The 144179-nt window shown below is 39.2% G+C and overlaps 1 protein-coding gene across 1 annotated transcript; it reads left to right on the forward strand.

The window, feature by feature from the left end:
• Positions 1 to 56595: 56595 nt before the first annotated feature.
• Positions 56596 to 117030, forward strand: LOC136867431 (uncharacterized). Its single transcript, XM_067144634.2, has 5 exons — positions 56596 to 56828; positions 72597 to 72838; positions 80684 to 80890; positions 84652 to 84839; positions 116668 to 117030. The coding sequence occupies exons 1-5, from the start codon at positions 56596 to 56598 to the stop codon at positions 117028 to 117030; spliced, it is 1233 nt and encodes a 410-aa protein (XP_067000735.2).
• Positions 117031 to 144179: the final 27149 nt, after the last annotated feature.

Genomic DNA, 144179 nt, shown 5'->3' on the forward strand with positions numbered 1-144179 from the left:
TTAACTTTTTAAAGGTTCACTTAAAGTACAAAAAAAAAATATATAAAACGACAGGAACATGTTTGAGATCTCTTTTTCTTGTGTCAATATGATCCTACACCCCACACAATACTGTAAAAAAATTACTACTAACATAAACAAGACGGTTTAAAGTTAATAAATTTTTCCATAATCAAAAATGTAGGATTTTTTTCAGTTACATCAAAGTAATAAAAAATCATAACTAATAAAATAAAAATCATATCACAATTTTAATGACATATTTAGATGTATAAGTGTCTAAACTATGCACAGAATATTCACCAAAAGATTACTAACAAAATTATAAGACCAGGAAATTATTATATGAAATAGGCTAGTGGTCTTAAACTTTTGTTAGGTACTGTACTTTCCCCCAAAAAGCTCGAGGATTAATGATGAATATTTTGTAAACCAATTATTTTGTACAGTAAATGGCAAATTACTCGAAATGCCCGATTGCCAGCTCGTATAATATCAGAAGTATTTTAATCCTGCTCTAAGGTGCTGAAGGAGGTTCACTCAGCCTCATAAGTTCACCTTAGAAGGCGTGTTATTCGAAAGGCAGCCCTAAATGTTCTCGCAACTGTAAATAAACAATCACCAGTTCATTTTATTTATAAATTGAAGTAGTTCACCTTCTTTTCGAAGAGCTGACTTCTGTACCTATGAAGAGCTTACAACCGATGGAAGATAGAACGCAATTAATCATTTTCTTTTCCATTGGTCTTCTTATGCTCTAGTAAAGTAGCAACTTACACTCTAAATGAGCAATTAAGTTTGATTCTTTAGTAGTAGAGGCCTACCAATATCTTATTCTCCTTCTTCTTAATCTGTTTGCCCTCCAGGGCTGGTTTTTCCCTCGGACTCAGCGAGGGATCCCACCTCTACCGCCTCAAGGGCCGTGTCCTGGAGCGTGAGACTTTGGTTCGGGGGATACAACAGGGTAGGAGGACAAGTACCTCGCCCAGGCGGCCTCACCTGCTATGCTGAACAGGGGCTTTGTCGGGGGTTGGGAAGATTGGAAGGGATAGACAAGGAAGAGGGAAGGAGGCGGCCGTGGCCTTAAGTTAGGTACCATCCCGGCATTTGCTTGGAGGAGAAGTAATGATAATGGCGTAGGGCCTGGTGCAGGTCTTTTTCTAGCCGACCTGCATGTCTGTGAAGATGAGGGCCCTACTTTGGGTGATTTCTAATGTTGAATACACCACACACACCCAGCTCCCGAGCCATTGGAATTAACCAATTACGGTTAAAATCCCCGACCCGGCCGGGAATCGAACCCGGGACCCTTTGAACCGAAGGCCAGTACGCTGACCAATCAGCCAACGAGTCGGACGGAGGAGAAGTGAGAAACCACGTAAAACCACTTCAAGGATGGCTGAGCTGGGAATCGAACCCGCCTCTACTCAGTTGACCTCCCGAGGCTGAGTGGACCCCGTTCCAGCCCTCGTACCACTTTTCAAATTTCCTGGCCCCGGGCCTCCAGGGGCGGCAGCTAATCACGCTAACCACTACACCACAGAGGCGGACTACTTAAACAAAGGCTGGTTTAACTGCCGTCCTTAGCAGAAAAGAAGAAATCCTGTTGCTCAAAGCTGGTAACATTCAGGCCTGAATTGTTTTACTTTGACATATGTTTAGAATATCTTGACTGTTACATTTAGCGAATCTTGAAAAATCTCGCCGAAGCACTGCTCTCGCCTTCCTAAAACATTCTCCGAATTCTGTGAAATGAAATGAAAATTGAAGCTACTAAGGAAATGTCAAGTTCATCCGATCCCGGGCAGAGACAGGACATCAATTTTACTTTACAAATGAGGGTCATGAGAATAAACAGGGAACCTGTCAGATGTTGAGGTTGACAGACCACATTAATGCGTACAAGCTGTCACTCTTGTCGGCGGTTCAGTGTCCTTCAACTGTCCTAATCAGTTTCTCAACACTCATTCACTGATTTACGAAGGACTTCGGTGTACGATGTCTCAAGCTGGCTTTTACCTTCTATGGTAGTCTCGATTATTGCCAAAGCAAAACTTTTGACACTCTCAGCCGATATTCTTCGCTTTCTAGACCGCGACAGCTATATTACCGTTAGATAGCTCCTCAATTGTAACCACCTAGGCTGAGTAGACCTCGGACCAGCCTTCAGATCCAGATAAAAATCTCTGAGGTGGTGTTGATTATTGTTTTTATAGGAAATACAACTACGCAACCGTCCTCTATATAACACTAATCATAAAGAAAAAATGCAAGGGGTCTGACACTTCGAAAAATGAAGGCATCGGCCAAAGGAATACAAGGGCCGCAAAGGGCATGAAAATTAAAGACTCCCTAGGCCTCCATACGTAATACCGTCGGGGTCGGAAAAGAACAAGAGTTGACCAAGGGAGGTCGGATAGGATAGATGAAAGGTAGGAGCCTGGCACAAGTAAGTGGAAGCAATGCCAGGACTCAGCTAAGGGCCCCGTGGTCGCAAACCCACGCTCCAAAGTTCCGAGCCCCTGGGGCCCCTATTAGTCTCCTCTTACGACAGGCAGGAGATACCGTGGGTGTTATTCTACCGCCCCCACCCACAGGTGGAAACCCGCGGCCTCCGATTGAGAGAGGGTAAGAGACAGGCACACTTCCTCCTAGATTTCAGGACCGGCTACAAATAATATTTTTGCCTCATAAATTTAATAATATTCGCCTCGGTTGTGTAGTGGTTAGTGTATTTAGCTGCCACCCCGGTAGCTCCGGGTTCGATTCCCGGCTCTGCCACGAAATTTGAAAAGTAGTTCGAGGGCTGGAACGGGAGGTCAACTGAGTAGATAGGGTTCGATTCCCACCTCAGTTCATCCTCGAAGTGATTTTTTTGTTTTTTCCCAATTCTTCTCCAGGCAAATGCCGGGATGGTACCTAACTGAAGGCCGCGGCCGTTTCCTTGCCTCTTCCTAGTCTATCCCTGTCCATCCCCCTTAAAGCTCCTGTTCAGCACAGCAGGCGAGGCTGCCTGGGTGAGGTACTGGTCCTAGTCCCCAGTTGTATCCCGCGATCCAAAGTCTCACGCTCCAGGACACTGCCCTTGGGGCGGTAGAGGTGGAATCCCTCTCTAAATCCGAGGGGAAAACCAATCCTGGAAGGGAAAGCGGATTGAGAAATATATAGTCTACATAAATGTAATAATGGTCCCTGGTTATAAAGAGACTGCGCAGCGGAGGCGTGCTCGGTTCAACTAAAAAGCTATGGGTTCGAATCTTCTCCAGGAAGTAAAAAAAAATCCACTTCTGGGCAGTCACATGAACCGGAGGTTCTGTTGGCCTATAAGAAAAATGATTAACAATTCAATTGCGAGGGGCAAATCACTCTAACACATTCAGGGCCGCGGTGGAAGCTTTTACCCTCTACTCTTCAAATGACCATCATGACCAGCATGGCCAGGCTATGTTTTATAACCCCGATTATAATATAAAAGACTGCAAGGTTTACATATGAAATGTTCATGCTTTTGGTTCGAGCCCCACTGTCGGCAGCCCTGAAGATGGTTCCCCGTGAGTAGTATAATGGGAGAGTTCGGCCGCCGCCACCGCCACCGGGCTCCCAGAGGCCACCTCCACCACCACCACAGCCAGAGGCCTCCCAGATACCTCCTCCACCACCACCACAGCCAGAGGCCTCCCAGAGGCCTCCTCCACCACCCGCGGGAAATTTGAATTTGTAAACAAAGCCACGTACTTTTTGACAGCTGTCATCGACAACAACGCATCGCTAACCTCAGTACTGCCATCTTGACGGGCCTAAACCTCAGTAGTGCCAACTTAACCTAACTAGCGCGAGATAAACAAAGCCACGTGTTTTTTGACAGCCACGTGCTTTTTGACAGACAACAACGCATCGCTAACCTCAGTACTGCCATCTTGACGGGCCTAAACCTCAGTAGTACCAACTTAACCTAACTAGCGCGTGGTAAACAAAGCCACGTGCTTTTTTGACAGCTGTCATCCGCCATCTTTAAACCACAGAGCACTGTGCTGCCCTCTTTATCGTAGTAGATGTAAATTCGTCACCTGTCATCGGCAGTGCTGCCATCTTGGCGGGCCTAAACCTTAGTGCTACCAACTTAACCTCACTAGCGTGAGATAAACAAAGCCACGTGCAGCTGTCATCCGTCATCTTTAATCCATAGAGCACAGTGCTGCCCTCTTTAGCTACTTACCTTTGAAATGTGGTACGTCACAGCTGTCATCCGCCATCTTGCATCCGAAACCTCAGTGCTGCACTCTTTAGCTAGATACCTTTGAAATGTAGTGGCGGCAAATTCCACGTGCTCTTGTTTGGAAACAAAGCCACGTGCAGCTGTCATCCGCCATCTTTAATCCAGAGAGCACCGTGCTGCCCTCTTTAGCTACTTACCTTTGAAATGTGGTACGTCACAGCTGTCATCCGCCATCTTGCATCGCAAACCTCAGTGCTGTACTCTTTAGCTAGATACCTTTGAAATGTAGTGGCGGCAAATTCCACGTGCTCTTGTTTGGAAACAAAGCCACGTGCAGCTATCATCCGCCATCTTTAATCCAGAGAGCACCGTGCTGCCCTCTTTAGCTACTTACCTTTGAAATGTGGTACGTCACAGCTGTCATCCGCCATCTTGCATCGCAAACCTCAGTGCTGCACTCTTTAGTAGCGGGCAATTTGAAAAATTTTTTATGCTCTTGTTTGGAAACAAACCTATGCGCTTTTCTTGACAGCTATCATCCGCCATTTTTAATCCAGAGAGCACCGTGCTGCCCTCTATGTGGGGGTGGTAAATTCTACACGCTCTTGTTTGGAAACAAACCCATGTGCTTTTCTGACAGCTGTCAACCGCCAGAGAGCACCGTGCTGCCCTCTTTATGCCGGTGGCAAATTCCACGTGCTTTTTGACAGCTGTCATCCGCCATCTTTAATCAAGAGAGCACCGTGCTGCCATCTTTAACTAGATACCTTTGAAATGTGGTGGCGGTAAATTCCACGTGCTCTTGTTTAGTAAACAAAGCCACGTGCTTTTTTGACAGCTATCATCCGCCATCTTTAATCAATAGAGCACTGTGCTGCTATCATGCGTGTAATTTCGTCAGCTGTCATCCACCATCTTTAATCTACAGAGCGCCGTGCTGCTCTCTGTAGTAGCGGGCAATTTGAAAAGTTCTGTTACTTGTCATCCGTCATCTTTAATCAACAAAGCTTCGTACTGCTATCTTTAGCTACATACATTTAACATGTGGTGGCGGATAATTTGAAAATAAGAAACCTTCCGTTAGCTATCATCCGCCATCTTTATTCAACAGAGCATCGTGCTGCTATCTCTAGCTACATACATTTAACATGTGGTGAAACAGAGCACCGTGCTGCTATCCCTTTGAATTGTGGTGACGGATAATTTGAAATTCCGTTAGCTATCATCATTAAACATTAGTGCATTCGCTAACCTAACCTCTCATCTACTATCTTGAAGGAGATTATACGACACCTCCTCTACCTCCTGCTCTTCCTCCTCCTCCTCCTCCTCCCCTAACACCTCCGCCTCCTCCTCCTCCTCTGTCAAGGCATAACTTTATCGAACACGCATCGCGAAGGCAAGAGTGTGCAGCGATATGCATGTTTAGACTTGCGGATTACGAAAGAAACATAACAAGTCTTGAATCGAACACTGCACTCGATGTCGTTAACTTCAACATGTGATTAAAACATTGTCTGGTGTGTTCAGAACACTACATAAGTAGAATCGAACGCTGTACAACATGTTAGGGGATCCTTTGTTCTAAGAAGATCAGATTGAAACATAACAAGACTGGAATCGAACACTGCACTCGATGTCGTTAACCTTAACATGTGATCAGAACATTGATTGATGTGTTCAGATCACTAAACAAGTAGAACCGAACACTGTACAACATGTTAGGGGATACCTTTGTTCTAAGAAAATTAGATTGCAAAATAACAAGACTAGAATCGAACACTACACTCGATGTCGTTAACCTTAACATGTGATCAGAACATTGATCGATGTGTTCTGATCACTAAACAAGTAGAACCGAACACTGTACAACATGTCAGGGATATCTTTGTTCTAAGAAAATTAGATTGAAACATAACAAGACTAGAACCGAACACTGTACTCGATACAACATGTTAGGGGATACCTTTGTTCTAAGAAGATCAGATTGAAACATAACAAGACTAGAATTGAACACTGCACTCGATACAACATGTGATCAGAACATTGATTGATGTGTTCAGATCACTAAACAAGTAGAACCGAACACTGTACAACATGTTAGGGGATACCTTTGTTCTAAGAAAATTAGATTGAAACATAACAAGACTAGAATCGAACACTGCACTCGATGTCGTTAACCTTAACATGTGATCCGATACAACATGTTAGGGGATACCTTTGTTCTAAGAAAATTAGATTGAAACATACCAAGACTAGAATCGAACACTGTAAGAACATTGTTTGATGTGTTCAGAGCAACAGTACAACTTCAATGATTTACCTAGTGTAAAAATCAAAAACCCACACTGTGCACATATCGCATAGCTATCTCGCCTATCACTTGCCTAGTATGAAAATCAAAAACACGCTGTGCACATATCGCATAGCTAACTCGGCAACACTTCAAATGATTTGCTTAGTGCGAAAATAAAAAAATCTATACCGCGTAGCTAACTCGTTCATCCCACTGCTAAGACGCTTAGTAATTGCAAATACACTGATATATGTCATACGAAAATCAAGAAAGCATACTGCGTAGCAACTCGCTCGGGTCACTCGCTTAGTAATTGCAACACGACTAGAACACTGATACACGTTAGTCTTTTTTTTCTCGAAACACACACACACACGGATAAGAATGTTCCGAGATACTACATACTTACATGTTTTTTTAAAAAAATAGGGGGATGAAAGATCATAAATTATATGTACACATGTTGTCTCCTCCAAGCTGTAAGACGAAATAGACGCAGTACTGCGAGTTTCCGCTCTAGCTGGCGAACAGTAGTAGCATGTTATCTCAGCAAAAAAATACGCGTGAGCTTGCATACACGCAAGTCAGACACAATGATGGATACCGCGATTCAAATCCTCGCAAATTATGCCGTCGGGAAGGGCATCCGGCTAGATCATGTTATGACGATCGCGCAGGTCCCTCGCCTAGCATTTGCTATTTTTTACGGCTTCCGACAGTAGGAGTTCGAACCTGCTATCTCCCGAAGTAGCGGGAATGATTGCGGGTACAAGAGTGTTGAGGGTGATTCATTTGTCGGATGGAGGCGTTAAGCTGTGTGCAGGCTTCTTCGGTAGGAGTAGGCTATGTGCCGGCACTGGGATATCTGGTTATAAAACCCGCTACAACAAATTTATCGCGTATACTGCGATTTAAAATCCTAGTCAGGAAGGGTAACCGGTCGTAAAACTATGGTGTATGATCTAAGAGGCGGGGTGTGCAAAAAAGCCAGCATTAAGTAAGGGCTGTTGATAGGGGGCGTTAAACCTTGTGCAGGCTCCTTCGAAAATGATTGTGAGTACAAGACGTAGTGATTTATCTGTCGGATGGAAGCAATAAGCCTTGTGCAGGCTTCTTCGGTAGGAGTAGGCTATGTGCCGGTACCGGGATATCTAGTTATAAAACCCGCTATAACAAATTTATCTCGTATACTGCGATTTAAAATCCTAGTCAGGAAGGGTAACCGGTCGTAAAACTATGGTGTATGATCTAAGAGGCGGGGTGTGCAAAAAAAAAGCTAGCATTAAGTAAGGGCTGTTGATGGGGACGTTAAACCTTATGCAGACTCCTTCGAAAATGATTGTGAGTACAAGAGTGTTGAGGGTGATTATTTGTCGGATGGAGGCGTTAAGCTGTGTGCAGGCTTCTTCGGTAGGAGTAGGCTATGTGCCGGTACTGGGTTTTACCCTCTCCCTACTATTGTATATTACATTTTTAGGTAGATTCGAGGGCGTGCAAAAAAGCCAACATTAAGTAAGGGCTGTTGATAGAGGGGTGTTAAACCTTGTACAGGCTCCTTCAACAGGAGTAGCCTACATGCCGGCGCCGTGCAGGCTCTTTCGATAGGAGTGAGCTATATGCTGGTACTGTGTTTTAACCTCTCCGTACAATCATGATATTTTATGTTAGGAACTTACACGGGCTGAATGCTACTCAGCTAAGAAGACGTTCTGTGAGTTACAAGTAGCTTACCACTACGCAGTGTCTTCGTTCAAGGTTACTACAGCCGGAAGATGCGAGTACAATTTCAGCCAACACATGCATTCCGCACTTCGCTCTGAATGACTGCGCCGATACAACTTCAAAGACTGTGGAACAAAAAAAATGTAACCTATAGCCTACAGTTTGGTTTAGTGTGCATGCCTCTCACCCGGCAGTCTCGGGTTCGATTCTCTTGGGATTAAAAATATGTTTAAATCGCAAGAATTTGTTTTAAGACTAGTTGCCCTTCCTGATGCAAAACTGGCAGTATCTAGCCTCTTACATCATACACTATTGTTTTCGACCGGTTGCCCTTCCTGACGTCAAAGAACTCGGATTAAGAATCTGTTTTACAACTAGATGCTCTTTTTAACACGAGAATCGGGGATTTACAGCTAGATGCTCTTCTTAGATTTTAAATCGCTGTATCCCGAACTATTGTTTTACAGCCGGATGCCCTTCCTGACGCAAAACTAAGATTTTAAATCGCAAGAATTTGTTTTAAGACTAGTTGCCCTTCCTGACGCAAAACTGGCAGTATCTAGCCTCTTACATCATACACTATTGTTTTCGACCGGTTGCCCTTCCTGACGTCAAAGAACTAGGATTAAGAATCTGTTTTACAGCTAGATGCTCTTTTTAACACGAGAATCGGGGTTTTACAGCTAGATGCTCTTCTTAGATTTTAAATCGCTGTATCACGAACTATTGTTTTACAGCCGGATGCCCTTCCTGACGCAAAACTAAGATTTTAAATCGCAAGAATTTGTTTTAAGACTAGTTGCCCTTCCTGACGCAAAACTGGCAGTATCTAGCCTCTTACATCATACACTATTGTTTTCGACCGGTTGCCCTTCCTGACGTCAAAGAATTCGGATTAAGAATCTGTTTTACAACTAGATGCTCTTTTTAACACGAGAATCGGGGATTTACAGCTAGATGCTTGCCGGATGCCCTTCCTGACGGCATAAGTTGCCAGGATTTGAATCGCGGTATCCGTCATTGTGTCTGACTTGCGTGTATGCAAGCTCACGCGTATTTTTTTTTTTTTTTTTTTTTTTTTGCCGAGATATCATGCTACTTCCGTTCGCCAGCTAGAGCGGAAACTCGCAGTACTGCGTCTATTTCGTCTTACAACTTGGAGGAGACAACATGTGTACATATAATTTATGATCTTTCATCCCCCTATTTTTTTAAAAAAACATGTAAGTATGTAGTATCTCGGAACATTCTTATCCGTGTGTGTGTGTGTGTTTCGAGAAAAAAGACTAACGTGTATCAGTGTTCTAGTCGTGTTGCAATTACTAAGCGAGTGACTCGAGCGAGTTAGCTACGCAGTATGCTTTCTTGATTTTCGTATGACATATATCAGTGTATTTGCAATTACTAAGCGTCTTAGCAGTGTGATGAACGAGTTAGCTACGCGGTATAGATTTTTTTATTTTCGTACTAAGCAAATCATTTGAAGTGTTGCCGAGTTAGCTATGCGATATGTGCACAGTGTGTTTTTGATTTTCATACTAGGCAAGTGATAGGCGAGATAGCTATGCGATATGTGCACAGTGTGTGTTTTTGATTTTTACACTAGGTAAATCATTGAAGTTGTACTGTTGCTCTGAACACATCAAACAATGTTCTTACAGTGTTCGATTCTAGTCTTGCTATGTTCCAATCTAATTTTCTTAGAACAAAGGTATCCCCTAACATGTTGTATCGGATCACATGTTAAGGTTAACGACATCGAGTGCAGTGTTCGATTCTAGTCTTGTTATGTTTCAATCTAATTTTCTTAGAACAAAGGTATCCCCTAACATGTTATACAGTGTTCGGTTCTACTTGTTTAGTGATCTGAACACATCAATCAATGTTCTGATCACATGTTGTATCGAGTGCAGTGTTCAATTCTAGTCTTGTCATGTTTCAATCTGATCTTCTTAGAACAAAGGTATCCCCTAACATGTTGTATCGAGTACAGTGTTCGGTTCTAGTCTTGTTATGTTTCAATCTAATTTTCTTAGAACAAAGATATCCCTGACATGTTGTACAGTGTTCGGTTCTACTTGTTTAGTGATCAGAACACATCGATCAATGTTCTGATCACATGTTAAGGTTAACGACATCGAGTGTAGTGTTCGATTCTAGTCTTGTTATTTTGCAATCTAATTTTCTTAGAACAAAGGTATCCCCTAACATGTTGTACAGTGTTCGGTTCTACTTGTTTAGTGATCTGAACACATCAATCAATGTTCTGATCACATGTTAAGGTTAACGACATCGAGTGCAGTGTTCGATTCTAGTCTTGTTATGTTTCAATCTGATCTTCTTAGAACAAAGGTATCCCCTAACATGTTGTACAGCGTTCGATTCTACTTATGTAGTGTTCTGAACACACCAGACAATGTTTTAATCACATGTTGAAGTTAACGACATCGAGTGCAGTGTTCGATTCAAGACTTGTTATGTTTCTTTCGTAATCTGCAAGTCTAAACATGCATATCGCTGCACACTCTTGCCTTCGCGATGCGTGTTCGATAAAGTTATACCTTGAGAGAGGAGGAGGAAGAGGCGGAGGTGGTAGGGGAGGAGGAGGAGGAGGAAGAGCAGGAGGTAGAGGAGGTGTCGTATAATCTCCTTCAAGATAGTAGATGAGAGGTTAGGTTAGCGAATGCACTAATGTTTAATGATGATAGATAACGGAATTTTAAATTATCCGTCACCACAATTCAAAGGGATAGCAGCACGGTGCTCTGTTTCACCACATGTTAAATGTATGTAGCTAGAGATAGCAGCACGATGCTCTGTTGAATAAAGATGGCGGATGATAGCTAACGGAAGGTTTCTTATTTTCAAATTATCCGCCACCACATGTTAAATGTATGTAGCTAAAGATAGCAGTACGAAGCTTTGTTGATTAAAGATGACGGATGACAAGTAACAGAACTTTTCAAATTGCCCGCTACTACAGAGAGCAGCACGGCGCTCTGTAGATTAAAGATGGTGGATGACAGCTGACGAAATTACACGCATGATAGCAGCACAGTGCTCTATTGATTAAAGATGGCGGATGATAGCTGTCAAAAAAGCACGTGGCTTTGTTTACTAAACAAGAGCACGTGGAATTTACCGCCACCACATTTCAAAGGTATCTAGCTAAAGATGGCAGCACGGTGCTCTCTTGATTAAAGATGGCGGATGACAGCTGTCAAAAAGCACGTGGAATTTGCCACCGGCATAAAGAGGGCAGCACGGTGCTCTCTGGCGGTTGTCAGCTGTTAGAAAAGCACATGGGTTTGTTTCCAAACAAGAGCGTGTAGAATTTACCACCCCCACATAGAGGGCAGCACGGTGCTCTCTGGATTAAAAATGGCGGATGATAGCTGTCAAACAAAGCGCATAGGTTTGTTTCCAAACAAGAGCATAAAGAATTTTTCAAATTGCCCGCTACTAAAGAGTGCAGCACTGAGGTTTGCGATGCAAGATGGCGGATGACAGCTGTGACGTACCACATTTCAAAGGTAAGTAGCTAAAGAGGGCAGCACGGTGCTCTCTGGATTAAAGATGGCGGATGACAGCTGCACGTGGCTTTGTTTCCAAACAAGAGCACGTGGAATTTGCCGCCACTACATTTCAAAGGTATCTAGCTAAAGAGTGCAGCACTGAGGTTTCGGATGCAAGATGGCGGATGACAGCTGTGACGTACCACATTTCAAAGGTAAGTAGCTAAAGAGGGCAGCACTGTGCTCTATGGATTAAAGATGACGGATGACAGCTGCACGTGGCTTTGTTTATCTCACGCTAGTGAGGTTAAGTTGGTAGCACTAAGGTTTAGGCCCGCCAAGATGGCAGCACTGCCGATGACAGGTGACGAATTTACATCTACTACGATAAAGAGGGCAGCACAGTGCTCTGTGGTTTAAGGATGGCGGATGACAGCTGTCAGAAAAGCACGTGGCTTTGTTTACCACGCGCTAGTTAGGTTAAGTTGGTACTACTGAGGTTTAGGCCCGTCAAGATGGCAGTACTGAGGTTAGCGATGCGTTGTTGTCTGTCAAAAAGCACGTGGCTGTCAAAAAACACGTGGCTTTGTTTATCTCGCGCTAGTTAGGTTAAGTTGGCACTACTGAGGTTTAGGCCCGTCAAGATGGCAGTACTGAGGTTAGCGATGCGTTGTTGTCGATGACAGCTGTCAAAAAGTACGTGGCTTTGTTTACAAATTCAAATTTCCCGCGGGTGGTGGAGGAGGCCTCTGGGAGGCCTCTGGCTGTGGTGGTGGTGGAGGAGGTATCTGGGAGGCCTCTGGCTGTGGTGGTGGTGGAGGTGGCCTCTGGGAGCCCGGTGGCGGTGGCGGCGGCCGAACTCTCCCATTATACTACTCCCGTGATTTCCCATTTTCACACCAGGAAAATGCTGGGACTGTACCTTAATTAAAGCCACGGGCGCTTCCTCCCCACTCCTAGCCCTTTATTGTCCCATCATCGACATAAGACCTATCTGTGTCAGTGCGTCGTAAAACAACTCGTAGAAAAAAATGTTCATGCTTTTGAGGGGACTATATTGCGCACTTCGTTTAACAGCAAACTACATGCAATATTTTATCTGCGTAGTGGTACCCGCTTTAAGCTTTCGATTTCCGATATTGCTGCTACTGTAACTCTAATTACAGAGCAGATAAGAAAGACATACCGCACTCACTTCCGTGTACTGACATGAACCAGTTAAGTAGGTTTTCTCCATGTCAAAAAGAGACTACAGAAGTATAGTATCCTTCTCTGAAATACTGTATGAAATTAATTATGAGTAATATTGCGTTATCCTCGTAGTCCTGTTCCTTGGCTGAATGGCCAGCGTAGTGTTCCTCGAGTTCGATTTCCAGCCGGGTTGGTGATTTTAACTACGTCTGATTTTTTTTTTTAGCTCGGGGACTTTGTTTTGTAAAATAATAATAATGTTACTTGCTTTACGTCCAAGTTACTGCATTGTTTACTGTTTCGAAGGCGCCGAGATGCCAGAATTTAGTCCCGCTGGAGTTATATTACGTGCCAGTAAATCTACCGACACGTGGATGACGTATTTGTGGTGGTGGTGATTACTGTTTTAATAGGAAGTACAACTAGGCAACCATCCTCTGTAAAGTAACACTAATCAGAGAGAAAAAAATGGAAGGGGTCCGACACTTCGAAAAATGAAGGTATCGGCCAAAGGAAGACAAGGGCCACGAAGGGCATGAAAATGACGTACTACCGTCGGGGTCTGAAAAGAATAAGAGTTGACTAAGGGAGGTCGGATAGGTTAGATGAAAGTGAGGAGCCCGACACAAGTAAGTGGAAGCAATGCCGGGACTCAGCTGAGGGCCCCGTGGTTGCCAACCCACGCTCCAAAGTTCAGAGCCCCTGAGGCCCTTTTTAGTCGCCTCTTACGACAGGCAAGGGATACCGTGCGTGTTATTGTACAATCCCCACCCATAGGGGGAGATGACGTACTTGAGCCTCTTCAAATAACACCGAACCTGCCAAGATAGGGTCAGAAGGCCAGCGCCTCAACCGTCTGAGTCACTCAGCCCGGTCTGGAATTTTGTGTTTAAATACATATCTTCATTTACACACAGTACATCACACTGAAAATTGGGGCTAATCCACACATAGTATTGACCCCAAGTAATTGGAATAAGGCCAGGAGGAAGAAGAATATTAAAAATAAGGTTCCTAGAAGGAAACCATATTTTAATTTCGTCGATTGCAAAAAAATAAAAATAAATAAGCTCTTTAGGCTTTAGGCCAAAGACAGGCATTTGTACAAGTGGAGGCGCATGCTTCACCTAGTGCACCATCACTGCATTGTCCTACATAAGAGGCTTGCAGTGGTGTCTCAACGGCGCACTAGCCGCCAGTGTCTTGGAAAAGTGTAGCAATCCAACTGATGAGCCCACTGCTACACTGAAGTCACTGGTAATTTCACGATTTTTGCGTCTTGGTCTCCAGTCCTTGGGATTCGGAGTTCGATTCCCGACCGCGTCAGGTGAATTACGTCTTAAGCGGTTAATTCCCTTAGACTAGGGACTGCGAGTTCATGCTGTCCCCAACATTCCTGTCATATAAGCCACACACAAAACTATCCTTAACCACAAAAACACGCAGTTTCTCATGGACGGCAGACGCAGCCCATCGTCACCGGAGGGTCTGCCTTACTAGGGCTGCATGAGGCTAGCAATAGCCACGCGAAATTTGTACTTCTTTCTTTCTTTCTTTCTTTCTTTCTTAATCCGTTTACCCTCGGACTCAGCGAGGGATCCCACCTCTACCGCCTCAAGGACAGTGTCCTGGAGCGTGAGACTTTTGGTCAGGGGGATACAACTTGCGAGGAGGAAAAGTACCCCGTCCAGGCGGCCTCACCTGCTACGCTGAACAGGGGCCTTGTGGGCGGGACGGGAAAATTAGAAGGGATATACAAGGAACGGGGAAGGAAGCGGCCGTGGCCTTAAGTTACACCTGGATTAGAAGTGGAAAACCACGGAAAACCACTTCGAGGATGGCTGAGGTGGGAGTCGAACCCACCTGCACTCAGTTGACCTCCCGAGGGTAAGTGGACCCCGTTTCAGCCCTCGTACCACTTGTCAAATTTTGTGACAGAGCCGGAAATCGAACCCGGGCCTCAGGGGGTGGCAGCTAATCACGCTAACCACTACACCACGGAAGCGGACAGGTTAGATTATCGATATTTTAAAATTATATACAACACATTTAGGCTATGTATTTTAGCAGAAACAGAATTCTTTATGTATGCAACGAGAGCTATGTAATTACTGGTACAATTTTATTAAAGAAATGTACAATTATTAGCAAATAATTACACAGTATAATTTAAATATTGAGTCCATAAATAGCGATTCACGCTAAGCTTGAAGATTTTTTCAGGAAATAGAATTCTTTATCAATGGTGGAAGAGTATTGTAATTACTGACAGTATGAGATAAAATACTATTTTATTAAATGAAAAGGACGAACATGAATATTGCCGCTAGACTTACTATTATGTGAGTATAAAGAACAATTGCGGATAAAAGTAGTATTTATAGAGTTATTAAACATTTTATGTGCATATAATAAAACTTTACATTTAATAGTGAAATAAGAAGGGAGTTCTGTACATTTAGTGTAGGCCTAAATATACTTGAGTGAGTAAGGAAATTTAATACATAAAAAAGCTTTAAGCATCGTATTTTGTAAGCAACTATTTGATTAAATGTGATGTACAGTGGCCCCAAAAGAGACATAACAAAGTCAATTTACTGTAAAATATAGAATAACTAGCTGCTGTACCCGTGCTTCGCTGCGGAAGTCTACATTGTATGCAGAATTGTAGGTGAAATCGTGTACACGTTATAGCATTTTATAAAATGACATGGCTCTTAGCATTGTCCAAGAAACACGACGGGAGGACGCAATACGTCGTTTCTCATGTGAAGTCCGGGTTGGGGGAGTTTTCATTATAATGGCAAGCTCCTTGCGTAATGCCGGTCACAATCGAGTTGGGCAGTTTTTATTGCCTACTGCCAGTTACAAACGAGTTGGGCGGTTTTCATTTTAATGGCACACACTCACTCTATTACAAGTCATCACTTTCATTTTTGATCCGTGTGCCGGGCGGTACACCCCTACGCCGCACTTTTAAATCTTGCACCAATAAAATCTCCTCTACAGGAGAAACACCGAACTTGGAACTTGACTTACTTAAACTTTTCCCCAGAAGATGTCACTACCGTAAGTTTTTTTATGGTGAAGTTTCCTGAACTGTGTGCATTTCAACTTGTTTTGTTTTCCGTTCTTTAAAAAGTGTGGACATTTTCTCATAGATGTCTCTGCTAAAAACTATGATCATGCACCCTGGTGTGAAGTGAAGGAACTTTGTTGAAGAAATTTTGTACTCATAAGTTTTTTTTACTAAATTATGTTAATTCATTTTTGGGTTGGCAATATTGACCTTTTCTTTCCGCCAGTTTTGAATTCAGCCAATCCCTAATTTCGGTCATTAATTTTCAGCATATCACAGGTTTCTTCTTCGATTTTATGTGTAACTTTTCATCTACCAATAAAAGTGAGAGGGTGTGGCTTGATTATTCATGAAAGGTCTTGAATTTTCTCCGGGGGCTTATAAACTGCGGATTTTCACGTCTCTTGGCCATTTGATCAATATCTATCTAAGTGTATGGATGTGAAGCAGGAGGCGGGTGGTGCCTCTTTCGTCAGGCAGCAGGTCTTCGGCAAGGTAATGGCCATTTAACATCTTTATTTCTTGCTAGCTCAGCAGTTTAACCCGCGGGAAAGGTCCGAAACCTTAATATGTAACCAACATTTCTAAAATGTAAGTTCTGCCGGCTAATGTGAAAATCTCATAAAATCTTTAACTGTAATTCGGGGGTAGAGAGTGATTTACCCTCTTGAGCTCCCCTTCATTTTGGTTTGAGGTGACTACGTTTTGGTAACTGATTTTCTTCTCTTCCTTAATGTTTTAAAATTTCTTTCTTATACGGGTCACCGCCATAGTTTGGGAATAGCGCCTGCTTCATCGGCCTAGTGCCCGTTTCATCGGCCTAGTGCCCGTTAGGTTTTAGGAAGCTACATAGAGGAGTGCAAGTATTCGCCTCCTTCCTTTTGTTCGGGCCATTTATTTAACGGTTATTTCTTTTACTCGAAGGCCCTGTAGTTTGGGTACGAGATACCCCTGTTTCAATTTGTAAGCTGGGCCATGGAAGGCCAGAAAGTGTAAGATATTTTTGGTGTTGCCTTGACTAGGCTTGAAAAACTGAGAGCGTGTCTGCTCTGTTCAAGTATTGTAAAAGTGCCTCTAGGAGGCTTGACATTGTAAATTACGGAGCTAGTGCTCCATGTATTGAGGGGTGTTCTGCCCTTACATAATATGGTGATCCTTGTAAAAATTAGTGCGAAGCTCAGGAGTTGTTAAATGAGGACTTAAAGCACAAGTTCTGTTTATACTAACAATCATGTCTTAACTAGACTTGTCTTTTGCTACTAGTACCTGTGATTTTGTTACTTGTTGTAATTTTTACAAAAGAAAAAATATAACCTTTGTTAAAATTTTAACTTTGACTCTATACCCATTCATCCCGGCGCCTTCTTTCACCTCTGCTGATCCACCAACCACGGTAACAATCCTCATTAAAAATAGCGATCTCACTTAATTTACAAAAGGTGTACATTTATTATTCAGCCTATTCAATACATACAGTACCACGTTATGTGGTTAATTAGACATAAAGGATCTGAATATTATGAACATGTTTCGCCCTTCTTATTGAGCATCATCAGCATATTAACTAATCTTAAAACAAATATTTTTAAAAAGACGATAACTGTTATAGTTTATAAGAATTGAGCTAAGATTTGGTGAAAAACGAAAACCTACAACCTGTTTTCCAGTCATTGACCGGGTCAGGAATGGAATGAATGAAACAGATATAGGCTGTTAGTACGATGGGGTCGCCACTCCCAAAGTGATTTATTAATGATTGATAGATGCTATGAAATGAGAATGGAGAGTGTTGCTGGAATGAAAGATGACAGGGAAAACCATAGTACCCGGAGAAAAACCTGTCCCGTCTCCGCTTTGTCCAGCACAAATCTCACATGGAGTGACCGGGATTTGAACCACGGTATCCAGTGGTGAGAGGCCGACGCGCTGCCGTCTGAGCCACGGAGGCTCTAAGATTTGGTATGATATTAAAATTTATGGAACAGTGGTTAAAAAGTATGATATTGGAAAGTACAAGCACGTGTTAAAATTGTTGTAGACTAATTTAAAATCTTGTCTAAAAAGTATTTGTATCGATATAAAGTTCTAAAAACGGCGTGTGTCTGGAATTGAAATGGGTCCTCTTCGTTGTGAAAGTCAGCATATATCTGCTGCGGTAGCTGCTAACGTAGGTCAGAGGGTGGATTTTGTTCATATACGTTTCAACATTAAAAGATAGGTTAAGAAAAGGCGAATGTTATGATGTATCTTCAGTAAATTGATTGGTTTAAGATACTCTCTGATATAACCGTTGCGAAAGTGTACTGGTTGGAGCTTCTATGAGGAGAGATTATATCAGTATATGTAGGTTATACCTACCTCGCAAAACCTGGACAACCCTCAATCGTATCAGGACAGGCCATGGAAAGTGCGCTGACTTCCTCTATAAATGGGGCAAACTTCCCTCCCCGGAATGTAGCTGCGGTGCCCCTAAGCAAACAGTTCGTCATATAGTGAAACAGTGTCCCCTGAGTGCTTATCAGGGTAGCCCAAAAGACTTTCTTGATCCAAATCCTTCTTGTATAGACTATTTGCAGAGCTTGATGGTGACATTGTAACCTACATAGTGTATTGTATATTTAATTTGTGATTGTGTGTTTTAATTTTTAATGCCATACGCTAAATAAATAATTGCTCATTCAAAAACAATAAAAACTGCATTTCTAAGGATTAAATTTCAACATTTTCCGAAATTCACCCTTATTAGGATTGTGCCAGGTGCGACAATGGGAAACCACGGAAAAAGCATCTTCAAGGCTACCGACAGTGGGGTCCGAGCCCACTGTCACCCGAATGCAAGCAGGTAGCTACGTGACTCAAACCGCGAAGCCACTTGCTCGGTTGGACTGTGAGTAAGAGCACCTACAGTAATTTTCAAAACCCGGAGCCTCTGGTGTGTATCCACGCCGAAGGTTATGAAAGTTATGAAGACACCACAAAAACCGACGAAGGCGCTATAATAAGATGAAGAGCAAGGCTTTTACTCACTAGAAAGTGCTAGATCAGCACGACTGGTCCTACAAGTAACAACTTTCATTATATCCCGACTCATAGTCGTGCTCTGAATGCCATCACTCAGCACCACGCATACCACAGCAGCTTCTCGATTGTCACAACCATTCATGAAACCGAGACGTCAGTGGAATCTGTTTTATTGTGCTTACGTTGCTGCTTCTTCCACCATCCAATATTGAATAAATGGGTTTGCAAGTTAAAGATTTTCAATACTAATTTAGTAATGGGGGTGATATCAACAGGTCAGCTCATTGCGTTGCAGCACGCCCAGTTCTAGTTGGTAGCATCCTCGGGAGTCAGGAGGTTTCGAATACCCCGTCAGATATCCTCGAAATGGCTGTTCGTGGTTTCCCATTTTAAACTCCAGGCAAATACTTGGTCGGTACCTTTCTCAAGTCTACGGCTACTTTCTTCCCAATCTTGGCCCGTATAAGTACACCCACATGAATTTAACTCACCCCCATAGAGTACTGCAAAAAGCAGCTTCCGAACTGACGAGCCGAACATGTTCTAGGACAGTGGTGGTGATTATTGTTTTAAGAGGAAGTTCAACTTGGCAACCATCCTCTATATATAACATTAATCAGAGAGAAAAATGGAAGAGATCCAACACTTCGAAAAATGAAGGTATCGGTCAAAGAAAGGTGGTGGTGGTGATAATTGTTTTAAGAGGAAGTACAACTGGGCAACCATCCTCTATATATAACATTAATCAGAGAGAAAAATGGAAGAGATCCAACACTTCGAAAAATGAAGGTATCGGTCAAAGAAAGGTGGTGGTGGTGATTATTGTTTTAAGAGGAAGTACAACTGGGCAACCGTCCTCTATATATAACATTAATCAGAGAGAAAAATGGAAGAGATCCAACACTTCGAAAAATGAAGGTATCGGTCAAAGAAAGGTGGTGGTGGTGGTGGTGGTGGTGATTATTGTTTTAAGAGGAAGTACAACTGGGCAACCATCCTCTATATATAACACTAATCAGAGAGAAAAATGGAAGAGATCCAACACTTCGAAAAATGAAGGTATCGGTCAAAGAAAGGTGGTGGTGGTGGTGATTATTGTTTTAAGAGGAAGTACAACTGGGCAACCATCCTCTATATATAACATTAATCAGAGAGAAAAATGGAAGAGATCCAACACTTCGAAAAATAAAGGTATCGGTCAAAGAAAGGTGGTGGTGGTGGTGGTGATTATTGTTTTAAGAGGAAGTACAACTGGGCAACCATCCTCTATATATAACACTAATCAGAGAGAAAAATGGAAGAGATCCAACACTTCGAAAAATGAAGGTATCGGTCAAAGAAAGGTGGTGGTGGTGATTATTGTTTTAAGAGGAAGTACAACTAGGCAACCATCCTCTATATGTAACACTAATCAGAGAGAAAAATGGAAGAGATCCAACACTTCGAAAAATGAAGGTATCGGTCAAAGAAAGGTGGTGGTGGTGATTATTGTTTTAAGATGAAGTACAACTAGGCAACCATCCTCTATATATAACACTAATCAGAGAGAAAAATGGAAGAAATCCAACACTTCGAAAATGAAGGTATCGCTCAAAGAAAGGTGGTGGTGGTGATTATTGTTTTAAGATGAAGTACAACTAGGCAACCATCCTCCATATATAACACTAAACAGAGAGAAAACATGGAAGAAATCCGACACTTCGACAAATGAAGATATCGGCTGAAGAAAGGTGGTGGTGGTGGTGGTGGTGGTGGTGGTGATTATTGTTTTCAGAGGAAGTACAACTAGGCACCATCCTCTATATATAATACTAATCAGAGAGAAAAACGGAAGAGATCCGACACTTCGGAAAATGAAGGAATCGGTCAAAGAAAGGTGGTGGTGGTGATTATTTTTTTAAGAGGAAGTACAACTGGGCAACCATCCTCTATATATGACACTAATCAGAGAGAAAACATGGAAGGGATCCGACACTTCGAAAAATGAAGATATCGGCCAAAAAGACAAGGGCCACGAAGGGCGTGAAAATGAAAGACTCCCTAGGCCTCGGGAACCTAATGCCGTCGGGGTCGGAAAAGAACAAGAGTTGACCAAGAGAGGTCGGATAGGATAGATAAAAGTGAGGAGCCTGGCACAAGTAAGTGTAAGCAATGCCAAACTCAGCTAAGGGCCCCGTGGTCGCCAACCCACGTTCCAAAGTTCAGAGCCCCTGGGGCCCCTATTAATCGCCTCTTACGACAGGCGGGGAACACCGTAGGTGTTATTCTACCGCACCCATGCACAGGGGGAATGGCCAAAGAAAGACTAGGGCCACAAAGGGCTTGAAAATGAAAGACGCCCTAGGTCTCGCAACCTAATACCATCGGGGTCGGAAAATAACAAGTGTTGACAAAGGAAGGTCGGATAGGATAGATGAAAGTGAGGGGCCTGGCACAAGTAAGTGAAAGCAATGCCAGGACGCAGCTAAGAGCCCCGTGGTCGCCAGCCCACGTCTAAAGTTCAGAGCCCCAGGGGCCCTTTCAGTCGCCTCTTAAGACAGGCAGGGGATACCGTGTGTGTTATTCTACCGTCCCCACCCACAGGGGAGAAGGGTTCCCGGGTTTGATTCTGGGCCGGGTTGGGGATTTTAACTTTCATTAGTTGGGGGGCTGGGTTTTTGTGGCGTATTCGGCATTAGAATTAATCTCAGATAGGGTCCCATCTTCGCAGACGCGCAGGTCACCTATATGACGTCAACGCGGAAGATCTGTACTAGGCCTCTTCGGATGACAAACGCCATTATTATTATTATTATTATTATTATTATTATTATTATTATTATTATTATTATTATTATTATTATTATTACCAAGCGCCACAGAAACACCCAATAGTGGATACATCTCTCCACACGGATTGCCTTGAAGAATGGCATCACCGGGCTGTGTGGTGCAGACGGTTAAGGCGCTGGCTTTCTGGCCCCAACTTGGCAGGTTCGATCGTTGCTCAGTCCCGTGGTATTTGAAGGTGTTCAAATATGTCAGCCTCGTGTCGATAGATTTACTGGCACGTAAAAGAACTCCTGCGCGACAAAATTCTGGCATCTCGGCGTCTCCAAAAACCGAAAAAGTAGTTAGTGGGACGTAAAGCCAATAACATTAAGAATGGCATCCAGCCGTAAAAGTAGACCAAACCCTCAAGTAGTGCCGACACCAAGTAATCCGGAAAAAGCCAGGAAGTCGAGGACTAATTCGGATTTGAACGTTCAGAAATACAAAGCTTTCACTACTTGGCTTCGATCATCGGTTCGATTGCTCAGTTGGTTACGTAGACCGAGATCATCGGTGGAATTTCATACCTAATTGTGTCTTAAATAGAAGATCCTGGCTGGATCGGGGATTTTAATCGTGTGTGATTAATTCTTCTGGCTCGGGGACTGGTTGTTTGTGTTTATCCCAACACTCTCATCTTCGTATTCAGACAACACATTACACTACCAATTACCACAGAAATACACAAGACTAATTACATCCTTCCACATAGGGTTGGCGTCAGGAAGAGCATCCGGTCGTAAAACAGGGCTAAATCCACAGGTGCGACACCGTCCCACCCGCGACCCCACAAAGTGTGGAAAAAGCGGTAGAAGTGGAAGAATAAGAAGAAGCAGAGAACGATCATGATGGATTTAGGGTAAATCAAGAATAAAATGTGGTACTCATAGGGTAATTCCGGTAGAGTTGCCGCACTTTTTATGTCTTTTGTTATATCTCGGTATATTTACTTAAAAAATTGTTGCAAATTCATCGAGCATAATTTGAAAACATGTACATTTGACCAGAGATGAACAAAATATTGGCAATTGAAAATAAATGGGAGAAAGGAGGGAACAAAGGAATTGTAGCATCTGCGGCGTCTCTCCATGGATCCCGGTATAGATGCCGACTTTGCTCGGGAGAGATGCCGCAAGTAAAATAATTAATGACAAAATCAAATTTAAGCCAATTTCTTCAACTTTAATATAACCGAACACTAGAACGTACTACAAGACAATTATATCCACACAATATAATCATTCAATGGTAAAAGAATCTATCTGATAATTTACAACATTAAATTAATCATATTTTAATTTCGATTTAGTATAAATGTGCATGTGCAATGGATTCTTCACTGTGTTATATAAAACCCCACGGTAGTTAACACCCTTGAAAGGGCTCTGGCCTGCACAGCGACCGTTGCTCAGCCCGAAGGCCTGCAGATTACGAGGAGCCGTGTGGTCAGCACGACGCATCCTCCCGGCCGTTATTCTGGGCTTCCGAGACCGGGGCCGCCATGTCACCGTCAGATAGATTCTCAATTCCAATCAAGTAGGCTGAGTCGACCTCGAACCAGCCCTCAGGTCGAGAGAAAAATCCCTGACCTGGCCGGGAATCGAACCCGGGGCCTCCGGGCAAGAGGCAGGCACGCTATCCCTACACCACGGGGCCCTCGTGTTATATAAAGGAAATATCAAAATCATAATTAATATAATTCGGTCCTGACACAGTAATTTGGAAACATGTCTAAGGCAGGATTCTTGAATCAAAAACTGATGTTTATCCTTTTACAAGATTTTACAGATTGTTTCCTAAAACTTTGTTCTCTAGCAATTTTGTTGCAACAGTCGTTATATGTAGAGCAAGATTCATGCAGTCACTGTTTGTAACCTCAAACACTGGATACAGTCATCCTTTTTTGAATATCATTTTGACTTCGAGATTATTGAAGTAGCTATACATCCTGGACTCCGAGAGACTTTTTCCAGATTTCGTGACTGCATTCTAAGTTTCAGCGTTCGTTCCGGAATTCTGTAGTATCATTCTGCCTCCCTGATCAGTATTTCCTTGGCTTTCAGTCTTTTAACAGCCTCCCTTAAATTTTCCTGTGTCCATTGAGGTCTTTTAACAGTGCTCTTACTTTTATACTGAGTAGGCATGTCGCAAATTTTTATTGCTGAAAATAATATAATTTTATATAATAAAATAATGTTACCAATGAAATTAATGAAAATAGATTATGTATATTAAAAATCGTGAGACGATAAAATATTCGAATAAAATACCGGTACACTCTGAATAGTATTGATGTTTCCAGATCGCTTGTAGAATCTGATAGCAATGAGGCATCTCGGCCGGATTGTTGTGCGGCAACTCTCCCAACTATCAGGGAGAGACGCCGCACCCTCTTGTTTTCATACCTCAAGGCTATCATGGCCCAAAATTAGCTTACTCTCAACTACAGTTATGCTTCTGACGTCTACTGTACTAAAACCGTCTGATTTAAGCATTTGAAGCCAACTTAATATACAATAAATTAACACGCGCAAAAACTTTGTCAGGAGGAAACATGTACTCGCCTCATTATATCGGCTATAATTGGCGTAATATACGAGCAAATTTCGTCACACTCGCAGACAGTAGTTCTGCCTTAGAAATTGAAAAACCACACATATTGCCATCCAGCTGTAACGACGGGAACCTTTAGCTACAGTGTATGCGGCATCTCTACCGGGGCGGCATCTGTCCCGGATTTACCTTAAGTAAATATTAATTATTATTAATATATACGTATGTATAGGAGTATACAAGGACGAAGAAAATGGAAGGATGTCAGACCCGATCAGAAAGAGAAGAATTAAAGTTTTTGGTCACACAATGAGGATAGATAACAGCAGATTGACAAAACGATGTTTAAAAGAGCAAGAATGGCAACCAGTGGAACCAAGCAGATAAAAAAAGATAAGTCAGAGACTGGAATAACAGACAATATAATACAAGACTAAAACAACTTCCAGAATATTGATACAAAATTTCAAGTGTTTCCGGGAAGCCAATTTGAAGTTAAAACAGAGTAACTGGACAAACCAAGATATTTAGATTTCACAGACATAACACCTGGACACAAGAGAGGAGGAAACATCAAAATGAAAAGATTAAGAACTATTGTAAGTCAAGAAAAGAAGGGTCAAGATGAATGCAAACGGTTACTTTCCATGGTCCTTAGATGGTAATACATAACAACGACTTTCTTTACTATGGCACTGCGCCTAATCACACAGAACACCAATATGCATTTTTTTTTTTTGGTCTCACATATAGATCTGCATGTCCCAGGACCTAAACCTCGTCACTTTTCATGTATGAATGTGATTTCTTTTAATTAAGGAGGGAGAAACTCACCTAAGGTAAGTTTCTACTGACATTAAAGATATTCGCTATCGGGGAGAAAACGTATCCGTCATGTATAAAATACATGATCGGAATGAAAAACCCCTACTTTAACACTCATCAGTTTTATCTTTTATACATTAGCCACGGTCCTCGGGTTTTATGCCTAGTAGGCAGTTTTGACATTTGGAAAAGTCTTATTATCATGTTGATGCCGCGATCTTGAGGACCGGCAGGGTTACGACCTAATACACCTAGAGTTGTCTTGTCTATGAACCTGCGTATTGTCGGTATTTGTAGTAAGGTGTGTAGTCTTCGTAGATTCGTGAATCGTGGGGAGTTGGTCATAATGGAAATGACCCTGTTTTGCACGACCTGTAGTGCTCTAATATGTCTTGGGGATATATCCCCAGGCTTCGCAGCTGAACATTAAGACAGGCCTAATGCAGGCTAGGTACATCCTCTTTTTGAGTTGAACAAGCAGATGCCTGTCTCTCAAGAGAGGGTACAGAGCGGACGTACGGACTTCGCTCCAGCGATGGCCTGGGCAATATGATCTCTCCACAAAAGTTTCCTATCCAGGGTCATTCCCAAACATCTTGTCCTGGGTTGCCATGGTAGGGAGGTATTTTTAAAAGTCAGTGGCGGGGGATCTATTTTGAGTCTAGTCATGTCTTTTATTACAATTTTCGTAAGATGTAGAGTATACGAAGTTCTTTGCTTTAGTTTTCTTCATCGATTCTCGAAATGACGACATGCAAGACCAAGACTTAATCCGACATAGACATAATTTGTTAATTACCTACTCGAATTATATAACCACAAGTTGCTAATTAGTCGTACTGGTGGTCGAAGGCTAACCATAATTTGTTAATTCTCGACATATATAGCCATAATCTGCTAATTATTCGTAGTATTCGACCAGGGCTAGCCAACGATCAGCGTTATGTAACACTCGAAGATCATATCATAATAGTTTGAAGCTAAAATAAGAGTAACTGGACAAACCAAGATATTCAGATTTCACAGACATAGTATCGTGCTCGACATTCTTTCGTATGAACTCTGAACCCGAACCTGAACAGGTAATAAAATACACCTTCAAGCGCAATGCAACTGAAGAAAGTCGTGTTTGCAGCGAAATAATCGTGGATATGTTTTAATAATATTTACTGATGGGTACCAAATTTTACTCCTAATTTACCCTAAACACATTATCTACTATTTAAAATAGAAATAAACATGATATTCCACCGATCATCTGCGTCCAAGTGAGCTGGTCGATTTATTAGGTGGGAGATTTAATAACGTCTGGAAAAGGACCGGGATTCTAGACCTATGTCTAGTGCGAAAATTCTGAGGATAAGAGTGTTAAGAAGTAGACGAAGCTCGGTGTGTGATAGCAGGACCGGGAGTGCATTATGTGTTGTGTTTGTGCAGTTTCATATCGTGTTTCTAATCACCTTATTTATGAACGTGCAACCAGGATACGGTGAGTCATGATTGCCTTTATAATTGACGCACGTTGTCTGATTCCAGGACAATTTATAATCAATGCGGTGGAGGGGGTTAGAACAGGAGACTGAACAGGGCAAAATAACCAATGACTCGGGTAGGCCTGGATCTTGCCTTAGGAATCGGTACTTCATATTTTCGGCCCTGGCATTTTGGTGATCAGATAAAACTGATCACTTCCTATACTGGCGGAGGCGTGAACGTTCACTGCTCAATCCATATTTCTGGATAAATGACATCATGGCCTATCTACTGGAGAACTTGGAGCCGACTAAGTTTAAGCACAGGCTTTCTTCCTTTTGATCGAATGTTATTTATTTATTTATTTATTTATTTATTTATTTATTTATTTATTTATTTATTATGTATTTATTTATGCATATATTTTATTCTTTTTAAATCCGTTTACCCTCCAGGGTTGGTTTTTCGCTCGGACTAAGCGAGGGATGCCACCTCTACCTCCTCAAAGGCAGTGTCTTGGAGCGTGAATCTTTGGGTCGGGGATACAACTTAGGAGGAGGAGGACCGGTACCTCGACCAAGCGGCCTCACCTGCTATGCTGAACAAATGTATTTATTTATTTATTTAATTAATTAATTAATTAATTAATTTATCCTACTAACAGTGTGTCACTCTTAAATATGAAAGATGGCTACATAACCTCATGCGGGAAGTACATAATTTGCCGCAATGAGCTCAGGTAAAACTGGGATGTTGAACAGGAAACCTTCCGTTTCTTTTGAAAACGTTGCTGTCTCCTGTCAATCTTATTTTGTCGTCGACTTTCATGAAAATGAAACGTACCATTATGTACTAATGCCCTCCAAGATATCTACGGCTGGGGCTGATGTCTTCCTCCAGTTATAAATACCATTATTGCACCTCGTGATATTTGCTTGAATTTTAAAGCGTTTTCCTGGAGCTCAGATACTGCATTTACCTAGTGATAGGTCAGAATGTAACATTTATTTGGGAAGGTGGTTGTCAGGCATGCAGACCACATGACCCATCTAGCATATTTGCCGTTGGACAATCACAGTTTCAGCACTTGAGGATTGAGCTTCATCCAAGACGCTTGATATTTGTTCTCCTCTTTTGCCATGTTATTGCAAGTGTCCTTCCTGGATATCGCTGGCGATATTGTTCCAGCCTTTTTAAATGTCGTCTATAGTTTATCTAGCATTCACAACCGTACAACAAGGTGTGAATTTCAATTGAATTGTACACGAGAATGTTGTTTCCAGCATTAATAGCAAGGTTGTCGAAAACTCTAGTCCTCAAGCTGCCAAAAGACGTACCCCCACGGCTAATTAATTGTACGTTGGACTTCTAGGGCAATGTCTGCTCTCGGAGAGAGCATACTGCTTAGAAAAGGAAAAGTATTTACAACTCGAAGACCTTCCCCACTGATGTTCACATTGAGCCTTACTTGTTGGTACAGGATTTGGGTCTTTTCTGTATTAATCTGAAGACCAATATTTCTGTATCCAGCGTCGAAAGCATTCAAATTCTACGAAGTTACATTATAATTAAGAGTTGTCTATGCAACTGTAAATTCGTTTCCTAGTCCCAAAGTAGTACAGCTCTTTTTCAAGCATAAACATTTTTAACCACACTAACACCCCCTGTGGGTGGGGGTTGAATAATGCCCACTGTATATTACCTGCCTGTCGTTAGAGGCAACTAAAACGGGCTCCAGGGGCTCTTGACTTGGGAGCGTGGGTTGGCCACCACAGAGCCATTAGCTGAGTCCTGCCATTGCTTCTACTTACTTATGCCAGGCTCTTCATTTTCATCTATCCTATCCGACCTCCCTTGGTCAACTCTTGTTGTTTCCTGACCCTGACCGTATTAGGTTTGCGAATCCTTCGTGGCCCTTATCTTTCTTTGGCCAATACCCTTTTTTTTTCGAAGTGTCGGACCCCTTCCAAGTTATTTTCTCTGATTTGGGTTAATAGATGATGGTTGCTCAGTTATATAGGACACTCATTGAGGAAGATCTAAGTGTATTATATTAATAATAATAATAATAATAATAATAATAATAATAATAATAATAATAATAATGTTTTTACGCCCCATTAATATTTACGATTTTCGCAGATGCAGAGGTGCCAGCATTTTGTCTCGCAGGAGTTATTATACGTACCGATAATTCTATCGAATCGAAGCTGGCTTCTCTGAGTACCTTCGGACTGAGCCAGGATCAAACCTACTCAGAAAGCCAGAGCTCTACCGGCTAAACAGTTCAGCCCAGCTAGTGTTATTTGTGTCATAAACAATTATTTATTGAAAAAACACATTCTGTGTTTACCAGATAAAATTAAATAACATTAATCAATAGCCTGCCGAATAGTCCGTGTCTCTTTCTCGTCTGGTATTATTATTATTATTATTATTATTATTATTATTATTATTATTATTATTATTGTTACCGTGTTTTAGCGGTAGGTAGAGGTGAAAGAAGGTGCGGGCGTGAACGGGTCTCAAACTACGGAATCAAAGTTAATGTAAAATTTAACAAGGTTATATTTTCTTTTTAAAATAAAGAAATAACAAACATGGCAGGTACAGAGTAGCAAGTCAAAAGGGTAGTTACGATATTTACAGAATTTGGGCTCAGCGCCCTTGCTTCACCATTCGTGGGCAATCAGCTCAACCTTACTTCAAAATAAGTTTTACCAGAGGGGCAGAACACCCCATTCATGTTCAGGAACATTTTGCTCCAATTTACACTGAAAAGCCTCCACGAGGCATACAACACTCAATTTTCTAAAAAGAGCCCCTCGCTCTCAACTCTAAGCCTCTCAAAGGCCACGCCAAACTCCACCTTCAAGTTGTCCTCACTGGACATAGACACAGGGGTAAAATACCCAACATACTGAGGTCTATTAAATGAAAAGGGGTAATTACATGACCTCCAAAATAACAATTTGAGAGGAGGCGATCTGCACTCCTAATACACTTTGTTTTTAAAAACCTAATCTGGCTCTAGGCCACAAATGCAAGGGCTAATCCCATACTACAGAGGTGACTTTTAGAAAAGAACAATTTTACATAATGTTAAGGAAGAATCGGTTGAGAAAATAAGTTCACCTCAAAACAATATGAGTGGGAGCTCGAGAGGGTTAAGCACTCTCTATCCCAATATGTAGTTTAAAAGATAAAATAGATACCAGTTTCTTTACATTTTTAAGGAAGGTTACATAACGGAAAAACTTCGGACCCGCCCCGAGAGTTAAACTGCTGAGCAAGCAAGAAAAGAAGTAATTAATCGGCCATTACCTGGTTGTTGACTGTCCCCGAAGAAAGAGGCGCTTCCCGCCCCCTGCTATGTACTTTACACACTGAAAGATGGAACAGAAGTGGCCCGGAGACCCTAAAATCAGCAGTTTATATCCTCTCGCGGAAGGTTCGAGGCGTTAGGGGAATGAAAACACCCTCCCACAAACACTTTATTGGGTAGGATACAGCAACATATTCAAGTTGGGGGAAGATACCTCGGATTGGTCAGAAATTAATAAAAGAAATTCGGGATTGGTTAAGTACAAAACAAGGGGGAGGAGAGGGGTATACAGCCAACTTAAACAGTAACAGAAAGAAATTTAACAAGAAACAAACTTTTGAAATAAAAATTTCTCCAAAGAACAGTTCTTTTTCTTCACACTAGGGTGCACTATTGTAGTTCTTCAGTAGTGTCCTCTTGAAGAGAAAGTTCACACTTCTTACTACAAGCAAAACAAAATACGTCGAAAATGACACAGTTCAAAAAAAAAAAAAATTTCCAGGTAGTGACATCTTCTGAGAAACTTGAAAATTAATACCGTCAATAAAGTTCAGACTTCCTCCAGCAGAGGAGTTTCAACTGGCGCAACTTTTAAATTAGCGGCGTGGAGGTGTACCGCCCGGTACAGACCTCCCCCCCCCCCCCCAAAAGTTCCTCCAGGGGTGACACATGAAATTTGTTTGAAAACAAGGTCCAAGTTTTGATGTAGATATGGAGATTAATTGGCGAAAAATTTATAAGATTCTCTTAATGTGGTTTGATTCAGTTTCAAAATTTTGTTGTTGCAGGTGAAGTAAAGTCTTTATGGTTGTAGAAGTGGAATTCAGAAGATAAACTTTTAATACTTGAAAGTGAAGAAAAATTTTGCCATGTCCACCAAATATTGCTGTTGAATTCCCAAGTGTAGTCATTGCTTATAGTAACTGTTCATGTAGTTGATGTTGATTAAGTTGGATGGCCAGACCGGCCGTTGCAGCTTGCGTCCAAAGGAGGCCGCTCGGACCCCTCAAGTACCCTGAGATACCGCTCGCCCGCACTATGAGGGGAGCAGTGGTGTTGAAACACGCCGCGCCCGCGGTGAAGATATACAGGCTGCGGGCAAGTAGCAGGTCGTGCGCCGCACATCAGCCTTGGCCGGGAGGAGAGCTCCGGCTCGCCGTGCACATGTCGTCCTCGCTGGGGTCGAGGGGGCCCATCCTCAAACCCAGTCGCGGCACAGCGCCGCGCGGCTGCGGGGGCACTGAAACATTAAAACTAGGCGGCAGAATATTGTTGGACCATCATCTTTTCAGGGCACAGACTTTGTGGAGAGGTTGAGGGGCCAGCGGCGTGCAGATATCCATGGCATTTAATATAAGCAAGCCACAGTGTGTATAGCAGGAGACGGGAGCGTGGTAATGGCCGTGGTAAGGACAGAACGGCAGTTTAACGGTGCGGGGAGGGTTTACAAAAATACTTACATATGAAACTAAATTTTATAGAAGGGGCAGAAAGCCTTAAAAGTGAAACTCAAAAATATAACCTTCATATTCCTTTCAAATTATATGAAGCAAGTTGACACAAAATTTACACTGGTTTCACCTGTGACAGGTGAACCCTAAATATCCTCTCGGTGGCTGGATTACTTAATAACAACGTAACCGGCGTAAGAAAATCGAGAATGATACAAGGCCCAGGAAATCTGGGGGCAAGCTTGCCCGCGGGAACAAAGTTCTTGACCATAACTTGGTCACCTACCTTCAAAGGGGTGGGTCTCCGTCCACGATCATACCTTTCCCTAACCTTTTCATGAGACACTTTAAGATTGGCTTTAGCCTTCTTCCAAAGATCTTTAATGTTGTCCGGATCTATTGTCTCGGGTAGAATGTCACTCAGAGACCAGAGGTTAGAGAGCGGCGTGTTGGGAACAAACTTGAACATCAAAGAGGCTGGAGTAAATTTATGTGATTCATGAACCGCCGAATTCAAAGCAAAAGCTAACCAATGCAGGGACGTATCCCACCTGGAATGATCTTCATGATGATAGGCAATAAGCGCGGACCTGAGATTACGGTTAACCCGTTCAGCCAGAGATGGTTGAGGGTAATAAGCAGAAGTAGTTACATGAGAGATGGACAAGTCGAAACAGAATTTACGAAAAAGATTAGATGTGAACGCCTTAGCATTATCAGACACAATATATTGGCACGGACCAAAAGAGGCAAAAATAGAATTTAAGCAAGTAATGGTAGACTGAGCGGTAGCCAGCTTAGTCGGAAATAACCAGGAAAATCTAGTAAAGCCGTCTACGCATACCAAGATAAACTTGTTAGCATTTCCCTTAGACTGGGGGAAGGATCCTACATAATCAATATACAGGCGTTCCATGGGGCGCGACGCTTGATGAGAAGACAAAAGGCCTACCTTGGTGGACATGGTTGGTTTACTGAGCAAACAGGGTTTGCAAGCCTTCACTAGTTCACGGATTTCACCGTCCATACCTTTCCAGATGAACATTTCACGAATCTTCTCACGAGTTTTAAAGATTCCAAGATGCCCTCCTAATGGGGTCTCATGATAATACTTGAAGATCATAGGTACAAGAACAGCTGGAACGACAACTTTCATCATCTTATCATGCCTCGAGGGGCAACATAGAACACCATTCCTCAGAACATAAGGGACGACAGGTTCCCCAGAAGAAAGGGTTTCCATTATCGGAGCCAGCGTCGGATCTTCACGTTGGTATTTCTCGATATCCCTAAAGAGCATGGGAACATCTGTTAAGATGGCATTAACATCAGATAGTATGGACTCGGAAGGTGATGAACCATCGACCGGTTCATGGGTCTCGACGTCGTTGGGAAACATACGGCTGAGTCCATCAGCAACAATATTTTCGGTACCTCTGATATGCCTGACATCGAATTGGAAGGCAGAAATACGGATGGCCCAACGGGCTATACGACCAGTACGACGCGGCCTACCTAAGACCCAGCATAAGGCTTGATTATCTGTCTCCAGGTCAAATTTGACGTGTTCCAGATAGAGACGGAACTTCTCTAAGGCGAATAAGACTGCCAAACCTTCGAGCTCATAGATGGAATACTTGGCTTCTTGAGCCGATAGAGTCCTAGATGCATAGGCGATGGGTCGCCTCCCTAGTTCAGTCTCTTGAAGAAGGACTGCAGCTACTGCTGACGACGATGCGTCGGTTTGGACGATGAATTTCTTCGAGAAATCAGGCATAGCAAGTACAGGGGCATTACAGAGAGCTAATTTAAGATCTTCAAAAGCGGCTTGTTGAGAAGGTCCCCACTCGAATTTGATGCCTTTCCTACGAAGAAGGTTTAAGGGCGCCGCTCTATTAGCGAAGTTAGGAATAAACTTCCTGAAGAAATTCACCATACCAATGAACCTGGCGATATCTTTAATGTCCTTGGGAGGTTTAAAATCACGGATGGCCTGTGTTCTAGAATGATCGACTGCTACACCATCAGGTGATACAATATGCCCTAGGAATGACATAGAGGGCTTAGCAAAGGCAACCTTGGACAACTTAACAGTTAATCCAGCCTTACGAAGGCGATTGAGAACTTCTCGCAGATGATCTAGATGTTCCTCAAAAGTCTCTGAAAATACGACGTCATCCAAGTAGTGATATAAGTACTCAAATTTGATGTCGGAGAAGACCCTATCTAGTAGCCTAGTGAGTACAGCTGCTCCCGTGGGGAGCCGGAAAGGCACGCGGTTGTATTCGTATAAGTTCCAGTCCGTGGCAAACGCTGTAAGGTATTTAGACTCTTCGGCAAGGGGAATTTGATTATAGGCCTGATTCAGGTCCAAGATAGTAAAGAACTTGTCCTTACGGAACCATGAAAAACAAGAATGAAGGTCGGGAAGGGGCACAGATTGTAACACCACCTTCCGATTGAGAGCCCTATAGTCAATGACAGGCCTGAAGCCTCCTTGGGGTTTCGGGACTAGAAAAATAGGCGAAGAATACGCCGACTTAGAGGGCCTAATAATACCATCCTTCAACATTTGATCGATGATTTCTTTCAATGCCTTCATTTTAGGTGGAGATAGCCTATATGGTGGAAAACGGACAGGAATCGAATCCGTGACCTCAATTTTGTATTCAATAAGGTCAGTAACACCAAGAGTATCAGAGAACACCTCTGGAAAAGACTGACATAATTTATGAATACTATCAGCCTGCTCCTCAGGTAGATGTCTAAGGTCTAACAACATCTCATCCTGGGTAGGCGAAATAGATGAACATGACACAGAATTACACTTTAACAAGGGAATTTTACATTTGGACGCAAATTTGAATGTGCACGACTTACTCTGAAGATCGAGCACAAGACCAGTGTGAGAAATGAAGTCCGCTCCCAGTATGATGGGGCAAGACAAGTGCTTAGCCACAAACAGTTTGGTTTTCCATGTAAATTTAAAAATACGAATTTTGACCAGTACAGAACCTACAATTTCTAATGGAGATGAATTAGCCGAAACATATTGAACAGGAGAGGAGACATAGTCAGGTAGTTTACAAACAGACTTAAATTTTGAATACCATTGGTCCGAAATAATTGAACAAACACTACCTGAATCTAATAGAGCGGTTATAGGCTCGTTATTTAACTCAATCTTAAGAAAAGGAATAGGTGCGGGGGTATCCGCCGCAATCCTAAGACATTCTTTAGGGCATTCAAAAGATGAATTTCAAGACTGCTCGTTCCCTGAATTCACGACCTTTTTGTCAGGGGCTGAGCCTTGGGAAGCAGAATTAGTCGACTCAGCCGAAGCCGCTAGTCACATTTTATTATTGGCATTGGTGGAATTTGCACCAGAAGTTGAGCAGGAGGGGGTGCTATTTGAGTTTGGGCAATTCTTGGCGATATGTGAGAAAGCCCCACATTTAAAACAGCCTTGTGATGAACCAGCCCCATTCCTTGTCCCACTCGACTTGATCAGTGGACACTTATTGCGAAGATGGTCAGGCGACCCGCAAGCATAACATTTACGGGAATTGACTGGTCGGCGAGGTGGAGGCCGAGGATTACTAAAAGAAGGAGGGGGTTCTTTCGCGACACGCAAAGAATCGGCGTATCTAACTCCTTCCGCTGAGACGGCCAATGCTTCAAGTTCAGAGAAAGTTTGCGGGCACGCCGCGAAACACAAATATGACCTATAGGGTGGTGAGATACCTTCCACAATGGCTTGTACAATCTGATCCTCAGGGAAGTGAAGAGCAAACACCCTAGTATAAAACTTAATGTCCAGTATGATATCAGCCAAGTTTTCATCCAAGCGTTGTACACGGTAATAGTACTTCTGAATCAGAGATGACCTCGCGCGGGCGGGAATAAAATTTGCAAGCAAGTGTGCATGAAAATCTTCAATAGATGACTGTTCAGCTATGGCTCTTACTATTTTGTCAGAGAGAATACCAATTGCATAAGGATAGATAATTTGCAAAATTTGACATGGAGAAAGAGAAAACACAAGGGCATGATCCTGAAATTCAACTAGAAATCTTAAAAATGAAATTACTTCACTGGTGGTATTAACGGAAAACTTAGAGATACCTCTGAGCAACATTGCCAATGGATGAGGCAAGCTGCTAAACCCGGGTGTCATAGTCGGTAAAGGTTTAAGTGGCAAAGAAGTTAATTCAGAACGTACATTAGTCAATGAGTTACGACGTTCAGACTCGTTGTCTAATGGGGCAGAGATAGTTTGAGCAGCAACGGTTATCCTTTTGACTTCTCCCTTAGGGGGCTCTTCCTCGCTCCCAGCATTCATCGTGGCGGGTTGATCAGTTTTGGGAGGAACTTCCCCAGTTAACAATTGAGTGACCTTGCTAGATAATTCCGAAATATTTTCAAGCAGCGTACTAGCTTCCTTCCTCTGAACGTCATTCAACTTCAGAGACAACAGATCGTTAACTCTATTTGAAAAGTGATGTAGCCTGGCTTGCACACGCTTAATTTGATTAGGAGAAGGATCATTTTCATCAAAAAAACTAACTACAGAAGCTAGTCCAGTAATATTCTCGACGATCGTGGAAAGAGAGTCGTCAACTTCTTTCTCTCCCAAGGTGGGGATGGAAATAGGCAACTCAAGGGACTCTCTAAGCTTGTTTGTGTCTACTGCAACCGTGCCTCCAGATTGTACATTTCTGATAGTTAACTCATAGATCAACTCCTCCTTGCGCAAATAGTTAAGATGGAGAACATCGCGAGGGCCGGGCATGGTGACAGATCAATTTTGAAAACCTCAAAAAATTCCAGCAACTGAGAAAATGGTTAGAGTTCGGAACAGAACAATATTTAGCCGTCAAAAGGGGCTAAAATGAGACCCATTCAACCACGCTCTGCTACCACTTGTTACCGTGTTTTAGCGGTAGGTAGAGGTGAAAGAAGGTGCGGGCGTGAACGGGTCTCAAACTACGGAATCAAAGTTAATGTAAAATTTAACAAGGTTATATTTTCTTTTTAAAATAAAGAAATAACAAACATGGCAGGTACAGAGTAGCAAGTCAAAAGGGTAGTTACGATATTTACAGAATTTGGGCTCAGCGCCCTTGCTTCACCATTCGTGGGCAATCAGCTCAACCTTACTTCAAAATAAGTTTTACCAGAGGGGCAGAACACCCCATTCATGTTCAGGAACATTTTGCTCCAATTTACACTGAAAAGCCTCCACGAGGCATACAACACTCAATTTTCTAAAAAGAGCCCCTCGCTCTCAACTCTAAGCCTCTCAAAGGCCACGCCAAACTCCACCTTCAAGTTGTCCTCACTGGACATAGACACAGGGGTAAAATACCCAACATACTGAGGTCTATTAAATGAAAAGGGGTAATTACATGACCTCCAAAATAACAATTTGAGAGGAGGCGATCTGCACTCCTAATACACTTTGTTTTTAAAAACCTAATCTGGCTCTAGGCCACAAATGCAAGGGCTAATCCCATACTACAGAGGTGACTTTTAGAAAAGAACAATTTTACATAATGTTAAGGAAGAATCGGTTGAGAAAATAAGTTCACCTCAAAACAATATGAGTGGGAGCTCGAGAGGGTTAAGCACTCTCTATCCCAATATGTAGTTTAAAAGATAAAATAGATACCAGTTTCTTTACATTTTTAAGGAAGGTTACATAACGGAAAAACTTCGGACCCGCCCCGAGAGTTAAACTGCTGAGCAAGCAAGAAAAGAAGTAATTAATCGGCCATTACCTGGTTGTTGACTGTCCCCGAAGAAAGAGGCGCTTCCCGCCCCCTGCTATGTACTTTACACACTGAAAGATGGAACAGAAGTGGCCCGGAGACCCTAAAATCAGCAGTTTATATCCTCTCGCGGAAGGTTCGAGGCCTTAGGGGAATGAAAACACCCTCCCACAAACACTTTATTGGGTAGGATACAGCAACATATTCAAGTTGGGGGAAGATACCTCGGATTGGTCAGAAATTAATAAAAGAAATTCGGGATTGGTTAAGTACAAAACAAGGGGAAGGAGAGGGGTATACAGCCAACTTAAACAGTAACAGAAAGAAATTTAACAAGAAACAAACTTTTGAAATAAAAATTTCTCCAAAGAACAGTTCTTTTTCTTCGCACTAGGGTGCACTATTGTAGTTCTTCAGTAGTGTCCTCTAGAAGAGAAAGTTCACACTTCTTACTACAAGCAAAACAAAATACGTCGAAAATGACACAGTTCAAAAAAAAAAAAAATTTCCAGGTAGTGACATCTTCTGAGAAACTTGAAAATTAATACCGTCAATAAAGTTCAGACTTCCTCCAGCAGAGGAGTTTCAACTGGCGCAACTTTTAAATTAGCGGCGTGGAGGTGTACCGCCCGGTACAATTATTATTATTATTATTATTATTATTATTATTATTATTATTATTATTATTATTATTATTATTATTATTATTATTATTATTATTATGCATGCCTTCATTTGTGGCGAAGTTAAGGCTCAAGGCCCTCTCTTACTCTTAACCACATAATATCTAAAATAAACTTCTTAAAAAGGAGAATAATGAAATAATAAAATAAAATAAAAATCCTTTGCTATTTGCTTAAGTCGCTCCGACACAGATAGGTCTTACGGCGACGATGGGACAGGAAAGGTCTAGGAGTGGAAAGGAAGCGGCCGTGGCCTTAATTAAGGTACAGCCCCAGCATTTGCCTGGTGTGAAAATGGGAAACCACGGAAAACCATCCTCAGGGCTGCCGACAGTGGGGTTCGAACCTACTATCTCCCGAATATTGGATATTGGCCGCACTTAAGTGACTGCTGCTATCGAGCTCGGTATAAAAATCCTAACCTCATTCATTCTTCCATTCATAGTGGCATTCATATAAGCTGGTTATACATTTAATAGGTAATCTCAGCAAGACCGCTTGAAAGAAGCTAAAAAAAGTGCAATTTCTAACACTGGTAGAGAAAACAGAACGTCAAAATTGATACGCAGCTATCTGAATGCCGTCAAATCAAAATCCCTGCAGATGGTGGTCCAGGCCAAACGATTTTTATTTTTAGTAGCATATATATAAACTTGCTATTTTGTTATGAACCGCATGAGTGACTGCGCAGTTTGGGTCACGTAGTTGTCAGCTTGCATTCGGGAGATAGTGGGTTCGAACCCCACTGTCGGCAGACCTGAATATGGTTTTCCGTGGTTTCCCATTTTCACACCAGGCAAATACTGGGGCTGTACCTTAATTAAGGTCACGGACGCTTCCTTGCCACTCCTAGCTCTGGCCACTGCCAGCAAAAGGAAAGGATTTATTGGTTTTCCGCGATTTTTACAAAATCGTTTATTAAGGATGTAAGCAGTTTTGGAAGTGGAGTCTTCATATGTAAATCACTTCCTGGTATGTAATTACACAGAAAATGTACCTCAAACATACACGTTCAGTGATTGTATGACTCTGACCAGATAACAAAATACAGTTCGCTTTACGTCGCACCGACACAGATAGGTCTTATGGCGACGATGGGATAGGAAAGGCCTAGGAGTTGGAAGGAAGCGGCCATGGCCTTAATTAAGGTACAGCATCAGCATTTACCTGGTGTGAAAATGGGAAACCACGAAAAACCATCTTTAGGCCTGCCGACAGTGGGATTCGAAACCACTATCTCCCAGATGCAAGCTCACAGACGAGCGCCCCTGAACCGTACGGCCAACTCACCCGGTAAATTAGAAAGTAGGCCAGCTACAAACGAATTTCTTGCAAATACAGTAGAGACAATACGCGGCACTTCCAGATTTAGCCTTGTTAAAATGGGAGACAATTCGCAAGTGGCGCTCCTAGTGGCGTGACCTGAAAATTCGCGCTAAATTCAAATATCAATGGAAATGTATATACCGGTACGGAAATGGATAAATAAATTATGTCTAGAAAGAAAGTGTTGCTAAAATATTAACTTCAAAGTTGCTAAAGCAATTCTGGATAAATGAATGAAGAATTATTTAACAGGTTATTGTTTAAAGACTGTCGTCAAATCAAAAGACCTGAATCTGGCGAGCCGAACTTGTCCTCGGACACTCCCGGTACTAAAAGCCATACGCCATTTCATTTTTTAATTTAAAGACTGAAATGAGACAGATAATCAAGATGTGAAATGGACTGCTGTGAAAGGGCTTGATCTTTCATTTATGCATTACTTTTTTTAGCTTTAGCATACCTGCCTGAACTTTCACATCTAGATTTCTTTTTTTTAATTTAAAAACATTGTACATCACATTAGCACACTTGTCTATAAAAATATCGACACATTCCTTACACACATGATTCAATGAATTTACATTTAAGAGCTGAACAATTTTCCTTATAACTTGAAGCCTACCAACAGAAAGAAAATCTATAAATTTAGCCGCAAAAACATTGAAAATTTCCCTATAAGCAATACTTGCCATTACATTAGGGTAAAGCAAATTTGCATCATCATCACATTTCTTAAACCACCCATATTTTCTTCAGTGCATGACAACGCATTACGGCATTCCAAATGGGGTAATTTGGAACACAATCAGCCACACACATATGCATATGCATTTTCCTGATTAAAATCAAATCCACAGACCACACCTACAACACATCGGTATTGAAGGTTAACTGCTGCACTAATACAATAAAATAAGCTTATTATATTTTAAGCCAGTTAAAATATGGGTCGCGCAGGTCAGAAGTTTAGGAAGTAAGCCTTCTATAAAAATGCCTTTGTAACTGGAAGAATATAATATATGCAAGCACAGTATTTACTTACATTTTCTTGTCACGAAGGAAACGGAAAAAAGACCGCGAATCCTTCTGCACTTCATAGTTACTGCAGCCAAAAGCAGCACATATCTTTCCACTCATATTGATAGGAGATATAAAGGAATGACACACACTACTATTTACTTATGTCAACTTAATGCAAACGCATAAATAACCCCAAAAACTTCACAAACAAATACACGTGCTCTTATGACAGAATAAGTAACTCTCAGGTCACTCCGCTAGACAGAGCTCTAATCGCTGTGTCTCGATATCTCGGAGAGTGTCGCGTATTGTCTCTAGTGTATTTGCTGCGTGTTATTTTGCTTCATTAAACGTCTTCATGCAGTGCGGCTTTGATGTTCCTTGCTTTGCGCCGTGCCAATTACATTTTCAGTAGACTAGCGGGAAATATTCTTCGCTTCAAGCTGTACCAATGAGAGCCTGCGGTGTTCAATGAAAACTTGAGAATACTGGATGGCAGTTTCATGTCAGCTCGGCGAGGAGTGAGGCGCTGGGTTGCGTTGTCTTGTCGTCTTGTTTCACATTGTGCTAATTCGCTGAGAACTTGGGTGGTCGTGTTATTAACGTTGTGACAAGAGTTTTTATCATGTTGAGACCGTGCGATGTGCGTACGTCTCGTAGAGACCATGTATATTATACACCAAATGTTGCTACTAGCACGAGTGGTGGTGGTGATGTTGGTTCAGTTCGCAATAAAGGGGGACGTGTGCCAAGAAAGCCATTTACAGGAACACTAAACAAACAGTCGCAGCGAATAATTTGTAATGTGTATGATTACACAAAGTGTAATAAAATTGCTTTGAGTACCAAGGAACTCACAAAGTGAAACTCAATTGATCAAACCATAAATAAATATAAACTGAGCAGCAAACTTTAAACAAATAAACATCACACTGCAGAAAGGAAACTGACAACTCCTGCTTCCTCCATTTCCTGTCTTAGGATTTCGCCAAAAGTGATCTTTGCTCCGATACGGCTGATGATGACCCCTAGATGGGTCGAAACTAGTACCGTGTAATTTATAATTTTGTGAATATATTTTAGTATTGAAAAGGTGGAAACGTTTACGTTGTTATTATTATTACTTATATATTACTACACACTTCTATGCAGCCTTTTGACGTGCCGGTTGTTAACCTGTAGAGAAGCACCTGTAGAGAAGCACAATAATACGATATTGGTGCCTCAGTGTTGTTTTCCAAGATTTGGGTTATCTTAAAGACTGAGTCTTAAATCATCCATATGAAGTGACTTACCGTATTTGAAGATTCCATCCAGCGACATCCGTGATTGAAATTAATTGATATCGACATCAACAACGTTTAAATCTTCGGGAAGATACATTCTATGGGAGTTCTTTAAACTATAATGAGCTTTTTCTTCCTTCCAAGGCACCTAAAATCTACATTACTGCTTCACGAGTCTGTTTGGTGAGCTTATGAGGTCGATTAGAGTGCTTTTCTCGCTCATCAACCGGTGACTTGCCAGTTTTCCTTGAAGGTGCTTTAATTGTGTGTACATGGTAAGGTTCAATCCCAAGGACTGACTGGAATACATTAAAACATACTGGTACCCCTATTGCATCACTGTCCCTAATCACCCTAACTTTGTAGCTTTAGAAGCTGTCATTTAACTTAGCATATTTCGTAATTCTGCCTCGGTCTGCGCCGTGATAAGGGATGCACTGAGATAACTGTTTTGTGCATCAGTAACACCCTCACGCCCTATGTCATTGAACTGTTTTATTAAATAATGATGTTCAGTGTTACAAAATATTCTTGAAACTCCTGAAACATATCGTTTACATAGGCAGTCAGCTCCAGTTTTAAACGAAGAGGCTAGTAGCTTTTTATCAACTTCAGTGAGGGGACCGAGTGTATTGCATTTTATCATTGATTTTGCATCACTAGCACGTATATTTTCGTTCCTTTCTTCACTTGCAGGTAGCTGAAAATCAACATCCACCATCATTTCAACAAAAATTTACACTGTAATTGAAAGGAAAAAGCCAAGAAACACAATACATACACGATGTAAAACAGAGCAATCAGTGATGCTATAACTGGAAAATTGAATTTAGCGAAAAAGTCAGCTAAAGATAACATGATGGCAAACATAACTGGCAGCCATATGGCTTTCAGGGAGCAAAGAAAGGATATGTATAGATACTTTAAGTTAGAAGCAGGTTCCAGGAAGGACATTCCAAGGATCATTAATGAACAAAGGGACTCTATATGTGAGGACTTACAGAAGACAGTAGTGATGGGCGATATTTCACGAACTGTGATTTTTTCACTGATATCGATAAATCACGAGTAACGACTGTTACTTTCTACGCTATCACTGTGATCAGCCGTGATTTCAAGATTTCACTTCAAGTGATCACCGTACGCCCTCTTAACTCCATATACCGAACTAGAATGTTGCTACCTAAACTGTGACTGTGATCGATGTTGTGATCAGTCGTGATATCACGACATGTGCTGCCGCAACGGTATCCACGCGAAGCGATGCGTTCAAGCGTTGCCTACGAGATACAGCAAGGCCGGGAAATGCAGCACTCTAAACTTGTCTCGAGATACTTCCGACAAGCGCCGCTAGAGTTCTCTTTACTATTCTGTCTCGCGCGTTCATTGCAACACGTTGGTTTGCGAAAAACTATAAAATTTAATTAAAACTAGTAATTTCAGAGGACACCAAACAGATATAAGATAAAAAATAGACTAAGAGCAATTGTATGACTTATTTTCTAGAACGTAGGCCTTTGTCTCACACTGTGTTAAGACGAAATAAGTAATTCACGAAAACTTCGTGATCAATTAAGACAAATACATATCAGCAGCATTAATGTTCAAATGATCACAAAAAATAATTCATTTAATCTCATAGAATATTATCTATAATGTATGACGTACCGATACATAAGATTAGCTTACCTGAGGAGCAGGAAGTTATCAAATTTTCAGCACTTTGCGGTTCAGGGATTTCCTTCGGAAATACTTGAACGCATCATCCTGATCGGAAATTTTCGATGAAGTTCAGATATCTTAAAACGTTTTTCTGATTTCATTGCCCGTATCCTACTTCTCATTTTAAATATTGTTTCCCTTAACCTGGTATTTGACTTTCTCGTCAATAAATACTTTGATTTAAAAGAGCTACTCGTAGACTTTCCCTTACATAGAAACGAGACTTGTAACCCTTTTCCATTTGTGACTGGTGTAGAACCGTTATTTGTTGAAGATATAGCATTATCTGAATCAGAAATTCTACTAAATTTTGATGGTACGTCATTTCTGGGAGCTGGATCCTTCCTGCGCTTGTTACTGTTCTGTTTGTGAACAGGGTACACACTAAAAACAGAAGGAACTTTGTTGGGAAGAATTCGCTTGAATGATGTGCTTACACTAAAATCTGACTTTTTTTTTTTTTTTTTGCTAGTTGTTTTACGTCGCACAGACACAGATATGTCTTATGGCGACGATAGGACTGGAAAGGGCTAGGAGTGGGAAGGAAGCATCCGTGGCCTTAATTAAGGTACAGCCCCAGCATTTTCCTGGTGTGAAAATGGGAAACCACGGAAAACCATATTCAGGGCTGCCGACAGTGGGGTTCGAACCTACTATCTCCCGAATACTGGATACTGGCTGCACTTAAGCGACTGCACCTATCGAGCTCGGTGAATCTGACGTATTAAAATGCGAGCTACACACTCGATAAGAATTGTTAGGTACCTAAAGACATCCTAGTTTATCACCTTGCCTGGAAATGGCTTGCCTCCACTTCTCTCTTAAGCCGCGCTCCGAAGGGAAGCTATGAAACGTCACATTTTCTTGCTTTTTAGCAGTATCGGAAGTACACAGAGGTACACAACAGTTCGCTATCTTCTCAACCTCACATACACACACCGACAGAAAAAATACTGACAATAAATTGCACAAAATCAACACAACATCACTATTAGTCCGCACATCACGATGTTAAAAGTCCGCCAAGAACAGAACGGAAACCTGACATCTAGCGGCCAAGCCGTGAACACGATCGGGCCGCTTTTTCAGCGAAAAATTGCTTCCTATTTCCCGGCCTTATGTATCTCGTAGGCAACGGTTCAAGGAAGCAGCATCGCCATGATTACCAATAGTATGGACATTTGTTGATTTCATTTTTTAAGGACGTCAACATATTGTTCAGTATATAATGTATTTGTAGGAATTGAGCACATTCCTCCCGAATATATTAACAACTGAAACACTTATAATCCTCGGCATCGCTTGCAATATCAGTTTTAGGAAATTGTCAGTTGACTCGCAGTGTGGTATTATTTTTAAGCGCGCGTTCAAAAAAATCGTGGTATACTGTACTCTCCTAGAATAGTAACAAACATGTATTTCTCCTGTATTTTGGAATGCCCGGGGCATATTGTCACTGGAGCTCAGTATTAGGAGGCAAGTTGACTGAAATGGCGTTTTCTAGAAAAAGGAAGAACAGTGACCTGTAGCAGTCCTTTAAAGAAGTGGATGAAAACTTCACATTATGTAATATGTGCAAACAGAAATTGTCTTAAAAAGAAGTACTTCAAATCCGAATAAATATTTGGAATGCAAGCACCTCTCACTTGCTTTGCCAGAAAGCAGTAGTCAACAATTGGCATGTATCTGATGATACAGACCTGGGATTTTAGACTCTAAAACAATGTTTTAGGCACTTAAAATGGCCTTTTATAGGTTTTTAAAAGAGAATATAGGCACTTCAAATATGCTTTAAAAATAGGCAGAAAATAGACTTTAAAATATGACAATATAGACCTACACTGTAATGTGATATACTTTTTTTTTTACGTTAAGTACAGTAATGTGGCTACCCTTTCTAAATAGGAATAGTTGCAAAATGAAGGCATAATTAAACAGGTGTTTATTACAAACAGCTATGGATTAGGAAACAAAAAATTTTCATCAGTACTGTACTAAAATTAAATTAAATGCGGAGTACTGGTATGCGTATTTATTTGTGAGGAACATTCCTACTGCACTTTTCAGTCATAGTTTGCTTTACAGTACATAACAATTATCTTCTCCTAATTTTCCACAGTCAGGCTGCGTCTTTTGTCTGTTAAAACAATTTTAAAAGCAGAAAAAATGTGCTCTACGCCTACAGATGTTGGAGGGGCATAGCAAAATTTACCTACATTTTTCAGTTCAATTTCACTAGGTAGGTCTACTTTTCCCCATCCATTACCTAATGTACCCTTTCCTGCACTGAATTACCTAGATTCTACTGCAATACACTAGCCCACCCGTCTTTTATATTATCCCTTACTTTACCCCTAGTACTTTGTATAATATTCTCAGCTTCCTCAATTACAAAATATATCTGTTTGAGACTCTACTTTTATTTTTATTTTTGTAATGATTGACTGGAAGAAATGAAAAATTTGTCTGAATATATGCAATGTCTCTCTGAACACTGGAATAATCCTTTAGCAGATCTTTGCCCATACGACACACATGCAGAGTTGTCTGTTAAAGGCATATTGTCTATAACAGATGTTCCATATAATACAGGGCAGCTTCCATTGAGGAATCCCAACGGCTGATGATTGGCTGTGGTGGAAAAGAATAGAGGGGAATTTCTCTCAGAAGATGGCTATTCTTGATGGAAGCTTACAGAACACTCTCTTCATTGTTGAAATCAGATTATTTACTGCAGGCAACTTGGCCCTAACTATAGGAAGCAGCATTGGAGACAAGGAGAAGGTCTTTATAATCATAAACACTCCCAGGATACAACTGGAACCCCTTGTTGATGATGTACACAATGTTTTGCTCTATTTTCTGAAGCTGCTTAGAACAAAGGAGAGCAGTAAATGCCAATTGGGTTCCAGTTTTCCTACTATAAGATTAGCAATGTACCTGCCCACAGAGTTGCTGGTTTTGTCCACATACAACCCTATGTAAGGACTCCCAAATATCCTCTGTGGCTGGCAAAATTACCTCCTATATCTAAGTAGTTCTTCTTTAATGTAGATGTTGAAAGTATGTGTTGTTGGTGTATTTCTGTAAACAAATCTCTGAAAACATGACTATGCACAGAATTCCAGGGGATATTTTCAGCAACTATAGGGCTCTAAACATATGAGCATAGAAACTACTGTGGATTGTGGGAGGTACACTTTGTGTGAGCAGAGTCTGTCCAATGTTACTTTTCATGGTTGATTTTGCTTTGTGACTCGTACTATCAGCATGCTCTTGTGAAATCTAAAACACAATAATGTGATGAAAATTACAGACTAAGATAAGGAATAGCTAATGAATAAATTTTGTAATTTCGAATTATTTCATTTAAACCACTATTACTTTAAAGTTAATTAAGAACAAGAACACTCCAGGCCTCGAAAGGTCTTTGCTTTCATTTACAGCTGCTGCGCAGCTCTAGGCTTGCAGATATTAGATAGCTGTGTGGTCAGCACGTCACATCCCTCAAGTGTATTGCCGTGCCTCTGAGACCGCTGCTCATTGTAGCTTCCCAATTGCCCTCACACAGCTGGGTCAACGCCTTTCCATACCTTACATTTTTCTAAATTACTGCCGGTACTATTATCTAGGGAAAGGTGCACTGGTATCGTTAACCTTACATTAGGTGGCTGAGAATAGTCATTCATCATTATATTTTTCACTTGTGCCAGATAAATGTGTAGAATTTCATTTCCTAGCACATACCAAATAATCGGTTACAGTATAAAACACGACTGTTGCCAATATTGATCCTATTTTTTCCTTGACATATTGGTTGAACTTCGGCATGTCTACAAAAAAAAAAAAGAATGTAAATAATAAAATGATTATGTTTGTACGCCTAGAAGTAAATTGGCAACGACCGTGTCTGTAATGCAACCAAAATGTAGGCTGTTTATTAAATGCAAAACCTTAGGTGGCTGATTTTCTTATAAATGTTTACACAGAGATAGCCTAGTCACAATAACAAGGCATTCTCTTGATCACAAGCTGCAAATAACAAGCAGCACGGACGATGCGGTGATTGTGATCACGTCACGACTAAAAATCACTGATATCAGAAAATCACGATATCAAATCACGCTGTGACTCACAAATCACGGTATCGCTCATCACTAGAAGACAGAAGTATTCAGTCAGCAGTATGTAAAGGTAGTTGAATGTAAAGATAATGTCCAGATAGAGGAGGCGATATACTGGCGAATAACTGAAAATACAAAAGTTGAAAGCTAGAAAAGCAGCTGGGGTAGATAAGATTTCTGGGTATATGTTAAAGGCTATGGGTTGGGATAAAGCGCCATATCTAAAATACTTATATGATTACTGTTTGCACGAAGGAGCGTTACAAAATGAATGGAGAGTTGTAATAGTAGTCCCAGTGTAGAAGGGAAAGGTTGAGAAACATAAAGCTGATAATTACAGGTCAGTCAGCTTGACACGTGTTGTTTGTAAGCTCTGGGGAAGCATTCTTTTTGCGAAATTGCTAACTGGTTTGATAGAAGGCAGTTCGGGTTTATGAAATAGTATTTCAGTAAAGTTCAAATTGTAGGATTCCAGCAAGATATCGCAGATAGCTTAGATTCAGGAGGTCAAATGGACTGTATCGCTATTGACCTATCCAAGGCTTTTGATAGAGTAGATCATGGTAGATTACTGACGAAATTGAGGGCTATTGGACTAGGCAAAAGAGTGATTGAATGGGTGGCTAAATTTCTAGAAAACAGAACTCATAAAATAGGAGTAAGTAAAGTGTTATCTAATCCTGTAATGATTAAGAACTGGAATCACAGAAAAGGCTATTAGCTAATGATGTTATACTTGTATAGAGTAGTAAATGAGTTGCAGGATTGTGAGCGACTGCAGGAGGACTTAGACAATGTTGTAAGATGAACAGTGGACAATGGTATGATGGTAAATGGGATGAAAAGTCAGGTTGCAAGTTTCACCAAGTGGGAAAGTCCTCTCAGTTATAATTATTGTGATGATGTGATGATAGTACCTCATGGTGAATACTGTAAGTATCTAGGTGTTAATATATAGAATGATCTTCATTGGGGTAATCATATTAACGAGGTTGTTAAGATAGGTTGCCGATATCTTCACATGGTTATGAGAGTATTTAGGGGTGTAAAGGAGAGGGCGTATAAGTGTCGGGTAAAACTCCAATTAGAGTATGGTTCCAGTGCATGGGACCCACACCAGGACTGCTTGATCCGAGAACTGGAAAAGATCCAGCCGAAAGCAGCACGATTTGTTCTGAGTGGCTTCCGGCAAAGGAGTAGTGTTACGAAAATGTTGCAAACTTTGTGCTGGGAAGACTTGGGAGTAAGGAGACGAGATGCTCGACTATGTGGTATGTTTTGAGCTATCAGTGGATGGATGGCATGGAATGACATTAGTGGACGAATAAGCTTGAGCGGAGCTTTGAAAATAGGAAAGATCCTAATATAAAGATAAAGATGAAATTCAAGAGGAGGAATTGCGGTAAATATTAATTTATAGGACGAGGAGTGTGGGGCTGAAATACATTATCAAGGGAAATGTTCGATAAATTTCCAAGTTCTTTAAAAACGTTTAAGAAAAATGGTTTGTAGGCCTACCCCACGATGTGGAAAATGACCCTGTACGTCCGCTGGCAAAGACTCAGACTCTAAAAGATGCCGGTGACTAGCGAACCATTAACATAATTTCGACAGTAGCTAAGGGACTAGAGTACATTGTCTACAATTAAATCAAACTTAGCTTAGTGAAAACCATACTTTAGACACGTTTCAATCCGGTTTTCATAGCAATCATAGCACATGTACTGCCTTTCTTAAAGTGACTGTTGACATAAGACAGACTACACCAATGGTCCTCCTCGACTTCAGCACGGAGTTCGATTCTGTAGACCATAAGTTGTTTCTGTCAAAACTTCATCTATTATTAGGTTTTTCATATAGCACCTAGAACTGGATAGACTCCTAAATAATGTTATTTGTTTTACGTCCCACTAACTACTCTTTTACGGTTTTCGGAGACGCCGGATAGACTCCTTCTTACATGATCGGCAGTAATGTTTCACCAACAAAGGTGGCCAATATTCTTCATTGCGGACCGTGGAAACAGGAGTTCCTCAAGGTTTCACACTAGCGCCTCTCCTTTTCTTACTGTATATCAATGATCTATCCAAATCTCTTAAGTAGTCCGCCTGTGTAGCGTAACGGTTAGTGTTATTAGCTACCGTCCTCGGGAGCCCTGGTTCGACTCCCGGTACTGCCAGAAATTTAAGAATGGCAAGAGGGCTGTTGTGTGGTTGAAATGGTACACACAACTCACTTCCATGGGGGGTGTGCCTTAAAAAGAGCTGCACCACCTCGGGATGAAGACACGAGTTTGCATTATCTTTTAAGTACAGCAGACATCACATATACGGAGACGACATGCACCGTACATTCATTGTAGACCGAACGACATTTTGGAAATAACAGAGAAATTAAATTTCGATCTCGAATCAGTAAACAACTGGGAAGTAAAACATGGATTGTCTCTCAGCCCTGACAAATTCCAGACACGCCTTATAGTCAATCCAAGCAGACCGCGCAACTCTTCCAGTGGTACGGATACAGTACAAAGACATGTTGTTTGAGTTCTCAGTCCATAGACTGGTTTGATGCAGCTCTTCATGCAACCCTATCCTGTGCTAACCTTTTCATTTCTACGTAACTACTGTATCCTACATCTGCTCTAATCTGCTTGTCATATTCATACCTTGGTCTACCCCTACCGTTCTTACCACCTACACTTCCTTTCAAAACCAACTGAACAAGTCCTGGGTGTCTTAAGATGTGTCCTATCATTCTATATCTTCTTCTCGTCAAATTTAGCCAAATCGATCTCCTCTCGCCAATTCGATTCAGTATCTCTTCATTTGTGATTCGATCTATCCATCTCACCTTCAGCTTTCTTCTGTAACACCACATTTCAAAAGCTTCTATTCTCTTTCTTTCTGAGTTAGTTATCGTCCATGTTTCACTTCCATACAATGCCACGCTCCACACGAAAGTCTTCAAAAACATCTTTCTAATTCTTATATCAATGTTTGAAGTGAGCAAATTTCTTTTCTTAAGAAAGCTCTTCCTTGTTTGTGCTAATCTGCATTTCATGTACAAAGACATACCTTACAGTAAAACTGTAAAAAATCTTGGAATCACTCTAGATGAACACATATCCTGATCCGCACATACGGTATCAACTTGTAGGCGAATTTTTGCGTCACTGCATACCCTCAAACGTTAATTATGTCCATTCTTGATTACTGTGATATAGTTTACAACGAACTCACTGACGAATCAATACAGAAGTTACAGCGCTTGCAAAATTCATCTACGAGGCTTCTCTTCAACCTTACAGACTATGTGACATCGTCCTACACCAAACCCGGCTAGCTCCGTCTATAATCTCCACTGCTTAACCTTAATACAACGAACTTTAAATCTCAGTTCTCCTCCGTACCTTAAAAAACGTTTCTGCAATCCCTCTTTAGACCACGAAAAAGATACAAGAGTATAGAACATGCATATTCTTTACCATACCAAATCACAAGTCCTTAGCATATGACAATTCCTTCACAGTTACTGCAGTTCGTAAATGGAACACTTTGCCTCAAAGCGTCAGAGGGATATCAGTGCCCAAGAAGTTTAAACGCGCATGCACAAAATAGCAAGGTAATCGCTTTCCTACTCCCTCCTCCTCCCCCCTGTGCTCCTTTTCTGTAATATTGTGCCTTTTCTCTTTAACTTTTATCACTTTTAATGTACAATTAGTTACTGTTAGCTATAGTTCATTAGTTCTATATAGTTTAAGTTTATGATAGATTATTTTTTAATTTATTTAATTATTATAGCGCACAAATTGTGCATTAATTAAAGAGAATCAGTCATACAGAACTCAATGAGAGACTTAGCCTTTTACATTTAACAATGTGATAACGATCATAATGATTATCGCAGAGTTCAAACAAGCACATGTTACTTGGGTCGTGGAAAGACTTCAACTTGCAAACCCTGTGATGGAATCCTTGTAGCCTATTACTCGCACACATTTTAGTGAATGATTTGTGTACGGGATTGAGGAGTAAGGAGGGAGCTCTCCCGGTTCCGGTAATACAGTACTGCCGATTGAATGGATATGAAATCTGAATTGAATCGATAATATGATCGATCGATATGAATTTTCTAAACCTTTATTATCTTAAGCCAACAACTGTGTCACACACACGTTATACAACATTATATAACATTTCTCGATGCGAATCTTGTTTTTAGCATGAATTCTATAGTTTGGCTTTGCTATGTAAACAACAACAGTACTAGTACGTAAAGTGTATGCCAGATGTTGCACAGCGATGCATATGCGATTCATAATTTGTGTTTCAAACGTTGCCAATGTGAATCTCGAAGATTGCCGAGGTCGACCGATTCAGCACTAGGGTGTCCATCTATCACTAAAAAGTGTGCGAGTAATACAGCCATATAGATCACAAAGTATCGCAGCGCCTGGTTTGTATCCGCCCAAGTCTTGTTCACCATGGCTTCAGTGAGGTAAAACTCTAACCAGAATTCTTTCTTCTTCTTTTCCCTCTCCCCCAATAGCCTCTTCCAGCTGTCAGTTTATGGTAAGGAGAACGAACTTAAGTCTCATCGTCTCGATTAGAAAAGGTTCTCCGGCCAGTTCGTAATCTCTATACCATAAGTCAGGATAGGAATTATTTTTGCTTCAAATAGCGTCATAGAGGTCTTCAAAGATAATCTAGTAAGAAATTTAATGTCGAATATTGCTTTTATTGCAGCTATTGCACTCAGTCTTATGCGTATTCTATAAGAATGCACTGTCGTCTGAAGGGTTTAGTTATCAGTTTAATTCTGATACTGGTTAAGTGTAAGACAAGTTATCAGAATGGTGTGTACTCCATTCTTTATCAGCTTTTCCATACTTGACCAGGATCCATGTCCAGCAAGAAAAGATGCGCTATCCAGCTCGAGCTAGATCACTGTAGGCTCAGGGGCGTAACGTTAGAGCCTGCAATGCAACAATGCAAGCGGGCCCGGGCCTTTAAGGGGCACCGCAGACTCCTCGCAATAATAATAATAATAATAATAATAATAATAATAATAATAATAATAATAATAATAATAATAATAATAGCTGCCTCTGTGGTGTAGTGGTTAGCGTAATTAGGTGCCACCCCCAGAGGCCCGGGTTCGTTTTCTGGCTCTGCCACGAAATTTGAAAAGTGCTACGAGGGCTGGAACGGGGTCCAATCAGCCTCGGGACGTCAACTGAGTAGAGGTGGGTTCGATTCACACCTCAGCCATCCTCGAAGTAGTTTTCCGTGGTTTCCCACTACTCCTCCAGGCAAATGCCGGGATGGTACCTAACTTAAGGCCACAGCCGCTTCCTTCCCTCTTCCTTGTCTATCCCTTCCAAACTTCCCATTCCTCACAAGGCCCCTGTTCAGCATGGCAGGGAAGGCAGCCTGGGCGACGTACTGGCCATCCTCCCCAGTTGTACCCCTCGACCCAGAGTCTGAAGCTCCAGGACACTGCCCTCGAGGCGGTAGAGGTGGGATCCCTCGCTGAGTCCGAGGGAAAAAATACCTGGAGGGTAAACAGATTAAGAAAGGATTTTTATTTTATTTTATTATTTCATTATTCTTTTTTTTAAGAAAGAAAGAAAGAAAGAAAGAAAGAAGGAAAGAAAAGAGGGAAAGAATAATAATATCTAGCCTAATGTCACTCTGCATGGGAATAGTCAGGGCAGTTTTGTAGAATCACTCTGAATAATTTGTTTTAAAATTTATACGTAGACGAGCACAGCTGTAAACAATGCTGGCCCTTCCCGTCTCTCGCAACACCGCGCCGCTCTCCTCGCAAAAGACCTTCATCAAATTATTTAAAAATAATTACAGCCATGACAATTGATACCAAAATATCATATTTTGGTCTTGGCACGTAGTAAATCTAAGAACGTATTTTGCACATTTTTTCTGAACATTCAACTTATTCAGTTTCGAACGAGCTCTCTTCGCCCGAGGGCTTCAGTTGTGCTGTTTGATATTTTTCAAACTTTATTTTTGATTTGATTTTGTTCGTGTATTTTTCTGTTTTGTGTCGTATCGTAATCTGTTTACCCTCCAGGGTCAGTTTTCCCTCGGACTCAGCGAGTGATCCCACCTCTACCACCTCAAGGGCAGTGTCCTGGAGCTTCAGACTCTGCGTCGGGGGATACAACTGGGGAGGATGACTAATACCTCGCCCAGGCGGCCTCACCTGCTATGCTGAACAGGGGCCTTGTGGGGCGGGGATGGGAAGATTAGAAGGGATAGACAAGGAAGTGGGAAGGAAGCGGCCGTGGCCTTAAGTTGGGTACCATCCCGGCATTTGCCTGGAGGAGAAGTGGGAAACTACGGAAAACCACTTCCAGGATGGCTGAGGTAGGAATCGAACCCACCTCTACTCAGTTGACCTCCGGAGGCATAGTGGACCCCGTTCCAGCCCTCGTACCACTTTTCAAATTTCGTGGCTGAGCCGGGAATCGAACCCGGACCTCCGGGGATGGCAGCTAATCACACTAGCCACTACACCACAGAGGCGGACTTCTGTTTTGCAATCGAACAAATTATTGTATCTGAGACTTTGGTAGTTACTGTAAATTGAAACCAGTTTTAAGTACGAACAACTTAGTGGAGAATGCTTCAGGAGCTTAGCTGTTAAACCACGGAGGTGGTCAAATAAAACATTTTAAACTTACTTTTTAATACACTTACAATAGTGAATAATCCCTTTGTTTATACTATTTGACAATATATTACATATTATCTACCTGCTGTAGTTATTAGTTATTCGCAGTAGCGGCGATTAGGAATGAAAATTGCGGGGGCAAAGGAAACACAGGCAAAAAAACAGTACCCGGGTTTGTGGGATATAGCGGACGGGGGTGGGGGTGGGGTTTTATACACATCAAAACTGAAGAAGCAAGCTACAAAATGGTAAGTTGTTTATGCTCTCGGAGCAAATTTCGACAGAGAGCTAAAGGTTGACAATTTACCAATTTAAGTGCTGTAATAATAGTTTTTTAAGATTTTGATTCACTACACTGACTACACTACTGACGAATGCCCGCAGCAAGTGGGTGAATCATACCTGTGTCCATGACTTGGCAAATACATATATATATACGGTACCCCTGTTTCTTTGAATTTTTTTGTAACCGCAAAACAAAACCTAACTGGTTTAAATAAACTGAAAAAGTTCTAGTAGAATTAAAAAGTACAGAAAATTCACTATTCGATAGAACAGGTAAAATAAAAACTAAAACATAAGGTTCCAAGGATGAACCAAATTTACAGATCTCGGAAGATGAGGGGAAACTAAGATTAGAAAGAATGAAGAAATACAGGGCACTAAGAAAAGAACAATACACAGAAATGATCGATTCAACGTACCCCAAAGAGGGTGAAACGAAATAAGAAACTACCCCTGCCACACTTCCTCTCCACTCTTGCTGTGGCGCTATACAAATCGGTTAGCTAAAATGCGAACAAAAATGTAATATTTTCTACAAAACTGAGGGGATGCCCCTCCCCCCCACCCAATCGCCGCTACTGGTTATTCGTAGGTTTTATATTTTATTTGAGAGGGGCCGAATTTTTATATTGGCAGGCGGGTCCGTATCATATTCCTTAAGACCCTGTGTAGGCTACCAGTAGAAGTTTAAAGTAAGTTTCTAAATTGCTCCAGAAATTATTTTTCCATATTACGTCGTTATTATATAATTATATAGTGTCTTCTAGTGGATACTGTGGTAAGGTAATGACTTCACCTTACAACGTAAAATAATAATTATATACCGTATAATAGGTAAAGTTTTGACAGTAACAAATCATGGTCTAGCGTATGCTGTTTCGTAACTCCTCTCTGAATTCTCCACCGAGAATAATTTTAAAATAAGCCTAGGTCCCTTTTTTTTTTTTTTTTCAGTTTGCACAATGATGTAGTATGAGACCTCGGCAGCCGAGACAAGCTCCAGGCGAATATCAATACCGCTCGTGTTCGGAGATGCAGCGCATCGCAACAGGCGGTGGCTAGTGCGGGCAGCGACAGTCGACCCTGCAGCCAGCATACGGGTACGAGAGGGCGTCCGGCAGTATCTGACAGGACGTGGAAGAAGCAGCCACGTGCAAGTCAACCTCTCAGCTGTGGTTATCTTTCCATCTCATTTGACGGAAAACTGGCCGGTGAAATTACTTTTGCTACTGCCTTGAGTTTCAGTTCTACAATTTACTTTGCTGATGAAACTCTAGTCATCCGTAAATTTTAAAGAAAGACTATCAAAGCTAAACAAGACGTGTGTTTGTGTTAATAAATCGGTAGAGTGTTGTTCCTTCCTGACTTACAACGATAGGATTACGATTACTTTCCACTTTCTCTTTTCACTGCTGACGGTGGAAAGGGAAGTGATAAGCCTGCACTGAAACCAAACGCTCACTTTATCTAATATTGCCTTTTATTCAGCTTAACAATTGCATATGCCTAGTTTCCACACAGTTTGATACACGGCATTCATTCACAAGAAGGACAATTAAGGAATAAGAGTTTTAAGAAATCTAGAGACCATGTAAGGTCAATGAACTCTGAAACTTGATTAAAGATTATTTGTAGGTAACAAATATATATTTTACGATATTGACTTATTATCGCAACTGTAAACTGTACACCGAATTCGTAATCTGAGAATATTTGCATCAGTATGATAAGAGCGTAAAAATAATTAACGAAACCCACTGCCAAGAAGAAATCGAGCCAGTCGGGTCTGGCTTAACTGTGGGCCAGACGACAGCGGATGTGACGCGGTGATTAAAATTCATCATGGCTCCAAGGGCTGTGTATTGTTTATATATTTGCTGTTAACTATGCTTCTTATCAGCGTTGGAATACTTGTGCGCTGTAATGAACTCTGAAGCAAGTGTTCGTTGGTTATATTCATAACCTTTATCAGTGGCGTAGCCGACTGCTTAGTTACTGTACAGCCTGTTATCTGAGTGAACAGTTCCCAGCAGGGAATGTTTACGTGTTGTTGACAAATGTGTGTTGCTTGTGCTCCTGGGATGGAACTGAACGTGCCAATATGCCACTGCACGTTAACGGGTTATTAATTGACATCATGTTGTGACAAGACGTGATACATATTTTGTTCTAGTCGTAATTTTTCCGTCGATATTATCACAATGTTTAATGTTCGAGGCCGAAAAATCGGCAACGATACCTTAGATGTTGCAAATAAGGGGTGCTTTGACTCCTTTGACACTTTGGCTTGCTTTCGTGCCAGTCTTTTAACAGCTGTTGCTGCTGTTACGCTGATATTTGTAATTTTAAAACTCGTTAAATATCATGTCTATCGACATCGACAAGTGCATCATTATGTTATATTCTACGTCTCAGCAATCGAATGCCTGGTCTGGTAAGTGTTCTATTTTAGTTTCTAGTGTTTATTTGTAAAATACCTCGCTACCTTGTCAAATTAACTACACCAAGGAAGATATTACATTCTGGGCTTTCTTCACTTACTTTAACTTACTGTATTTGATCAATTATGTGTCGCAATAATTATGTGAAAATTAGCAAAATTCTGCTATCTTGTTAAAGAAACTGATGAAGTTCAGTGTAACTGACAGTGTGTCATTTACTATTGTGCTGTTTATTCAGTGCTTGGTAGTTGCAGCAATTTACTGTTATGTCAGTTAAAGTAGCCTACAATATCCGAATTAATAAAACTGTTATACCTCCATCAATTTTGCTGTAAGTGGTTGAATCCCAAAGTTTGACCATGATATCTAAAGTGAAATAGCCTATTTCTTGATATTTTCAGTTAGTTCAAGGAAAATCGGGAATAATGCCTAATTTGTAGGTTCTAGGAAGTCTTCACAGAAAGAATTTTAATCTTCAAATTACTCAAGAGTGTCGAGTCTTATTTGTATACAAAACGTTCATTTGACTGATAACCACACTGTATGTGGCCTTGAAGCTAAATAACAAAAAATTGTAAACTTATTACATATGCAGGTGACATTTCCATTATGTGAGCATCACAGCTTGAATACATTACTGTGCTAGAATTAAGTTAAATAGGTATTTACCATATTCATCATATTCAAAATTCCGTTTCAGTTTACCCAAACTGTCAAACGTTACAGTATTTTCCGTTGCTTCAATTTGGCATTACAATTCAAGATTTAACTATAGTCTGTACATTTTATGAAAATTTATATTCAGGTTTGTACATAAAAATTGTTAGTTACTGTAGCCTATACTCACCTTTCAGTTTTATATGTGTGAGCATGGCACGCAGTTAGTAAAGTTGGGAATTTTATCAAAGTACAGAACATCTGTTTTTCTACTAAGATCTGACAGTAACAGATCACTATGCAGCCTTCTCATATCTGTTGACCTTGTGTAGTGATAACAATGTATGCCAGCTGTTCAAAGGGCTTGATTATTGCTTGGAACTGTCCAAGGTTGGCGGATGCAGAGCGGGTCTTGGTCCACAAGTGGCCATGGGTGGTCTGTGGTCCGACAGCCCTGCATTCCAACCGGCCAACCGAGCAGAGGTGAGGTGGCCACAGCTCTACTGTGGCTGTAAGCCTCTGTATTCGGGAGACAGAGAAGGGCTGGTCTCCACAGTCGGCTGTCCTAAGAATGGTTTTCAGTGATTTTCCATTCCCCTGCATTAACGCAAATGCCGGGATAGTTCTTAGTATAGGCCTTGGCTGGCAACCTTCTCACCATCTCTCCACATCTCCTTCTCTGATACAAATCCCTAATCCCCTGGCCTGAGAGACGGCGTCTCCATCTAGGAGGACTGCCTCTCCATTCGGGGAGGAATGAAAATATTTAGTAGTAGTTGGAACTGTCTGACTCTGTAAATGCACTATATAAGAAATTTTTACAAGTTGCTTTACGTCGCACCAACACAGATAGATCTTATGGCGACTATGAGACAGGAAAGGGCTAGAAGTGAGAAGGAAGCGGCCGGGGCCTTAATGAAGGTACAGCCCCAGCATTTTCCCAGCGTGAAAATGGGAAACCATGGAAAACCATCTTCGGGGCTGCCGACAGTGGAGTTCAAACCCGCTATCTTCCGCATACTGGATACTGACCGCACTTAAGCAACCACAGCTATCGAGCTCAATAAGAAATTTTTGGGTAATGAGGTGTGAAATGGCATTTTTAAGACAGTCCAATTGAGCAGAAATGTTGTTGTAGGCTAAATCATTTTTGTACACCTCTGCACAAATCCTGTTCTTTAATTTGCTGATTGTCAGGGTTCTCAGATATATTAGCCTCTAATTTTCTATTGGGCCTGTGTACTCAGTAGGCCTACCCAACATTGGTTGCTTTCTCTTGAAGTTCTGCAAAATATTTCTGTTACAATAACGTATAGCCACTCAGAAAAAAAAAAAAAAAAAGTTTACTACTCACATTTAATATTGTAGCAGACTTACATTTAAGTATTACCAAAATATAGTTCATCTCCCATGTAGATACAAACCCCGTGGATACCCACAACAAACATATCTATAGGTACTGGTAGTGAAAACTGTACCAACAAGGAACTTATACAATCATAATTTATAACTTTCATTTCCGTGTTGATGTTTAACTAGAAATCCCCCCTCGGGGGAGCCTGCTAACCCCTAGAGGACGCGTCCCCGGCTGGCGGATAGGGGGACCCTACAATTCAGTAAGGCTGGTTGAAATACCCAATATAACCTGCGGGCCAACAGGCAGCCCAGTTCCTGGGAGCTTTAAAATAATGGGACACCCTGTCTCCAGGCGTCACAAATATGGAGGGCCCAAGCCCAGGGTATGGTTGAAGAGCCCAACAGCATCAGTCGCGGAAGAGGGAAACTTGTAGCATCTGTATTCCAGTGGAGTGGCCTAAAATAACATCTGGCAGTAGGTATAAAATGCCTTTGGGAGTGGCGACCCCATTGTAATAATAGCCTATATATGGTAGGGTACTAGGAAATAAACTTCGGAAAAGGCTAGGGCAGAGAGTTACAATAATTGAAAATCTTCCACCTTTTTGATACTTTTTATTTGCTTTTTAGCAAATTTTTATTTGTAAACAGTGCATGTTTCGTTCTCACTTGGGAACATCTTCAGTTGTTGTTAAGCTTAGGTGAATCGCTAAGTTTTTGAACACGTTATTTGCAAGTACATTGATTCTCTTAAAGACTACTAGAATACAAATTAAATTAAAATGATGTTAAAACAATGTGGGGGTTAATGAAATGAGACTGGATGATTACATAGTTGGTCAGCTTAAAAACTATATCTATTCATTGGAATAGTTGTTAAAAGTTTCACTTTGTTACATTAAAAATGTCTGTTTGTCTTCCGGTTAAAAGGTTTTAAAAATGGCTTCATGACACTGTTCAATTTCTTGAATGTTTTTTCTTTCACTCCTTCCAGGTAAGCTGTTATTTATTATGGGCTTGCTTAAAGTGCCCTAAATTGAGTCTAATGCGGAACTTTGAAGCTGATTGCTGGTCAATTTTTGGAAAGGGAGCTTCGTCTCAATTTCTTGCTGTTGTTAGACTCCAATTCTACTGTGACCCTGGAGGGGGAACGTTTGATGCTGCTTTACGTCTAAAAAGCAAATAAAAAGTATCTAAAAGGTGGAAGATTTTCAATTATGTAACTCTCTGTGATTAGATTTTGATACGGAAAATGAAGCTGATTGCTTGCAAAGGCTAGGGCATCCCCCGCTTAAAGCGACTTGCAGTTCTCAGGGTATTGGGGGAACTGTGAGAAATGGGCGACCAGTAACCAACATTAAGATAGTAATAGTAAATCCTATGACCCTGACAGGAAAGGCGGAGGAAGTAGTAGATTTCATAGAGAAGGATAAGGTCAATGAAGTCTGAAACTTAATTAAAGATTATTTCCAAGTAACTAGTATATATTTTACAAAGGTATATACTTATTATTTGAACTGTAATCTGCACATCAAATTTGGGGAGTTGAGTGAAGTGAAATGGAAAGTTAACCGAAGGAAGAAATTAAGGAAAGGGTACACATTTTACTGGAGTGGTGGCCAGGAGGCAATAAATGGAGTGGGACTTCCATTTCAAAGCAATTGGAGGAGTATGTTGATGTGGTAGAATGTGTGTGACAGAATAATGAAGATTAAAGATGAAGAATGAAGTGATAGATTTCATACAAGTGTATGCACCACAGATGGGAAACAGGGAAGAAGATATTGAAGGATTCTTGGAGAAATTAGAAAGAGAAATTTCAAGTGTGGAAGTGGTTATTATGGGAGATCTGAATGCACAAGTCGGAAATGAGAGACAAGGAAAGGAAGATAGTAATAGTAAATCCTATGACCCTGACAGGAAAGGCGGAGGAAGTAGTAGATTTCATAGAGAAGGATAAGGTCAATGAAGTCTGGAAGAAGGATGGATATGGGAAAAAGAATCACGAAGGAGAGGAACTAGTGGACTTCTGTGAAAGGAATGGACTTATAGTGGGGAATACATGGTTTCAAAAGAAAAACAGCAGGAAAATTATGAGATATGGGTGGGGTGGCAGAAGAAAAAAATCAGTAATTGACTACTTTTTGGTGGAAAGGACAAATCACAGGAAGTTGATGGATGGGACAGCTTTACCAGGAGAAGCACTTGATGAGGACCATAGAGTCGTGGTGGCAAAGTTATGGTTGGGAAAAATGGAAAAATAAGAGATAAGAGAAAGCAAAATAAAAGTATGGAAATTGAAAGACTAAACTGTACAGGAAGATTTTTAGGAGAGATTGAAGCAACAAATCCCAGTTACTGAAGTGGAAAATGTAGAAGAGGAGTGGGCCAATTTTAAGAAGTCATTTGTTAGTGCAGCAAAGAGTGCTTGTTGCAGGACATTTACAAGAGAGAAAGAAAGGGAGACACCATAGTGGAATGAGGAAGTGAGGAAAGTGGTGAAAGAAAAGAAGACAGCCTGGCAAGAATGGAAACGAGATCAAACAGAAGAAAGGAAAAGGAAGTATCTCAACAGTAAACAGAGATGTAAAAAGGTGGTAGGAGAAGAAAAGTTAGGAAGAATTTACACAAAAAATGTAAGTGGCACTAACAGGATGCTGTATATGCTTATAAGAAGTAAGAGGACAGAAAGAATTACCACAAAGCTAGTGAAAAAGGAAGATGGGGAACTGTTAACAAACCCAGAAGAGATAAAGAGAAGATGGAAGGAGTATTTTGATAAGCTATTGAATATGAACAACTGTAAGTTACAGGGGAGATAAAAGCAATACAGTGTGAGGACTCGACACAATTGTTTTTTCTATGTCATATGTTTCAGTAACTTCAAGAATCTAACTTACGTATTTCTTTAACTTGGATATATTCCTTTCAACATATAATATACAACTTTATTGTACTGTTTCACTCACATCATTACTTAAAGGCTTGATACTTGAACTTTTAAAATTTTTTCATTGGATTTCCACAAACTTTTGGAAGCACAGTGTCGATCGGCACATATGTCTTGCTACTCTTCAGAACTTGCTCCGTACTACATTTACGTATTTGATCTAAGACTTCTTCATGATTTTGGGAACTTTTGACACACAGCGCTGATCCCTAAAATTATACAGTGCCTCATGAACTGCAACTGAAAAATACGTATTTGATTCTAGACTTCTTCATAACATTGAAATTTCAACACACAGTGCTCCCTAATGTGTTTTAGTGCTTCACAAACAGCAACTGACGGAATTATTTAAACTTCACATTTTATTTACCTGTACATTGTCTTTTATACTTATTTGTGATCGGCTGATGATGACCAAGAATACTGGTCGAAACCAGTACCAATTATAATTAAGTAGGAATGTAAAACTTACATTTCTTATTTTAATAGTATTGAAAGGTTGAACCATCATATATCTTCTTTCAGCTTAATAGTAACAGAGGAGGATATAACAGTGCGGGAGGTGGAGTTAGCGGTACAAAATATGAAGACGGGAAATGCAACAGGGATGGATGAAATCAGTTTGGAAATGATAAAGGTTGCTGGACCTGTTAGTATGCAGTGGTTGTACTGACTGCTAAAGTGTGTGTGGGAAAACAAATGTGTACCTGAAGACTGGAAAAAAGGGATAATAAAACCAGTGTTTAAGAAAGGGGACAAGAAAGTTTGTGGTTACTATAGAGGAGTCCCACTTATATCGCAGGTAGTTAAAATACTGGAAAGGATATTAGAAAGAAGAATGAGAAGAAAGATTGAAGGAGAGTTACAAGAGGAACAATATGGCTTCAGGAGTGGAAGATCTACAGTGGACCCAATCTTTAGCATGAGACAGCTTATGGAAAAGAACTGGGAATATGGAAAGGATCTTGTCATGACTTTTATAGATATGGAAAAGACATATGATAGTGTACCCAGGGAGAAGGTTTGGGAAACCATGGCTGAACAGAGACTCGGAAGAGAAATGTTAGAAATGGTGCAAGCAATGTACAACAACTGTGTTAGCAGAGTACTGACCCCAGTTGGAAAGACAGAATGGTTTAGGAATAAGACTAGACTAAGACAGGGGAGTGTGCTGTTACCTCTTTTGTTTATTACGGTCATGGGCGAAACTGTAAAATTTTTTTTTTGCTAGGGGCTTTACGTCACGCCGACACAGATAGGTCTTATGGCGACGATGGGATAGGAGAGGCCTCGGAGTTGGAAGGAAGCAGCCGTGGCCTTAATTAAGGTACAGCCCCAGCATTTGCCTGGTGTGAAAATGGGAAACCACGGAAGAAACTGTAAAAGAAACAAAGGAAGCCTATGGAGATAAAGAGATGAAGATACTGCTATTTGCAGATGATGATGTGATCTGGAGAAAGGACAGCGAAGAAGTGCAACAAGAGCTGGATGTAGGTACTGAACGAAAAAATTGAGAAGTATGGCATAAAAATCAGTACAGAGAAAAGTGAGACTATGGTGATGTTGAGAGGGGAAAGGCAAGGAAAGGGCACTGTGAAAATCGGAAGTCAAGGGTCTGGAAGTTGTGGACGGCTTTAAATATCTAGGAAGTGAATCAATGCAAAATGCTAGGGTGGACATGGAGATTAGTAGGAGGGTACAGCACAGTAAAGCATTCTACCAAAATGTAAGAAAACTTGTTTGGAGCAAAGAAGCACCAAGGAAAAGTAAAGAGATAATGTACAAAATGTACTATGTACCCATATCGACTTATGCAGCTGAGACTTTGACTAGCAGGCAAGAGAGTAGAATTCAAACCAGTGAGATGAAATTCCTAAGAAATATGATAGAAAAGACAGAGTGAGAAATGAAGATGTGAGGAAGGAAGTTGGGATAGGAACGCTAAATGAGTGAGTTGAAAAGAATAAACTAAGGTGGTTTGGACATGTAAAGAGGATGGAGGAGAATAACATTCCAAGACAGACGCTGGAAGCAAAGTGCGAGAGCAAGAGGAAGACCTAGAACAAGATGGATTGAATCAGTGAAGAGTGGCATAAGAAGACAAAATTTAGACTGGGACAAGATCGTGGAAGAAGAATGGTGGAAGGAAAGAGGAAGATGGAGAAGTACCATAAATACCCTGACCTGGCATAAGCTGGATTTATTTATTTATTCGTGTCAGTAGCACAATATAGATTATAGATTGCAAATTATATAAAATATATGGATAAGGGGAAATGTTGGTGGTGATGATGATGATAGAAATCAGTCAAGGTATACCTTTAAAGAAATAAATGATGCATATCATAAAGTGTTGAATGGTGGAACATCCCTTGACTGATTCCTATCATATAAGAACTTATACGATACGATGCATTCATTCTTTTTATGATTGACTGTGCTTTCATAACTGTTACAGTACTGAATACACTAAGCAAGAATGTGTAGGCCTACTCTGTTATTTGAACCTGTGGTAAAGTTTCCATTGCCAAGCTCGATAGCTGCAGTTGTTTAAGTGTGGCCAGTATCCTGTATTTGGGAGATAGTGGGTTCGAACCCCACTGTTGGTAGCCCTGAAGATGTTTTTCCATAGTTTCCCATTTTCACACCAGGCAAATGATGAGACTGCACCTTAATTAAAGTCACAGCCACTTTCTTCCACTCCTATCCCTTTCCTATCCCATAGTCGCCATAAGATCTATCTGTGCCGGTGCGACGTAAATCAACTTGTGAAAAGTTTCCATTGTAAATAACTTAATGTTAAACAAATCTTTTTCATTCTGTACACAACAGTTTCGTTTAATATTACAGGATAATAATATACTGGGACATTATTTTATCACTTCGGGGGTTTCTCACTTTCCTGATCGCCTGCACTGCGAGCCTGTCTCCAGCCAAGCACTTTGCCGTAATGTGGCCAGGGCATGTTTTCTCACAAGATTTCTTGTACTTCATGAAGCTATTATTTATACACACACTCACATAATGGAAATGGCATTGGAACAACACACTGAGCACTAAACACGTGAACACTTGACTAAACTGAATCCTACGCTGATAAAGCTCTCAGTAGATTGCATAGAAGGGGAGCTTGTGGTTCCGAGAAGTGTGTAACGACAAAGTGCTTGGCAGGAGACAGGGTGTTAGTGCAGGCGACCAGGTGAGTGAGAATCCCCCAAACAGATAAAATAATGTCCCTGTACTTAGCTATGGTACAAGATCTGTGTCATATTTTGCAAAATACTCTGCATAAACAGTTGATGTTATTAAAAGAAGTGCATTTAACACAATTTTCATAATATAGTTTCATCTCTCAGAAAAATGTGTCCTAGTAAAATGTAAGTGAAGAGATATACGGTCGCATAAACAAATGATATTAAATAAAACATTAACTTACTTAGATTGATAATATAACCCTTGCTCAGTTCATTAAGAAGCTAATTGAATATAGTCACTTGCTATCTTGGAGTAGGCCTAATTTTAATGTAAAGAAACATTTCTCGGCTTGAAGGATTTATAAAACACTGTGAATGTCATTATGTGACAGCTGTTTCAAAGACATTTTTCTTTTTACTACCATAAAGAAGACGGTTTGTTGGCCAGGTCATTGTTAAAACAATGACGACGTAATATATAATGTTTTGTATTTAAAAGTATTTTAGTAGTTATTATGATTAATTCTGTTAGCAGTAAACAATAAGTTGCAGGTTATTAGAATAGTATTACGGATTTTGACCTTGTTAAAAATGTATTTAGCTGAAGATGTTCAATAATTGAACGAAACATGTCCTATGTTTTTAATAATTTAGCAATAATATAAGAATGAGATCCTAATTTTATAATTGCTTGTAAAGTATTGAATAGGTGGAAATCAAACTTTTATTGTTCTACTTTAGTAGTCTATGTGCCGACACTGGGTTTCACCCTCTGTCTTCCTGCCATCATCATCACGTCATTCATTTAATCTCATTAACTTCTCTGATGAGGATAACATCAGGGAGGGCATCTGGTCATAAAAATACGCCACGGCAGATTCATCTCGCCTCATTCCCAAACCCTTTGAGAAATGTGACAAGGCTTGAACAAACAAACTTCGGTTTTCCCTATAATCTATCATTCCAGCGACACTAATATAATTTCACCTCTCAGTCATTAATCATTGCTCCAGAGGAGTGTGACAGGCTTCGGCAGCCGGCACAATACTATCCTTGCCACTACATGGGGGGGTTCATTCACTCCATTTCTGACTCAGTCTATTGACTGGAAAATAGGCTGAGGATTTTCATTTCATTTAACATTTTAACTTCTGTGCAGCTCAGCAATCAACAGTGTGCCAGTGGTTTCCCGATTATTTCATTGCTTCATGGGATCCGGTTAAGAACGCTGTTCATGCCATTTACACTGAAGATCCAGTCTCAACTAAAGCTGCAAAAACAGAATTCTGTGACACAAGTGCGAGGAATGACTAAGGTACATTCAACATAAATTTTTCATGCATCACAAAAACACTCAAAAGGCTACAAAACTTGCATCTGTCATTTTCTGAAAGTTTCCAAAATGTTAATATTAATGTGGATCAACTGTATCGTGGTTGAGGTAAAGCTGCAAATATCGTAAAAATGAATATGGACACAGTACTTTCAAGGAACTGTGGATATGTTGCTTTCTTCAAACAGCCCCACCTATCTATCATCCAGTTTTAGGCTTCTTTCTTCGTTTCACGAAATTAACACTCGTTCCGGATCACTACTTGAAATAGCACCGCTTCGAACAAATACCTATAGCCATTCATTCCTTGTCTCTGCTTTGAGATTATGGAATACGATCCAGGAAGATATTAAAAAGTCTTGCTCGTCTAGGACATTTAAAACAGCCTACCGTAAATTCCTCCAGAGTACATACAGTTGACTCGAATGAATGTAAGAGTGAATGACGTGTGAATGAAACCAAAAATTAGTACTAGATTTAAGTTCTTAGGCTATCCCATTTACGTTCTTACTACTCTCATTTAAGGCTATAGACTGTTCGTAGAAATAGACTACATAGTAACATCGATTTTAGTATACCTACTCAGATTGTAACATACTAATATTCAGTTAATTTATTTTAGCCTTATATTTGAATAAGTTTTCCTTTAAGCTAGTTGTAGATATATTCTTTAGGTTATAAGTTGATATTTTTTTTGTTATTATCCACTCTCTATTTATCCTATAATTTTTCATCAGTAGTAACCTTAATTAATTGTATTATTGTAATTCCTTATCTGACTTACTCATCTCAATAACAGTAATTGATTACAATAATATTTTAGATTAATACTGTAAAAAAAAATTTAAAAAAATTGTAGGCCCCTATGTGGTTAAGTGTAAGAGAGGTCCAAGAGCCCTAACTTTGCCACTTAATAAAGACACAAATGAATAAATAAATATGGGGAAATCGGAAAGGTTGCTGCAAATTTGTATGGAAACTTGAGTGTGAAGTTAATGTTGGACTGAACCTCAGAAGATATTGTGAAATTCAAACATGCCCCCATTACCTCTTCTGTTGAATGCAGTTTCAGTCAATATACTGTAAATCTGTCCTCAGAGAAAGCAGAAGATTGTGCATTCATCTGTTAATTTGAAGTAGGCTATCAGCCTTGCATGCTCCTGCTGTCTGCCCTGTATCAAAAACTGGAACATCTTTTCAAACTCCTAATTATCTGCTGACATAGTTTCCCTATCAGTCCTACATATCGTAGCAAGCCATGTACTCTTTTCAGTCAGCTGCTGAACAGGCAGGTCACTTTCAGTTTTTCTACTAGTGTCTATATTTCAGCCATTGTTTTGTTATCTTATACATCTGCTAGTTTTGTTAAATTTTTGTCCAGCTTCATTAATATTCTAGGTAAGCCCTATATCACAATTTTTAGAGAATTTTTGTATACTCTAAGTTTGTTTTCAAATTCTTGTAAAAAAAATTTCTACCAAGATTTGATTGTTAGGCTATACAATGGTCAGAATTTCAACTGTCTTCTTTAATTTAATTCTTAATTATATCTATATACAAAATAATGCTAATGAAATATGTGCATAGATAATGAATTATCGGTACTCTACCGGTAGCTCATGAAATACATTCTTTCATATTAGACTGCTGTTCTTTCATGAATACCAACTTGTTTGTTGTTCCTTGAAAGTACTGTGTCCATATTCATTTTTGCTATATTTGCAGCTTTACCTCATCCACGATACAGTTGATCCACATTAATATTAACATTTTGGAAACTTTCAGAAAATGACAGATGCAGGTTTTGTAGCCTTTTGAATGTTTTTGTGATGCATGAAAAATGTATGTTGTAAACCTATACTGTTCCACTGCAACTTTCACTGCTTCCTTGTTGTTTATCTCGAAAGCCTTAAATGTTAGTCTAACCATAATCTCGTATGTTAGCTAGTTTTGCTACTCTACTAGGTCATTTCCTCCCCCCTGCTCCCCTCTATTTTCCTCACTCCAAAATCTAAGCCTATTTGACAGGTGTGTCCATTTCTAAGTGGTATTGCTTTCTTCATTACAGTTTTTGTATGAAGCTTCCTTTGTACTACTTTCATGTTTGTTACCTCTGATTGATATACGATATCTAGACTTAACTCATCAAGATTGACTTAGCATTGTAAATAGGCCTATAGCCTACTGTAGCCTGGGCCTAATTTGGTTGTCAGTTAACCACTTTCATGAATACCCGCACAGACTTTTTAATTATAGACTGTTATGATTTTCAGTAGTCTGCAAATATCAGTCAACAGAAAATATCAGCCTCCACGAACCTCTGTAACATGGCAACTTTTACTGCTTCCATGCTGTTTCTTTTGAAAGCCTTAACTTACATGTTAGTCTTACCATTACTGGTATCTCTTAGGTCTCTTTTTTCTTTAAAGCTAGTTTCACTAATCTACCAGATATTTTTTTCTCATATTATTTTCTAGTACTGTAGGCTAGAAAATACATTCTTATTATTTGCTATCTCATGTTTGATATTCACTCTTCCTTGACCTCCACACCACTAATATTGGTTTTGTCTAGATAATGTGGATTGTCATTCTGTGCTCCCTATGTTTCTGTATAAATTTCAGCCCATTAGTCTGTATAAAGTTCACCTTCACAACCACGTGTAGGCTATATTTTTAGTTTCAAAAGTAAACAAGCCCTTGCCCTCACACCATTCCATCAGAATAACAAACTTTTTTGTTGGGAATACTTCCTGTTTCAACGTCAAGAAGTTGCCAGATTTAGTCCTGTTTCATTATTCCTTTCTTTTCACATCAAAGTTAATTTTATATTTGTTATTTAACCCTCAGACACACACGTATGGGGAGGAATCCACCCCAGGCCATTTTATTTCCTTGTGAAATGTACAAGTAACTTTTCTGTGCTCTACCCGCCCTTGTACCTTAATGGCTGGATCCCTACATAAAGAGTCATTCTTACATAATCTATCTTAAAATCTCCGATTAATACAGTAATTTATATTTTACAATACAATGATATGTGGGGTGGAAAACACCCGAAGAGTGTATCTGCGTCCTAAGATCTGGCGCGTGTATTTGAGGGTTAATGAATAATCTACTTCAGTTAGGCCCTAAAATATCTGTTACAGATACCATTGAATAATTCTATGCCTGTAAGTTATGACTCCAAAAACCTTAAAAATAGTTAGTGGCCTGTAAATCCTGTGCATTGTAGTTTCATACTATCTGGACATAAATAAAGATCAATAAGTTAGTGATTTAAACTACTGTAACTTTACCAATTCTACATGCTTCACAGTTGGGCATAATTTGTTACTTTAACAACTGTACTTACCTTGAACTTAGCCTACTCAAAATAATTAGTTATAATAATCTGAAATGACCATAATTTGGGTGCTAGAGCTCACCAAGAGGGATCCCTTGAATATACAGTAGATAGGGCATGATAAATTTTTTCATCTCTCCCAGGGTATGAACATGAGGCTGTGTACTGATACCTCCACTATGGGCCTTATCTAACCCTCTGAAAATGATTAAATGGGTTGGAACTGCACCAAGGCTGTCTACCTTAAAAATAAAACCTCCACAGTGACTTGGAATAAACCAGCTATATTCTAAAATGACATAGATCCATTTCATCAAACCCTCGTAGCAAGCATATAAGCAACCCTTCAGAATAACCAAACAAAAGACGGAAAAGTTTTCCCATAACACATTAACATATCAGCACAAATCTATAGCTAAAATAAATACCTGGGAAATCAAGCCCAGTACTCTACTATTATTTGTAGTAATCATATAGGCAATGGTGAATAATGGTAAAGGCAACTCAATTCTATACTTTGTGCAGTGTGCACAATTTTCAGGGATTGTTCCCCTGACACATGGTATCATGATTCAGATCACCTGTGTTGTAATGTACCTTTTCAGCCATTCAGTGATTTTAAAGCTGGTATAATTGTATTGTTCACTTATAAAAAACATGTTCCTTTCATAGGATTGGTCTATGCCTTGAAACCAGGCTGTAGACTGTAGCAGTTCAACAACACATACATGATATGAGCCAACAGACAGTAGCCAATAGATACTGGACCATAGACAGCCCATGAACATTGTACAGCATACAACTGATAATAGTCCACAGACGATACACATTCATTAACAGATGATAAGTGGAACCCCTGTGGGTGGGGGCAGTACAGTAAGAGGCGATTAAAAGGGGCCGCAGGGTCTCTTAACTTGGGAGCGTGGTGTGGCGACCATGGGGTCCTTAGCTGAGTCCTGGCATTGCTTCCACTTACATGTGCCAGGCTCCTCACTTTCATCTATCGTATCCGACCTCCCTTGGTCAACTCTTGTTCTTTTCCGACCCTGACTGTATTAGGTTCATGAGGCCTAGGGACTCTATCGTTTTCACGCCCTTCATAGCCCTTGCATTTCTTTGGCTGATATCTCCATCGTTTGAAGTGCCTGATCCTTTCCATTTTCCCCCCTCTGTTTAGTGTTAATAGAGGATGATTGATCAGTTGTACTTCCTCTTAAAAAACAATAATCACCATCACCAGACGATACATAATAGTCAATAGATTAGATATTTATTTTGTTAGTGAACATCGCATTAACACATTGAATGTTTTCAGCGACTCAAGGATGGGAGAGGAAGTGGCTGTGGCCTTAATTAAGGTACAGCTCCAGCTCTTGCCTAGTGTGAAAATGAGAAACCACGGAAAACCATCTTCAGGGCTGCCAACGGTGGGATTCAAACCCACCATTTCCTGAATGCAACAACAGATAATTGACTCAGGACCCTTGATAATAGATACTGAACCACGTCCAACACACATGTATATTGATATTCACCTTCCCCTAAAACTAGCTAGTAGGGCGTAAAACCTAAGGTTTGTCCAGCCTGGGGAAAGAGATACCCTGTGCTCACAGATGGATTGCTATAGGGCAGGGCCTCTCAGGGTTCATGCACCGGTGCATTGCAAGGTGCAAAAGACAACTTCGCTAGGTTGACTAGAGTGCAGACTCCCACTCCTCAGTTTTGAGCAATAGCGTTTTCTCTGTCTTTCCCTACGCCTGTCTCGCTCGCTTCGCGTGTCTCCCCCTTCCTAAGTTGCTCTGCAGCGCTTCACAATCCTAGCAGAGTTGAGCTGAGCTTAGGCGAGTCGCCCCAAGACAAAACGCTGGTCCGAGCCAAGTCGGACCTCTGCGCCTCGGTTTGCATGTGTAAGATTTTGGGCGTTGAGAGGCCCTGCTATAGGGGATAATGTCTGGTTCCTTGGCTAAATGTTTAGCATACTGGCCTTTGGTCCAGGCGTCCTGGGGTCAATTCCCAGCCAGTTGGGAGATTTTAACCTTAATTGGTTAATTTTGATGGGTCGGGGGCTGAGTGTGGGTGCCGTTTTCAGCATTAGAATTCATCACAGCTAGGGCCCCATCATCACAGACGTGCAAGTCGCCTACAGGAGTCTACTGAAAAGACCTGCAGCTGGCCTCTCTGGGAGCCACACATCATTAATGATAACTGGGATAACACCCATAGACTTGCCACGCCCAGGACTCCTCAAACAGCCACATTCTCTTTGATTATTCTTACAACTTTCATATTATTAATAGCTCTGATTTCCCCAAATACTGTGCACATATATGCAAACAACTATTTACTGTTGACAACACGTTCTTTATTGGTAGTCACTACTTTTTATGCATTGTCTTATGCAAAGGCGTAAGGTTTCCTGTGTGAGCTTTTATAAAATTTAAGATAATAGATTAGTAGGAGTGGCTTACTTGATAAGAAGGTACATTGCATTGCCCATATTTTTGGAGCAGCAACCTTCATTAGTGAAGTAGAGAAAAACATGTTGCAAAATTTCTTATTCTTACAGATATCTTTTTGTATTTTGCTGTATGAAAAAGGCAATCCATAGGGAATCTTTTGTGTTTCATTAATATTTTGCTCCATGTCTTCAGAAGAAAAACTCAACTGTCCATATCTATGACCGCTCTGGAATGTAGCAAAAATCAAAAAGATATACTGTATCTATATTACGGGCTGCAAAAGCATCAGTCTAAACATTTCTTGTTCTTTATTTATGCTAAAAAATTTCTTCATTCCATTTTATTTCTTTTAACTTCTCTTATACCTCTCGTAACTAGCTTGCTAATTGAGTTGGTAAGATTAATATTGGTTTATAAAAAATTCTTTTGGATAATATTCATTTAATTTAAATGTGTGTTTGTTCCAGTGGTACGAGTTTCATGCTGGGAAACCATTTTCCTCAAGTGGACTTCGCAGCTTGTTTCCTGAAGCTCTTCCAGTTCACTCTAATCTGTCATCTCCACTGGTCTCTAGCTGCACGCTCTCTGCACCGTGAGGATATAGTCCAGCATGTTATTAACCCTGCGCTGTGTCTCTATGTCTTGTACTGCACTACTGTGGCTCTAATGGGCATGGTCGATGTCACAGGGACCTGGACAGAGTGCATGCGTAAGTGGCTAACAAAAATACTGTTTGCTTTGAATAGCAAGTTAGCTGTTTGTATGCCTTGTTTTTTTATTTTTAAATTTTTTAAAATTCTTCTTTCATTATTAGTAATTGGGGACTTCATCTAAAATACTTATTTGTTGTGGTAAACCTAGATTATTGAGATGAATTCCACTTATTTTTAGTGTGTTCACCTATGTTTTATGAACTTACGATGAACTATAGATTATTGGGGTAAATAACGACACAATAAATAAATAATATATGCGTAAAATTGCATTAAGCCTACACAATCACCTGGAATATGTACACCAAGAAATTTCTTCCCGCCAAAGCCAAACTTCGTCACTACCACGCAGTTGCTCTTACAGAAGCACTCTACGCAACGGAGACGTCACCATTAACTACCGATGTCAAAGAGATCGATAAAATATTAGGACACAAGATTCAAGATGGTATCTGGATACACAAAAGCTCAGAAAATCTGTATTCACTGACTGAACAATTCACCTCTCTTGTCATACTTTATTAGCTTCATTTGATAATTGATAATTTCTATGATCACAATTATAAAACTGGATTTCCCACCTGATCAATACTTTTTTATTTATATTTTATTTATATTGATGTATTGATGTACTGGTTCCGGCCTATATTATAGGCCATCTTCAGCTGCTGAAGAACCTTCATTTTGGTACAATAACATACAGTGTTAAACACTACTTATTTCTAAGTTAAAGACTACTTATTTAAAGTTTAAATGGTACAATATTGTGATAAAACTTCCGTCAAATTGGAGTTGTAAGAGTCCTCTTAAACATAGAAATAAGTAGTATTTAACATTGTATGTTACTTTACCAAAATTAAGGTTCTTCAGCAGTTGAAGATGGCCTATAATAAAGGTCAAAACTGGTACTGTAAAATGTATTAAATACATCAGTATAATTAAAAAAGTATTGATTAGGTGGGAAATCCAGCTTTATAATTGTGATCACCTCACTTGCACGGAAAAGACATATGAAATTCTACAGTCTTATAGCACGGATGGACGACACTCGCTTCACCAAGAAAATCTTCCACATCATCAACAGAACCTGACAATCCAAAATTCGCTGGCTGGTAGACACCCAAAGTGACCTCACAGAAATCAATATTGACCCACTGGCAACTACATGGACTGCATATAGGCAGAAAATTAATACACAGAACTTCATACCCAAGAACCCAACAGGAAAGAATTTAAAACTCAAAAACGTATGGACGCAAGAAAAAGATAGGTTAATTATTATGGTACATGACATTAAAATAAAGTGGGATCTATTTATGATAACAAGCACTATACAATGTATTTACACAGGCTATAAAGTTAAAGCAGTGTAGGTCTATAGGCTATATTAGTTCACTTTGTCTGCAGTGGCAACCTGTGAATTCAGGAAGTTGATGGTAACACCATCTTTTTCTCTCTCCCTCTAGATGTGGTAGAACCCTGAATATCTGTCGAAGTGACGCAGTGGAGACTGTAGGGTACATGCACATGTTGAGAAGGCTCAGGTCAATCCTGGCGTACCACCCGCAGCGAGGATCATTTTAACTTGCAAGAGGATGTGAGCACTCCATGGGCAACTCTGTGCACCATCCAGGGGCATGTCAGGATAGGCATGGATAATGGGAAAAGACAGTTAATCCGATCGACTTAAAAAAAAAAAAGTCTGTAACTTCTTTTCTTAATCCATTTACCCTCCAGGGTTGGTGTTTCCCCCAGACTCAGCAAGGGATCCCATCTCTACCGCTTCAAGGGCAGTGTCCTGGAGTGTGAGACTTTGGGTCAGGATTCAACTGAGGCAGAGGACCAGTTGGCCTCACCTGCTATGCTGAACAGGGGCTTTGTGGGGGAATGGGAAGATTGGAAGGGATAGACATACAGGGAAGAGGGAAGGAAGTGGCCATGGCCTTAAGTTAGGTACCATCCTAACATTTGCCTGGAGAAGAAGTGATAAACCACAGAAAACCACTTCAGTGATGGCTGGGGTGGGAATAGAACCCTCTCTACTCAGTTGACCTCCCAAGGCTAAGTTGACCCTGTTCTAGTCCTTGTACCACGTTTCAAATTTCGTGGCAGAGCCAGGAATCGAACCTGGGCCTCTGGGGGATGGCAGCTAATCACACTAACCACAACACCACAGAGGCGAACCTGTAACTTTCTCTTGAACTTTTACTACCAGCAATTTTGTTTTTCTGACATCCAGTCTAATTCTCCTGAATAAAATAGTGTACGAGAATTAACTTTGTGTGTGTGTGTGTGTATCGAGCGAGTTGGCCATGCGGTTAGGAGCGTGCGGCTGTGAGCTTGCATTTGGGAGTTAGTGGATTTGAACCCCACTGTCGGCAGCCTCGAATATGGTTTTCCATGGTTTCCCATTTTCATACCTTAATTAAGGCCACAGCTGCTTCCTTCCCACTCCTAGCCCTTTCCTATCCCATTGTGATCATAAGACCTATGTGCCAGTGCGACGTTAAGCAGCTTATTAAAAAATAATTAAGTATCATCTTCTTGCTTCATAAACTGCCTGAGGGTTTCTGTTGATTCAGGTGTAGAGGAGTATGAGATTAAGGTACAGTCTCTTCTTCTGTGCCACTGTCGTCACTGTCACTCAACATAGTTGCCTCACACACTTTCCATTTTCTCTTATTAACCTGTTCTGAAGGTAGAAAATACTAAAATGCTCAATGGGAGAGCTGAAGCTTAACTGACTACAGTTGAAGAGATGTAACCTACTGATGTTATTTTTAAAACTCCCATGAATGTTTGACTATTATGTTTGGTAGGCTGGCCTCGACAGCAGCGAATAATGCTTCTGCTCACTCAAAAGAGAAAAATGCCTCGTGTTGTGAATATCAACTGCAGCTTGTCACAGGGTCTCTTCATGGATGCTGTATAGGCCTACCTTACATATATAAGAGATCCAACACTTTATTTTATTTTAGTTGGCACATAGGATTTTAGCAGCCTATCTGATGACCATGATCGTTAAGGTGTTGAAGTCTAAATGGTCTAACACCGTAGTTAACCGGTTCGTGTCCCTTTGGTCGAAAACAAATTTCGCCAACAGAATGTTGGCTGGCAGGGTAGGGGAGGTGATGTTATATGATTTCTAATCACTAGGTTGCGTGCCTGGTTTAAATTTCAAACCTCTGCAGTGCTCATATGGTGTGATGGCATATGACGCTGTTGATGGTGATTCATCTGTCAGATGGAGACGTTAAGCCTTGAGCAGGCTCCTTGGTGCTATTCGATAGGAGTAGGCTATGTGCCTGCACCGGGTTTCACCCTGTCCCTTCCTGCTATCATATTTCATGCCATTCATTTCATCTCATTAACTCCTCTGATGAGGTTGACGTCAGGAAGGGCATCTGGTCCTGAAAACCCACCATGACAGATTCATCTCACGTCATGTCCGACCCCGTAGAGAAACGGGACAAGGGTTGGACAAACAAAAAAAGCAAACCAACTTACATACGTAGGATTTTAGCCAGGATTATTGACTATATGAAAACTGGAAAGACTGTCAGTTAATCCAACAGTTAATTAATCGAGAGATTAATAATCGAGGTTCTGTTATATTATTAACAGTATTTTTTTTTTTACTGAATACCTATACAGGGTATTTTAAGATGAATTTACACTAATTAAAAAAACAAAACAAATAAAAATAGCGCACCGTGAACAAACTGTGTGAGTGCAACGAAGTTTGCCATGCAGTATCCTCATAGGCTAACATGCGTCTCATTTCTGTTTATTGCTGACTGCTTGCACAGAAATACCACTAGGCGATGTACATATCTCTTCCTCATTCATAGATGCAAGGCACCGAATATGGCCTTAGTAACAATGTGAGCAGTGTGAACCAGAGAGCTAAGTTGCGTGAACATGCAGCATCCTCCAGCGGCACTTTTGTTAAGCCTTTGACTAGCTAGATGAGTTTGGGAGAGGCTGCATCATCAGACTAATAGAGGCAGATTGGATGTCAGCGGATTGCTCATCACTTGAGCTGTAACAACTAATCATGTGTTATTGTTGGACGTAGTGGGAACCTTAGGGTACACACACGTCAAGAAGGCTCACGTTGATTCCAGTAGACCACCAGCATCAAGGATCATTCAGACTTGTGACAGGCTGTAAGAACTCTATAGGTGTCTTTGTGTACCCTCCTAAGACATTTTGCAGTAGCTGAGGATATGCCTTTGCCCACCAGTACCGTACGTGGGTAGCTAGCAGAGCATCCCTTACGATGCCTACCATTGCGATCTGAGCATTGGCGAGTACATTTGAATTTATGCCAGGAAGGGGCAGTTTCCAGATTGGCAACAAACTGTGTTCCTGGACGAGTTATGATTCTGTCTGGATACAGATGACCGCCAAATTCAAGACATCTTGGCCAACACAGTGATCCACGCTTCATTTGTAGTGTGGCGCCCTGCCCCAATGAGAGGTTTCTTGGTAGGGGTGCTATTTCCTATGTTTCCCACTCTCCACTGGTGGTGATTGAAGGAGCCCTGATGGTGTGGTGATACATCCAGGAAATTCTGTGACTGTGTATGCTATCCTACCTGGTGCAGGTAGCCTCATGTAGCATGTGTATCTTTGGCATGCCTTTGTGATGTCAGTATGCTTTCTTAGCCAGGAATGTCTCCTAACCTCTCACCCATTGATAACGTGTGGGACCATATTAGATGGCAATTACCTCAGATTTACAAGGTCAGTTTTGCCATCAGTGGCAGGGTATACTCAGGAGAACATCCGATATCTGCGTGCCTTCATGCCCGACCATATCACTGCCTGCTTCGTGCTGTGGGTGATCCAATACTGTACTAAGTGTGTTCTGCAAGTGTGTGTTACTTTGCAATAAATGCTTGGTGTGGTATAATATTTTAAAATTTTCTTTACACTACTGTGTCCTTTACCTGTACCCACTTACGTGCTCCTAAGATGGGTCATTCATGATGCGCAATGTTTTTTGCAAAAGAGTATGTTTTTTAAATGAAAATATTGTTCAGATTATATTACATTTATAATAGCCTATGCCTTTTTCTGAATTTGGAAGAGTTTTTAATAAGAAAAACATAACTTGAAGAGAGCCAGTACTTAGTTATGGTAAGTGTTCTTTCACATGGGTCATAAAGCAAGCAGTTTTCCATGACCAGTAATATCAGTAGAGAGAAACAAGAAGATTGATTGTTGTGATCAACAGTGTTTTACCAGAAGAACATGAGCTTGCAAACCAGATTTACTAGACTGAGTTTGCTGTACGAAAGAGCCAGAATTACTCTGGCCAGAACTCTAAACACATTTGATGTTTATTACTAGAAGAACTTGTTGAAACTGAAACTACAAGACAGTGCCTTGACTTACAAGAAACATTACTTGATGACCAAGCTTTGCGTGGCTGCTAAAAATACAGGGAGAGGCAGCAAAAAGTCTCTATTTGAAAATATTGTTACGTGCCAGCCCCGTGGTAGCTTCTTTCGGTACTTCCAGGAAGGGCCTGCTGACTCAGACGACATGGAATCTCCCAGCCGGTCTGTGGGGTGGGGCCAGCCTTTCCGTGTATTGTTCTCGGCGGCCGGCTTAGCTGCGAGTTCTTTGGAGATTCAACAGGAATGTTCTGCCTCTAGCGACATCGTGAAATTTCTGGATCATATCACGCAAACTATAAAAAAGGGAGGCTAGCCGCGGAGAGTCAGTCAAGTATTGGATTCAGTGTGTTAGGGTTCGGTGGCTTGGCGTTAAGGCGACAGAGGAGTTGGCTGTCGCTAGTGTCTCACTGAGGTCTGAACCAGGAGCTGTTCTTGTGGTGTCGGAGAGACCAGTGAGTGTGTAACTGGAGGCGACAGAATGGTAGGCTGTACTGTGTGTTCGTGTAATTCTGTCAACTGAGAATCGCCGTGAGCCAGCGAGGAAATGCGCTATCGTGAGTGCGAGGATAAATGTACCTGTGTTAATGTTCGCTGTTGTGAGTATCGTCCTGCTGTTAAATACTGTTGAGCTGTTTAGCCGTCCACTGCATGGGACTGTGTGAAGTATATCTGTGGAGCCGAACCAATGAACAGTCGTCGAGTATTGTATAGCCAGTGGCACTGTGTTCAAATCCAGCTGTCTATGCACAGCGGCTGTAGGAGGTGACTGGACTTCGGGAAAGTGAAAGTAAGGATTAGCGTCCCAGTTAAAGGAACGGGCTGGACCCTTGCTGCGCCATAAGGTAGAGAGATTTGTAAATAGACTGATAAATTAGTGTGGCCATTCATAACTGGTTAGAATTGCTTGTGTTTAAATGTGTGTGTGTGTGTGCATTTATTAGGCCATTCTGAAATAAATTAGAGTAATGAAACAGATGGAGTTTTATTCGTAACAATATCCATTGTCTAATACTCTAAAAGTTTTTTCTGTCCTATTCGCGTATTTGAAGGAACACAGTAGCAAACAAGTGTACAAAAATGGCATATCAGAACTCGACAACTCCAAGAATAGCTTATCACAGGTGAATAACTTCGTCCTGGTCATTTGGAAGTGTGCATGACTTAGAAATCGCTTAACAGGGTTTACTGTGGTGGCGCAAGATGCTGGACTAACTTGCAGAGGTGGAGTTACCTGTAAAGTTTTCGTTGTGTAGGAGTGAGGCAGAACAGACCACAGCCCTTTTACTGTGGTGTAGTTCATGGGATGTGGACTGTGGAAGATCTGGTCAAGGTGCCCTCGATTGCATTTAAACCTGTGGCCGTAATCGATCATGTTATCTATGTTTATATTCGTTTATATTTTAAAATGTTGCTTCTGATGCAATGAATAAATAAATATTCTTTACTGATCTTAAATATATATTTTGTGCAGCTGTTTGATAACATCTTGATTCATAACACATTAGTCAACCCTTATCAAAAGCTCTATGTGTATATCAGTTTTAGTCTTCTGTTTATTTTAATAGCATGTACCATATATGTCTTAATACACACAGCTTCATTTCTTTATTAAATGGAATAACCTAGATATTTGAAGTGGGATACTAGTGTAATAATTTTGTTGCTGATGATAATTTTTATGTAATACACAAGGTTTTGACAGGAAGAATGTTGGTGATTCTGAATTATAGGTATTTTTGTGATAACTGATCTCTTCAGTGTTTTAAAGAGATTGTTGTTTATTATACTTACTGGTAAATAAAAAAATCAACACTCCTGCCTGTTCTGAGGCTGTCTGATCCTGCATACTGGTCACATGTGTTTGGTGGTCTCAAGGTTGTGCCTTGTATTCAAACCAGTGTAGCGGCAGGAAGCGCCCAGAGTTATACATTCCAAACTATTATCAACAGGTGACATAGCAACAGTATATTTGCTTGCTGTTTAAAGGGTTGTCGAACTTTGACTACCCCTTGAAACTGTTTATATTCCCTGTCTTGAGTTGGCAAACACTCTCCAAGGAATAATCCAATAAGTTACGATGCTGTGATATTTGATTGGTTGTTGAGTAAAGAATGAGCCTTTAGATTATTTATTTATTTATTTTACGTTAAATGGCCGACATAGGACCACTTCAGTCAATTACACAAAGAAAATTTACATTTTCTATGTTTCCAATATTTCTTCACCCTCTCAGATACCGACATCCTTTCTTCAGTTGATAACACTCTACCTTTTGGCCTTTACTGTATTATTATTATTATTATTATTATTTTTATTATTATTATTATTATTATTATTATTATTATTATTATTATTATTATTATTATTATTGAATAATATGTTCAGTGTTTGATATTTAGTTACTTTGATCTCATTTTGTAATTTCTTCTGCAGGCCCCTACTGGCTGATGCTTTCATCGGCTGACTTTGCAATAGTACAAATATTTATTATGACTGCAGTTTATATATCTCATCGTATAGAAGGAATCTCATCTCTCATATGCTTCAAGAATACTCAGAAAAGAGACTTGTGGAGTGTTATCATTGTGTATGAAATATCAGCAGTTGTCACAGTTGCATTTGATGTTGTCATGAGATTTGGTAAGTTGAAAAATTAAATTTATGTTTAACAGTTACTTATTAAATAAAAATGTTGATATAAGAATAGAAGTGTATTGTCTCCACTTATGTTTATAATGGTTACGGATGAAATTCTAAAAGAAATAAAGGCAAGATATGGAGGGGATATGAACATTCTGTTGTTTGCAGATGACATAGTAATCTGGGGAGTCAACAGTACAGAAGTGCAAATCCAACCAGAGGCTTTAAATAACAATATTGAGAAATATGCTGTGAAAATCAGTGGGGAGAAGAGCAGAATAAAATTACAAGAGGAGAAAGAGAAGGACTCATTAGTATCAGGGGACAAAACCTTGAGGTTGTTGAAAACCTCAAATATTTGGGAAGTGAAATAATGCAAGATTGGATAAGGAGATGAGCAGAAGGTACAAGCGGGGAATACATTCCACCAGGATGTGGGAACCTAGCGTGGGACAGAGAAGTTCCTATGAAATGTAAAGAGATAATGTTCAAGATGTACTAGTCTATACCACTATATTAATGTATGCATCAGAGACTTGGACTTTGTCAGTAAGAAACAAGAGTAAAATTCAGGCCAGTGAGATGAACGTTCCTGGGGAGTATGGTAGGGAAGACAAGGAGAGACAGAGTAAGAAATGTTGAGGTAAGAAAAGTGATTAGAATAGAAAAACTGAGTGATAGGATGGAGAAGAGATAAATTGAGATGGTTTTGACATTTTATGAGGATGAAGGATGGAAGTATACCAAAACAAGTGTTGGAGGCTAAGAGGGCAAGAAGGAGGTTCAGAGCAAGATGGATGGACTCTGTCAAGAACAGTATAAGAGAAAAGAAGACTCGACTAGAATACAGTTACTGAAGTGGAGTGATTGAAGGAGAGGCAACAGTGGAGAAGTGCCATAAACACCCCAACCTGCAGGAGCTGGACAAGGGGAAATGATGATGATGATGATGAAGTAGTACAGAGAGAATTGGCCATATGGTTTGGCTCGCATAGCTGAGAGCTTGCATTCAGGAGATGTTGGGTTCGAATCCCACTTTCAGCAGCACTGAAGATGGTTTTCCATTGTTGCCGATTTTCACACCAGACAAATACTGACAAGGTGGAACTATGCGATTTAATCTGATTAGGTGATAGATTCGTATCATTAAGTGTTGGGCATGCATAGGCAATGACCTTAAGCTACCAATATAGGGTATCATCTCGTTTGGAGTACCTACGGAAACCTGGAAAAAGTTTGGTAAGATGTTGGTGCCATTGCAACGGTGCACCAAGCAGAACAGTGAGGTGAGGAATTAATCGGACATGGCTAGAATTCCTGTCCTACCCAGAAACCTAACCCAGAACCCTCTGAAATAAAGGTTACTGTGCTGACTATTTTTTGGCCAATTAGCTGGACAAAAATGAAGAAAAATATGTATGGTAAAATAATTCCTCCAAAAACTAGTTAAATGGCATTTCTTAAGTTTTGCAAGGTTGGTCATTTTACTAAATATGGTGTGTTGAGAAGCTCAGTTGGTAGAGAGCTGGCATTCTGAGCTCAAGTTGGCAGGTTCAGTCCTGGCTCTGTCTGGTGATATTTGAAGGTGCTTAAATATGTTGGCCTTGTGTCTGTTCTTTTACTTGGTGAATAGCAGTAACAATTGTGTGAACTTGATAGAAATGCATTTAAAAGTATGCTCATATAGCTAGGAATTATCATTATAAAAACTGTCACATGGTTATTGGTACATATACATACCGTAGTAAAAAATACGTTTACTTTAAAGATTAAAAAATGACGTGTGACATCTTGTCCTTAAAAAATAAAATTCCAGTGCAACTTTGTGATAAAAATCTTGAGGAGTCTGTCTGTATGTTGAGCATAATTGATGTTGGATTGAGTTGTTCAAAGATATGGAACATTCAATTTATGGGTGGAACTTGGTTGATTCACCAAACTTTCATATTTGTCCTGGGTACTAATTTGAATTAATACTGTACAAATATATTGTCCAGCACACTTTTTTTAAAAATTTGTGTTTCACATCAAATGATGTGCATTGCATTTTGGAGATATAGGCCTACAGTTAAAAAAACCACAAAATGTTAATAATTTTTAAAAGAAATTTCTAGGAAGTTTAGGTTTATGGTTTTTCTTCCCATTAAACATACCTTTCAGAATGGTGGGTTCATAAATATCAGAAACTTCATAGTAAATAACTAGTCTGGCCATAAATACCGTTATTGTACATATTATATTAAAAACAGATGGAGTATGGAATGGAAAAGAAAAATACGATTTTTGGTTGTAAAAGAACATATATTTATACTGAGAATTTAGGCATAGAACTACCATTACAAAACTCGAACACAGGACTCCTGGCCACATGTCGATGGGTGTAGCAGTTTTCAAAGCTGTTGTTAGTTTGTCAATATTAGGATGTCTCTTCTTGCAGACCATTTTTCCCAGCATTGACCACAGTTTTCAATTAAAACTGATTGAGATCTGGCCTGCCAGATGGCCCATCAAGAACGGAAATGAAGCCAAGAACATTTGCTTGCAACCCTTCTTGAATGGTTTTTGTCTTGTGTGCTGGAGCAGTGTTGTTGAAAACTTCAAATCCACGCCATGAATAAAATTTTATTTAAGAACAACACAGTGTTTTGGTAATTGTTAGCAAATGTTTAGACTCTTTTCTTGCCAAAGTGAATGTCCAAAACACCATTATAAGTAGCTCCCCAACAAACTATGCAGTGATGCTGGATGAAAAGAGTTCATGATTTTTGGAGTCGTCTGATGAGCTGTGATTGCACCTGGGGCATGTACAGGATCGTTTTGATGGTTAAAATGCTCTTCAGTTGTGGAAACTTTCTCATCGGAAAGAAGATAATGTTCCGAAGACCATTTTGCACGTACCTTCTAAGTAGGGCTCAGTCTTTACCAGCCTCTGCCTCTTTGATTGTATATTAGCAAGTACCTAGTGGTACAACAAATTTCTTTCAAACCAAGATGCTGTGAACCATTCACTTGTTCAATAGACGATCGTTCTGCTGATGCTTAGCTTCTTAAGGATATCAAAAGTCTGAAGGCTATTTTCCTACATTTTGCAGTGCTGTTATTTCATAATTGCCCAGCTCCATGATTACGGAACACTGGATACAACAGATGCCCTTTGGAGGTTAATACCCCCTGTGGTGGGGGCGGTAGAATAACACCCATGTTATCCCCTGCCTGTCGTAAGATGCGACTAAAAGCAGCCCCAGGGGCTCTCAACTTGGGAGCGTGGGTTGGCAACCACGGGGCCCTTAGATGAGGCTCTTGTTAGTCTGTCAATATTAGGATGTCTTGCTTCCACTCACTTGTGCCAGGCTCCTCACTTTCATCTATCCCATTCGACCTCCCGTGCTCACCTCTTTTTCTTTTCTGAGCCTGACGGTAATAGGCTTCCAAGGCCTAGGGAGTTTTTCATTTCCACGCCCTTCGTGGTCCTCATCTTCCTTTGGCCGATACCTTCATTTTTCGAAGCCCTCTGATTAGCGTTATATAGAGGATAGTTGCCTAGTTGTACTTCCTCTTAAAACAATAATCATCACCACTTGGAAGTTAATGCAGACTGTTTACAGAAGAGGTAAACCAGATGATGTCCTGGGGAAAGTGGCCAAACTTGGCAGATAGTTTGAAACTGTATTTATAGCCTGACTATGAAAAAACTAAGAATTATTACTGGTTTGTGTAAGTGGTAAGTTAACTTGTATTCTTTTTTCTCTCTTCCATTTCAGTGGGTTCTGAGGAGGCTGGTTGCAGTGCACTGTTTGCCCACACTCAACTCTTCTATTCAACCACCATATCGATATTTCTAATTGCCAAGTTCCTGGTCCCAATATGGACATTGCTCTACATGCTGCAGCCTATTGAAGGAAATACACACATATCAGAGGTCGCATTGGCCAGTAGATACAATAATATGGTAAGGAGTCAAATAATATGTTGTGTTGTTTTATGTAATCTTATTAGAACTCTAACATACTTTACACATTTATATCAGTACTAGCAAGATACCCGTGCTTCGCTACGGTACTATAATGAAATTTATAATTGAATGCTTTATGTTTTATACATAATCCGCCGAAATTCGCGATCTAACTCGTTTTCTGAGAGATTACGGCAAAGTTCCTCCCAGTTTTCAATATTTCTTCCCAGCAATCAGTTTCGTACTTTCCGGGCTAGGTCCAGGTATTCCACCCGGCCAGTTAGGGCCCTAAATCTTTGCCATCTTTTCCTATAAGCATTTTAATACGGATCAAATCCTTGAGGAGACCCTGCGTGGTGTCATCTTGGGTGCCCTTGCGGTACTGAACCCGCGGCCGGACTGCAATCGTAGTCATTACCCAGCCAGAACCCGTTTCCAGCGCGATCCGCACATTTTGACGACGGTCCAGAACATTATTATTATTATTATTGTTATTATTATTATTATTATTATTATTATTATTATTATTGATGGCCTGGAACCCATAGCAAGATGCAAGACTGCTACTTGGCGGTAAATTATATCCTCTGCCATTGTCGTTGCTGACATTGTGACCAGCACCATTGTCGTGCGTAGGCAAGTGCGCGGGATTTCTAGGGACATGAATGATACACTTCCGTGAATTACTGACCTTATTATAGAGGTAAACAATTGCGCGGTCAATATCATTCATATCGTTTATTTCAAATGTGTTTAAATTTTAATTTATATGCCGGGAGAATCTACTGTAATCTAACTTTATGTACTCCAAAGGAAAATATTGTTCTTGAAAACGAACCCAGGAACGATTAAAAATGATCAGAATAAGTACATTATGAACAGTAAAATCAATTGGTCTCAACTCCTTTTTCACCCCAGTGTCTTTAAGTTGATTTACCCCCCACCCCCCACCCCCAAAAAAAGGGAGGCAAGTTTCCTTATGTTTAAAGGAGATTCCAAATAGCAGTGTTCACGTCTGTCACCTTCAGTTCTGAGATATAAGTATCCCCATAAAATTAATTCACTTTTTTCACTTTCTTTCACACTCCCGCCTTCCTTAAGTGAATTTCCCGTTAAAAATACTTGTCTCTTTAATAATGAAGGATCTTCTAAATACCAATTATCACGACTCTAACATCTTCGGGTTTTGAGATATTTTCCACATAAAAGGAATTCAACTCCTTTTCACCCCCGCCCTCCAAAATGATTTTGCCCAAAACCGCTTTTTTCTTTGTTTTTAAAGGAGATCCAAATATCAATTTTTATGTCTGTAACAACTTTAGTTTTTATTAGATTCAAGTATCCACATACAATTAATTGAATTATTTCTTTAATTTTCACCCTCCCCATTTTCCGAGAATGCATGTTTGTTTAATTTGAAAGCAAATTGCAAATATCAGTTTTCAATTTCTCTCCTCCCTTTAGGTGGATTTCTGAAAACAAAAAAATACGTATTCCTTTATTTTTAAAGGAAATTCCAAAGACCAGATTTCACGTCTGTAACATCTTCAGCTTTTGAAATATTAGTATCCTAATTAAAAGAATTCAACCCCATTTTCAGTCACTTTTACCCCTCCACCCAAGTGGTTTTTCAGAAAACAAAAAATACATGTTCCTTTATTTTCAATAGAGATAAAAAATACTATTTTTCACTTCGGTATCATGTTAAGGTTTTGAGATATACAGTATTGTAGAAATGCTCATTTTAAAATTTCACCCCCTTTTTAGTTGCCCTTAAGTTGGAGTTTCCAAAAATAAATCACCTTTGTTTCTTTACTTTTACGGGAGATTCCAAATACCAATTTTTACATCTGTAACATTTTACGTTTCTGAGATATACTGTAGATATAGTCTTTCTAAAAATTCACCCCAATTTACCACTCCTGTTTAACCCCCAATAATTAGATTTTCCAAAAAAAATATGTCTCTTTATCAAAGGTGATCCCAAATACCAATTTTCAGGTCTGTAATATCTTCTGTCTCTGAGATATAAGTATCCTCATTTAAGGCATTCAACCCCTTTTTCACCCCTCCTATTGGAATTTTCCAAAATCAAAAAAATATTTCCTTTATTTTTAAAGGGGATTCTAAATACAAATTTTTACATCTGTACACTTTAAAAGATTTGAGATATGTATACACTCATTTTAAAAATTCACCCCCTTTTACAACCTCCCCCCCCATTAATTTGATTTTCCAAAAACAAAAGAATTGTGTTTCTTTATTTTTAAAGGAGATGCCAAATACCAATTTTCAGGTCCGTAATATCTTCAGTTTCTGAGATATAAGTATCATTAAAGGTATTCAACCCCTTTTCCACCCTTCATATTGGGATTTTACGAAAAACAAAAAGTACGTGTTTCTTTATTTTTAAAGGAGATTCTAAATACCAATTTTTACATCTATAAACTTTAAAAGTTTTGAGATATAGGTTCACTCATTTTTAAAATTCACCCCCCTCCCCATTAATTGGATTTTCCAAAAACAAAAAAATACATGTTTCTTTATTTTTAAAGGAGACCCCAAACACTAATTTTCAAGTCTGTAATATCTTCAGTTTCTGAGATATATCCTCATTAAGGACATTCAATCCGTTTTTCACCAATTTTCACTCGTCCTATTGGAATTTTCTGAAATCAAAATAATACCTGTTTCTTTATTTGTAAAGAAGATTCTAAATACCAATTTTTATATCTGTAAACTTTCAAAGTTTTGAGTTATAGATACACTCATTTTAAAAATTCAACCCCCCCCCCTTTTCACCCTCCCATTCATTGGATTTTCCAAAAACGAAAAATATGTGTTTCTTTATTTTTAAAAGAGATCATAAGTACCAATTTTCAGGTCTGTAATATCTTCAATTTCTGAGATATAAGTGCCGGTATCCGTATTAAAGGCATTGAACCCCTTTTTCACCCCTCCTATTGAGATTTTCTGGAAACCAAAACATACGTGTTTCCTTATTTTTAAAGACGATTCTAAATGTATCCCCAAAATTTCATTTCTTTACGTCCAGTAGTTTCGGCTCGGCGATGATGAATCAGTCAGTCAGGAAAAGTTCTTTTATATATAGATTTCTTCAGTCTTCAGGTGGGTTGGATCCTCAAAATGCACCGCTAATTGTTTTTGAGTTATAGAGAAACCGCAAAAACTGATGGTGGTGCCAAAATTAGGCATACAAGTAGTGTTGAGGAGCGAGGTAGTTATTTCTTCAGTAGGCCATGAAAAGGTGAAGTTTTGCCACTTCCCTTACACCCTGGTGGTTGTGTGTTGAACATTTGGAGTTGGCCTTGTTTTACGGTTGGATGTCCTTCCTGACACCAACCCTTCTGTGAAATGATGTATTCCGTATTTTATATTTCTTTGGTGGTCAGTAGTGTGGTGTGTTTATATGAAGAGGAGTGGTTGAGTGAAATACAAATGCCCAGTCCCCGAGTTAGAGGAATTAACTAGACACGGTAGAAATCCTCGACCAGCCAGGAATTGGACCTTCTGAACCAAAGATCTCAGTGTTGACCATTCAGTCAAGGAGTGGAACTTGTAGTAAATAAATAAATGCATAATTTTTCTGATGATTTCTTAATAATGAAGTTTATTGATTTTTACTCAGGTAAAATTTTATTTTTGCGACCCTTGACAGTGGTATGGGAGAATGGTGATATATAAAGAGCCTTGAGACCATAAAGCCATAAATCTAACCTAAGCCTAACTTGTTCCTGCCCACACTTAATGGAAGGAAGAAACAAAGGTCAATACGTTGGTAGTTGTCGCAAGAGAAAATCCCTCATAACCCTGTGATTGTAGAGGTTCTGGTGCAAGGTGTGAGGCCTATTGTGTTATATTAACAAATCTATCCATTTCAATACCTTGCGTGTAATATACTCTAGTTAAATACCTACAATATCCGCGGATATCTATATGCGGCTGCGGATGAAGGAAGTGCCAAAACATAAAACTAAATCCTTGGACTTCATACATTTGTACAATACAGTCATCAACAAAACAAATTAGGCTTATACATAAATCTTGAAATCATTAAAATATTTCTTTTGTGTCCAAACTGTTCACTTTTTTTTTTTTTTTTTTTGCTAGCGGCTTTACGTTGCACCGACACAGATACGTCTTATGGCGACGATGGGATAGGAAAGGGTTAGGTTGGAAGGAAGTGGCCGTGGCCTTAATTAAAGTACAGCCCCAGCATTTCCGTGGTGTGAAAATGGGAAACCACGGAAAACCATCTTCAGGGCTGCCGACAGTGGAATTCGAATCCACTATCTCCTGGATGCAAGCTCACAGCTGTGCGCCCCTAACCGCATGGCCAACTCGCCTGGTAAAACTGTTCACTTACACCTCTTATGTCATTTAGTGAAACCTTTAAAAATAGAATCATTTTCAAATCATAAAATGAATAAAACCTATTAAGTTAGTCACTATATACTAGAATTTAAATCTGCTGTGCTCTTGAAACTTCTCCTTTCCTTAAGTTCTTATTTACACTGCTATAATTCTGAGGCAGAGGAGCAAGGACATATTTGTTTGCTTCAGACAAGTGTAATATTTTAATTTTGACAAATTTGGTACCAGCTGAAACTGAAGAACTTGACAGTTAAAAATGGCTTGCATGGTCGGACGGGATTAAGAGGAGATTCCAATTTATATGAAAGGTCTCAGAACGGTTTCAAGATTTATGTATAATTTGTTTTGTTGACCGCTCAACGTGGAGTGCAGTGCACTGCACGCAGACTCCCCAGTGCTCTCTGTCGCGGAGTGACGTACATTGCACGCGGGTAGCAGCTTCTGATTTGTGCTTCTATCTATCAAATATTTCTTGAACGATTACAAATGTAATAAGATATATCTATAGATGAAGCATCGATCTTTCATTCGATGCGTATATCTATCGAGTATTTATCGATTACATGTGATATATCGCGCCTGAAAAACAAACAAGTTCTGTTGCTGACATCATGGCAGCTAACAATTTTCTTGTGATTGCGAATTTGAAAATTAACAATGTTTTACAGAATGATGAAACTGAAAGTTTAGTTTTGTTAAGCAAGGACTAGGATATAGAATTTGAGAGTGAAATTAGTGATTTTGATATTGATGTTGCTTTTGATACACGAGAAAATATTGGCCATAATGTTATTGATGGTGGGTTTTTGTGAGAAGACATGGATAATTACGGAGAGCAAAGGGAAATTATGGGTCTCTGAATGCTGCGAAGAGCTGCTTGTGACCTGTGTGAAAAATTTCAGTTATTTTCTACTGTCGAGTTCGTAAAGATGATAGTAGTATAGGCAGATATTTATGCTCAACATCGCTTACGGTCACACGGTGTGATATTTCCGTTCTGATTGAGGGTAAATGAATGTGTACCGGTTACTGTGGAGGAGTCTGACTTGTTGGCTGAATGGTCAGCGTACTGGCCTTCGGTTCAGAGGGTCCCGGGTTTGATTCCCGGCCGAGTCGGGGATTTTAACCTTCATTGGTTAATTCCAATGGCCCGGGGGCTGGGTGTTTGTGCTGTCCGCAATATCCCTACAACTCACACACCACACATAACACTATCCTCCACCACAATAACACGCAGTTACCTACGCATGGCAGATGCCGCCCACCCTCATTGGAGGGTCTGCTTTACAAGGGCTGCACTTGGCTAGAAATAGCCACACGAAATTATTATTATACTGTGGAGGAAATGTATGCAGTTTTTGTATTGTGTATATTAATGAGCATAGTGCAGAAACTTGTATTGAGATATTATTTCTCAAAAAATCCAGGCACTAGCTACTTCTATATTTGGTTCAGCCATATTTCGGATCCATTTGAAAGCTCAGAAGATTCCTCCACTTCATTGCCATTAGATAATTCCAGTAAATTATAAATTCCAGTAATTTGTGTGCTTATGCACTAGTAACATACTGATCATTTTGATAAAATTCATTGAACTGCTTGTAATTTACGCCCGATTAACGAAGCGTGATTGGTGCTATACTCCTCCCGCAGCACAGAGTAGCCAGGTACTGAAAGTCGTCCCACGCTGAGAAGTTGATGACTGTATTGTACAAATGTATCAAGTCCAAGGATTTAGTTTGATGTTTTGGCACCACTGAAGAAGAGAGTAGTAGCTCTCGAAACATGTACGGTAGATAATTATAATAAAATGTAAAGTATTGACAGGGTGGAACAGTGTTTGTTAGAAATTGAGCCAATAGCTGTTCAGCTCAACTCAGTCCGCTTCGTGCACAAGCAGTAGCAACTACTTGATGGGCGGGCTGAAGAGGGGTCATATCTCATAAACACTATCTGCTACCATTTAGGGGTGTTTGGGAGAACTAAAACAGTATTCTGTAGAGTGAAATGTAAGAGATACAGGGTCGTCAACAATGTTTAATACAACATAACATTGTTTTATGACATGTAAAATTATTGAACATGACATAAATCTGAACAGGACTTGGACACCTGAAAAAATGAATTTAAGTCTCATGGCATGTTACTCTGAAATACATAACTTCACTTGTAGAATGAGATTTTTTAAAATTTGTTCTTTTGACATGTTGGCAGTCCTTTTAGGAAGAAAATTTTAGCATTTATGTTGTTCATAATGGTACTGACTACAGCATGGAATAATCTATGTTATATGGGTCCGCCTTGTCAATACTTATTTGTGGCGACAAAGTGTTATCTACATTTTATTTAGTTCTGTACATGTTTCGGGATTCTATTCTAATCCCTTCATATCTTCTTACAAAATATGAAACCTTTCATTCTATTGCTATTACATGTTTCCTAAAATAATTAAAATACATGACCTTAAAACATCGGTTACCGTTACACTGTTAAAAGTAATTAGAATAGAATCCTGAAACATGTACCGAACTAAATAAGATGTAGATAACAATTTGTTGTCACAAATAAGTATTGACTAGGCAGACCCATGTAACATAGGTTATTGTATTTTATCAATATGGACCAATCGGCCTATAAAAATGGTCAAGATTATAAATATAGCGTGGAAGTTACAGAAGTGTGTACTTTCAGGGTGGAATTTAAGTATATCGAAGTGTGTTTTTGTTTATGTCTTACTGTGTGTGTGTTACAGTAGCTGAAGACAAGTAGCAGGTTCTAGTCAGCTAATCTTCCCTACACATGCATTTCAATAAATGCATTTAATTTATCTCAAGATCCATTGAGTTTTCTTATAAAAAATCCAACATTTTTTTCTCAACTCGCTTTGGAGGAAAACTCCAAGTAAAAGAACTAAAGCCCATGCCAAGCTTATCCATTCAGAAAACTGATGGGAATTTTGTAAGACATTTTCAGAGACAGTGGTATGAATCAAAACCATGGTTGAGTGGCAGTGCCACCCAAAATAGACTATTTTTTTTATTGTGTGCTGTTTGCTAAAGACAATTTCCATTGCGCACATCACAGCAACTGTTAAATAAAATCAGCTAGCTTCAGCTATAATTGACCATGCTCTTTCTGAGGCTTGCGTCCGGCAGCTTTGAAACACAATGAAAAAGTCTAGCGAAATAGGAATATAATGAGAAGGCTGATTTCAACTCTTTGTTTCCTAGCTCCGAGGTCATGATGAATCTGAGATGCCTTTAAACAAAGGCAATTATTTAGAATTATTTGATTTCTTGGCAGAGGAAGAACCGTATATGAAGGATCATTCGTTAGCCGATGGGGTGTATAAAGGCACTTCCTCTGACATGCAAAACAAACTACTCGAGCGCATTACAGAAGTAGTTAAAGAACAGATTTTTAGTAAACTTGAAAATAGTCTGTTTATTTCCATACAGGCGAATGAAACCACTAATGTCTCGACTACAAGTCAAATGTTTACAATGAAAAGGAAGCTTCCATGTAATCATTACAATCTACAGGACCGGTTTTGACCTTTCTTAGGTCATTCTCAGCAGGTCACACAATCTGATATTAATATAGCATGCAATTATAAAACAATACTAAATCTAACAAGGAATGTCACATGACAATAACACCGTCAAATGTTGTTACTCATAATTTGGGACAATCGTCGAATTGGAAACATGAATTTGATATTTAAATACACTATCTTCTCATAAATAACCTATGTAAAATGACATATATAAAAAAATGGAGTGTTCTTGGACTTGAAAAGTTCGTTACAAGTTTTGGTTCACTCTAAAAAGAGCTTGGAGTTGATAAACAAGTGTGATTACACAGATGAGCGTATATAATGTTCACATATCATTAATCGTGTGGGACATTGGAGTTGTGACTTGCACTCCTTATACCATTTAGTTACACACATATAATAATAATATTAACTTAGCTATGATTATGAAACAAAATTGGATCTGTTCATGAAATCTTGATAAAATGGACAGTGGTGTGAACACTTTGGTATTCATATAAAGTTAAAACATGCGTTGAAGTTCAGTGACCTGTATTGTGGATATAAAAACTTCAGTATTTTATATGTAATGCTTAAAATGTCAGGTACAATATTCTTAAATATGGATTTGTGTCGTGGCATACATGCGAAAATCATTAAAACACTTGTCAATGTTGGAAAGCATTGTATGAAATTGTGATAACTCAGTTGAGATTTAAGTGGAAGTTGTAGTGTAGATCTTGAAGCGTGCACTCTATTATTTCCGGTCCGCACATTTTGACGACGGTCCAGAACATTATTATTATTAGGGTGGGTGATATCAGTTGTATTTAGGTTATTATTATTATTCTTATTTCTTGCGAACCGGCCAAACTTAGGACCACGCCAATACCACTTCACTTCCTTCTAATCATCCCTTCTTCCTTCCTCTTTCTCCACAGTGCTTTCATTCTTTCAGAATGTTGCGCTCTTTTCTCTTCAGTCCATCTTCCTCCTCTGCGCTCTTTCTTTTCTTCAACCAGAACTTTTATGTTGGAAAGTCTTTTCCTGAATTGGTCTCTATCACAACATTTTTCATCTGCAACCTCTTGAGTTCTTCCTTCATCTGCTTGGCATATCCCCCCTGGTTCTTCAAGTAGTATATTTTATTAAAAATTTGTTTATTTAACCTTGCTGGATCCATTCTGACCATGTGTCCATAGAATTGCAGCCATCTTTTCCTTATTGTTGTTTCCAGGTCTTCTGTTCTTTTGTATATCTCCTTATTTGATCGTAATCTGTAGTTTCTCTCTACCACCCTTGGGCCGTAAATCCTCCTCAATATTCTCCTTTCAATCTTTAGTAGTTTTTCCAGGTTTGTTATTGTTGCCGTTTCCACCCCATACAGAATCACTGGTTTTACCACAGCATCATAATGTCTTAGTTTCGCATTGATAGAGAGATTCTTTTTGTTGTAAATGGCTTTGGTGGCAATGTTTAGCCTTTCCAACTTACGTCGTGTATTTTCCATGGCCTCTTTATCCATCCCGTCGCTGCTGATAATCTCTCCCAGGTATTTAAACTGCTTTGTAACCTTCACTTCGCCATATTATTATTATTATTATTATTATTATTATTATTATTATTATTATTATTATTATACTTATTATTATTTTCTGGATCCTGCAGCAAGATGCAAGACTGCTACTTGGTGGTAAATTACATCAGCTGCTATTGTCATGGCTGACAATGTGACCAGCACCATTGTCGTGCGTAGGCAAGTGCCCAGGATTTCTGGCGATACGAATGATATACTTCTGTGCATTATTGACCTTATTATACAGGTGAACAATTGCACGGTCATTATCATTCTTATTGTTTATTTTAATTGTGTATAAATTTGTATTTATATGCCAGGAGAATCTACTGTAATCTAACTTTAAGTTATCCAAAGGAAAAGATGGCTCTTGAAAACGAACCCAGGAAAGATTAAAAATGATCGGTTTATGATCAGAATCAAGTAGTACATTATGAACAGTAAAATCAGTTGGTCTCAACTCCTTTTTCACCCCACCGCCATTAAGTTGATTTACCCTTCCCTCCCCTCCCCAAAAAAAGACGAAGTGTTTCTTTATGGTTAAAGGAGATTTCAAATACCAATGTTCACGTCTGTTACCTTCAGTTTTGAGATATAAGTATCCCCATAAAATGAATTCACTTTTTTTTCACTTCCTTTCACACTCTCGCTCCCCTCCCCTTAAGTGAATTTTCCAGCAAAAAATACTTGTTTCTTTAAGTAAAGGATCTTCTAAATACCAATTATCACGACTGTAAAATCTTCAGTTTTTGACATATGTGTCCTCATAAAAGGAATTAAACTCCTTTTCACCCCTGCCCCCCAAGATGATTCACCCCCCCCCCCAAATGCGTTTCTTTTTGTTTTTTCGTTTTTAGTGGGGATCCAAATACCAATTTTCACGTCTGTAACAACTTTAGATTTTATTAGATGTAAGTATCCTCATACTATTAATTCAATTAATTTTTCAATTCCTTAACACACACCCCCTCCCCCTTTCATTGGATTTTTCCGAGAATACGTGTTTCTTTACTTTTAAAGCAGATTCAAAATACCATTTTTCACGTCTGCAAAACTTTCGTTTTTGAGATAATAGTATCCTCATTCAAATAATTCAACTAATTTTTCAATTCCCCCTCCCCCTGCTTTAAGTGGATTTCCCAAAACAAAAAAATACTTTTTTCTTTATTTTTAAAGGAGGTTCCAGATACCAAATTTCATGCCTGTAACATCTTCACTTTTTGAGATATCAGTATCCTAATTAAAATAATTCAACCTCATTTTCAGTCACTTTTACCCAAGTGGTTTTTCCAAAAACAAAAAATACATGTTTCTTTATTTTTAATAGAGATAAAAATACCATTTTTTACTTCTGTAGCATGTTAATTTTTTGAGAAATACTGTAGACATGCTCATTTTAAAATGTCACCCTCTTTTTAGTTCTCCGTAGTGGAGTTTCCGAAAACAAATCACATACTGTAGACAGGCTCATTTTGATATGTCTCCCCCTTTTTAGTTCTCCTTAAGTGGAGTTTCCAAAAACGAATCATCTGTGTTTCTTTACTTTTACAGGAGATTCCAAATACCAATTTTTACGTCTGTAACATTTTACGTTTCTGAGATATACTGTAGATATAATCTTCCTAAAAATTCGCCCCAATTTGTCACTCCTGTTTAACCCCCATAAATTTGATTTTCCAAATACAAAAAATATGTGTTTTTTTATTTTTAAAGCAGATCCTAAATGTCAATTTTCAGGTCTGTAATATCTTCAGTTTCTGAGATCCTCATTAAAGGCACTCAACCTCTTTTTCACCCTTTTTTCCCCTCTTGGGATTTTCCAAAAACAAAAAATGTGTTTATTTTTAAAGGAGATTCAAAATACCAATTTTTATATCTAGGCCCTACAAACTTTTAAAGTTTTGAGATATAGATACACTCATTGAAAAAAAAAAAAATCACCCCCTTTTCACCCCCTTAGTTACAGAATATCCAAAAATCCTCCCTTAGCGAGCATCTACATTGTAATATAAATGTATCCTCAAAATTTCATTTCTCTATGTCCAGTAGTTTTGGCTTGGCGATGATGAATCGGTCAGTCAGGACATGCTCTTTTATATATATAGATAAATGAATATTTGTTTATATGTATGTCTCAAATGAACTCAAAAACTACCGGAGCGAATTGGCTGAAAATTTCACAACTTGTCCTTATTACTCCTGGCAGGGTTTAGGAAGTGTTTTGAACAAAATCTGATGGGTAGTTTGGCATAGGGGATGAGAAGGGTGAAAAAAGAAAAGCAAACTGCATGACAGGTCTGATCAGTGGGTTGCCTAACCAAAAGTATGTGAAGATTATGATGTGTTTCTTAAAACTTATCTTCTTCTGCTTTTATAAACGGTATATAAAAATGAAAAGTCCAAGTTCAGTCCCCATGGCATAGGGGGAGAGAAGGAGTGAAGAAAGAAAATGAAAATGACAGAGATTACCGGTGAATGTGTGTGTGTGTGTGTGTGTGTGTGTCTGTGTGTGTTTCAGCATAGCTCTGAACCGAACTAGATACACATATAACTTACTATCTGGAAAAATTACTGTAGGGGCAAGAAACCCCTAGCACCCCTAAAGGAAGAGGTGAAATGTAAAAACCCGAAAATTGACCGATATTAGTGGCGAGTTCATAGTCTTTGGGGTAGCTGTGATGGACCGTGACACTCTGGATGTCGTTTGAGCCAAAGTTCATTCCCAGTCGGGATGGGGGTTAGAGGAGGTGAAAGGAATGTCCAAAATGGTAGAGATCATGGATGTACGTGTGCATGTTCCAGCATAGCTCCCAACCAAACATGCTTCTGATAGCACGTACTGTTTGGGAAAGAAAACTGCGGGCAGGGGTGGAAAGGGGGTGAAATATTAAAATAATACAAAACGACCAATATTATAAAGTGAAAATGATGTATGTTAATAAATACATTTTCTCTTTAGCATTTAATTAAATGGTTTAGAAACATATAATGAGGCTGAATTAATAAACCCGGGCGAAGCCGCGGGTACCTGCTAGTAGTACATGTGATAAATCTCATAATTAGACCGTATTGATGATAATGTATTAAAGTTAAAAACTTTTTATTTTATAACCACCTATTCAATACAAAGATAATGCACTCAATTATTTATAAAATATTCATGAGGTACATTGGTTAATGGGACATGTTTCATTCGTCTTTGCGAACATCATCAGCTATAAATAACAAAGCCTAAGGTCAGGGCCCTGTGTTTATTTAAATGGTTAAAAATGTCGTTATATTAAAAGAATGGTAAAATTGTGATAAAAGTAGTTGTATAGTATTAAAATTAGACTGTAACATAGTATAACGATTAGCATCAAGAATTTTTCATAAAGTACAATGAATATTGATAATCTGAAAAGTAAAAACAATCTTAAGGGTTATTAAATTAGAAAAGATGTAATAGTAGACATTAAAAAGACTTCGATGTTTGAAGCGTGGATTAATTGTAGAGTTGTTGGGTATAAACTTGAAGTTTGAAATCTGAAAAGAAAGAAAAATGGAAGAGTGAAGTAATGTTTAAAATGAGAATAAAAAGGGGATGGAAATAGTAAAAGGGGAAAGCTTACCCATTAAACCGGTGAAAATATTTGCTAGCCGTAACAGTGTGAATAGGACAAGGCAGGCCACTTGTTATTGCCTCAGGTGAATTGTGTTGGGTTGAGACAGATAATATTGTAGGCACTAAAATATATCCATATGTGACGCGTGGATAATGTTGAAAGCATGAACTTTAATTTTTTTTTTAAACCAATATACCTCATGAATATTTTATAAATAATTGAGTGCATTATCTTTGTATTGAATAGGTGGTTATAAAATAAAAAGTTTTTAACTTTAATACCTGCTAGTATTTCAATAAAAATAACTTTTGTTGCCATTAATGCTTTCACGGCCCGTACTTATAAACATGACACTGTATACAGTATCATGTCTAAAAATAACTTTATATGTACATATTTCATTAATTATTATTACATATACTGTAAATCCTTTCCCTGATCGTGATAATTCAGCAGCCATGGTTTTCAAGTGCTCTGTCTGTGGTTGATGGTAATGCATTCCATACAGAATTTTTGGTCCTGATCTGACTCCATGAATAACCTACACAACTTGGGAATAGAATGCCTCATTCAGACTCTGTTATTTCATGTTGTACTCTTGTGAGCAGCTTTGCCCGTGTGTACCATAACTAAACAAAGTCCAGCTGAAACACTCACATGCATCCACCAGCCATCGAATGACGTAAGCCACCTGTCATGGTCCATACTTTTTCCCCATGACTCCTGTCCTGTGAGTGTAGATCTTCAATTATTAAAACAAGTGATTGAAATGTGACTAAGTTAATGGCTCGTATAGACTGTAGAGAACTTTTAGTTACGTGGAATTTGTTGTTTTATAACTTCCATCCATTATATTATGAAATTGCAGTACATTAAAATTGACAAGAAATCTTTTGCGTTTCTGCTGTGTAAAAACTCGATAGTAAAGTTTCTTCTCTGAGGATGCTGAGCAAAGTCTTTGGGAAATGTGAATATTCCTTGCAGTTTGTCTCTTTCACACTGGAAAAACCTGATGTGTATTCTTCTTCATCCACTCCTTTTTCCAGATTCTTTCTTGGGTTGAGCCCTCCACCTACTCGATCTTTCCACCACTGCTCTTCTAATACTTTATTGCTATTGACTCCTCTATTTGCAACACAGTCCACAACAGAACTCCATCTCATTCATTAATCTGGGCCATGGAAACACCAGTCTAAGGGTATGATCACACTGCGTGAAACAAAACGGAACAAAACAGTTTCAGGCTGTTTGAGGCTGCCTGTTTCAATCAACTAGCCCTCGAAATACTAGAAGCAAATGGTTGACACACCACACTGCCGAGACAAAACATTTCATTTACTCCAGGCTGCCTCAGTCAGGGGGAAGTTGTGCTGAGTCTACTTCTTTGCAACAAACGTAATAAGTCAAGGTAAGCCTCCTGTTCTACACTCTGTATCCTTGCAAAGATGTAAAATGCCAACTGCAGCTGAGGAGCAAGAGCTGTCATTGAATTTTCCACAATCAGAGACTTCCCATCCCATCCCTCCTGCTCCTGATACACCCACCGGCAATTTATCAAATGACACTGAACTGTACACTGTCGTGTCACATTATGTACCCATATTAAAAGGTGTAATAAACTAAAGATATTTACCCCACTATATGCTTGATTATTTTGTTTTGCTCATTTCAATTTCACAAGTAGTTTTTTCCTCTGTTTTGTAATCTTGTTTTGTAATCATGTTCCCAATCAAAATTAATAAAAGGTCAAAAGTTGAAGGGGTCATCTCGTGTAATTAAGTAATTTATATTCATAGTTCCGTACTTCATGTATCAAGGACACTAGCTTATCACTTTCAGTTCTTTTAACATTTAAAGGATGAATCGAACGTTTTCGTGTGGTTTTGAATTTAAGAGCAACCACTGCCATATCACTGGTATGCATTAATCTACACCCTCTTCTCCAGATGACATCTTGACGACTGCCCGAGTTCGCTGCAGTGAACAGTCGAAACATTTTGTGTGAGGTGGTTTCAGGCTGTTTGTTTTGTGCAGTGTGGTTGTACCATCAGCAAAACTGAAATTATTATAATAATTTTTATGCCGAGTGCACAGAAATCAGTCTACCGCATTACTCGTAGGCGCTCAGTAACTTTAATCAATCTCACATCTGTTGGTGCAGTTGAATGGATTGATATCCTGAAGATCTGATCATGTGAAATTGTAATCTCAGTAGCTCTTGTATAGTTACTCAGAAAAAAATATTGAATGCATGGCGTGGTATGTTCCTCGCATTTTATATTTTATCAGACTTAATTATTTATCATCATTAATTTCCCTCATCTATCTCAGATTTATAATTAATTATAATTCATTTGAATCATTCAGATACTCCCGTCTCCCTGTCAGACTCAGCTACCAAATATATGAAACATCAGGACTGTCTGTATGTTGTAAATCTTGAGAGGGACCAAAGATTTTTCAAAATATTTCTGCTCAAGTATTAGTTAGCTTTTCAGGTCTTGTTCATTGTTTCTGGCAGCTATATAGAATTCCATGTAGATACAACCCTATAGGTTCAGTTGTTTTTGAAAATGTGTACCTGCAAAGAACTTGCATAATGCAATGTGCTCATTCCTTTTTGTATATAGACCTTATATTTATTTTATATTTTCAACATTCTCCCAACTGGAGATTGTCCCAAAGACAAAGTATACCACAACAACAACAACAAAAAGATGAATATTAAAAGTAATTATGAGTTGATTAATTACATAATGGTTGGTATGTTGTTGCATTAAAAAGTTTGAGAGATATGGTTCTTCAGGATTTGGATTGAATATTTCAATGCAGTCACTGCAACTTCTCTTATTAATACACGATTGAGGTTAAAGGGTTTCCACAACTTGACGAAAAAGAGAGGACTCGTTCCTCAAGCGCCAACTATTTATCCTGTGACTTCGATATCATCCAGCTGGTAATCTTATTGATGGTGGGATGGTTGGTTCGTATGTTGCTTTCTTTTCCTTATGCAGGGTTGTGTTTCAGATGTCTTGAATCTGACCATTGAATCTATTATAAACCCCTTTGAAAGCTATCATGTTAATTCAACAGTTGCTGGCTGTAAAAAAGAGACCATGAACCTCCTCGAAGAGTGTAAAGCCTGAGTCTCTTAATGCTTGAGCAATGGCAGATCATATTTTATGATGCCCAAAGACAACGGTTGTTAAAAGTTCAGTATATAAGTTCACTATTTTAATCTTGTTTTCTTCTTTGCGTTTTTTTTTTTACATAGTTTATGCTCCTTTCGTGGCACTGATATTTTCACGACGTGAAGTGAAAATAAGTCAGATTGCTCCCCGAGTGGTTTGGGAGTTTACTTCGAAGGGCCTGGGGGATCCGCTACGTGTGAGAGAATTGAAGTCCACAGCTTCCCATATACCACTATTAATTGCAGACCGATGAATTTATATATATACTGTATTTAAAGCTTCTCCACAACCTCAAATGATACTAAATATCGAAGACTTGGCATGGTTGACTCTCAGTGGTATAGACTCTAAGTCCAACTTAGAGTTATTATTATTATTATTATTATTATTATTATTATTATTATTATTATTATTACTATTATTATTATTATTATTATCGAAGACCTGACTGACAGAGCTTCCGCTCGCACTCCCGGTAGAAACCTTCCAAAAAAGCCCCTTCCAGGGTGTGCCCCATGGTTTTATACACTCACCACGATACGCCCATTTTCTGGAACTGTATCGAATTTCTTTTTCGTATGGAAACTGGCTACAGCCAACCAGAACGAAAACTCCCCTTTTCGTTCAACATCTATCCACCTTTTCTAGAAGACATACTACGCATTTAGCAGGGTGCAATTTCCTGCTTCATGACTCACCACAGCTCGACCAAACCATTTCTTCTGATTACACAACTTGCTACCTTTCTACACTCGGTATGCCTTCATATTTCAAGACCTTTATCTTTCTTATTTACCTTAAATCTTTTCTTAATATTATTTATATTACCTTGGCCTCACTGCTATCACATAGATAAATATTTACTCATATTTTCCCCCTTAATATTAACACACGTCTCAGTGACACCATTCTTCCTACGTTCCCAATCACAGGTTCGATCCTCGGAAGAGTGATAGTCCTGAGCTTAAAACTGGAGCAGAGACGACACTTCCATTGGAGCACTTTAACCCTTTCCTGCCCATATTTTCACTCTGCTTATCCCCACGTTTCAACCTACTATTTAGGAAAAACTGGAACAGAGCACATTGTTTCAGAAAAAGTTAAATATAATAAAAACTATTGATCGCAATGAATTCAAATTTTCAATAATATTAGAAAATATACCATTACATCTATTTCTCCGTTCACAAAGTCATAAGGTTGTTGGTTCAAGTACCCCTCGCCTATTGGTGATACTCGACACAGAGGTAGGCTGCATTTGTCACATTCTCATTTTGTCTGAATCCCTCCAAACAAATAATCACGTGATTTTGGAAGTGGAATGATGCCCATGCATATAATATTTTATTTCATCTGGGCAAGCATCTTCTCATTCTGTATCTGTTTTATTAGAATGTGCATGATTGAATGCTGCATTGATATATATGCAATAGGCTATGTCACTGAATATTTTGTCTCCTCCTGACATACGTAAAAACAATCTGTTTCTTGTTAATACTCTTTCTGAATTATGGTCAGGTTCAAAATCATCCATATAATCATTCGGAGTAATGAAACTAAATGTTTGTGTTACCTGAATTGCCATGTATTGCCATCAGGTCCGAATTCTCAATATTCTTTTTCACGTATATCACTGTCATCACTAAAATTTACTTCGTTAAGATGTTATTCACTCACTAAAAATTCACCTCCACCCTTACCCAATGATTCTGTGTCACTCTCTTTGCCTATATTCAGCTCAGTTTCATTATCCATGGTATTCAATCCCGGCATTTTTATGAACGAAACAGATGAACCGTGCTCGCGGAAGTTCAAGACCGTTGCCTAGGCAACGTCAAGACAGATAATCGCTCTTCTTTTATTTTATAAGCCCTGTAGATTGTACTGCATGTTCATAAATGCCTTATAAACACATCACTGCCAAAAAAAAAAAAAAAAAAAACTATCGCACAGGTCGCAGACGTATGTAGATAATGCAGCTGGGCGCTAAGGACCAGATGGCTAAGTGAAAAGTCGGATGCTAAGGGCCGGAAAGGGTTAATCAGTCATATATATTAAAGTCTAATAGTATTAAATAGAATCAGCTTTTCAGCTTCTTCCGCTCCCAAAATTTCTTCATTCTGTCGATCTGGCTGTCCTTTGGTTGTCAGTAATGGTGTACTTCCTTCGTTCAAATGTTATGAGTTTGAATAGTAAGTGTTTATTCCTTATAATCTTAGGACTATTAAGCAGTACCATGTGGTTGATAAAACAGGCATGAGGGATTTTATAAAAAGTAACTATGATCGCTGGAAAATGGCAAATAAAAATTTAAACAGACTCTGGGATGGGTTTAAAGCAATTGTTGAGTAATGTGAAAATAGGTTTGTTCCTTTAAAGGTGGTAAGGAATGGTAATGATGCACTATATTATAACAGAGAAATAAAGGGACTAAGAAGGAGGTGCAGGTTGGAAAGAAATAGAGTTAGAAATAGTTATGGAAGTAAGGAGAAATTGAAGGAACTTACTAGGAAATTGAATCTAGCAAAGAAGTCAGCTAAGGATAACATGATGGCAAGCATAATTGGTGGTCATACAAATTTTAGTGAAAAGTGGAAGGGTATGTATAGGTACTTTAAGGCAGAAACAGGTTCAAAGAAGGACATTCCAGGAATCATTAATGAACAAGGGGAGTGTGTATGCAAGGATCTTCAAAAGGCAGAAGTATTCAGTCAGGAGTATGTAAAGATTGTTGGTTACAAGGATAATGTCCAGATAGGGGACATGAGTAATACTAAAGAAGTAATAATATTTACCTACGATAACAATGACATTTACAGTAAGATACAAAAGTTGAAAACAAGAAAAGGAGCTGGAATTGATAAGATTTCTGGGGATATACTAAAGGCAGTGGGTTGGGAGCTGTGCGAAATGAATGGAGAGTTGCTATAGTAGACCCTGCGTATAAAGGAAAGGGTGATAGACATAAAGCTGAAAATTACAGGCCAGTCAGTTTGACATGCATTGTATGTAAGCTTTGGGAAGGCATTCTTTCTGATTATATTAGACATGTTTGCAAAATTAATAACTGGTTTGACAGAAGGCAGTTTGGGTTTAGGAAAGGTTATTTGACTGAAGCTCAGCTTGTAGGATTTGAGCAAGATATAGCAGATATCCTGGATTCAGGAGGCCAAATGGATTGTATTGCAATTGACCTATCTAAGGCATTTGATAGGGTAGATCATGGATGACTACTGGCAAAAATGAGTGCAATTAGACTAGACAAAAGTGTGACTGAATGGGTGGCTCTGTTTCTAGAAAATAGAACTCAGAGAATTAGAGTAGGCGAAACTTTATCTGACCCTCTAATACAGGGCCTCTCAGGGTGCATGCGCGTGGTGCATGCACTGTGCACGGTGCAAAAGACGACTTGGCTTGGTTGACCAGAGTGCAGACCCCCCACTCCTCGATTTGGAGCAATAGTGCTGTCTCTCTCTTTCCTCACGCCTGTCTCGCTCGCTCCGCCTGTCTCCCTCTCCCCCACTTGCGCCGTAGCGCTCCAAATCCGGGCTGAGTAGAGCCGAGCATAGCCGAGTAGCCCAGAGACGAAGCGTTGATCCGAGCCATACCGAGCGGCACCGATGCACAGTGCGCGGAGCTCTTGCGCCTCGCTCTGCACGCGTGTAATTTTGGGCGTTTGAGAGGCCCTGCTCTAATAATTAAGAGGGGAATTCCTCAGGGCAGTATTATTGGACCTTTATGTTTTCTTATATATATATCAATGATATGTGTAAAGAAGTGGAATCAGAGATAAGGCTGTTTGCAGATGGTGTTATTCTGTACAGAGTAATAAATAAGTTACAAGATTGTGAGCTGCTGCAGGGTGACCTCCATAGTGTTGTGAGATGGACGGTGGCAATGGTATGGTAATAAATGGGGTTAAAAGTCAGGTTGTGCGTTTCACAAATAGGGAAAGTCCTGTCAGTTTTAATTACTGCGTTGATGGGGTGAAAGTTCCTTTTGGGGATCATTGTAAGTACCTAGGTGTTAATGTAAGAAAAGACCTTCATTGGGGTGATCACATAAACATGATTGTTAATAAAGGGTTACAGATCTCTGCACATCGTTATGAGGGTATTTAGGGGTTGTAGTAAGGATTTAAAGGAGAGGGCATATAATTCTCTGGTAAGACTAGAGTATGGTTCTAGTATATTGGACCCTCACCAGGATTACTTGATTCAAGAACAGGAAAAAATCCAAAGAAAAGCAGCTCGATTTGTTCTGGGTGATTTCCGACAAAAGAGTAGCGTTACAAAAATGTTGCAAAGTTTGGGCTGGGAAGATTTGGGAGAAAGAAGACAAGCTGCTCGGTTAAGTGGTATGTTCCGAGCTGTCAGTGGAGAGATGGCGTGGGAAGACATCAGTAGACGAATAAGTTTGAGTGGTGTCTTTAAAAGTAGGAAAGATCACAATATGAAGATAAAGTTGGAATTCAAGAGGACAAATTGGGGCAAATATTTGTTTATAGAAAGGGGAGTTGGGGACTGGAATAACTTACCAAGGGAAATGTTCAATAATTTTCCAATTTCTTTGTGATCATTTAAGAAAAGGCTAGGAAAACAACAGATACGGAATCTGCCACCTGGGCGACTGCCCTAAATGCAGATCAGTAGTGACTGATAGTGGCCTTTCAATTTGGAGCATTGGTAAATTTAATTCTCCTAAATCATTCATGATCTCTGTGAACCAAATGTTCTTTGTTTTATTTTTCCAGAAGTAACTATAAAACTGCTTCACTAGCCAGTTTTCTGTCAGTCTGATTACATGACAAAAAAAGGAAATTCTCCTTTTTTGCATTGTATCTATTATTGATCCGCTTTCACGATATACCACTTCATTAGGTAATAACCTCCATTGGCCATCAACTTGGTGTTTCTTATTGATGATTGTCCTGAGTCTTCTATCTGCTATCTGCAATTTATTGGTTGTTGATTTAGTGTTCAACTTGAAGAGTGTTTCACTGGCATAAGTTGCTTCAGATTTTACGGCTATGTTTTAATGTCTAAATTCAGTATTCATGGAGATAATATTTTTAAAGAATAAGTTGGCCTGGTGATACACTGTGCTATTTTCAGTTTAGATGTTCTGCTGTCGATCGATGTGTTGTGTTCCAGGTTGTAATTTCCCCAAGATATTTGAACTTATTCATAATCTTAATTTCTTTGCCATTGTTGAGGTGAATGGCTGGTGTTTCAATTCTGAAGGTCGGCATCATTTCAGTCTTTTCAAACAAAATTTTCAGTCTGATTTTTATGGCAGAAAAGTTCCAATTTACGCTTTGGACAATTTCTAGTCATTGTATCATAATTTTAATTGCTTCCTTGTCACAAATTCTGGGTTTTAATTAATGTACACATTTTAAATCTATGTAAATATCACCTAAAGCACAACTTTTTGTATTTTTTTTTTTTAAGCATAAGACCATTGTATTTAGTTTTAAGATCTAATATTTAATTGGTTTAAGGACTTGACCTTAAGATTATTATTAGGCTGAAGATGCCCAAAACTAGGGTGAAACATGTACCTAATTAGTATATGTAATTCATGTAGGATTTAATCACTACTGAATATAATTGTATTGAATAGATGGACGCAGTAAGTTTTATTCTTGAAAGAATTTTACTTATTGTGCTAGACACCATAAAATTGTTAGCATGTATTGCTGCTTGCAATCACAGAATGAACATAGCAACGAGCTTGGCGCAAAAAGCATCATGAACAGTCATTGTATTGAAGCACCAGAATGTTGTGCTTTAATTACTATGAATGTTTGAATTCGTTATATTGAGATTTGTATGAAGTCTGCATTGCTTTGGAACTGTTTTGATATCGCACGTTAACAATCTGTGGAATGTTACCACGTGCTAACGCATCAGTTCTTGTGATCTGTTTATGCCAGTTTGTATCTGATACCCTGATGTTTGAGATGTTAAATGCTGCTTGGAATTTGGACTCTGGCGGACATTACATCGTAGATGTCATCCTTTGACTTTCCAGTCACTTTGGCCATGTGGTTCCATTCAAGGGGTGGTTCCAGTGGTAGTGATGATTAATGATACAGCACCTCTATGTACTGTAAGTCTGTTCCATTTGTCTTTAAAGTTCCTATCTTGACTAGGGCGGACATACTGCCTAATATCCTAACCCTTCATCTGCATCTGGAGGGAGAGACCTCATGAAAACCTACCTTGCTTCGGACTTAAAGAGGCCACATCGCAAAAACGATTGAATATGGCTGATAGTGATAGTGATCCTGTTTGTTTGTTGTTAAAGAGGCCTGACATCTAAGGTCATCGGGCATTAGTGATCCTACCCTTGCTGCTAGCACTTTCCATGTATAGAATTAACAGATTTGTCTTGATTTCTCATGGGCACTATAAAGTTACTTATTGATAATGTGTTGGGCCGCTTTGTGTATTTAGCATATTTTAGGGCATACGTGACTTATTATATGTTATCTCATGCTTGTATGCATCTACCTACATTATTGGTTCCATTCTAACAATGCAAAATGAATGCAGTGTACTGAATATAGAGCTTACTCTTTGTACAGTCACCCAGTCACCATAGTTGTAAGATTGATTTCTATTATTATCTTGTCAATAATTGCTTACCCAAACTATTCATCATGGTGTTTGAATCCAAAGCAAAGGCTGTTCAAAAACGTGGCCTACTTAAAAGGTCATTAACTCATCTTGAAAATTACTTGAAGCAAGATAACATCAACCATCACAAACTGATTTCCAGGCAAAATAGGCTGCTAGAAATTTGAAAGGAATTCAGCATTTTTTAGGGAGTATCTAGAATGTAAATTAGACTCAAAATCTAGCAAAATTCACTTTGGAGAGCATGATGAATACGAAAACAGATATCATGCAATAGTTGGCAGGATTCAAGAATTGTTTTGCTCATTTGAGAGACCCACAAGTCCAAGCAATGCATCCATTATTTCTGATAACTCTACTCTGTTCAACTGTAGCTTGAAACTCCCTCCCATTGAATTGCCTGTTTTCGAAGAAGATTTGACAAAATACTTGAGATTCAGGAACACCTTTCAAAACTTAGTTGTTAACAATACCCACATTGACATTGTGCAAAGACTACACTACCTATTGTCGTCTCTTCAAGGCGAACCTAGGGATTTGTTAGATAACCTAGCCATATGTGCTGAGAACTTCACTGTTGCTTGGAATTTAATTGATAAAAGGTACAATAATAAACGCTTGCTGTCTCACAGCATGTAAAACATTTGCTCAATCTCCATAATTGTTTTAGTGGATCTTCTTTCGAATATTGTATATTGATAATCCAAGTAAAATCTAACCTTAGTGCCACTGACAATTTGGAAGGTCAAGGTCCACTTCATAAAATTCTGCTACAGGAATTGATTCTAAATTAGATCAAGTCCAACCATAGAAGTGAATTGGAAAACAAATTTGCCTCCACTGATATTCCGGCAATAAATAATTTAATTGATTTCTTGGAGAGAAAATGTCAAACATTAGAGCTAACAGAATCCACGAAACCTGTTATTGAACAAAAACGAGAGTTAAAATCTTACTAAAAGCACTTCACATTACCAACAACAGCACTTCCTTGAGTTGTAGGTTTTGCAAGCTTGATAATCACAGCATTTTTATTGTAGAAAGTTCAAACAAGCAAATATTGATCATTGTCGCAAGTTTGTGAGTTAAAATAAACTTTGTTACGTTTGTTTTTCTGCTTCTCATGTTTCTAAACAGTGTAAGCAAAACAAGTGCCCCCAGTGTAATGGGCCCCACAACTTATTGGTTCACAAGGAACAAACAAGTCCCAATAATAACAATAATAAAATGAATGCTACAAGTTCTACAATTGTTTCACCCATCACTATGAAGGTTGTTTCAGGGCTAGGTTCTAATGTTCTGCTGAGCACAGCATGTGTAGGAGTAAAAGATAGCTCAGGAGAGATTGTACTATTTAAAGCTTTGTTAGACTATGGGAGTCAGTTACCCTTTGTGACTTCTGACCTTGTCAAGAAGCTTGGTATCCGTACAACGGCTTGTCGTCTACCTATTGTTGGTATAGGCAGTGCGAATGTGTCACATGTAACCTTGTTTTGTTCTTTAATGTCTCAGATTATACATTGAAGTTGAACTGTGCAGTTGTGAACACAATCACAAGTCCACTTACTGCACAGGAAATAGATTGTTCCAGTCGGGTTATTCCTCATGATATTATTTTAAGTGATAAGACATTTAATCAGCCTTCTACTATCGATATCTTGCTAGGAGCTGATGTCTGCTATGAGATTGTCTCTTCTAATATTTTGCATAAGAAAGGTTATCCCGCCTTGTTAGATAACGAGTTTGGTTGGGTGCTGTCAGGCACTTTTGCTGAGTTGTGCATTAAGAATAATACCAAGGCTCGTGCCAATCTTGTAAAACTTGATTCTATTGACACTAAACTCCAAAGGTTCTGGGAGCTTGAAGAACTTCATCAACCAGTTCTTACTCCTGAAGAAATGGCTCGTGAAGAACACTTTGTGAATAGTGTTCAAAGAGATGATTCTGGTAGGTTTGTTGTCAAACTTCCTATTCGTGCTGAAGTGCCACCTGTAGCCGAGTCTAACCATAATGCTGTTAGAAGGCTCAGATTGAAAATAAATTTGCTAGACTTCCAGACTTGAAAATGAAGTATGTAGATTTCATGTGTGAACACAGTGAAATGGGTCGCATGGAAATTGCACCTCCCGAGACCTCTAACTTGTTAAGATTTTACATGCCCCATCATTGTGTGTTCAAGGAAGGGCATTCGCTGGATCTAGCCAGGACTTTGTGGTGGCTTCTGCTGAGACCATACAATGGCTAGAGAATTTAGATCTAAATCTTTGAACCCTTTTGCTTGCATGGTTGTTTTCAATGTTATGTGTATATCTTATAATTATGTATATAATGGTTTGTGCTTACTGTTCATTTATATTTAATCTTTGTATTGTTTTGTGTACGTTACCATACGCTAATAATAATAATAATAGCGCTACAACCAAGCTGAGAATTGTTTTTGACATAAGTTGTGAATCATCACATGGGATAGCATTGAATTCTATGTTAATGGTTGGTCCTACTATTCAGCCTGACTTGCTGTCCATTGTTTTAAGGTTCAGAACCTATTTTGTTGCTCTTACAGCTGACATTGCTAAGATGTACAGATGTGTGCTAATTCATCCTGACTTCAGAAAATTGTTTGGCATGAATCTACTGATGAAGAAATAAAGGACTACTATTACATACAGTACAAGTTCTGCCCCTATTCTTGCTACAAGATGTCTAGTTCAACTTGCTGATGAACACAAGGAATCTCACCCCACTGCATCAGAGATCATTTGTTCTTGTTTTTATGTTGATGACCTGCTGACAGGTACTAGTTCAGTTGAAGAAGCTAAGGAGCTTCAATCAGAAATCTCTTCTGTGCTTGATAGTGCACATTTTCATTTTAGGAAGTGGACATCAAATTGTCCAGAAGCTCTTGCCAATGTGCCTGTAGAGGATAGAGAAATGTTGTCACCTTGTGACCTCACTAAGGATGAAGCTATTAAAATATTAGTTATTGTGTGGCATCCTAAATGTGATTAGTTTCAGTTTCAAATAAATTTAAAGTAAGCTACGTTTCTTTCCTTTGAGTATTGAATAGGTTGAACCTCCTTTCCAGTTATTTAATTTTTAACATCAATAATTTCAATACGGAACAATGAAATTTTTATCTTTAAAAGCACCTAAGGAAGTCACTAAGAGAAGCATTCTCACTGTCTTTGCTTCCATATTTGATCTCTTTGGATTGTTGGGATGTGTCGTGGTTAAGTGCAAACTTATCCTGCAGTCTCTTTGGCAATTGAAAATTGATTGGGATGATCCATTAGAACCTTCATCTGAAATTATTGAAGTCTGGAATGCTATCTACAGTGAGCTCCCCTTGCTTAATGAACTCCAAGTGCAAAGAAATGTAATGCCCTTTGCTAAGAATAAGGTTATTGAAATCCATGGCTTTTCTGACGCTTCAGAAGCTGCCAATGGTGCTTGTGTGTATATTAGGGCAGTATCTGCTAATGATGAGGTATCAGTTATCCTGCTGACTTCTAAATTGAGAGTTTTTCCATTGAAACAGCAATCTATTGCCCATTTAGAGCTTTGTGCTACTCTATTGCTTTCTCACTTTATGAGTAAGGTCACTGAATCTCTGAAATTGCACATTCCTTTCTCCACATACTACTGGACTGACAGTACGATAGTTCTGTGTTGGTTACAGAAACCTGCCAATTGTTGGAAAACCTTTGTTGCTAATAAAGTTGCTGAAATTCACTCACTCACTTCAGTCTCAGATTGGAGACATGTACCTACCCACAGCAATCCAGCTGACCACTTGTCTCGAGGTGTTTTACCCTCACAAATGTTTTCTCTTGATTTATGGTGGCATGGTCCCTCCTGGTTGCATGAATTGTCCCCAGTGTATCCTGATTTTGTTGCCAATAATACACCACAGCAGAATCGAAACCCTCTTTGAGAGTCCTGCTAGTTAACGTGCACCCACTTGAGTTAGAGAAGTTTTCTTCCTTTCTCAAATTCAAGCAAGTTTATAGCTATGTTCTGAGATTTATTACCAATGTCCGCTCCTCTAAGGATGCTTATGTCATTAGTCCACTTACCCCTGAAGAATTGAGGATTAGTGAAATGAAAATAATAAGTGTGATGCAAGCTAGTGAATATGGGAAGGAACTTCATGAATTGAGGTCTAATAATGTAGTTGCCTCTTCGAGCTCATTAAAAACTTTGAATCTGTTCCTGGATGATTAAGGGTTGTTGAGAGTTGTGGTTTACTCATGAATTCTCAGTTGGAATATAATGAAAAACACCCTATCATTCTTCCTCCGATATTCTTTGTTACCAAATTGATTGTTAAACATGTAGATGAGATGCTATTGCATTCTGGCCTCCAGGCTGTATTGTTTCCCTTGTGTAACAGATTTTGGATTCTATGTGAGAAGATAGTTATTCGTGGTGTGGTCCATTCGTGTTACAAGTGCTTCAGAAGCAAACCTCCACTCACATAATGGGTCAGTTATCCTCGTATAGAGTTGAACCGTTGTTATCCTTTGTTGAGGTTGGTCTTCATTATGGTGGTCCAATCGTCATAAGGGATAATAACCCGAGGAGTAAGATAAAGTTTAAAGCATACATTGTGCTCTTTGTTTATCTTGTCACTAAGGCAATACATCTTGAAACGGTGAAGAGTCTGATGACTTAGGACTTTTTCGCCACATTTAGAAGATTTACGGCATGTAGAGGATTCCCATATCTCATCTTGAGTGATAATGGCACAAATTTTGTTGGAGCCAACAATGAGTTATTAAGATTTATTAAGGATAACTGTACTGAAATAGAAGAATATTCGTCTAATTTGAATATGAATTGGAAGTTTATTCCATCCGCCAGCCCTCATTTTGGTGGGCTTTGGGAGGTGGGAATAAAGTCTGCAAAATCACTTTTGAAGTGGACCATAGGAAAATGCATTCTTAACTTTGAAGAGCTGAGTACTCTTTTGTATCAAATTGAGTCTGTGTTGAACTCAAGACCTCTCTCTTCAATGACTGACAACTCTAATGATCAATGCTATTTGACACCTGGATATTTTCTAGTAGGGAGACTATTGACTTCTGTCCCCTCTCCGGACATATCCAACAGCTCCCGCTCCTGTCTAACTAAATGGAACTTGGTGCAACAGCTGTATCATGTTTCTTGGCAGAGGTGGTCAAAGGAATACATACAATCACTTCAACAAAGACGTAAATGGTCTTCCATAGGAATGTGTGGGAGATTTGGTGCTTCTAAAGGAGGATGACCTTCCTCCTCTGATTTGGAAGACTGGTATAATCCAGGAGCTCCATCCTGGTTGTGATAATATTACTCATGTGGTCACTGTAAAGACAAGGACTGGTCTCTTGCACCATGCCATGGTTAAATTATGCCCATTGCCCAAAGATTTTGTATTTGTATATTTGTATCTGAGATTTTAAAATTTATTTTTATTCAGTTGTCTATTAATGTGCATAAGACACTTGACTTTGATTTTTGAGTGTTGAGATCCCTCAAAGGGGGGGAGTATGTTGCAGCTTTTGAGTTGGTACTCGCCTACCGCATTTTCCTTCATCATTTGTCACAGTTGGCAACGTGCTGCTGCCTCCATTAATATAGTCAGACTGAACATGGCGACCGGCAGCAGTACATGGATTTTGCTGTACCTCTACATTTTGTTGTACATATGTGTAAATGTTTAGTGTTTATTCATGTGTAATAAATATTTGAATCATCATATCATTTATAAAATTTTTCCACCTGTTCAATACATTATTTTTTGTAATGCATATATTTACATTACATTAAGTCGCTTGGAACTAGTCTAAACCCTACTCGAGGTCATCATCAGCCATAATTTTAAAAATAGTACACATTTTAGTCGAAGAATCCTAAAACAGTGCGTATTCTGTTAATGAATCAGCATAAAAGTAATGTTGTGAATTGTATGAACAATTTTAATATGTGCCGTGATGAGTAGTTGAATTGGACCAAGCCCTATGGTTCTGGGTATGTTACAGGTGTTAAATGTTGTTATGTACCAATAAATGTACACATTAGGATAAAAGTACCTGAAGTAATTACAATAAATTATGCTAAAATGTCAAAGTACAAATAGTATACAAGTGATTCTGTCTGGTAAATTCTGTAGGTATTACAATCTATGTTGTGGTTCAATTATACACTGCTTCAACTAGTGGATATATGTTATTAGGTAGAATTTAACTCTGAGTACAGAAAGTACAGATACGTCTTGGAGTCCTAATAATGTTGATATGGCTTGCAAGGATTAAGTAATGCAATTGTACGGACTAATATGAACAAGTGAATTGAATATCTTCTAAGATTGTAAATACACTGCGCGTGGTGGTTTTGAATAGATGGAAGTCTCGGTCCATTGCGGGACAATTAGGAATTGGAATTAACACAAAGCTTGGAAAAAGAAGAAGGGATGAAAAATAAGTGAAAGATACTCACCTTGCATGGCAGTATGTGAAGCATAGCTAGCAGTATGCAACTGGTGTATGAAAATGTGTGTGAGGAATGGAATTGTGTGGGAGATATTCAGTTGACTTGTTCATAGAAGATATTCAATTGACTTGTTCATATTAGTCCGTACAATTGCATTACTTAATCCTTGCAAGCCATATCAACATTATTAGGATTCTAATGTACTTTCTGTACTCAGAGTTAAATTCTGCCTAATGACATATGTCCACTAGTTGAAGCAGTGTATAATTGAACCACAACATAGATTGTAATACCTGCAGAATTTACTAGAGAGAATCACTTGTGTACTATTTGTACTTCAACATTTTAGCATAATTTATTGTAATTACTTTAGGTACTTTTATCCTAATATGTACATTTATTGCTACATAACAACATTTTAACATCTGTAACATACCCAGAACTCTAGCGCTTGGTCCAATTCAACTACTCATCACGGCACATACAATTCACATCATTAGTTTTATGCTGTTCATTAATAGAATACGTATTGTTTTAGGATTCTTCGACTAAAATGTGTATTTTTTTATTATGGTTGATGATGACCCCAAGTAGGGTCGAAACTAGTTCCAAGCAACTTAATATAATGTAAATATATGCATTATAAAAAAGAATGTATTGAATAGGTAGAAATTTTGTATAAGAATGCGGATCAATCAAAAATGAAATTTATAACCCTTAATATTTGAATCATCTTCTGAGTGATGTGTTGTGTCTGCTCATTTGGAGCAGTCTCGTCCTCCATGTGACTTGTTTCAAAATTGTATTTGTGCACCTATGGAAATGAACTTCGTCATGTGCGTCTGATATGTTGTTTCGTCGTTTGCAACAAAGATTGATGAGTTTTTGGTATAAAGCAAATTCTTTAAGGACTTTCAGTAGTGACTCACGATAAATACTGTCATAAGCTTTTTTGAAATCAACAAAAGTGATGATTAATCTCTTGTTCCAAACTCTATGGTGTTTCATGATCCACTTAAGACTGATGATTTGATTGGGACAGTTTCGTCCTGGTTGAAATCCTCCCTGATAATCTCCCAGTTCCTGGTCAAGTTGTTCCTGAATTCTTGTATATATAATTTTAGATAAAATCTTATAAGTAACATCAAACAGAGATATACCCCAATAATTCCTGGGATCCGATCTATCACCGTTTTTATTCAGTGGCTGGATTATTGCTGTAGTCCATTTCTCAGGCATTTCTTCAGCATTCCAGATGTCTATGATATGTTTATGTAAATTTTGAAGGGTTTGTTTATTTGCATTCTTCCATAGTTCTGCTACCAATTGATTCTCTCCTGCTGCTTTGTAGTTTCTGAGGGAATTTATTGCTTTGATCACTTCATCGTAAGTTGGCAGTATAACAGTTTCCAGTGGAGTGTTATGTTTTGGCGAAGGATCAAAATCAAATTGTTCTTTTAGATCTTCACAGTTAAGTAATTCTTTAAAATAGTTGGCCATAATTTTAGCATTATCCCTATTATTGTGTGCCATTTCCCCATTTTTATTTTTCATCATAAGTGTAGGTGGAGTGTACTTTGATTGATATTGTTGGAATGTTTTGTGATAGTCTCTTGTTTTATGTTGACTTAATGCTTCTTTTAAAGTATTCAGTGTTTCTTTTTGATAATTTCTTTTAATTCTTCTAATTTCTTTGGCTTCTGGCATTGATGAGTTCTTGGCAGGATTTTTCAGTTTTTCGTTGTTGGGCAGATAACCATGCTTTATGCCTTTCTGGAATTGCACTGTCACATTCCTAATTCCACCAGGCATGTTTCTTTCTCTGTTTAATGGGAGCTACAGTTTTCATTTTGTTAATTAACACCCCCAATTTGTAGCTGAGGGGGTGTTTTAGATCTCTCCATATATATAGGTTATATTTGATTATTTAATAACCGGAATCATAATTTCCTCGCCTAATTGATTTCGATTTTTTTGTCTCCGTTTAGGTGTTTATTTTATTTTTGTTATATAATGATCTGAATCAATGTCCTTCTCCCCCGGAGGACTTTCACATTATAAACTTCTTTGTAGTAATCTCTATCCATGGCTGCATGGTCAATTTGAAACCTTCCCAATTTTATATTAGGACATTTCAAAGTCATTAATTTGTGTGGTTGTCTCTTAAATTTTGTGGTTTCCAGAATAAGTCCATAGTCCTCACAATGTTCAATTAATCTTTGCCCATTTTTGTTTGTGAATTTATGATCTGGCCAATTTCCCACTATTGTACAATATTATTGTAACATAAGGAGAAATTGTCATTGTAGGAGCAGTTAGAGGCATAGTATATTGGAAAATTTTCCAGTTGTATGTATTTCTTAGAATCATTGTTTCATGTAACATATTCTCTGTACTTATTGCAGGATGGCAACTCTGATGTACCCAACTCCATCCGGGGATACCACCACTATCATCGTATGTTTATGCCTGGTGCCCACTGTGATCCTGGTGGAGATAGCATCCTGCGCTTACCATTCGTGTCTGACTTTGCTTCTCTTCATCCTGTATATGGGGAATATCCCCCATACCCTGAAATAGGATTAAATGTACCCGCTCCACCATTGGAACAGAAGAAGCCAGCTCTTGGAGTTACTGGACTTTCAACAATTAGTGAAGAGTCAGGTAATGCCTTAGTTCTTGACAGTCCTATGGAGGAGTCACCAAGGTGTGATTCGAGTCATTCAGACACTTCATCTCCCACGCAAACTCAGCTACCAAATGCATGAAACATCAAGACTGTGTATATATTGTAAATTACCTTTTAGTTGGGATTTTATTACATTGTGGGGGACATTTTACTGCATTTTTAATTATTTTGTAACACTTTTGGCTGTCCAGTGAATCATTGTAGAGCTGCAGTATATTGGTTAAAAGGCAAGAAATATGTTACATCTTGGGTTGCCAACCTGAATAGTATCAACTTACATCTTAATGCTGCTTCACTTGATCAGACCCAGAGGACCATATAATACCAGCAGGGTCACCCTCGGTAACAATCTCCACCTCCATTAGTTATAGTGGGCTTAAATTTGTTGAAGACGTGTCTTAAAGATCTATCATTTTCCTCTGTTTGGGTCGAGTAGGTAGAGAGTGTGTTATATCTACAATTTTTTTTGAACATTCATCATAGTTCTATGGAATCTTGTCCTGTATCTTGGAGTCACCTTCTCTTTTTTATAATCACACTTTTCTGCTCACTACTTGGGTTTTCCTCCATATAGTCATTGCATCTTCTCCATTCTTCTGTATTATATAAAATCTTGAGGAGAACCAAAGATTTTTCAAAACATTTTCTGCTCAGCTATTGGTTAGCTTTCCAGATCTGGTTTCTGGCAGCTATATGTAGTTTATTTTAACTGGTTTCTTGATTATTTTGTGTTAATATTTTACATAATACATCACTTCTATTTACAGACTCCCAATTTTTAGTTATTGGTTTTAACTAATGAAATACCAGTTTCTAGCTGATATCTTGGTTTGTTTTTTAATCTCATGAGATGCTGCTTCTGCAGATATTGTCCCCAGATTGAGTTCTTTTAGTTGTGTGTGTCCTAGTTGTAATAGTTTAGGACCCTGTTATTGATTTGAGTGGTTGACTTATTGTTAACTGAGACGCAAACAAATTTGCTGGTAGGCCTATCTGTTTCTAGAATCTCACTTGTGTACTCCGGTTCATGCTTCAGTATTGCCTTACGGGTTTCACTATTGGTAAGTGTAAGGTGTAATAATGGCATCTTCAGCTTCATGATGGAGTCATCTTGGCATTTCTCTTGCAGTCTTTTCCAACACCAAATTAAACAATACTACTACTACTACTACTACTACTACTACTACTACTGCTGCTGCTGCTGCTGCTGCTGCTGCTGCTGCTGCTGCTGCTGCTGCTGCTGCTGCTGCTGCTACTACTACTACTACTACTACTACTACTACTACTACTACTACTACTACTACTACTACTACTACTACTACTACTACTACTACTACTACTACTACTACTACTACTACTACTACTACTACTACTACTACTACTACTACTACTACTACTACTACTACTACTACTACTACTACTACTACTACTACTACTACTACTACTACTACTACTACTACTACTACTACTACTACTACTACTACTACTACTACTACTACTACTACTACTACTACTACTACTACTACTACTACTACTACTACTACTACTACTACTACTACTACTACTACTACTACTACTACTACTACTACTACTACTACTACTACTACTACTACTACTACTACTACTACTACTACTACTACTACTACTACTACTACTACTACTACTACTACTACTACTACTACTACTACTACTACTACTACTACTACTACTACTACTACTACTACTACTACTACTACTACTACTACTACTACTACTACTACTACTACTACTACTACTACTACTACTACCTGGACATTTCCTAATTACCTGGGGTCAGTACACAAAGTTAAACAATGCTGGTGACAAAATATATTTTTGTCTCTGTCCTGTGCTGATCTAAGAATCTTCAATTGTTCCAATGCGTACATTTACAATACCTTTATATGTCAATTTTTCACCAGACTGACTTAACTTTTTGAAATTTTCTCTGACAGCAGTTCTCAAACACATAGGAATGAATTGATTGTTGTGTTGGCAATATGGCCATTGTTAACCCGAGAGAGGTAACAAGACTTTTCGTAACGCCAGTTGTAACGTAACGTGGGGTATCCCCGGACCCCCATCAGTTTCTTGTCTTTTGCGATGCTGGAATGAAAGCAAAGCCAAATTTAATTAAATAAATAAACAGTAAGTGAGGTCTTAACAATAATGAATCTGCAATATTGTGTAAAGTTCTTCATTGTCACATCAAAAAACAGATACCAAAACAATACTCAACAACACAGTTTGCCATCATTGGAGTTTTTGTGTTTCGTTGTAAGATTCATTCAGGTTCACTTGTTATGTGTTCTCCAGCATCAATGGAAGGTTCACAGATATTTTTCATGTGGTTCGTGCACATATATCGTAACCACTTTCAACAGAGTCTTCAGTAAATTAAAAGTTCCACAAATGATGACATGGGGGTCCACGGGCACCCCAGTCACATTAACTGGCTGTTTTCTTTCTCCAACGTAAAGAACACTGGAGATGCATGTAGGAACTTGTTAAGAGAACACCTGAATGAAGGTAGACCAAGCATTAGCAGCATAGCCAACCAAACACAAACGCAGTAGTTCCAGATTTCACTGTGGGGGTCTGGCAACACCTCGCGTTGCCTCTCCCGGGTTAATGGTCATGGCACTTGGTCCCAGCAAGTTTAGGCCTGCTACAAATTATCCTGGAAATGATTAATTGCATTGTGTGCATATCTGTTCATTGCACTTATAGTTGCTTTTGAAATATAGGGATTTTTCAAATAGACTGTAAATACTGTAAATTTATTTGTTCAGTGATATTAATAGACAAAGCAGTTGATGAAACAAATGTTGGTGAACAGTAATTTCATACAAATGCTGGAAATGGTAATGATGCAAATCATGGGTAAAATGAAAAGATGGCATTGCTGTTGGTAATCAAGTAAAAAGATAAGTTTAACTTGTCAAGTGTATGCTGTGAACTACTTTTAACACTTAGCTATACCTTGTCATATTGTGAATCATTATGTTATTCACTTTTAACTGTGAGAAGTAAGGAAATTGTTTTAAAAATTATGTGAAATCAAGTTAGGATATGTGAATTTTATTGCTGATTTTGGGAGATCTTCCTGATTTTATGTACCTCGTATGTTGGATAATATTGGTCATTCATTATCCATTCATCTATATTAGTTTATAAACATTGTACATTTATTACCGATAAAATTCAGATCTGACTATACTGACATACAATGCATATTATATGTACGTTTTGTACACCTTCATGGTGAGGAGGATATAGAATTAATTTATTTTAACTTAGCCAATGAGATTCTGATCTGATAATGTGCGGGAAAGCAGGCACAGAAGATTGCTGTTGTCTGTAACTTTTACCTTATTCATGAACTACTATCCAAATGTATCATAGCAAAATATAATATTTGTATTGGAAGAAAATGAACATAACTATTTATGTGTTGAACGTGGTAATGCAGGGAGAGGCAAACCTAATGCATCAGGAAATTTTTAGGTTGGAGCAGTTTTCTTATGACCATACGTGACCTTGCCAAGGAGAACCATGACGTGATGTGCTCATATTTAACCCTCTTGCATTCAGCGTGAGAAGTTGTGCAGAGAATGCTCACGGCGCCGCTGCATCGGCTCTGTCCTGTTTAGGGATTTTGGTCATTTGTGTGGCTGTTGAATGGTAACAGGTGATTGTGACAGTAACTTAAAAGTGTTGAATTTGCATTTTACTGACAGATGTATCCACCAGCTCTATGAAATATTTTTATTTTCGACAAATGAAATCTGTTGACCGTGAATGTTTATGTTGTGGTTGTTCGAAGTTGTTATTGCGTGGATCTGTTTTTGGTTGGCTTATGAATACAACAATTTGATCTTGCTATCAGTTTGATTTAGAGTTTGTTTCATTTCTTTGGTATATTGTGTGTTCGCTGTACTTCCGAAAATATAATTATACGTCGTCTCACTACTCCGTTGTTCATATCCACCTTGAACCCACTCGCTATTTAGCATGGCATCGGTAGAGTAGAAATCTTCCCAGATGGCAGCCTTCTTCGATCGTAGGCCTCGAAGCAGATGTATATAGGGTGTTGTTGCTGGAAGTAACAACTGTAGCGTTAGCTCTTCCACATAAAATCACTCTCTGCATAGCTCATACACGAGTTGGGAAGGAGAATATTTGGAGAGGCACAGAGCCCGTTTCAAGTAGTTTGCCTTCAACTTCTCGATTTTATCTAACTGTTTCATACTCAAATGTTCCCAAATGTTTTCCAAGCCATATGTTGCTATAGGGCTGATTTTTAGATGAAAGAGTTTTATGGCTGTTTCTAAAGACAAGTTTCTCAGATGCTTAATGTCAGATATTGCTTTCATAGATGCATTTAGACGGTCCATGAGATGGAGGGTACCATGTTTTAAGTTGTAAACAGCAATCGGAATCACTGGTGAAATTTTGTAACGAAGATTAATATTTTGTACATTAATTCTTTGCACATTGTGCGCATTAAATAAATTATTAATTACTACTCCGTTGTTTCATGTGCTTGCATCATCTTTTTCTCGTAATGTCTGGGCCATGTTCAAGGCCGAATGATTCCGATATCCTTCAATTTTCAGATGATTTAGACAGTAATAGTAACTTTTTTGTTGAAAGTGATTCCCATTATGTGGGAAGTGACGATTTTACCTCTGAAGATTTTCGCACAGTCACAGCTGTTCACCATGCATCGGACCGTAAAGACCCTGACATTGATGACAGTTACGTGTGGAGTGAATAACTATGTGCCATACTTCATGAGTGAATTGCAGCCCACACATCATATTGATATCAAATTATTCAGAATTATTCTTTCTTTTAGGTTTAAGAGTAAAGAAGAAAGATGCAATATGTCTGATCTTTCTGTCATTGAAAACCATTAGTTATTTTTCAAAAGTTATTTTCAGAGTTTGATAATTTTTTTCGGCATTGCCAATAATAATATGTCCAAGGTATATTAATTTCTGAAATGCTCATAGTGTCCTATATTAGAATGGTTTTATTTAATTTTAATATGTGTTAAACTGTTTACATGTTGGTATTTTGTAATTTGGTTGGAAAAGCACGAAAATTAGTTTGAGTCGCTTCGAGCAAACCCCTACATATAGGCTGAGTGCAAGAGGGTTAACTGATAATTTATGGTACTGAAGATTTTATTGTACCTCTACTTCGTAGCAGCTGTTGAAAATGTTCATCATCCGTATTATCCATCTTCTAATTGCATACCATAATAGAACCTCATGAATTACATTCAGATTTTGTGTCCCAATATTGTGTATTCTGAGCGTTCACATATCCGCTAAGATGAAACTGTGATTGCTCATCACAATCCACATTTCTGTTTCACAAGAATTGTAAAATCCACCAACAAAAATCAGTGTTCAGCGGGATCAGTAGGGATTCTTTTATGAGCTGCTGACCGTTATAGATGAAACTTGAGTGTTTTAAGACCTCTTACAACGGAATATTGAGAACTGCCACATTCTTGTGCAAGCCACCAAGTAGGTTTTTGGATTCATTTCCATTCTGACTTGCATGACGTGAAGCATCTCATCAACTAGAACTCATTTCAGACATCGTTTCTTCTTCTCAGGAACAGATCATATTTCTTGCACCATCAGGTAAGCTACCTGATTAAATTTGCGCAATTTGTATCTGCCAAACTTGACAAGAAAGGGCAAATAGATGTTATATACTGAGATTTTCAAGAGGCATTTGATAAAGTGGATCACAATATTTTAATAGTGAATTTATCAATGTTTAATTTTTCTGAATGATTATTTAAACTAATAGTGTCATTTATCAAGAACAGAACACCATTCGTAAGGAATAAAGTGCACTTATGTCATAAGTTCATTCTTAATTCCGGACTTCCACAGGGATCAAATTTGAGGCTATATTATTTCTATTATTTTTGAAAGACTTCTCTGTAAAAGTAAATTCTTCGGAAGAGGTGGCATTGGTGAGACCTCCTACAGACCATGCATTTTAGGTTTGCCTCACGCTGCATGATAACTGCTCTGTTGACAGCTTAATGACAGCTGAAAAAACAAATTGTTGAACAGAATATTGCATCTGTGGTGTAATTTTGAGAGTTAGCAATCTCTCTATGGAGGTTTATGTTGTAACCAAGGTTGAAGTTTACAGAACACAACTTTTATTGCTTCACTTTATGATATTTACACAAATAACTGAAATTTATTTTGAAGCAAAAAGGAATATTGAATCTTGAGAAAAGTTTGTCTTTATACAATATGTACAGGTTTGCAGTCTTTATATACACTTCTATCTTGAAAAGATAGTCTTTGTGAATTGACACTTTGATAGTCGAGAACTATCTGGCACACTAACATAAATGTTATGAGAGTCTTTGTTTGTTGAAGTGCCTGAATTCCTAAAAAGCAAGTTCAATTGATTGAAGAAATTCCACCTAGCGAAACTAAGGGAGCTTGCATAAGTTAGGGAATGAAAATGGCTTGTAAAAGAATTACGGAACATAGGCAGCGGAAACAGGTAAGGGAGCGGTGACCAGAGGTGAAACCTCGTACTGCCAGAAATTCAGTCCACCTGGTCGAAGCACATTTTCAAGAGGAGTAGCCTCCGTGCTCGACGTAGGGTGTATTCTGGAGCTGGACACCAGGGCAAGTGGGCCAGTGAGGAGGCAGGGAGCTCCTATTTATAGTACACTCGATGGTCAGGCACGCGCACTGAGGGCTGCGCGTCGAAGCTAGCAGAATGATACACAGGCGCGCGTGCAGCTGGCTGTCGGAGCGAGAAAGGGAGCGCCGGACATACAACACCCTCCCCTCCTAAATACGCCGGTACGGCGTGAAACGGCGGCGGCGCTGGCGGCGACTGCGATGCTGGGGCGGAGCGGCTGACTTCTGTTGTATTGTCCGGAGCTGGAACTGGGCGGAGTGGCGCTGTCTCGTCCTGAAAGGAACCCATTGTTATTAAATAATCTAAGGCTCGTTCAGCAATAGATTTATCAGGTTTAGCAATAGCATCAATAGCTGGACAGGGGCGGTAGCGCAGACGTATCTGATCTTGATGGCGGCAGATACGTTTCTCCGTAGTCTGTATCTCGTATAGACGATGACCCAAAGATCTGCAGATGACTCCAGGTATCCAGAGTGGGTTGGATTTGAATGTCCTGGTGTAGACCTTGTCGTTGAGGGAGAACTTCGTTGGTGAGGTCTTATGCTGGGCCGGAAGAGGCTGTAACAGAGAAAGTAAAGTTCTGTGAGGTCGTCCATGGAGCTTCTGTGCAGGAGTGATATTATCAGCGCCGGGTAGAGTTCTGTAGTTGTTTAGGAGTTGGAGCAAGGCTTGGTCTTTATGTAAGCCTGAAGAGACAGCTTTCTTCATACTTCTTTTAAATGTTTGTACGAAGCGTTCAGCTTCACCATTAGATTGAGGGTGAAAAGGTGGTGCTAGAATATGACGAATGCCATTATGTGTACAAAAGTTCTGAAAAGCAGTAGCTGTAAATTGAGGTCCGTTGTCTGAAATGAGTACTTGCGGTAAACCTTCTGTAGTAAAGATTTTCTGGAGAGCACGAATGGTAGCTTCGGTTGTAGTAGTCGAATGCATATCCACTACATATGGAAAGTTTGACAGTGAATCGATGACTATTAACCACATGGAATTGAGGAAAGGACCTGCGAAATCAATGTGTACTCGTTCCCATGGAGTAGTAGCAGGAGGCCATGAAGCAAGATCAGAAGACGGGGCGTTCTGATTCGTTTGACATTGCTCACAATGACGTATTAGCTTTTCGATGGCGGCATCAATACCGGGCCAGTAGCAGTGTTGACGGGCGAGTTGCTTTGTTCTGGAGCTACCCCAATGGCTTTGGTGTAATAACTCGAGAACTTGTTTCTGTAGGCTAAGTGGGATAACCACTCGGAATATGGTGCCTGCTTCTAGTAGTACAACTCCGGCACGAGTCGTGAGACGATGCTGCATACGATGATAAGGTGCCAGGTGGGCAGGAAGTGTGTTCTGAAGAGGCCAACCGTTGCGGATGTAAGTACGTACAGTAGCAAGTGTACTGTCCTTATCCGTAGCTTTAGCTATGCAGGTAGCATCAATAGGAAAACTGGATACAGTATCTTCAAGTTCTATGTCCAACTGAAGACATTCAGATTCTTGAGAATCGAAGGCAGTATCAGGACCAACGGGTAAGCGTGAGAGGGCATCAGCATTACAATGCTGGGATGTGGCTCGATATACAATCTGATAGGAATAATCAGAAAGGAACATGGACCATCTTTGAAGCTTTCTGAGGGAATTCTCTGGGATCTTATTACCAGGATGGAATAAGTGTACGAGAGGCTTATGATCGGTCATGATCAGGAAATGGTTGCCATAGAGATATTCATTGAAACGGCGAATACCAAAGATGATGGCTAAAGCTTCTTTCTCTATCTGTGAGTATCGACGTTGATGGTCATTAAGTGTTTTCGAAGCGAAGGCGATGGGGCGTTCGTGTCCATGACGATCCTTCTGGGAGAGAACTGCACCGACACCATAGTCTGAAGCGTCAGTAGCTAGCGTGATGATCTTGTCGGGCTGAAAATGAGTGAGTTGTATAGCTTGAATTAAGGCGTTGTTGATTGTTTTCCATGCCTGTTGGCATTGCGGAGTCCACTGAAACTTAACACCTTTTTTACGTAGAGCGTTTAATGGAGCTGCCACTGTAGCGAAGCGTGGAATGAACTTATTATAATAGTTCGCTTTGCCTATGAAGGACTGAAGCTGCTTGAGGTTCTGAGGTGCTGGCATGTTTACTATCGCGGAGACATTCTGCATACTAGGACGAATTCCATTCTTATCAAGTATATGTCCGAGGTAGTGAACTTGAGGCTGAAAGAAGGTACATGTAGCGAGATTCGCTCGTAGTCCATTGTCTTTCAATTTCTGGAGAAGAAGGCGGAGATTGGTGAGATGTTCCTGATGATCTTTTCCAGTAACAATAATATCATCCAGGTAGTTAGCACAACCGGGAATTGAGGCGGTGAGTTGAGCCAAATAGCGCTGAAAAATAGCCGCTGAGGATGAAACACCGAATGGGAGCCGCTGGAGCTGGAGCAGTCCTAGAGGAGTGTTGAGTGTGAGAAATTTCTTAGATTCTTCGTCTAAAAGTAGCTGGAGATATGCTTCTTTAAGATCAACTCGAGAGAAGAATTGTCCACCAGAGAGACGACGGAATAAGTCTTCTGGACGTGGAATAGGAAAGATATCTGTGTCGAGTTGTGCGTTGACTGTAGATCGAAAATCGCCACAAAGTCGAACATTACCATCAGGTTTCTTGATTACCACGAGTGGAGTAGCCCATTGACTAGAAGTAACTGGTACTACAATTCCAGTTTGTATCCATCTTTCTAATTCTTTCGTGACCTGGTCTTGAAGTGCTAGGGGTACTGGACGTGCTTTGAGGAAGCGAGGCTTAGCTCCTGATGTCAGCTGTATGTGAGCTGTATAGTCTTTTGCTGTTCCGAGCTGAGAGTCGAAGACTTCAGGAAACTGCGCTAGGAGAGCGGTAACGTCAGAAGTAGGCTGCAATGTAGATACGACGTTAATGTTGTCATGTATCTGGAAACCAAATAAGTTAAATAGATCCATGCCCATAATGTTTGATGCAGTGTAGTTGTTAACTACGAGAAGAGGAATGGCCTTCTGAATTCCTTTATAACTAGCCTGAAGCTTAATTTGACCTTTGATGTCAATCTTCTTCTTGTTAAATGTCACGAGCTGGATGTCAGCTGGAGAGCATGAAGGTGAACCTAAGTCGTGGTAGGTAGTCAGGTTAATAATAGAGACAGGTGATCCAGTGTCTAATTGAAAATCGACAGATCGATCAGAGAATGAGAGAGGAATGATGATTTTGTGAGAATCCTTTGTGGGAAGAATAAGATTGATCTGATCAACTTCCATGTCTTGGCGGGGCTGTATATGCTTCCGGCGCGCTGCAGTAGTCTTAGCAGGGCGGAGCGAACTGCGACAGACAGTCTGAATGTGTCCAAGTTTATTACATCGTTCACAAGTAGCTTTGAAAAAACGACAGTCACGACGTTCATGATGCTTGAAACAACCTCGGCAGGAAGGCAGGAGTTTCGAGGTGCTTTTAGAATTGGGCTTCCGTGTAGCATTACGAGAGGGAACCTGGCGAGAATGCTTGGTGGAGAGCGCCTTATCCGTACGGTTCACTGTAGCAGAGGACTTGCGGGCCTGAGGCGAGACTTGTGCAACTTCGTGTGGAGAAGCTATGGCTGCGGCAGTCTTGGTAGTAAGCTCATAAACCGTAGCAATACGCTGGACGTCTTCTAAAGAAGGGTTACTCTGCTTGACAGCGTCAAAACGTATTTTGTCTTCAGGAGTATGTAAAATTATCATGTCCCGAATGAGAGAATCAGTGTAGGATGAACCACAACCGTCCTTGGAGCAGATGAACTGGCAGGGTTTAGCTAGACCACGCAATTCAGTTATCCATTCAGTATGTGTCTGATGGGGTTGCTTTCTGCTCTGAAAAAATTTATAGCGAGCAGCCACTATGTGAGGAGCTTTGGCATAGTGTTCCGTGAGACGGGCTAAGAGCTGCGTGAAGGGTACCTCAGATAAGTGTTCTTCTGGACTTAATTTACGTAGTAATTCACACGTAGCATTGCCAACCGAACTAAGAAATAGTGCGCGGCGGCGTTGATCATCTGTGACAGAATGGCAGATGAAATGCTGTTGCAAGCGGGCTAAATAAACTGACCATTCTTCCTTAGCCGGATCAAAAGCAGAGAACGGAGGAATAGCGGATGGCTGTGTAGAGACAGAAATAGCTTGAATAGCCTGAATTAATGCTGCCTGTTGTTGTTGCATAAACTGTTGTTGTTGCTGCTGTAAGGCTTGGAAGACCGTAGCGAGTTGTTCCGCAGTAGCCATTGCGAGATGCGTGCAAGCAAGAGTAAGGTAAGCTGTGTGTCAGAACTGGTTGGAGTGTCGTTGTCGTTTAGCACGTCGCCGTAGAGTTGACAACTGAGCCTGTTGAATTGTAGTGTCGTGTTTACCTCGTTGCTATAGAGTTGGCGATTGGGGCTGATGACGTGTAGTTTGTTGCTTTATACCTCGTCACTAGAGAGTTGGCAACTGGGGTCGAAGAATTGTAGGTTGGTGCTTTTTTACCTCGTCGCCATAGAGTTGTGTTGTAACCAAGGTTGAAGTTTACAGAACACAACTTTTATTGCTTCACTTTATGATATTTACACAAATAACTGAAATTTATTTTGAAGCAAAAAGGAATATTGAATCTTGAGAAAAGTTTGTCTTTATACAATATGTACAGGTTTGCAGTCTTTATATACACTTCTATCTTGAAAAGATAGTCTTTGTGAATTGACACTTTGATAGTCGAGAACTATCTGGCACACTAACATAAATGTTATGAGAGTCTTTGTTTGTTGAAGTGCCTGAATTCCTAAAAAGCAAGTTCAATTGATTGAAGAAATTCCACCTAGCGAAACTAAGGGAGCTTGCATAAGTTAGGGAATGAAAATGGCTTGTAAAAGAATTACGGAACATAGGCAGCGGAAACAGGTAAGGGAGCGGTGACCAGAGGTGAAACCTCGTACTGCCAGAAATTCAGTCCACCTGGTCGAAGCACATTTTCAAGAGGAGTAGCCTCCGTGCTCGACGTAGGGTGTATTCTGGAGCTGGACACCAGGGCAAGTGGGCCAGTGAGGAGGCAGGGAGCTCCTATTTATAGTACACTCGATGGTCAGGCACGCGCACTGAGGGCTGCGCGTCGAAGCTAGCAGAATGATACACAGGCGCGCGTGCAGCTGGCTGTCGGAGCGAGAAAGGGAGCGCCGGACATACAACAGTTTACATTAGATTAAGAAGTGAATAAAGTAAATAAAAGGAAAATATTGGAGAGTGTGAATAGTTAGTTATCTTTATTTATATTGGTAATGATTGGCAGGACTGAGGAAGTTTAATCAAAATTGATAAATACGGCTAGAAAAATTTGTAGTTTAGCTGCATTCTTTCATTGCAAGTCAATTGAAACAGTTTTTAAATCAATGCAAATGTGACTAAGACAACTTATTACTCCTTCAATTCTGTTACTCAGCTTAAAGTTTCTTAGAAATATCACTGAAGAAATTGTGCCAAGAGTTGTATTTTCTTTTCTGAAGTTTTAGTTTTGCAGAACACTTTGAAGAAGTGAAATGTTGTCTAGCGTTATATTTATGCCAGTGACTTGCTTTATTTTTATGGGTAGGTCTATGTGATATTGTTAAAAATTACCATTAAATTTCTTAGAAGATGGAATTTATTAAGTTCACAGATAAGATGAATTCTGCACATAAAATGGAAGAGAAAACATTGTCTAATTGTAGTTAGACATTAATTGGAAACTAGTATTGACTGGAGAATAATGGCTGATTGCAGAAATGATGACCTGTTTTGAAACCTTAGACAAGGTCTACCTAAAAGACGTCTAAGTTGCGCACATTGTTCCATTACTTAAACAGTGTTGACTCGGTATTAAGCTAGTTGTTGTTTAAAGTTTCAATACTGGTTTGAAAGTGGGAATGGAAGTATTTTCCACGCGACTCTTTGCTTGTTGCAACCAATGAATTATATCGGTGCGCGCGCTGAACTTTAGTTAGCTGACGTTTCCTATACATTACACAAATATGAATAAACATGAGCATGACTTGCCCACAGATAATACTGCTTTCAGTGGAAATGAAATCTCATATTATCAAGGCAGAGCGACATATCATCGTGCAAGAAAGTGTAGCTTTGATTATAGTGTTGTTACAGTGAGTGTAATCTAAATAGCATCAACAAAGGGAAGGTGAAACTATAGTACTGAACAACTGAATGAGTTGTATGGGCCATATAGATGTAGCTTGAATTCTGGAGATCATAGGTTTGAAACGCACCATCGGCAGCCGTGAAGACTGTCTTCCGTAGTTTCCCCATTTGTACACCAGGCAAATACTGTGGCTGTTATTATGGCCATGGCTCTTCGTCCCAACCCTTGACTTTTCCTGTCTCATAGTTGCTGAAAACTTACCTGAATTAGCGTGACAAGTATCTGCAAAAGAAAACCCACACACACAACCTACTTTATAATGTCACTATTATGTGTACTTGCTTGCCAGTAAATATAATATAATTGAATCCCACCGGGTTGATGTTTATGAATGTAGTAGATGTGACTTATTATTCCAGGGAAATATATCAGTTGCCAAGAATTGCAGTGAAGTTGACAGTTACGAGACTATCCCTTATGTCAGGCTCAGGAAACAAGACCCTTATATTATGTCTTGGAAAGAGAAATCGTATTTTAAACTGTACCTCCCTGTACATTTCAAATGAATTGCTGTGATTTTGCAGCAGATGATCCACAGGAGGCTGTCGGACTAACCTTTCTTTCCAGAATCTCTCAGCATGATAATAAAAGTTATATATTTCATGCTACATAACCTCTGATTGTGATTCACTCCTAAAATTTGAGGTTAAACAGTGTCGTTGGCAGTGTTTAAACATTGCTGGTTGAACATTGGACTTCGACTGTGTCTAAGTGATAATTAACTTCTTTGCAATGCGACAGCCATACTTAAGACGTTTAATGCATTGGAGACGCTGCTCATAGAAATTACGGGCGCATTATTTCATTGCTGCTGACGGAGCTCGGAGAATCTACGGGCACGTTTTCACTGTAGCTAAAAAATAGTAATTGCCATTTAAGCGAGCTGTAACTTCGCTAGGATACTGTTGAGTGCTTCTATAAGTATAAAATGTACTAGTTATGAGCATAAGTCGAGAGCCCTTCTTTCAAGGCACGGCCACGTTCCTACATAACCTGGGATTGCATCATCATTGACTCTCAGCTGTGAAATGGGCGAGAAAGTACGCACGGTACATGCGGACTGGAAGAGTGTATGTTCGAGGGGCAGGCTTGTTTGTGTAATTCTTGTGAATAGTTAGCATATCTAATTCAAGTGTATGACATTTCGACAACGAATCCATAATGGATGTTCTTATGGAAGACACGAGTTGTGAAGATCGAGGATGAGGATAACAATTACACGCTAAGTAAATATGATGATTCTGGTGCTTCAGGCAAGTAAATATATATAATGAGCTAATTTCAAGTGTGAAGTGTAACGTAGTTTTATACTGTTCCGCAAGTGGGTTCTGTAATACTGTTTTATACCGCTTCCTAAAAATGTGGGTGTTTCCCGTGTACAGATGACAACCTGAAGTAACTCAATGCAACACCATCATCAAACAGCGAACAGTGGGAAAGAAAATTACTGGTCGTAAACAAGGATACCAGTGCCAATTGACCAATTGAGTTAGAATCTGTATTAGTGTGTTTCAGTTGATGTGTCCACAATATTAGACATATTTCAAAATATAAACCAAACTGGCATCCGTAGCTGCGTCCGATTTTTTTTGTTTGTAAAACTTATTTTCATAAATTTATATTTAAAAATTGTTGCACTATTATGATAATTTAAACTCATTTTTGTGCAGAAGAAAGTGTGATCTTTCTAAATATTCCAAAAGTTGTTATAATCATGGCTGCTTACCATAGCATAAAAAAAATTTCAAAAACTATTAAAAATCCTGCAATTTCTGGAGGGTAGAACATTCAAATATGGCCGTCTCCAATGTGTTAACCATAAACACTGTTTCTGCAATCGGCCCTAAGAGTCTTGAAACAGGTCATTTTTGTTTAATATTACCAACTAAAATATGCGACATTCCATAATTATTTTCCTGTGCCATTTGTATTTTATCAATGCAAAAGCAGCTTAACATGAGCAGAAAATCAAAAGAAAGAAATAAAGGTGAACGACAACTCTGTTTACCTATCACTTTTAACATTAAAAAAAAAATCTGTTACATTTTATTAAAGCTACTGCAGCTGTTTAGGTATGCATATATCTTTATTAACGTAGTTTTAACATAAATATATTTAGTGTTTGATATTTGCTCATCTGCAGTCATGTAGTCCCAATTTTTGTAATACATGACCAACAGTCCTTTATGTTGAATGCACTTTTTGTGAAGAGAATATTTCTCCACATTCATCACATGAATCCTTCCATGGTGCAGTGATGAATATTAAAAGAATAATCCTTACCATGGCCAAGATTAATGATGTTTAAATATATTTTCTTCTTCGAGATAATCTGAAAACTGTAATTGATTCTCAATCTCAGCAAATCTTGAATGTCTGTTTCTTCTTGATTGCATGTTAAAATATATATGTCATGTGTGATGAATAGAATGTGTGTTGAATGGTTGTAAAATTTTATTGTTCATTTATTATATTCTTCAATGTAGGCTACTTTTTTTTTTTTTTTTACAATTACACTAGAACCCTTTTTACCTGGTTAGAGTCTGATCTGAATGACAGAAAATCCAGGTAATCAGGAAACTTCGTTAACAACAAAAATAATACACTTTGTAAATATTTTATTGCAAATTTTAGATAGTTTCTTTCCATCCCACACAGTAAAAGTCCCAACTGTGACTGCAGTAATGGTCTTTAAAGATTCAATTTTATTAATTCTACAGAATGCTTTTGATTCTTGTCCATTGTAACATCTGCTTTCTTTCTTTCTTTCTTTCTTTCTTTCTTTCTTTTAGACATAAAGAACTTACTTCTCAAAATACTGAAGGTTTTAGAATTACAGAATTTTTGTTTTGTCAAGGCAATCATTTTAGATCATTCGTTCATCTTAGATTTAGATTTTGTTTATGGAGCGAGTGTGATGTAGAAATATTATCTACTTAATCAGTCCGGATGAACTGGATATCTGGATTAACTGGATCAGGATAAAGAGGGTTCTACTGTACAGCATTTGTTTTAAAATGTTAATTAGTATTTTGTTAATGAATTTTTCTTGTACCCCAGTGATAACACATTATTATCTGGAAGTAACAGTTTTTACAGTAGATGGATCACCTGTAACTTTTTTAATGTTGGTTTTACATGGCACTGAGACAGACAAGTCTTATGGCATTAATAATAATAATAATAATAATAATCATAATAATATGGCCTTGGGTGCTGTGTATGCCTCGGGTATGCCATTGGCCGCTTGCTCGTCGCTTTTGATGCTCTATTTTACTGTAGGCCTTATTGATGGCAAAGTAAACTGAATCTCTCTCTTGGCGTCTGCTGAGTTTTAATTAATTTTTTCGGATGAACACCAAATGTGTCACCAGAGATGTTTTACATGCCAACATTGTACAACATTTTCCGTCCTTCAAAATCTGACTACCTCTGCTGGGTTTGAACCCGCTATCTTGGGATCCAGTGATCAACACTCTACCGCTGATCCGCAGAGGGAGCTACAGCGACAGTGAAATAGGAGGAGCTTGGAATAGAAAGGAAGCCACTGTGGCCATAATTGCCTGGTATGAAAATGGTAAACCATGGAAAGCCATTTTCAGGACCAATGACAGTGGGGTTTGAATCCACATTCTCCCGAATGCAAGCTCACAGCTACGTGACCCAAGCTGTGCAAGCCAACTCACTCGGTACCTGTAACACTAGTGGTGGTGGTGATTATTGTTTTAAGAGGAAGTACAGCTTGGCAATCATGCTCTATATAACAGTAATCAGTGAGAAAAAATGGAAGGGATCTGACACTTCAAAAAATAAAGATATCGGCCAAAGGATGACAAGGGCCAGGAAAGGCATGAAAATGAAAGACTCCCTAGCTCTTGAGTGCTCCAGTACCGTTGGGGTTTGAAAAGAACAAGAGTTGACCAAGGGAGGTTGGATAGGATAGATGAAAGTGAGGAGTCAGGCACGAGTAAGTGAAAGCAATACCAGGACTTAGCTAAGGGCACCGTGGTCGCCAATTTATGCTCCTAAGTTAAGATCCCCTGGGGCCCCTTTTAATCGCCTCTTACGACAGGCAGGGGATACCATGGGTGTAATTTTCTGCCCCCACCCACAGAGAGATCCATAACACTATGATAAAAATTTATATGCTGTGATGAAATAGCTATGTCATGTCTAACCAGTGGAATATAAGGTTGGGTATAGTGTTAATTATTCTTTCATTCTGTATTTGCATTTCACTCTTTGAAAACTACCTGGTAGATTTATTTTCTCGTTATATTAAGACACAAGTCTTTCCTGCACTCTGCGGTGGTTTTACCCTTCAGGAACTCATTTATGAAACCTTGTGTTATGAAGTGTTAGTCAATAAGCTACAAAAAGGCTTCCATAAGTACTGATGTTTGAAACCTGAAAAACTAAAAATTTAAAGTCTGTTCGAGAGTATTTCCAAATAGGTTTTGATTTTGCAACCTTGTAGAGTTTCCTCACAAAAGCCTGCCTTGCAATATGGTTCCTGACACAGTAGACACGATAGTCATGTGACTCAAGTGAAGTATTCATCATTAAAAATCTGTAGTACAGTACCAATCATTGTTACAGTATCACCTTATTATGAACATACTGAACTAATTTAACTTGTATGTCACCAAAAATACAGTTAATAATGTTCGGATCTCAAGACTTGCTCGGCAGTTATCGGACCTTCGAAGTGGCTCATAATTTATGCGCTGGATAAGTATGATTTATGCTGCTGATAACACTACTGGTGAGTGGTTGAATGCAAATATCCTTTTATGTGGAGGGCAAGGTATCGTAGAACCAGCCTTTATCCAGAAAATTTTAGCTGCAGAGCCTAGTCATCATTACCACCAAATACTTCCTTCCAGTGCAGTACGAGTGCTGAATCAAACCACATAATATTTCCTTTTTCAGTGTGGTCAAGGAAATAATGCACCAGTATATAAAGGTTTGCCTGTGATGAAGAAAAACTTAGCATTTGTTCTTCCCTACACTGTGAAGTATGTGAAAGGTGAGAGTGATTCTAAGAAAATTGGTGGAAAAGGGTAATTTTCATGCCAAATAAGTGAACTGGGAGATTATAGAAAGAAAAAAAAACATTTTTTGTCACAGACCAATCGTATTGTGATGAAAGAATAAAATTGAATGTAAAGAACCTGCTTGTCATTGCATTTCATAAGAAAACCAAAGATATTGTCTTATATACTATATTTGTATGAATTTATTGGTTAATTTCCAACTGCTAACCTGATGTGTACTTCCAGATATTAAAAAAGTGTGATTAAATTGCAGCGGCTGAAGATTGTGATGTATCTTAGATTTTTAGATATTTTAAATAAGTTTTAATAACTTAGAATGTGTAATTTGAGTAAGTTATTTATTCTGCTATTGTGCACCCCATATTATCATGTTTTAAATAGATTGTTATAATGTTTTTAATTTAGCATAATGGAGAACATATTTTGCAAAAGTTAATTTCGTAAGATAGAGATTGGTATATACTGAGCTATGGAATCTCTCTTAAAAGCAATATGTGGTAGATAGTAGTGTCATGAAAGTCATGGTGAAGCTTCATAAATGAGAGAGAATTAGGGTTATATTATGACATAATTAGTTCTCATATACCTGAATTGTGAGTAGACCTTAACTTGTATTTGTTGTTTTTTCCTACGAATAATTGCCAAGTAGTGCCAGAAATTTAAATTAAGCAATTGATATGTGATTTACTTAAATATTATTTGTATTTTGAATTGTATTCCTTACTTGGATTTTGCAAAATTGCTGGGAAAACACCTGACCTTTTTGTTCACATATTGAGTGAGGGAGTTAACAATGACTTAAATATCTAACTTCCTCTCATACTAATGGTTTCACAGTCAGTGCTGGATTTAGGCCTAGGCAGCTTCCCAGGACGACAGTTTCCAGCGAGTGGCATTTTCTCTAATTCCTATTTTTTCAATTTATAGTGACATTTGTTTTTAAATGCTTGTTGATAAAGCAGAAGTTCTTTTTGCTTGTACATCTTGTAATGGAATCTGCATATTTTTTTGTTGTCACATCATCATGGTGAGGAAAATAATGCATATTGTCAGCAGACCCAGAGGACTGGAAAAGATGGTCATTGAAGGGAAAGTCGCTGATCAAATGCCCTGAGGATGTGATGGGTGGATCAACTAAAGGGGCCAACTGGAGAGAATCTGCAAGAAGCAGTTCACCATGCCCAGGTTAAAAAATGGCTTTTTTTAAAGTAAAAAATATCAGAAAATCAGGAGGCCACAATACCCTTATGGAGGGTTGGAATGAGACTCACACATGTATATGAAGCTTGATACTGGCTGCTATATGAGGACACAAGTGAGACTTTATTTTACATGTTATTTTTTATTGAAGTATTTTGATTATGAAATTTTATGTTGCTGTGGGTGGTGTTTTATTGTTGGTGAATGGACAACTGTGTTATGGGACTATGAAAATCCTGTAATGATATGAGATTAACGTCCCTTCAATACTGTGGATATTGAGAGGTGCTTTTATTGCTGGAATTTTGGCCTGAAAAGGGATTCTAAACATGCCAGTAATTCTACTGACTCATTTTCTTGCATTTATGTACTTTTTAAATGCTATTTGACTGTACTGGGATTAAATCTTGCTACACACAAGACCAGCACCTCAACTGATACACTAAGCAGCCAGTCCTAAAATCAAAATGATTCCTGGACCATTGGGAGATTTATTTTATTTGATATTTTTGTGCATCATTGTTGTATAAAGAGAGATTTCTATCATGTGAGGAAATTTATACCAGTGCATATTTTTGTGGTGGTTTAGAAATTGCTGTGTGTTGCTAGTTTATATTTTTAGAAATTTTAGGACAAAAGATTTGTCCATCTTTTTTGGAAATTATATATTTAGTTGATATAAATTACTCATCAGATGGTGTGTGTATGATCATCAGGAATACAAAAACTTTGTGTGCTGAGCAGGCTTTGTCTGCAATAGGTGATGTCCAAAATACTTTCTTGATGTCAAGATTACCAGAGTGTACTCCTGTTGAGTACTAACTTGAACTCTTGTGTTTTGATTTTCAAGAATTATTCTTTTATGCATATTATAGTAATAAGGTTTGAAGCATGGCATCACAAGTTTTGTAGAACAATTTGGAGGAAAGAATCATTTGATATTGTACATTCTTCAAAACTATTTGTTAAAACTGATTGCTTGACATAATGGAAATATTATGCATATGAAGATTGTTTATTATTATATAATATCTATATATACAGTCCCAAGAAATCACATATATGCATGTCTGTATTTCAAATTTTTTATATCTCTCATCTCTTATTCTATTCTTGTCACCTACTTTTTAAGCATAAATATTCAGATGTCATTATCTATATCTTCAGTGGAGGGAAATACAAGGTAATTGATGATGATGGTGGTAATGTCTAGTTGAACCTGTTTTAATGGGCCATCAGGCATCTTAAATAAGACTGACCTAAATTAATGAATCAGAATACTGGTTATGTATTTGTATCCAGGAAGGAGGAATTTTTATTTTATTAATTTAAATAATTTTAATTTAAAATATTGCTAGATATTAATACAGTTTTTATCTTCTCACCACTTAAATTTTCTGAATTAACCTTTTTTTAGTTAAAAATATCCCTGTTGCTGTTGATGATGACTATTTTCAAGTGGGACGTAAAGCCTATTTAAGGTTTTCGTTATGGAAACATGAATCTGGGGCACCTATAAGGTTGAGGGAAGGAGAGACGTCATTGAAACAGAAAACTATATACAGTAATTAAACTACCTTGAGACAGACACAATATGCAACTTTTTATATTCATCCTAGTTTTTTAATGCTTTATTTACAATTGAGCTATTATCGTGAGATCTCTTTTTCTTTATTCTCTCGACTATTTTATTTATATAATGTAAATATGAGAACCAACTGCTCTCCTGCAATGTACTGTTTGAAGTCAGACCTAGCATTGAATAGCACAGGTTTATTGTATGGATAGAAAATAAGATTAATTACATTTATGATCTTGCCCAGTTTACTGAAAAAAAAAAAAAAAAAGAACAGGAAATGCATTTTGTCCAGGGTTATAACTTTGCAATTCAATCTTCAAACTGAAACACACCTTCCGGATTGAAAGTTCTGTTTGGTCTGAGTGTAATGTACGAGACACTTGTGTGGTGATGTTAGCCATTTAAATGTCTGTCCAAGATGCATTTTTTTTTTTTTTTTTTTTTTTTTCATGTTTTGTAAAGTTCATTTATAATTATTCATTGCGTATTTCTGCAATAAGCATATCCTGCTCCCTTCTTAAATCACTGGAATTTATTTCATTATACATGATCTGTTGACTGCATTTCAACACAATAATCACTCCTATTTTTCATCTATTTTCTTGCATTCTACTCATTGACACCCTTCCTTCCTGATTAGACTTGAGGAATATTTTATCTATCTCATAAACAAATTAATAATGGTCCTATAACGGAGAAATGTCTGAGTGGTGGATGTGTCTGTTAGAACAGGTTCCAATCTTCTTTAGTTGTGAAATTACTCTGAACTTGTCATGCTCTCCTAATATCTTCTTTATTTCCAAATAGCCATCTTAATGTAAGCACGTATCTAATGGGAAATTCTCTTGTTATATTTAGTCATTGTTGTTGTTATGATAATGAACAGAACTATTTGTTGTAAAAAAAATAAATGACTGATTTTACTTCAAAATGAATTAAATTTGACATAATTTTAATTAGAAAAGAATATGAATTGTGATGAAAAATGTTGCTCATAATTTTAATTTTATTTGAGGTATTCAGTACAAATACTCAAAAGATGAGATTTTTAGTATTTGGCATCAAATCATGTTTGCCGTTGTATGTCTCGAGTCAGTGCTGTCTGATTACATATTTTTAATTACTAGATTGCCTTCATGTTTTGGAATTAGTGAGATTATCATGCATTTGTAAGAATGTTTAACAAATTCATGGATATCTATTTTGGTGCATATTTGAGTTTTTCTTATATTTTACCTTTGATATTTGAAACATTAGTCACAGCATGGTTGATTGAAATTAATATTTCTATTATAATGTACCAGGTTTTGGACAGCATGGACTTTTTAGAAGCATATTTATATAGTGAAAGACTGTGAGAAGTTATAAGAACCTGTTTATAAGCATTCTTAAAGGTATGTCTTGGTTTAAATGTTGCAAATGTGTTTTTCAATTTCAGTGTTCACTAATGGATGTTTTACTGACTTGGGAATGGTAATACCATCACTTGCCATTCCAGTTTGAGACAACTATGCAATTCATGTATTGTAACGTGGAATGTATCTTTGTGGCACTGTAAATTTGTGCACAGATATTGTGATTGTCTTTACAACTGAAATTGTATTTGCAACTTTGGAAACTAATATACATTATTTGTGTCTTTATGTTTACTGTAAACATTCATTCTGTACAGTACTTTCACTATAATTTGGTCACTGTGATACACTTTTTGTATAAAAGACTGTTGTCATATTTACTACATTTTTACTTAACCTGTCATTTACTGCATAATAAAGAAAATGATGAAATCTCATGAAGCGTCATCTAGTACTCATTCCCCAAGCCATGATACTAACATGTCTTTTTACTTAATGAAGGGTATTAAACCTATATCCATTTATTCACATTGTTACAATGGTAATATCTGTAGTTTTCCCCCTGTGGGTGGGGGCGAAAGAATGACATCCACGGTATCCCCTGCCTGTTGTAAGAGGCAACTAAAAGAGGCCCCATGGTCTCTGAACTTGAGAGCATGGTTTGGCGTCCACAGGGCCCTTAGCTGAGTCCTAGCATTGCTTCCTCTTACTTCCTCTTAATTCATCTATCCTCTCTGACCTCCCTGGGTCAACCCTTTTTCCCTTAGCCCGACTGTATTAGATCGTTCGAGGCGTAGGGAGTCTTTCATTTTCACGCCCTTTGTCGCCCTTGTCTTTCTATGGCTGATACCTTCATTTATCAAAGTGTTGGCTCCCGTTTTTTCTTTCTTATTGGTGTTATATAGAGGATGATTGCCTAGCTGTACTTCCTCTTAAAACAGTAATCACCACCATCACATCTGTAGTTTTCCAGTAATTTTTATTGGTGGTGTGATTATCATTTTAGGATGAAATACAGTGAGATAACCATCCCCTCTTATTCTAATCAGAAGGTAAAAAGTGAGTAGGTCAACCTCTTGATCAATGAAGGTATGAATAAAAGAAAGATTAGAGCTCTGAGGACATGAAAAGGAGACTACCTAAGCATCTCAGACCTAATACGTTACTTTTGTATTTGGAAAATGCGAAGAGTTGATTAAGGAAGGTTGGGTAGAAAAAGTGGTAAGAAGGAGCCTTGCACTATTAAGTGGGATTCTGCCAAACTCTACTAGGGTTCCTGTGGTTGCAACTCATTGCTTGCAAGTTAAGAACCCCTAGGGAATTACCTCTTTTAGTCGCCCCTTTGATAGGTAGAGGATTCTATAGGTTTGTTCAATATCCCTATCATCAGACAGATGCTACCTAAGGCAGAGAAGACTGCAAACATATGATGGGAATAAATAAATTAAAGACAGAAAAGGAAGGAAAAGAAGTGAAGAGGAAAGAGACCTCTAAAGCAATTTTTGGGACATCTCACTAGTCTGGCTCTACTTGGGGGCCAGTCCAGCATGGGTGACTCTGAACTGACACAAGTCGTCCAGATCAACAAGCACCCAAGACTCCTTTCACTCGCTTCATATCCATAGATGGGGCTGTAATTTTGTTTCAAGATTAAAGCAAGTTTAAATTCCTGGGAAGATGGAGTTAAATAGTGTGTTTTAGAACCTCTTTCATGGACTTCGGTATAGGCCCTACTGTATATGGCTTAATGGGAATAATAATCAAATACTGCATTGTTATGCACAAGGTGTTTTATGTAGGACAGGTGGATGGATGGAATAACTTCTGAAATAATAGTGAGATAAATAATAATATACTGTAGTTGAACCAGTGGGGTGCACAGGTTCAGAATAAACATACCACAGGGGCTGAGTAGGATGTAGGATTTTTGAAATGGAAATTCAGGTCCCAGTGGTTCTGATAACACAAGTCTGAGATCCAGTTATCATGGTTGCAATATCAACAGCCACATAAATCCGTGCATATTCTAATCTTTTTTAAAAATGGCAATGCCTGTTATACTTGGAGGACTTGGAAATTGATTTGGCGCTTTAATGTTAGGAGTCTCGTGTATAACATTCCCACAAATAAATTATTATTTTCAACATTAATTCTATTACTAGGGAGAATTCTCATGGATCCATGGCTAAGTGATTAGCGTGCTGGCCTTTGGACACATGGATCCCAGGTTCAATTTCCGGCAGGGTTGGGAGTTTTAACCATCATCGGTTCATTCTGCTGGCATGGGGCTGGGTGTATGTCTTTTTCACCATCATTTCATCCTCATCACGACGCCCAGGTCACCTACGGGCGTCAAATCAAAAGACCTGTATCTGGCGAGCTGAACATGTCCTCGGTCACTCCCGGCACAAAAAGCCATATGCCATCGATTTCATTCTAATGGAGTGATGAGAAGGACCACGTTGAACAGTTTACCCTCTTCTGTCTTCAGGAATTATCCTCATTGGAGCTTCTGTAAATGTAGCAATTTCCTTTTTGCATGCATTTCTTCAGTTCTAGGTGCTGTAAATTTCATTACTACAACTATTAACGTACAAGATTCTGATAGGCCTATATCTTAAGATCTAACACGTTATATGTTGGAGCAGTAGCTGTTACGGCCTTGCACTTTAATATCTACTTCTATTAGCCCCACCTGGGTGACAATTGTTATCTAAACTTTAGTCTAATACTTGTCCCTTGATTGGGCATTAAGTGTAATTTATTGATTCTACTCATTTATAGTAGTAATATTAATACTGCTTTTTACTTTTGCAGGTGGTTCATGCTTCACATGAACGTACGACTTTGGTAATTTATATTATTTTCGGTACCTACGGCATTTGCTTAAATTCATTTATCTTTGTTGCTCTTACCTTAATTATGCTTTAATTTTGGTAGGTTTTCATTAATTCGATATAAGTTCCCCCTTGGCGTGCATTCATGTCACAGGTTTAATGGATACTGTTTGCCTTTCTCTTCTGCTATCGCCGGGCTGAGTGGCTCAGACGGTTAAGGCGCTGGCCTTCTAAACCCAACTTGGCAGGTTCGATCCTGGCTCAGTCCGGTGGTATTTGAAGGTGCTCAAATACGACAGCCTCGTGTCGGTAGATTTACTGGCACGTAAAAGAACTCCTGCGGGACTAAATTCCGGCACCTCGGCGTCTCCGAAGACCGTAAAAGTAGTTAGTGGGACGTAAAGCAAATTAGCATTATTATTATTATTATTATTATCTTCCGCTATCTACGCTGACCCTATGTCAATCATTCTTAATTGTGATTGGTCGTTTCGCCTGTGCATGACTGTTTACGTCATCGGCAACCTATCTTTGATTGATACCGAGAATATATCTTGAGGTGGTAGAGGTGGGGTACCTCGCGGAGTCCGGGGGAAAATCAACCCTGGAGGGTAAAGAGCTTAAGAAAGAAAGGAGTTCTTTTACGTGCCTGTAAATCTACCGAGACGAGGGTGACATATTTCAGCACCTTCAAATATCACCGAACTGAGTCAGGATCGAACCTGCCAAGTCGGGGTCAGAAGGCCAGCCCGTCACCATTACAGTGATACGTTTGTTACTCATTTCGAAATTCCATCCGGACGTGATTCTGTATACCGTGATACATTAAAAAGTCTTTTGAAATCTTCATATGATTTAGTCTTCCAGTCCTTTAATCCAGGAGTTGATCTCCCATACGAAATACTATTATTCTCACTGACAGTCTGAGAAGCACTGAATAGATCACATATATATATATAACTTGTCTTTGATTCGATCTGTTCCATCAAACGTCTACGCTGCGAGAAACATAGCCTTGTTCTTTTTCTGCTTTATCACGGGGTCGTGGCCTCAAACCGTGTCGCACATGTGGACTTGATTCTGTTTTACGTTCGGATGCCCTCTTCTGACGCCAACTCTATGGGGTGGCGGTGATTACATAATGTTTCAAGATGAAATGTAACTGGGCAACCATTCTCTACCAACTTTATGGAGTGTGATATATTCACTATTGTGTGTTTCTGTAGTGATTGGTAGCGTGACATGGTGTAAGTAAATACAAATGTGGATTAAGACACACAACACCCCGCCTCCGAGCTAAAGGAATTAACCAGGCACGGTTAAAATTCCGGTTCCAGCCGGGAGTAGAATCCCAGGTCCTCTGAAAAGAAGACAAGTACGCTGACAATTCAGCCAACTAGCTTATAGTGCAAGATGTTGGAATTACTTGAAGAAGTTAAGACAGAAAATTGTGTAAGAAAAGCGGCATTCCTATGAAATTATTATTTTTCCGAGGACCTTCAGCTTGTACGTTTTAAAATGAGAGGTCACTCTCCGAAATATGTTCAGCAATTTTCTCACATTTTCCATTACTGGAAAATGGCTTATCAAGTTTTAAATACATATACAGGGTCTCTCATATACACTAAGACCATCGAAGCGGCGTTTTTGGTGTCTGGGCAGTTCGCCACACTGACACTTCCACACACTGCAAAAAATACTGACACTTCCCCACAGCCCTTGGACGTGGCTACCTGATTAATGACTCAGAAATAATGCCGAATGACAATTCCACACACATCTCCCAGCCACTCTTCCAAAGGCTTCCAAAAATGCTACCATCCACTTCCCGTACATTTATTATACATTAATGATGCATCTGTTTAATACTCATCAGCTATTTGCATGCCACCACTTTATGCCGCTCTGGTTATTCTACGCTCTGCGGGATTACCACCTTGGGCAGTAACCCGTTGTTGTTGGATTCCTCGATTATGCGGTGACATTCCGTATTATGGATTAGCCAATGGGGTAGCAGGTATACATTCTTTGGGAAGCAAGTACCTACGCAGTCTACTGGCATTGCCGTTTTGATTCTTGCCGTGTTGGCATCGTGACTACTATGAAGTTGGAATTTGATCGGACATCTAAGGGAAGGGAAGCCTGAAGATGTGTTCAATGGGAGGGTGGAAATACACTCTCAACCTCCAGAAAGGTCCAAACTTAGCTAATTTTTTGACTACTTTGTTGAAAATTGACTAGACAACCAAGACATTCCAATCGAGATGTG

The sequence above is a fragment of the Anabrus simplex genome, chromosome 3 (assembly GCF_040414725.1).
Source record: "Anabrus simplex isolate iqAnaSimp1 chromosome 3, ASM4041472v1, whole genome shotgun sequence".
In the NCBI taxonomy this organism is placed as follows: Eukaryota; Metazoa; Arthropoda; class Insecta; order Orthoptera; family Tettigoniidae; genus Anabrus; species Anabrus simplex.

Coding starts and splice junctions, on each gene's coding strand:
- LOC136867431 (XM_067144634.2), top strand. CDS start 56,596: ATGTTTAATGTTCGAGGCCGAAAAATCGGCAACGATACCTTAGATGTT. Junction 56,829..72,596: donor GCAATCGAATGCCTGGTCTG/GTAAGTGTTCTA, acceptor TGTTTGTTCCAG/TGGTACGAGTTTCATGCTGG. Junction 80,891..84,651: donor TGATGTTGTCATGAGATTTG/GTAAGTTGAAAA, acceptor CTTCCATTTCAG/TGGGTTCTGAGGAGGCTGGT.